Source organism: Protomyctophum bolini (assembly GCF_963924005.1).
Source record: "Protomyctophum bolini genome assembly, chromosome: 5".
Classification (NCBI taxonomy): domain Eukaryota; kingdom Metazoa; phylum Chordata; class Actinopteri; order Myctophiformes; family Myctophidae; genus Protomyctophum; species Protomyctophum bolini.
The window spans coordinates 38,975,153-39,097,048 of NC_137866.1; the positions used below are offsets into that span (position 1 = coordinate 38,975,153).

Below are 121,896 nucleotides of genomic sequence, written 5' to 3' on the forward strand. Positions count from 1 at the left end.
CAATAAACACAATGTTTTGGGCCGATCAAATAATTGAAGCAGGATAAACACTTTTTGTTTTGTTTTTCTTCTTACAAATTACCGTATTTGTGTTTATTGTCATGATTTTCACGATCTGAGTTGGCTTTGTCCACGGTGTAAACATCTTTATATAAATACTTTTTGAAACGTCTATGAAGAAAATGAATGGGGAATTCACTTCTGGGTCTAGGATTCTTGCTTTATTTAGTTTCCCCCAGCAGTGTGGGTGTAAAGAAACCTTCTTAACTGTTTACGTGATGATGATTAATTAAGATCAATTTGTCATCTCCTCAGTGGGTTAACTGTAACTAGTCGCTAGCCGATGATCGCACAGTTGTTGACCAAAGGCAGTGGTGGAGAGGCGACAGAAACAGCAGGAGGATCAACAGCATGGCAAAAAATAAAATAAAACAGCGGAGTGTGACAGACAGTGTGTTGCTAGGCTAAGGCTAGCCGCTTCCTGAGCACTGAGCAGCTACAGGATAAGTTAGCTCACGGAGCTAACTGGAGGAATCGTTGCGATCCAGTCAACCAAAGACTAATCGCGCAGGGACCGTTGAAGGAGAGTCCGGGCAGTACCTCACAGACAGTAGCTGTGGTGGATTGAGCTCAGGTCTCAGGGGAGCCAGGAGGATGATCCGGAGTGCTTGGCCCACTGACACTGTAGCTGCACTGGTTACTGACGCCGGCCAGCCCTAAAGCCGCCAGCGATGCAGTCGACTCGGGGAAAACTGGTCCCAGCCAACAAGGGCTAGAACCGCACCGGGACCGATAGAAGAAGTCCGGGTAATTTCCAGGAGTAGTTCCAGGAGAGAGCCCCAAAAGAGTCCCAGTGAGGCAGCTACGTCCGTAAAGCAATCGGTGGAGCCAGCAGGTGAGTAAACAATCCGACTGAAGCCAGAAGGGGATGAGTCAAATTGTTGAAATTGTTGAAATGTTTTAAAAATAGCAGAGAAGAGAACGATTAAAACAGAGCAAAAAAAGAGTTGCTAAATTGTGGTGTAATGTCATTACCTGGGTGAACACATTAATGATGACGTCATACTAGGGTGCCCGGATGGGGTTTATGTGACAAGCTATACCTACTTGTAAACACACGTGTATTGTTGCCCCTGCAAACTATCGTTCAGTAAACTATATTACCCAAGCTCTGGTAGTATTCCTTGCCTCCAACAAAGAACACAACATGGTATCAGAAGTGGAGCTACTTTGAGCAACGGTGCGCGGCGAGAGAAAGTGACTTTATTCGAGAGAAAAACAGTACACACGAGCCGGCATGAACGTGGACGGGGGAGCGGCGGCGCCGGCAGCAGCAGCAGCGGTGAATGCAGCACCTCCGATGGCGACGTTTACCATCAAACCACCGGAGCCTTTCGACTTCGCAAAGCCACACGAGTGGGAGAAGTGGATAAGGAGGTTTGAACGTTTTAGACGGGCGAGCAACCTGGACTCTTCCTCCGAAGCAAACCAGCTGAATACACTGGTATACTGTATGGGGGACGAGGCTGACGACGTGCTACGCGGGATGGTCCTGACGGCCGATCAGCGACAGAGGTATGCTACAGTCAAAGACGGATTTGACAAGTTCTTCATCCCGAAGAAAAACGTCATATATGAACGGGCCAAATTCAACAAGAGAGTACAGCAGCCTTCAGAGCCAGTGGACGTGTTCATCACAGCACTGTATGCACTAGCAGCGACCTGTGAGTATGGTGATCTACACGATGAGCTCTTGAGGGACAGAATAGTAGTGGGAATTAAAGATTCATCCCTGTCAGAGAGATTGCAACTGGATAGGGATCTCACTCTAGCAAAAGCCATCACAATGGCCAGACAATCTGAGGAAATTAAGAGGCAGCAGTTTGATCTGAGAGATCTGAGTGCCAGCACACCAGCCATGGATGCTATGCATTTTAAGGGGGGAAAACAAAACACATTCAGAAACAAAGATCAGACACAGGGGCAGTCCAGCAATTGGAAAACTGTTAAACCTGTGCAAACCAGAGTTGAAAATAAACCATGTGGACAATGTGGAAGGTCACCCTCTCACCCAGTGTCACAGTGCCCAGCTAGGAGTGCGGACTGCCACAACTGTGGAAAACGTGGCCATTTTGGAAAAGTGTGCAGATCAAACAAAACTGTACATGAAGTTGCAGAGGATGTGGATGGACTGTTCTTAGGTGAATTGGGCTCTGGTGAGGACCCCTGGATGGCTGACATCGGCATTAGGGGCAGCACAATGTCCTTTAAAATAGACACCGGGGCAGACGTCACAGCCATTTCTGAAGAGATGTACAGAAATGTCATGCACAGAGAGGGGGAGCTAGAGAAAGCCCTCAAACCACTCTATGGGCCGGGTGGTGTTAAATTGACTGTCCTGGGGTCGGCCACAGAAACACTCTCATACAAGGAGAGGAACATTACAGAGAGGGTCTTTGTAGTGAGAGGCCTGCAGGTGGCGCTGCTGAGTAGGGCAGCTTCAGTTAGCCTCAAGTTAGTGGCCAGGGTTGACACTATAACCCAGGAGACAGTTAGGCAGACTTATCCTAAACTGTGCGATGGACTCGGGCTGGTTCAGAAGGCCTACACAATCAAGCTCAAGCCTGACGCACAGCCATTCTCCCTTAAAGTTCCACGGCGTGTCGCTTTGCCACTCATGGGCAAAGTAAAAAAAGAGTTGGAACGGATGGAAAATCTAGGGGTCATCAGCCGCATTGAGGCACCAACAGACTGGTGTTGTGGCATGGTGGTAGCACCTAAGAAGAACAAGGAGGAAGTTCGCATCTGTGTGGACATGACGCCGCTGAACGTGTCAGTTTGCCGTGAAAAATATATCCTTCCCTCTGTAGAGCAGACGCTAGGCATGCTCACAGGAGCACAATTTTTCACAAAGCTAGACGCAAACATGGGTTTCTGGCAGATTCCCTTGGCCAAAGAATCAGCTCTCTACACCACATTTATCACGCCATTTGGGCGTTACCATTTTAACCGCCTGCCTTTCGGCATCTCCTCTGCCCCAGAGCACTTTCAAAACATGATGGTGTCTGAGGTCACGTCCGGCCTAGAAGGCGTAGTCTGTCACATGGACGACATTCTGGTCTGGGGGGCTACGGAGCAGCAGCATGACGCTAGGACGCATGCTGTACTGGAGAGGGCAGTGAAAGCGGGGGTCACACTCAACATGTCAAAGTGTGAGTTTGGGAAGAGAGAGGTCAAGTTCCTTGGTTACATCATCTCAGCAGACGGCATGAGGCCGGACCCAGACAAAACCAGAGCCGTGCAGGACATGAAGGAGCCTACAAATATAAGCGAGCTCAGAAGTTTTCTGGGTATGGTGAACCAGTTAGGGAAATTCTTACCTAACCTGGCAGAGAAGGATAAGGCACTGAGAGATTTGCTGTCCAAAAAGAATATGTGGTGCTGGGGTCATGAACAACAGAGGGCTTTCTGCAGACTCAAACAGGAGCTCTCCACTGCACCGGTCCTCCAGCTCTACGACCCTAACAAGCCACTGAAGATATCAGCGGACGCCTCGTCCTACGGGCTAGGCGCAGTGATGCTCCAGCTGGACAGAGAGGTATGGTCACCAGTAGCGTATGCTTCCAGGTCCCTGACTGACACAGAGCAGCGCTATGCGCAGCTGGAAAAGGAGGCACTAGCACTGACATGGGCCTGCGAGAGGTTTAGTGACTTCATCCTGGGCCTACATTTCGACCTCGAAACCGACCACAAACCTCTTGTGAGTCTACTGGGTGGGCAGGCTCTGGACGCGCTGCCACCTAGGATTCAAAGATTCAGGATGCGCTTAATGAGGTACTCCTACACAATCTTTCACACGCCGGGGAAGAGCCTCACAACTGCAGACACGCTCTCTCGTGCCCCACTCAAAGATGGAGTGATACGGGCAGAAAATGACCTGATGGAGGATACTAATATCTATGTTGACTCAGTGCTGGACAACCTTCCTATGAGTGATAAGTACCTAACTGAGCTCCAAGAGCAGCTGTGTGCTGACAGTGTCTGTGCCCAGGTCATGAAGTACAGTGTCGAGGGCTGGCCTGAAAGACATCAGTTACAGGGCCCGGTCAAGCACTACTGGCATGAGAGAGCACATCTCAGTGTGCACAATGGACTGCTTCTGCGTGGAATGAGGTTGGTGATACCTGCCATTATGAGAAATAATGTTCTTGACAAGATACATGAGGGGCACCAGGGGGTAGTTAAATGCAGAGAACGTGCAGTTCAGACAGTGTGGTGGCCTGGACTGAGCTGTCAGATAAGAGAGCTAGTGCTCAACTGCAGAGAGTGCATCAAAGAAAGGGTTAACCCCAGAGAACCTCTGCTGCCAACCAAACTCCCGGATGGGCCCTGGCAGAAGTTAGGTGCAGATCTATTCACCCTGAGAGAGAAAACATATCTGCTCGTGGTGGATTATTTTTCCAGATTTGTGGAAATAGCACAACTCAGCCCGACTAGGTCCACAGACGTGATAGTCCATCTGAAATCGATGTTCGCACGCAATGGAATTCCCTATCATTTTATGTCTGACAACGGCCCTCAGTTCTCAGGACATGAGATGAAACAGTTTGCAGCTGATTATGGATTTGTGCACGTGACCAGTAGCCCTAGGTACCCGCAGGCAAACGGCGAGGCGGAGCGTGCCGTCCAAACAGTTAAAAACTTGCTCAAAAAGGCCAAAGATCCTTATCTTGCCCTCCTGGCCTACAGGGCCACTCCACTGAGTAACGGCTACAGCCCTGCCCAGTTGCTCATGGGACGTCGTCTTCGCACCACCTTGCCCGTCCTTCCTGAGAGGTTGAGGCCTGCTCTACCAGACCTGCGGGCCCTTCAGCACAAGGAGCGGGAGAAACGGCTGTTGGATGCAAAGTGTTTCGATGAGAGACACAGGGCAAGAGCTCTCACAAAGTTGTCACCTGGTGACCAGGTTTGGATTACTGACGCAAAGGCACAAGGGACTGTGACATCCGTACACGACAGCCCACGGTCCTATCTGGTGTGTGGACCACAAGGGACGCTGCGGAGGAACCGTCAACATCTCGTGCCTATGCCAGAGTCTCAGGATGTGACTCAACCTGTGCGGGAGAACATTCTTCCATGCGCAGGCTCTGGGACCTTGTCTCCATCTGAGCCATCTCAGAACACACCTAGTGGTGTGCGAACAAGGTCTGGCAGGGAAGTTAGGAAGCCACAGAGACTCGACCTGTAAGAAAGAGAAAAAAAAATAAAACATAATGGTGTTTTTGATATTGTAAGGAAAAAAAAAGAAGTGATTTGTTTTTGTGTTCAGGGAATGAGACACATTTGGTTGGGTGTTTAAAAAAAAAAAAAGGACACTGATTTTGTTTTGCTATTTGGATGTTTGACTGTGGTACACTTAATTTTTCTCTTTAATGGCGACGATGTTATTCTTAATGTTATTAATGTTATTTCTGTGAAAAAAAAGGAGAAAGTGAGAAGAGTGAACAGATGTTATTTTGCTGTTTGGGGAGAAGTATTTTGCTTTTGGGGTAAAGAAGAAATGTGATTTTGGTGATTTGAAAATGTGACTTGAGTTTACATGTTACATGATTATTATGATTTGTGATTTGAAAAGAGATTACAGCCCTTGGGTCTTTTCAAGCCTTAGTAAGGGGGATGTGGTGTAATGTCATTACCTGGGTGAACACATTAATGATGACGTCATACTAGGGTGCCCGGATGGGGTTTATGTGACAAGCTATACCTACTTGTAAACACACGTGTATTGTTGCCCCTGCAAACTATCGTTCAGTAAACTATATTACCCAAGCTCTGGTAGTATTCCTTGCCTCCAACAAAGAACACAACAAAATAACGTAGAAAACTAGATCTAAAACTAATCTAAAAACTCAGATGGAGAAGCGGCGTCCAACAAGCGCCAGCGTCCTCTCACATCCGGCTATTTTAAATAATTACTAAAAAGACTTGCCCAACACTGGTAGTGTGTACTGTGTATATGCTATAGTAGAGGGTGTATATAGTAGTAGTATATAGTAGAGCTGCTACAGTATATATTTACTCTTGGAGTGAGAAGTAAAACAAATATGAAGTCTTGAATAAAGTCATTGGTTTAAGAAAACAGACAATCCACACAGAAAAGCTAAAATATTCACTATACCAGTTGCATATCAATGATTGTCCCCTCTCTAAAATCGGTTATCGGTATCAGACCGTACAAATTCTGGCTGTTTTTCTTCATTTATTTAGCAGGTTGCTACATTTTCCCCAACAATGCGTATAACATCAGGTGTTTTCACAAACTGAAAGAGCCAGACAGATTGGTTTGACTTTATTTACTTTATTGTTAAGTCTTTCAAAATTATTACAAGTGATTTTGTTTTTTGTACTTTTAGACATTCGAGACATAAGATGTCTCTCTTCTTTGAATCTATACAAAAGTGATTAAGCCTGTTTTATAGGGTCTGGTTTTGTTTGAAGCTTATTGGTAAAATGGCTTTTTTCCACTGCTTTATCCCCATTTATATAGTGGCGTGGAGGAAGTGGAGGAAGTGTTATATATACGATGATATAATAAGTCCAGAAGGTCAGTGGATCACAGAAACAATACCGAAGGAAGGAAGTGGAGGAAGTGTTATATGCGATGATATAATAAGTCCAGAAGGTGAGTGGATCACAGAAACAATACCGAAGAACCCCACACCCCCACAACCAAAAAAACCAAAACCAGGAACAAGTGGAGGAACCACCAAGGAACCACCGAGGAACCCCGGTCCACCAACCTCGGAACCATGATATGTAGGGTAAGTGTTTTATTTATTGTGATAATAATCATTGCTCATTCCAATATAGCGCCTCCATGGCAGCTGTGGTAACTGCATTTGTTACTCTGCTGAGCTCTGCTGTTCACCGAAACCAATTCCTAACATGTTGGCATGTATGGCAATAAAGGCTTCTGATTCGGCTATGAGCTTGTAGACCTGCTATTTTTCAATGGCTAAAGTATAACATAATGCTTGAAAAACCAAAAGGGGTTCCCGCCCAGAATGGGTTAAGAGCTGAACAAACACTATACCAAATGTTTCAGCGCGTGCATGGTGGTACTCATGGCAATATCCCAAGGTTGGCAGGTCTGGTTCAGTAGAGGGGTGAGCTGAGAAGATGGAACTGACTTTGCGTTGTTTCTTGTTTCAGAGGAGTTCCCTGACTGAGTAGGACTACGCCTCCTGTCCTGCCCTTCTTTGTTTTCTTCAATAAAATATGTTCAGAGGAGTTCACTGAGTAGGACTACGCCTCCTGTCCTGCCCTTCCTTGTTTGTTCAATAAAATATGTTCTGAAACGCCACTGTAATCAAGTCTTGTGTGCTTTTCTTTTTTTGGTGTGTATGGATCTTCCATTGGCATGATGCAGGGTGCACGGTTCTGGAAGATACTAGACTTTTCAAAAAGTATTTATATAAAGTCGTTTACGCCGTGGACAAAGCCAACTCGGATCATGACAAATCAGGACAATAAACACAATGTTTTGGGCCGATCAAATAATTGAAGCAGGATAAACACTTTTTGTTTTGTTTTTCTTCTTACAAATTACCGTATTTGTGTTTATTGTCATGATTTTCACGATCTGAGTTGGCTTTGTCCACGGTGTAAACATCTTTATATAAATACTTTTTGAAACGTCTATGAAGAAAATGAATGGGGAATTCACTTCTGGGTCTAGGATTCTTGCTTTATTTAGTTTCCCCCAGCAGTGTGGGTGTAAAGAAACCTTCTTAACTGTTTACGTGATGATGATTAATTAAGATCAATTTGTCATCTCCTCAGTGGGTTAACTGTAACTAGTCGCTAGCCGATGATCGCACAGTTGTTGACCAAAGGCAGTGGTGGAGAGGCGACAGAAACAGCAGGAGGATCAACAGCATGGCAAAAAATAAAATAAAACAGCGGAGTGTGACAGACAGTGTGTTGCTAGGCTAAGGCTAGCCGCTTCCTGAGCACTGAGCAGCTACAGGATAAGTTAGCTCACGGAGCTAACTGGAGGAATCGTTGCGATCCAGTCAACCAAAGACTAATCGCGCAGGGACCGTTGAAGGAGAGTCCGGGCAGTACCTCACAGACAGTAGCTGTGGTGGATTGAGCTCAGGTCTCAGGGGAGCCAGGAGGATGATCCGGAGTGCTTGGCCCACTGACACTGTAGCTGCACTGGTTACTGACGCCGGCCAGCCCTAAAGCCGCCAGCGATGCAGTCGACTCGGGGAAAACTGGTCCCAGCCAACAAGGGCTAGAACCGCACCGGGACCGATAGAAGAAGTCCGGGTAATTTCCAGGAGTAGTTCCAGGAGAGAGCCCCAAAAGAGTCCCAGTGAGGCAGCTACGTCCGTAAAGCAATCGGTGGAGCCAGCAGGTGAGTAAACAATCCGACTGAAGCCAGAAGGGGATGAGTCAAATTGTTGAAATTGTTGAAATGTTTTAAAAATAGCAGAGAAGAGAACGATTAAAACAGAGCAAAAAAAGAGTTGCTAAATAACGTAGAAAACTAGATCTAAAACTAATCTAAAAACTCAGATGGAGAAGCGGCGTCCAACAAGCGCCAGCGTCCTCTCACATCCGGCTATTTTAAATAATTACTAAAAAGACTTGCCCAACACTGGTAGTGTGTACTGTGTATATGCTATAGTAGAGGGTGTATATAGTAGTAGTATATAGTAGAGCTGCTACAGTATATATTTACTCTTGGAGTGAGAAGTAAAACAAATATGAAGTCTTGAATAAAGTCATTGGTTTAAGAAAACAGACAATCCACACAGAAAAGCTAAAATATTCACTATACCAGTTGCATATCAATGATTGTCCCCTCTCTAAAATCGGTTATCGGTATCAGACCGTACAAATTCTGGCTGTTTTTCTTCATTTATTTAGCAGGTTGCTACATTTTCCCCAACAATGCGTATAACATCAGGTGTTTTCACAAACTGAAAGAGCCAGACAGATTGGTTTGACTTTATTTACTTTATTGTTAAGTCTTTCAAAATTATTACAAGTGATTTTGTTTTTTGTACTTTTAGACATTCGAGACATAAGATGTCTCTCTTCTTTGAATCTATACAAAAGTGATTAAGCCTGTTTTATAGGGTCTGGTTTTGTTTGAAGCTTATTGGTAAAATGGCTTTTTTCCACTGCTTTATCCCCATTTATATAGTGGCGTGGAGGAAGTGGAGGAAGTGTTATATATACGATGATATAATAAGTCCAGAAGGTCAGTGGATCACAGAAACAATACCGAAGGAAGGAAGTGGAGGAAGTGTTATATGCGATGATATAATAAGTCCAGAAGGTGAGTGGATCACAGAAACAATACCGAAGAACCCCACACCCCCACAACCAAAAAAACCAAAACCAGGAACAAGTGGAGGAACCACCAAGGAACCACCGAGGAACCCCGGTCCACCAACCTCGGAACCATGATATGTAGGGTAAGTGTTTTATTTATTGTGATAATAATCATTGCTCATTCCAATATAGCGCCTCCATGGCAGCTGTGGTAACTGCATTTGTTACTCTGCTGAGCTCTGCTGTTCACCGAAACCAATTCCTAACATGTTGGCATGTATGGCAATAAAGGCTTCTGATTCGGCTATGAGCTTGTAGACCTGCTATTTTTCAATGGCTAAAGTATAACATAATGCTTGAAAAACCAAAAGGGGTTCCCGCCCAGAATGGGTTAAGAGCTGAACAAACACTATACCAAATGTTTCAGCGCGTGCATGGTGGTACTCATGGCAATATCCCAAGGTTGGCAGGTCTGGTTCAGTAGAGGGGTGAGCTGAGAAGATGGAACTGACTTTGCGTTGTTTCTTGTTTCAGAGGAGTTCCCTGACTGAGTAGGACTACGCCTCCTGTCCTGCCCTTCTTTGTTTTCTTCAATAAAATATGTTCAGAGGAGTTCACTGAGTAGGACTACGCCTCCTGTCCTGCCCTTCCTTGTTTGTTCAATAAAATATGTTCTGAAACGCCACTGTAATCAAGTCTTGTGTGCTTTTCTTTTTTTGGTGTGTATGGATCTTCCATTGGCATGATGCAGGGTGCACGGTTCTGGAAGATACTAGACTTTTCAAAAAGTATTTATATAAAGTCGTTTACGCCGTGGACAAAGCCAACTCGGATCATGACAAATCAGGACAATAAACACAATGTTTTGGGCCGATCAAATAATTGAAGCAGGATAAACACTTTTTGTTTTGTTTTTCTTCTTACAAATTACCGTATTTGTGTTTATTGTCATGATTTTCACGATCTGAGTTGGCTTTGTCCACGGTGTAAACATCTTTATATAAATACTTTTTGAAACGTCTATGAAGAAAATGAATGGGGAATTCACTTCTGGGTCTAGGATTCTTGCTTTATTTAGTTTCCCCCAGCAGTGTGGGTGTAAAGAAACCTTCTTAACTGTTTACGTGATGATGATTAATTAAGATCAATTTGTCATCTCCTCAGTGGGTTAACTGTAACTAGTCGCTAGCCGATGATCGCACAGTTGTTGACCAAAGGCAGTGGTGGAGAGGCGACAGAAACAGCAGGAGGATCAACAGCATGGCAAAAAATAAAATAAAACAGCGGAGTGTGACAGACAGTGTGTTGCTAGGCTAAGGCTAGCCGCTTCCTGAGCACTGAGCAGCTACAGGATAAGTTAGCTCACGGAGCTAACTGGAGGAATCGTTGCGATCCAGTCAACCAAAGACTAATCGCGCAGGGACCGTTGAAGGAGAGTCCGGGCAGTACCTCACAGACAGTAGCTGTGGTGGATTGAGCTCAGGTCTCAGGGGAGCCAGGAGGATGATCCGGAGTGCTTGGCCCACTGACACTGTAGCTGCACTGGTTACTGACGCCGGCCAGCCCTAAAGCCGCCAGCGATGCAGTCGACTCGGGGAAAACTGGTCCCAGCCAACAAGGGCTAGAACCGCACCGGGACCGATAGAAGAAGTCCGGGTAATTTCCAGGAGTAGTTCCAGGAGAGAGCCCCAAAAGAGTCCCAGTGAGGCAGCTACGTCCGTAAAGCAATCGGTGGAGCCAGCAGGTGAGTAAACAATCCGACTGAAGCCAGAAGGGGATGAGTCAAATTGTTGAAATTGTTGAAATGTTTTAAAAATAGCAGAGAAGAGAACGATTAAAACAGAGCAAAAAAAGAGTTGCTAAATAACGTAGAAAACTAGATCTAAAACTAATCTAAAAACTCAGATGGAGAAGCGGCGTCCAACAAGCGCCAGCGTCCTCTCACATCCGGCTATTTTAAATAATTACTAAAAAGACTTGCCCAACACTGGTAGTGTGTACTGTGTATATGCTATAGTAGAGGGTGTATATAGTAGTAGTATATAGTAGAGCTGCTACAGTATATATTTACTCTTGGAGTGAGAAGTAAAACAAATATGAAGTCTTGAATAAAGTCATTGGTTTAAGAAAACAGACAATCCACACAGAAAAGCTAAAATATTCACTATACCAGTTGCATATCAATGATTGTCCCCTCTCTAAAATCGGTTATCTGTATCAGACCGTACAAATTCTGGCTGTTTTTCTTCATTTATTTAGCAGGTTGCTACATTTTCCCCAACAATGCGTATAACATCAGGTGTTTTCACAAACTGAAAGAGCCAGACAGATTGGTTTGACTTTATTTACTTTATTGTTAAGTCTTTCAAAATTATTACAAGTGATTTTGTTTTTTGTACTTTTAGACATTCGAGACATAAGATGTCTCTCTTCTTTGAATCTATACAAAAGTGATTAAGCCTGTTTTATAGGGTCTGGTTTTGTTTGAAGCTTATTGGTAAAATGGCTTTTTTCCACTGCTTTATCCCCATTTATATAGTGGCGTGGAGGAAGTGGAGGAAGTGTTATATATACGATGATATAATAAGTCCAGAAGGTCAGTGGATCACAGAAACAATACCGAAGAACCCCACACCCCCACAACCAAAAAAACCAAAACCAGGAACAAGTGGAGGAACCACCGAGGAACCCCGGTCCACCAACCTCGGAACCATGATATGTAGGGCAAGTGTTTTATTTATTGTGATAATAATCATTGCTCATTCCAATATAGCGCCTCCATGGCAGCTGTGGTAACTGCATTTGTTACTCTGCTGAGCTCTGCTGTTCACCGAAACCAATTCCTAACATGTTGGCATGTATGGCAATAAAGGCTTCTGATTCGGCTATGAGCTTGTAGACCTGCTATTTTTCAATGGCTAAAGTATAACATAATGCTTGAAAAACCAAAAGGGGTTCCCGCCCAGAATGGGTTAAGAGCTGAACAAACACTATACCAAATGTTTCAGCGCGTGCATGGTGGTACTCATGGCAATATCCCAAGGTTGGCAGGTCTGGTTCAGTAGAGGGGTGAGCTGAGAAGATGGAACTGACTTTGCGTTGTTTCTTGTTTCAGAGGAGTTCCCTGACTGAGTAGGACTACGCCTCCTGTCCTGCCCTTCTTTGTTTTCTTCAATAAAATATGTTCAGAGGAGTTCACTGAGTAGGACTACGCCTCCTGTCCTGCCCTTCCTTGTTTGTTCAATAAAATATGTTCTGAAACGCCACTGTAATCAAGTCTTGTGTGCTTTTCTTTTTTTGGTGTGTATGGATCTTCCATTGGCATGATGCAGGCATGCACATGGGTTTTATTGGAGGTGCTGTAGTACAGTGCAGTGTTCATTTTCACCGAAAATTCTTATTTAGTCTTAACAGACCATTTGGTTTTAGGCCTATTTTAGTCATCTGAAATTGTTTAGTTTTAGTCTAGTACTTAGGACTAAATATCACAATAACAGCTATAAGTGCTTTGATGTTGGTGCAGGGAAATGAATGACTAGAATGTAATATGTCATCCCGACACATTAATTCATACACATTCAGGAATGATTGGATTGTGAATATTTTTGAGAAGACATTTTTATTTACATTATAATGAAATAAATTTATTTTTCATAATTATTTTATCAAAAACGAAAAATTGCCATGGACATGGACAATTCTTGCCACAGACACGTTTGTACGGTTGGTGGTGACCCCTCCGGCAAAGACTTGGTCTTGTCCGTGGCAACATTTTAGATTTTCTGTTTTACACACCATTAGGCTATAGGACACACATTATAGACAGGGCAAAAGCTATAACAACCTGATTACCCGGTGTGACAATTGTTTCTAATATTATCTTTCACGTAGAATCTAATTCTTCCATTTTTGTATCGCGCATAGTTAATGAGATAATTTGCATATTAGACAGCTGAAATAAAGATATAAATACATTAATTTATAATATGGCAATAGGTTGGCATAGTAATATCTTTAGGGCACAACATATTCATATTTTATCAAATATAATATATATTTATGTGAAATTAGGTTTTAAAGTGAGATTAGAAGATAAATTATGCAAACGAGGTAATTCTAAATGTATTATTAATGTATGAATTATGAACAACACATCAAAGCAGATATTTACCTAAATATGTCACTGTGCAATACTTTGTGCAATTAACTTGCATGTGCATCATTTTAGAAACTGATTTTCATATTTGTTTAATTGAAAAGCTAAACTGATTGGAGTAAAAACTAATAAACATGGTACCCATTTTTTGTGAGCTAATATTCACTGTGTGCTAGCTTTTTATTTTTTATATTTAACCAGTAAAAACCACATTTAGACTGAAGTCTCTTTTACAAGTGTCAGGTTCACTGGCTGGGGGTCACTTGGGGACACTGGCTGGTCGGTAACTGGGTAACCCCTATGGTTGTGCATCGTGTGGTGGCTGCTACAGGAAGTACAGGAATTTCAATGTGTAGCACATCTGTGCAATCATCTGCAGGTCTTAGTGGCACAGACTGTGTTCGACGCTACAGCCTACAGGTACACAGTAGGGTACAACAATGTCACTTACACTTCCCTTGTAACTGGTATCTGATATGTGTTATATTGTAATCCATGATGCAAACAAACCGCAATGTGTAACTATAATGTAACAATTTGTTGGAGGGGTTGATGATTGCTGAAAAGGTGTCATAGTCCCCCGAGGGATTGGCCACTAGGTGGCATAACAGTAAGTAAATAACCCATTGAGACCTGAGGACCAGATTCTACAAATGTCTTCTAAATCCCAAATTTTCTGAAAAACCTGTTTATGTCAAGGAGCCCCAATTTTTATATATATATATATATATTTCTTTCAAATGGGTCTGGGCAATAAAACCATCTTTCACCAAATATCTTGTATTGATAGTGACTATTGTCACAATAGCTTTTTTCCATGGTGTTGTGTGGAATTAAAACTGTACATGACCAAACCCAACCAGGAACATGTCATGTGTTACATTGTGTTGAATTAAATATCTTGATCAAGATGTAATTTATTTGTGTACAAAAAATATAGTAACTGACAACATGTGTGGGGAGGAATTTGTGGAATAATTGTCTATATAAATAAATTCATGGCATCTGCAGTGGAGCCAGCCTGAATACTCAGGTTACTGTAGGTTTCAGATGGAGAAGGGTAGGCAGCTCTTATCCTGATGACAGCACAGGATGGGACCACTTTTCAATTTCCTCTTCCAAGATAACGGCCAACACCACCTGACAAAGGAGCGGTAGGCTGTGTGTCGATAACGTCTATAAAGAATCAATGACATGAATGCAAAAATGAAATACTCATGCAGATAGTGAAAAGGAGCAATGCAAGACAACGGAGATCTTGAATTTGGACATTTCATTTTGATTACATCATAGAAGTTAAATGGTTTGACAAGCACTGATGACAAGAGGAAATTGACAGCAATGGCTACAGAAATATATTTATTTACAGTATACTCAATCCTCCTCAGTGAAATCCTCTTGGTTCTCTTGTTGACCAAACTGCTGATTATCGACTGCAAATGTAATTTGTTGTACCCACTGATCGAGGCAACAGCCAGGAAAGCCAGGGTGCAGTGATATGCACGGAGGCTCTGGCTCTGCTTCTGCACATTTTAACATAACCTGCATAACAGAGCAAAATAATATTCAGCAGCAATACTGAATGTTCAGCACATACACATTTCCCAGTTTACATTGTTCTGGGTTGATTGTTTTGCCCATGCAATACTAGTATTATTGCCTATCTTGCCTATGATATGTATGCATCATGTAGCAGTGATGTAAATAGGTTTTCAATTAAATAGAAATCATCTAAGCACATAATGTGCTTACTGCTTAGATGCTTTTTATTTCCATTTCTGCAAGCTATATTATAGCTTAGCAGAAATGGAAATAAAAAGCTCTATTTTTTTTAATATATATATTTTTGTGAACTGAAATCTAAACCTAAATCTAAACAGTGAATTATACCAACATAATGCATATGTATGCTAATATCAGCTGCTCGCCAAGGGCGAGTGGTCTTGCTACCAATCACAGCAAAACAAGAGGAAATGGCTCAATTAAATAAAACCAAACACTAAAATCAGTCTAAACGAACAAAACAAAACAGCAGTGGTGACATCTATAAGGAAATGAAAACAAAACATTTTGTACACTATGAAGTTAAACAAATAAATCATTGCAACAACAATTTGATGTATACCTGTATATACCTATTTGAGTCTGTGTTCATTCACATCGGCCCCTCTGGCACATGAGCTCATCGCTTCCAGGCACATGAACTCACACTGGGTAGGGTAGTATAGTAACAAATAATAAAAATACTTAATTAGAAAACACTTTTTTAGTACAATCTAAATAACATCTATCCATCAGGTTACTCACCAAGGCAGGGCCAGATAAAAGTTATAAAACACAATTAAGACATGATCTCTGCAGGATCCACAGCAAACACCAAGAAACCTGTGTTTGTTAGACTGCAGGGCCTTTAAATAGTCACCACTGATTGACAAGGAAGTGGCAGGGCAGCCAGTCTACGGTGGCCCCAAAGGCTCAATTCCAGCCGGCACGCCGACCCTATGACTCCGACCCTCGGGCCCGGAGCCCTGCTGCTCTCCGCCAAAAAATCAGACTGAATTGTCCAAAAAGCCCGCTGGTCCTTTTCCAGTGGCTAGGAACATTTATTCCAAAGCAACAGGACCGGGAATTTGCACCACTATGTTGTGTATTTTCCTACACTGACTGACCCACTAGAGAAGAATAATGTTCTCTAAACTACCAGGCAAAGTAGTGAAAAAACCTTTTCACTTTCACTTTTCACTTTCATCTGAGAGCATCAGATGAAAAACGCAGGCAGAGTGAGTTTTCCTCGGAGTGTGATGGACCATTTATTCAATTAAAGACAGAGTCCAGAATGGCAAAATAGCAGAGCTATACTCCGTGGGTCACATGACCGCCTGAGCGGCCATACAGTACTTTTGCATCGACAGAGGTGAATACAGACAGGGCGGAGAAACTTCAAATCAATATATGGCATAGGAGATTCTACAGACTGCTGTCTGCTCTCTTCACTGTGTGTTTTTGGTTCACACCTGAGCAAGCTTCAAAGGACTTTGAGACATTTCTCTACAGGGTACTTCTGAGGTACCTGATTGGTACCTGATTGCTTCAGACAGACAGTCTCCTCAAAATCTCTTTAGTGACAGAAATTGCATATCCTAATTATTATTGAATATTAAAAGATATGGATTGTCACGAGACAATCCGCCAGGCTGAGTGGCATCGGAGGCGGCGGGAGGGCACGCAAACGTTCACCAAGGATTTGCTGGGGCAAAAGCGCAGTGGAAAACTGGCCTCCTTGCTGGCCTCCTTGCACGCACGCACGCCTGCCTGCCTGATTATTGGTTGAAACATGTGTGACATCGAAGTCTGCCATCATAGTTTTGTGAATTCAACCTAGTGAATTCATGTCAAAATTATACATGTACAACTTTACCACAAAAGCTACACATTTTATGAATAAAACTAATTCACTGCAATAACTGATCTTCAAGTTAACAGTTTGAAGATCAGATCACTATCACTTGTAAGTTGTATATGCAAAGAAAGATTGATTCAATATTTTGCATTTGATTGGAATGAAAACAATTGATGATCTTGACTGAAAATAAATGAAATCGTGGTTATATTCAAATAGGCCTATAGATTTAGATTATAGTATTTGGAGTTCCAATTTTTGTTTTTGACCAATATCACCATGTTTTTTTTTTGCCACTAGATGGAGTCATTGAGACACCCTACTGAACTCAGAGCAGATTTTACATTACAATTTCAAACCAATAAATAAAATGAAATAAATAGAGAATGAGTCAGACTCATGGATATTTCTGTGTACTCTCATTCAACAAACCTTTAAACTGCAAGCAGAGACATCAAAAATATATCCATGAGTTTGTGGTTTGTTTTTTTGGAATAAATAAATAAAACAAAAGCCTGTCATAAATAAATTAATGCCATGGCCTTCAATGTCATGCAGTTCAATTTATGAAGGAAACTACAGTAGTTCCAGTTAGGCCAACCGTCACCTGAACTTCCAGTTCCAGTCTGTTCCATGACCGAACAACAACCCACTGAACACCAGGGTGGTCCTGCAGGTGGTTTCCAATTCAAGGTTCTTCGTGACGAAGCATCCAAGTAGTTAGGTAAAGTCAGCTTAAGTTGTGGCAAATCTGCAAAACAAATGCTTACCACTAGCTTTCTTCAAAGATGTGTTCATAAAAGGTGTCTAGTCTACCATCACAGAAAAACTCAAAATTTCATTATACTTTAAGTAGCATGTGACATGTCAAACTAGGGGGTTTTCAAGATTCTGAATCCATTGCAAGCATTAGTTTTGCACAAAAAAACACTCCTTTGCCTAAAATTGCCCAGAGCCCACATTTGGGCAAGTGCACGGCTATGGCCGAATTTAGCCCAAGGAGTATTTTCGTGCAAAACTCAGAGAGAGAGAGAGAGAGAGAGAGAGAGAGAGAGAGAGAGAGAGAGAGAGAGTTATTGTGATTAGTTATTATTGTGAAAGTTATTGTTCTATTTGCTTGTTTTCTGTTATATTATTTTTTTTATTTTGTTTTGTTCTTTTGTTGAATTTCATGCTTTGGCAATACTGTAGCTTTTACATTCATGCCAATAAAGCTAATTGAAATGAATTGAATTGAATTGAATTGAATTGAGAGAGACAGACAGAGAGAGAGAGAGAGAGAGAGAGAGACAGAGAGAGAAACAAACACATTTGTTTCATTCATCAAGTTCAACGGATCATCATGAATGATGGACTGAAGTTATTATTAAATGGAGGCTGGTCAGCATTAATAGTTACACAATTAGCAGTGCACTATCATACTAATACTTTTTATTGACGTTTAAAAGTGTTTACCGTAGTCTCGTACTGCATGGTGTTGTGGACGGACCACCATTCCAGTTTCGCACAAAACCAAATAACTTTGACCTAATGGATTCTCCGTAGCAAGTGTCAAAAAAAGAACAGATCTACAAGCAACAAACGTCTTGCGTGGCGATGCGTTGATTGCTTGAAGATCTGTTCGTTTGACACGTGACCCTGTTTCGCGACGTAGTGTACACAGACAGTGGCGGCAATTTCCTTTCAATCGAATCCAGGAGGAATAATTCCATGCCCATTGTTTGTCCAGCTGCTGCGGTGCTGGCCGTACATTAAAAGGTAAATTGGAAGTCATAGCCGTTCAATTTAATGTAATATAACGATAAATACATGCCAGTGATGCCACGTGGTGGTCTCGGAATGTAACGGGGACAAGAAAAGAGTGCGTTTGTCAATAGTTCACTATATTCTAGCAGGTAACAAGACAGGCTAATAGCAGCCATAGTAGCATTATGATGAACTAATGGACACACTGTCGTCAGTCGACTCCAATGAGAAGTTAATTAGTACATATTGTTAATTTGTTATAGTAATGTAGCTTCTGTAGCGAAAGGACGATTGAAATGAATTCGAACTTTACTCTGGTATTTATTTTACCTATACTTTACTAAAACTCTGTACTATGGTTGCTGAAAAGAGCAAGCTCACATTATGTGTAAGGCAAGCTTGTGTTGTGCCTCTGCTTTAAATCGTCACAGAACCGAACATCTGGAGGATTCAACATGCTGTTCTACACGCAGCTGTTTGCGTCCAAACGTGGACCCTTAGCCAAAGTCTGGCTGGCAGCTCACTGGGAACGTAAAATCACTAAGGCCCATGTTTTTGAATGCAACCTGGAAAGCGCCATTGAAGACATCATCTCCCCACAGGTAAAACAATAATGTATTTATATATATATATATATATATATATATATATATATATATATATATATATATTATTTATTTCAATAGTAATAGTAATATCATCAATCACTGCTTTTCACTATTTGCTACTTATGCACTTGTAAATTGGACAATGTACAAGTAAATACAACTGGAGAACATACAAGAATGTCTTGTAGGAGCTGGGGGTTATATTTGTATTTTGTACACTGGATTGTATTATTGACTTGTGATATGATGTAGGCATGTCATGGGTGCAGATTACATTGAACCCAAAATGAAAAGCCACAGTAGGCAGACAAGAGTAGATTTCAGAATTTAATAACCAAAGCAAATCTTACAGTAAGTTGCAGGCAGGAGAACAGCAGTCCAAAAGGGCAAAGCTTACAGTGAGGATGCAGGCAGTACACAAAACACAGAGGCAACAAAGTATAAACTGAGTTAGCCCTAAAACATGGCTAAAACTGAGTGAGTGAAATGAGTCCAGTTTTATAGGTGGTGGCTTGATGGAAAAGTGTTGGGCTGATGAGGGAGTGGAAACAGGTGTGCGACAAGGACTGAAGTGGAGTGGAATCGAAAGTAGGAGTGATAGACTGTGACAAGTGTGACAAGAGTGTCTCTGGATGGCCTCCAGCAGGTTACAATTTAAATAATGGTCCCTATCTGCTCAATCGAAGGCTGGTTTAATCTTGGGGGAGCTGGGAGAGATACTTTGTGACCTAATTTTGCTCACTATTATGTACACATATTTATTGGAAGTTTGTACTGTAATATTTGGTGATGAAGTAAAGCATTTGAAACTTTAGCTCCGTTGGAGTGGACGTGAGTGCTTTTAGTTTGCGTGTCTCATTAAGTTTCTATCTCGCAGGCCTCATACACACATTTCAAACGAACATGCTGTGTTCTGTCTGTGTTTCATGGCTGCCTCAATGCTTTTCCAATGGAAGTCACGTGGTTTGACCAAATACTTGTGTTTGATGGGGGAGGGGGGCAATCAAACACAAGTGTTTGTTCAAACCACGTGACTTCCATTGGAAAAGCTTGAAACACAGACGGAACACAGCATGTTTGTTTGAAATGTGTGTGTATAGAGGCCTCAGGTGAGGCAAAGAAAAGAGAACAAAATGCATATATCCCCCAAGAAACATTACTAAACGTCTAAAATGACAAAAGACTAACAAAGACAAAAAAACAATAATTAAAAAGTGTTATGTTATACTGTATTCTACGTATTGGACCCTCGTCTGGTTCTGGTGTGTGATGACCCGGTTGGCATTTCCATGGTTCGGCGGCGGACAGACAGACAGGCCGGCCCGGGAGAAGATTAACATGACACGAGACTTGGTCACATCAAAACGTTCACAAGGTTTATTCCACTTACAGCAGCATATATCTTGGATACTTCATGTCCTAATGACGTCACAGACTAGACATCACAATCACTGCCTGCCAGCCGCGGCCTTCAGCGTGCTCTAACACAGCTCCACTCTTATGTTACCATTACGGCAGGCAGTACACCATACATACAAGTACATTGCACGTATCAGTACCGAGTATCCGAACACAGTACCAAGTATCAGAACACTATAATACAACAGCCCACTCTTTTGTCCTATAAGGACAACGTCATCTGATACTGTATTTATAATGCGGAAAAGTGTACAATCACGCATGGATACCGAAAAACCTGGACTCCGCCAGGGAAATTGTATCCAGCCTCTCGTTATGTGATCTTTGCTTAATCAATAATCATTGATCAATCTCTGAGCAAGCACGCGCACGCCACCTGATTGTACACTTGAAACACAGACATAGGTGTAGAGAGAGAGAGAGAGAGAGAGAGAGAGATAAAATAGGAAACACAGAAAGAAAAGAGGAGGAGAAATCAACAATAAATACAATATATAATATATACTATATAATATACAACATATACACGTGGGGATAGGACAGGGTACATTAAAATATACACTCAACCTGAAATCATCCTGAAATCACTGATTATGTTTAAATTAGTTCATTTCTAACTAATGAATAATCACACTGAATAATGAATAATCACACTTAATTTCAACACCACAGGATTAGTTCATTCTAATCTATTCTCTCAGTCTAGCAGGTTTAGCCTGTATTACTCAACATTCTCTCCCAGTACATCTTGTCTCTCCTCAGTCGTCCTATCTGGCACATGTTATTGATCTGTCTGGGACGGAAGTACAGCCTGTCTTTACCTGGACTGGAACAAGGCAACCATCTCTGACATTTATAACTGACTAACCACTCTTTTATACCACTCCCCACTTGCATTATGCCTGCCTTATCCTACAGTGGAATGTGTGGGTGTCATGTATGGGGACAGTGTGTAATGACAGCAAATAAACACATATTTGACATTGAGACACAAGAAACCAGTCATTAATCTAATAAAAATAAAATGTTCCAAAATGTTCCATCCGTTCAAGACCCGAAAATGTTCCCGAACCGAAAATGTTCCCGAACTGGCTTACTCAACAGAAAATGTTCAAGACTTACTCCACCAGTCCAACACTTACTCCAACAGTCCACTCTTACGACCCTACTCCACTGGAACCGATATGGCACAGAGCCCAAGCAACAGTTCTCCATACCGGCGACCGCGCGCAATTGTCCTGTACCGAATCCATCAGATAGTGCGCAGATGCATATGGCCCTGGCCGCCCCAGCATGCGTCATATAGACCTGGCTGTGCATTGTTGATGATATAGCATCCCGCTTACTCCATAAACATCGCGCGCGCGAAACAAATCTCGCGCACATTCTGCCCCAGGATGCTTGTCTCATATAGTCTGAGCAAAATAGGTCTTCGTCACAATGTGACTACTTCCTATTTCCTTCATGAGTTCAAGACCTGGAAAATGGTCATAGGACGTTGTTCAAATGGCACACTTGCGTCACTGCGGTCTAGGCCGACACAGACCCTCCTGGCCTGCCGACGTGTGACCTGTCAGATGCAGACCCTTGCAGGACGCGGCCTGCGTCCGGTGGCTGGTCTGGCCCTCTTGCAGACCTACCGGGGGTCTGCAGTACCGTCATGCTGGTCTGCTGTAGGCCGTAGTGGCGATGTGATGGTCCTGCTGTAGGCCGTGGTCTGGCCCTGCTGTAGGCCGTGCGCAGGCCCTGCTGTAGGCCGTGCGCAGGCCCTGCTGTAGGCCGTGCGCAGGCCCTGCTGTCAGACCCTTGGTCGTGTTCTATGCCCGAGGCGATCTCCCTTCCCCGGCTGAACGCTTAGGCCTTCTGGACCTGGTGATACACCAGTCCTGGGGCCGGAAACCCACTCAATTTCTGTATTTTCCCGTCTGCTGTCCGTCTCCTGTGGACAAAACTGAAAAGCACTGGGTTCCCCCCCCCCAAACAGAACAAAGATACACACGCATACTGTGTGTGTGTGCGTGGGAGCTTCATATCCCATCCTCATACTATATTGATTTTACTTCATCAATATTCCGCCAATCAATCAATCACCCATCCAAGGGGAATAATAATACAATTAAAATTTCTAAATGTGTATTTTTGAGCATGTGACGTGTCTACTACTTACATGAATGACCCCTGACACTGGTGCTTTCCTGACACCTCCGCTTCGTGTCTGCCCACCTGCTCTGTGTAAAACAATTTCTACAGAGCTCTCTGTGTTCTCAAAACAAGATAAGCTAACAGGGCCTTGCTTTACCACAACAAGACACCAAGCACAGACACTCAATTGTTATGGGTTAATTTGTTAATTCTTTCAGACCATTTGCCCTTGCACATGCACATACAATTTGTATTTGCCCTCTTGAAACACAATTAATCAGACACATTTCATCAAAAAATGGCGTTTGGGGAGATAGAAACATGAATGATAGTTATTCAGCCTGACGCAGATCCTGGTTCAGCATGACTGCATTCCTGTGTGTTTCTGTGAAAATAGAAATATATTAGGGTTAGGGGTTAGACAGTCCACTCTTAAACACGCTCGTGAGTTTTACCACAGAATATTATATGGACTACACATGGTGGACCCCCCTAAAATATCTAATGAACAATTCACACACACCAGTCCATACCTCAGACTCTTTTGACCATATTCTTTCCCTGGTCCTTTATAGCTTGACGGACCTTTCATAATTTGGCCTTTTCTATGCTGAATCACACTTCATTTAAATCTCTAAATATTTATTTGAACTGAATACGCACCCTTCTCTCACTCCTCCCACAAAACATGCGTCCATGTTGTAGGTTGACAAGAAGCGCCCGTTCAGCCTACTCTACAGCCTACTCTGCTGAGCATCGTTTCTGGGGTTACCCTAACAACTTGAACTTAGTAATTAATAAACTCGACTTAGTCCTGTACTAATTTAATACACTGTGGTTATTATTTTAAACTTTTCTATTCCCCCTAGTCTCCACATTTGCCCTTACTTATCCGGACTTTATAGGACTAAAGTTGGTCTAACCCAATGAGACACCCTTACTTGTAATTCACTATTGACTGGGCCTAGGATCTATGCAGTATTGGTTTTATATTTTATTTTATTATTGGAGTTCCCTTCCAAATGGATTACAGCTGAGCTTATAAATTGCACCAACTTCTTCTGGGCTAAAGAATGAATTAGCCCTTCCTTACTTGAGTCATAATATACTTGATTCATTGACTTTTAATACTGAAAATGTCAATTCTACCCTGATGCACACACGTACGCGCGTACCTCCCTTTGAACAGGCACTTCTTCCTAGACCAAACACACCCTGTTGTCTATCTTTCTGTGTGCGTGCGTGTGTGCGTGTGTGCACATTAGTATGTGCCCCTGAGCTGTTCCACCTCTAAATGTGAAAAATAACTTGCCACACTTTGCCTAATTCCATCATAAAACTGGTAAAATAAATATTTAGGATTCCCATTCCACATCGTACTCCGCTGTTGCTGTAGATATGACCCCAACACTTCCTGTAGTCACGTGATGGAAGTGACATGCAGAAGTGAGATGCAAAAACCCCAAATGTTCATTGTTCAATTTAGTGTGGTCTCAACACACAAAACGCATGACATCAATGTGTCCCCCCGACACAACACTTCAAAGTTCAGTGCAAAACACATGTTCAGTGGTAAAACTCCACAAAATGTCATTCTGCTTCCTCTCTTAGTACAAAAAGAAAAGGTCCAGGTTCATTGTTCAGTTCAATCGCTTGTGTGCTCAACACACAAACCATCGCATGACATCAATGTGTCCCCCGAACACCCATGTCCCCAAAGTTCAGTGCCAAAAACAAATGTTCAATGGTAAAACTCCACAAAATGTCTTTCGGCATCCACTCTTAGGACAAAAAGTCATTGTATTGTCTTTCTGGTTGAAGTTCACCCCCCCTTCGGCTGGGTGGGTGCTGGCTGGGTGGGCAGATGACGATTCAGCTTTTAGATGTGACAAAAAATGGGAATTATAAATATTTTTAATACACTGGGTATATTTTTGAATGTGGCAGTTTTACTAAAATGTTTTTGAACATAAATGTTGACTAAACTTACACTTCCTTTTAGTGTGTTTGTGTGTGTAGTTGTATGAGACATGTACACACATGGCGTGCTTTGACTGCACCTATAATATGAACTGACCTACCAAGGCTGACTGTTGCCTCGAATATCCACTTAACAGGCTGAACTACACATAAGATATGACCTGACCTCCCTGAGTCATTTCCATTATGGTCTCTACTTAGGTTCTAAAATACCTAGGCTCTATGCTTCAGGCCTGTCTGATTCATATTCAACACACCCCCCCTCCATAATTGGGACTCTAAATTTGGGATCATGGATTTGGTGCAACCTAAAACGCTGTCTAATGATTGTATTTTGACTGGAACTCCACCAATTACTGCATTATAATGGAATAATTACTAATTTTGCTTCCTGTATTGGCTTACATTTCTTGATACATACTACTTAAACTTGAAGTAAATGTACTTAACCTGGCCAATTTTGAGCTATGACACTTAGTGAACGAGGCCCTACGGCCATTATCGAGCTTGTAGATCTGCTATTTTTAGTTCTCTACTGATACCTCAGTTGGGTCCCTAATATGTTACGGCCATTATCGAGCTTGTAGATCTGTTATTTTTAGTTCTCTACTGATACCTCAGTTGGGTCCCTAATATGTTACGGCCATTATCGAGCTTGTAGATCTGTTATTTTTTAGTTCTCTACTGATACCTCAGTTGGGTCCCTAATATGTTACGGCCATTATCGAGCTTGTAGATCTGTTATTTTTTAGTTCTCTACTGATACCTCAGTTGGGTCCCTAATATGTTACGGCCATTATCGAGCTTGTAGATCTGTTATTTTTAGTTCTCTACTGATACCTCAGTTGGGTCCCTAATATGTTCTATCTACCGTGACTTTGTAATACAAATGATCAGAGTGTAACTGTTTGCTGTGAGAAAACACACCACAGGCTTAGTACGCACTCTGTGAATATCCCTGTATTACAGACGTACCCCGTTAGAAACATCTAACAGATTAAATGAACCAAACACAGCAGGGACAACTTTCAGCTACTGTGCTATACCATATTGCTGCGTCAAACACAACGCAGTCTTCTTCCAAACTCTGTCAAGTCACAAGAACTACCAGTCCAACTTTATTTAACTTTCACTGCAGATCTATTTCACTCCAGATAAATACACTTAGTTTATTTGTTTACTTCACTTATGTCCAGTGGTCAATGTCTCATCACCACGTTGTTCCTTATGCTCCTAAATGTCATGGCATTATGTTTATGGCTATAATATGTTTTCATTTGTCCCATTTAATATCTTGACTGAATTCCATTCAGTCTCCTAACTTGGCATAATGAAGGGTCTATTCCTCTCTGAGCATACATGTATATGACCTTGGCTTAATGAGATAAGAGATAACACACTCCGTGAAGGGACTCTTTTGCTGTGTGGGGAAGTTATCTGCGCCAACGCTCTCCCGGCTTTTCTCTTGGCCCATTAAGAATTTCTCTTCTCAACTGTGGGTCAGAGAGTGCTTGTCTCTGCTGATAAGGTCTCGACAAGTTACCATGGCTACGCCATCTTGAGCGCCCGAGGTGCGGAAACAGAAAAGATGAGTTCTACGTCTCCGCTTCTATGCTACAGCGTTCATACTGAGTTGCAAACTTTTTCTCAAAAAAACTTTATAGCACTTCTAATCCTTATTTTGAGGATAACTTTTTATTATTATATTATTTCTCTATACGCACAATACATGTGCCCAATCATACCAGGCCTATATTTGCTTTTTTAGTGATTATTAGCTCTCATACTGAGAGCTACATATTGACCTTGGGCTTCGTGAGGGAGTGATTCTTACTAGCTGACTGCTGTGGGGGAGGTTTATAAACAAGTTCACAACACTGCTCTTTCAGCTTTCCTCCCTTGGCCCAGTGAGAAAAGAGATAGCTTCTCCTCTTCTGATTAGGCCAGTGTGCTGGTGAAAGAAATCACCAAGTTGCTATGGTTACGCAAGCCTCTGCGCTCTCCCGTCGCGAGAGTATGGCCCGTTGATCAGAAAAGATGAATACTCGTCTCTAACGGGCTCTACCAACCAAAAACGCTTACAGCTTTCTCAGAACTTTCTATGCGCTTCTGGTCCTTACTTTAAGGCCTTCCTTTTCTTTCGAGTACGTTTTGGTGTAATGACTTTTCCAGCTCACAGGGCAGGCTAAATAGACACTTTACACTAACATTAGATTACTATATTTCTGCCATACAAGGTACATTTTACACTTGATTCTCCAGCGCTTATATTTGATTTATATAAACACCAATATATATATAGCAGCTTCTGCTGCCTTCTGATTAATAGGCTGGAGACCTTTCTTAACACTCCGTTTTTGGCTATTTATAGCACTGGTAGATCGGCTATTTTGCACACTCATTTAAGTGAAATGAAACAGAAATGCGCCGTTGTCTCACTGACTACTGATTAATATTTCACTTATTCAATCCATCAGCCCCCTTAGGTTAGGGGTTGTTTTAACTTTGTAATCGCCAACATTCAACTCAATACACAGAGTGTAGCTCAGCAGCATGCCAGTGTTATATGAAAACCCCAGGGACCACTTTGCCCCACTCTTATATGCCCATTTCAATATCATCATGGCATATTTGGATGAATGTGGCAACTACTGTGTATTCTTAAAGCGTGACTGGGAAACACAACGTCACGTTACTTGCACATGTCCACCCCTCTTTCTGGGGGTAGCTTAACTTTGACTTTCCATTTGCGACAAGACAAACAATACACAACACAAAAGAATGGACAACCACATGGAATGCTCAAACGATGTCTGTTCACACACCAGCCCTTATCACTGCTACCTTGAAATTGGTAGCTAAATCTAGCAGTGACTTTTGACTATGACCAGAGTGTAACTAAAGTTTGCTGTGGGAAACACACCACAGGCTTAGTACGCTTATCTCACAGACGTACCCTGTTAGACAACATCTAACAGATTTATAAAAACAACAGACTGCAGCGTATACTCACAGCTGTTGTGCGGACAAAGTAGGCTATTCATCCGGCTTATAACCTCAGCTGCGATGCATCACTGAGGCCACTGACCTCTACAAGGAAAGTGTAATAATCTCTGCTGGCGTACCAAACGTCAGACTAAATATGGACTCTAACCATATTGCTGCGCGTATCTAACTACGCAGTCTTTTGCTAATGAACCTCATTAGGCTTATATATGGACTCTAACCATATTGCTGCTTGAACCCAAACAGTCTTATCTCTTAACTCTGTCACGTCACAAAAAAAAACAAAAACTGTATAAGTCACTTAAATGTTGAATTAACTGGGTCTTACTCAGTGAAATTTGGAAGCATGTACTACATATGTGGGAACTACAAAAAGACAAGGTTTAACTAAGGTAAACCCTGCATCATAACCTATATATTACCAGGTAAGAGGAGAGACACTTTTCTCTAATGAAGAGTAAAATATGAAGTGACTCACCTCTTATCTGTCCCGTTTCTGACACCAACTGTTATGTTATACTGTATTCTACGTATTGGACCCTCGTCTGGTTCTGGTGTGTGATGACCCGGTTGGCATTTCCATGGTTCGGCGGCGGACAGACAGACAGGCCGGCCCGGGAGAAGATTAACATGACACGAGACTTGGTCACATCAAAACGTTCACAAGGTTTATTCCACTTACAGCAGCATATATCTTGGATACTTCATGTCCTAATGACGTCACAGACTAGACATCACAATCACTGCCTGCCAGCCGCGGCCTTCAGCGTGCTCTAACACAGCTCCACTCTTATGTTACCATTACGGCAGGCAGTACACCATACATACAAGTACATTGCACGTATCAGTACCGAGTATCCGAACACAGTACCAAGTATCAGAACACTATAATACAACAAAAAGTAGTAGGTTTGCATTGCACCTCTGCTAAAATAAAGCTTCACTTAACTCTGTTCACAACACCCTTTACGTGACAAGATAAATGTATTTATGTGTCACACCTACAGTACGTGCCAGATCTCTACTTAGACTTTAGTATGTTTATCTCTACTAGTCCTTACCCGTTCTGAATATGGGCGCGTTCGGAAATACCACACCGGAGCACACTCGTTGCATTGCACAGTGGGCTCAGTGCGCTATTTCCAAACGCGCCCCAAATGAACAGCTGGTGACACGTGATTTGCGGGGAGATGAGTTGAGCGTGTGCAATGCAGGACAGATTGAAGTTGGAGGACAGGGCTGCGCGGCGCTAGGTGCCGTGAGGCTGTCGTTGCGTTGTGAGGAGGCGCTCGAAGCGAGCAGCTGTCTTGCTCTATGCTAAGGAAGTATACAGAAAGACAGTGAGTCCAACCAGTCCTTTTAGTAATGATGATACCTAGACAGGAATTCTGGTCCAAATGACATACCATATCAGACCAAATCATGTTCCAAGATTGGAGTCCTACAAATAAATAGGGGATCGGATCATATAAAATGGGGGCCAGTGGCCTCTGTTTACCTTGTATCCTAGTTATGTTGTAGCACTTTGTTGTATAAGCATCACCATGTGTAAGTGTGTTTCTGTGTGTTTCTGTAGATGAGGATTGGTTTGCGGACAACTAGTCACCTACTCCTGGGAGTGGTACGGATCTACTCAAGAAAAGCCAAATATTACCTCTCAGAGTGCAATGAGGCTCTGGTTAAGATTGAAGTGGCATTCAGGCCAGGTAACTTATCTTTGTGTTGTTACTGTCAGTGGAAACATTAGAATGGTTGGAAATTTACAAAAGTAATAGTCGTGTGTGCACATTCAAACCTAACTAGTCTAGGTGTTGTGTGAAATTATTTGTTTGTGAAAATTATCCATATACTGGAGTTTGTATTCCATGGTGCATGTTTTCATGGAAATTAATAATAGCAGCCAATCCTGGCATTTTTACCAGGTGACGGTTATTTTATATTCATCTTATCGGATTCGGAATTGAATGAAATCATCAGCCAGTAAGATAACAAGAGTAATTTCCTGCACTAGCTGAAAGTATGCATCATGATATTATATTTAGACTGTTAGCCTTTCTACGTATCACAGCACACAACTGAATAACCATTTTGAGATCAGAATCTGGGTGCTGTACTTTCCTATGCCAGTTCTATAAAAATTAAAAAATATTAGTAATTGACTGCTGTCTTTCTATGACTGCCTCCGGGCCCTCCCCCAAAACTACACCCCCCCCAATGTCAACTTACCAGGACAAACTCAAACTGTCGATATGCCTGCTGACGCGCTTGAGGCCACAACGAAAGCCATCACCTTGGCAGAGGAATTCACTGACTTTGACACTCAGCTGCCAAGCCCACGGTACTCTTTAATTATTATTTTTTTTACCTTTTATTCGTGCCATGTCTTCTTTAATTAAAGACTAGTACACATTGATATGCCCCTTACAACCTGTTCTTTCTTCATGTGGACACAAGTAATATCGACCTGGAGGACAACTATTCACGCAACCAATGTCGAAAAGAGGAGATCACTCTCAAAGAAGAATTTAGCAGTAGCTTTCTACTACGGGATTTTGGTAAGAACAAATGTTCCTGGATGTTTTTTTAAATTAACAGTGTGAGTAATATTTATTTTATTTACTGTACCATTAAGTTTAGTTATTTTCACCCGGCAGGATAAAGGTGTATCAAAGTAGTCCCTTATTGATTCTATAATTGTGCTTTCCTCTGTGTGCTTTAGGAGGTGAATCATATCACCCGCATGGACTGATGGACATGACCTTCCAAAGCCTGGCTGACCCTCGAGATAATTTTGGGGATGAAGACAACGGCATAGACGTGCTTGGTTGGTAGTGGACAGACTAGAGTGTGACATTGGACACACTACAGTTTGGCAGAGGACAGACTGACTAGAGTTTGGCAGACTAGAAATCTGCAGTGGACTGACTAGAGTTCCGTAGTGGATGGGCTAGAATTAAGTGTCTCTCAATAGAGTTTGGTAGTGGATGGACTAAGCTTGGCAGTTACATTTAAAGAAATGCATTTAAAACTGTTACTATATAATGACATTGTACAGCCTGGGATTTTATTCCACTCAAGGGCCATACCCATACCTATAATTTACAGTATGGTTCTTTTACTGTCACGGCTGCTGTTTGATATATGATATCTACCTCTCACCTTATCTGAAAGAGGAATGACAATGACTTAATTGGATGTTTATTTTATTTTAATGACTACAGATTGGGTAACAAGCAGTGATAATGCTTTTCAAGAGGATACCATCACAGAGGAGCCACCAAATGAACTGCTAGAGACCCCCACTAACTTTACCAACGAGGGTAATGTACCAAATGAACTGCTAGAGACACCCGCTAACATTACCAACGAGGGTAATGTCTCTTGAATATTTTACTGAAACTTCTAGCATTATTACAGCTGCGTTTGACTGCCATTGGTATTAGTATAAAATTACTACATAAGGAGACAGCTGATTTGGTGATTAAGAGATTTAGGACTGAGACATATTACATTTTATTTCTTATGTATTCTAGAACCTATGGAGGTTGATGCCCCTAGATCAGATCATATGGAGGTAGACCTTCAAACAATGAGTGAGACCACTCTGCTTGCCAACGAGGAGGAAGGATTTGCCCTGGAGCCTGTGACTATGACTCGTAAGCTTAAACCGCTCTCCCTTTAATTGTGATCATTTAGAAACATACCGTTTACTACTTGCATACTTTGGAAGATTTGACCACAAGGCCACTGAGCTGCCAGTGCCACATTTTCTGGAAGGGGGCTTTAAAGTGCATGAGGTTCTGTTTGACAAGTGTGCCTGTCAATATTGTCTGAGAAACACACTCAGAGAAACATAATTAATAGAGAAACAAGCAAATGTCCTGCATCTTCTCCCCTCAGCCAACTCTGACAGAAAGAGGTTGAAGAGGAAAAGGAAGCTGGTCGTGGACGAGGTCAAGGAGTTGTCCAACGAGGCCATCAGATGGCAGATTGCAGACTACTCTAACCTGATCGGCCCATTGGACATGGCGCCCCCTACCTACAAGCTCATGAAGTGGAAGGAGACCGGTCAAGCAGTCCTAATCCTCAGCCGGTTCACCACTGACGTCCTACATGCACAGTTACTGCAGGTCCAAACATTTATAGTGAATTTGTTAACTCTTTTGGAAACATATAAAAGTAATGGAATTTCAAATTCCCATTTTCCTATTCTGGTTAAGTTATGTAAAATAATAAAAAGGAAATGGAGTATAGTTGGGATGCTTTGTCAGTCAGGATGTCTTTATAGCAAATGCCCCCGATTTGTCTACATGCTAAACTTGTCATGGACATTTCAATGCGGGTAATGGAGACGTTTTGGAAAGTCTTTGTAATGAGAAAGTGTGGGAACCCAGAGTTAAACCTTATACAATATCATGTCGGCATATAAGTCGTGATCGTATCATATAAGCACAATATAAGTCAACAGCCAGTCTATCCTGAAAGTATTTGAAGTTATCTTAATTATAACTTTATTATATAATGTAGTAGTTATAAGTAGTTATAGAGGATATGCGCATGACATCATACCAGCCTTGACAGCCCATACATCCAAACAGAAAAGTCCTATCTCATTGCATTAAACAACGTTAAACTCACTTTGCCACTCACTTTATGCATATGCATACACTCTATATTAGTAGTATTCATTTACAGTATTATGCATTTGTTTTATTGACCCATTTTGCATTTGCAGCTCTTTCCCAATGATATGTTAAACCAGAATGGTGACAGAGCGAAAGTCAGAGTGAGTGATGAAGACGAGCACAGAGCAGGAGGTAGGAAGGTGCACGTTAGAGCATTCATTCGGTCATCGAAGTCTTTTTTGCAGAGCTTATGAATCTGCATAATATTCAGTGTCTGTATTAATGTTTGTAAACAGTTGTGTATTTGTTTTAGCTGTTATTATTTTTTTGTATTTGTATACTGTATAGGTCAGAAAGAGTGCAGCCTCCATACAGTCCATACTGCAGAGCTCAGTTCTCTGGATCAGACTGTGGATACTGAGAGACTGAGGCACAGTGCTGAGCTGACTCTTGAGCACGTGAGCGATGGCAACCCACCAGAGAACAGCATTGAGCCAGCACAAGTAAGCTTTAGTAATCATGTCTCTCTGTGCAGGAAGACAAACAGGAAACAAACACTATAAGGAGATGTAACATACCCAGTTCCATTATGAAGTTGCATGTCGTCGTCGTCCCCCCTTGCATAGATTGCAAGTCTCTGAAACTGTACGGAAAGAATAGAAACACATAGTTTTAAGTTAACTGAAGCCATTCCCTCATTTGATATTTTCATGATGGTGGTGTGGAGCGCTGTCTAACACGTCACTCCAAAATCTCAATTGGGTTGGGATCTTGTGACAAGCCAGTCACATGCAAGCCATAGTTAATGATTTATGTTATTCATCATTATGTTTAGAATAATAGCAAAAAACATAAAAACAACAAAAAGGCAGCGAATCAGGCAAAACAGTAAGGACCCTTCTTTCTAAGTGGACCCAAACAATGCCAGGAAATTGCCCCTCACAACCAGACAAACTGTTCTTGCTGACACAGTCTGATCACATCCTGCATTTAGTCACCTGCAGAAGAGTTGCTCTCTTTCCTTATAACATTAATGCACAATCATTCATTGAATGTGCTTTTTTTTAACAACATTTCTATTTGCTGATGTCTTTCCCAAAGATTGAAATCGAGGTGTCACTTAGTCAATGTTCCTATTGAAACACTATAATCAGACATGCAAAAGTGTAGCTTTTCGGCGAAAATCGCCGTTTTTATCCCAAATATAGGACCTGTGTGATTCATGCAAATCCGTTAAAAAAATGTTTGGGGGGGGTGAGGGGGTCTGTGAAGCCCGAGCTCGCTGCCCGGAGAATTATCTGACAGACTACTCTCGTGAGTCACTAATGATTCTGAGCGATATTTCTGCTTGCATCTGGGCGGCATGATGTGCGCAGCCGCTGGTCGCTCCGCGGAAAAAAAACCTGTTTGTGTGGACTCGGCATGAATTTTGACACACTGTCTGTGACTCGCCAGTCGATCCATTAGTTTAGCTGCTACAGTTAGCATTAGCAACGTTAGCACTTTGCGTTATACTGTCTGTGGTGTGGACGCGCCGGCGTCAGTTTCTCTCGCTGTGTGTGTGTGTGTGTGTGTGTGTGTCTGTCTGTGTGCTCGTGTGTGTGCATGCATGCGTATGAGTAAATAAATAAAGCACGCGCGCGCGCGCGCGTGTGTGTGTGTGTGTGTGTGTGTGCGTGCGTGCGTGCGTGCCAGGGCTTATACTAAATGGATATATTAAAAACGAAAACATGCAGCTCAACTGTTGAATAAGGAGAGGATGTTACTCTACATGTCTTAAATTGACTAAGGCTAAAATAATGAAGTAAACTGACCCTGTTGACTAAACCATCCCAAAACATTTTATTTGTATTATAATTCATTATTTTGCCAGTGAATATAATTTTCTATTTTACATGATGTGAAGAGTGTAACTGTAAGGGATTTTGAGATGGGAGTGTGAGTGCTGGACCAGTTTCTTTCTTTAAATCACACCTGTGTGAAGTGACCCTTATCATCATACATCATCCATTCATTGTCATTTTTGTGACAATGAATGTGTAGGATTGTGTAGGACAAAAATAGCCGATATATGACAATTCATTCATTGTCAATGGCATTTAGGACACAAATCTACTGAATATAGGAGGGGCTAGTGCTCCTCGAGGGGCTAGTGCTCCTGTTGGAGTAAATTAATTGTTCTATGACTATCAGGACATGAATGTTAACATCTTGCTCAATACTGACTAGATTTGTACTGATTTAGTAAATAATCATCTGTCATTTTTGAGTGGTGCAGCCACTCAACCACACTATAGACAGCTACAGTATGTGTCCCTGTGTCTGTCCCTGGCTGGGTCCCTGTGTCCCTGTGTCCCTGTGTCACTGGGTCTGTTCCTGGCTGTGTGCCTGTGTCACTGGGTCTGTCCCTGGCTGTGTCACTGTGTCATTGGGTCTGTCCCTGGCTGTCCCTGTGTCACTAGGTCTGTCCCTGGCTGTCCCTGTGTCACTAGGTCTGTCCCTGGCTGTCCCTGTGTCACTGGGTCTGTCCCTGGCTGTCCCTGGCTGTGTCCCTGGCTGTGTCCCTGTGTCACTGGGTCTGTCCCTGGCTGTGTCCCTGGCTGTGTCCCTGTGTCACTGGGTCTGTCCCTGGCTGTCCCTGTGTCACTGGGTCTGTCCCTCGCTGTCCCTGTGTCACTGGGTCTGTCCCTGGCTGTGTCCCTGTGTCACTGGGTCTGTCCCTGGCTGTCCCTGGCTGTGTCCCTGGCTGTGTCCCTGTGTCACTGGGTCTGTCCCTGGCTGTCCCTGTGTCACTGGGTCTGTCCCTGGCTGTGTCCCTGTGTCACTGGGTCTGTCCCTGGCTGTCCCTGGCTGTGTCCCTGGCTGTGTCCCTGTGTCACTGGGTCTGTCCCTGGCTGTCCCTGTGTCACTGGGTCTGTCCCTGGCTGTCCCTGTGTCACTGGGTCTGTCCCTGGATGTGTCCCTGGCTGTGTCACTGGGTCTGTCCCTGGCTGTCCCTGTGTCACTGGGTCTGTCCCTGGCTGTCCCTGTGTCACTGGGTCTGTCCCTGGATGTGTCCCTGGCTGTGTCCCTGTGTCACTGGGTCTGTCCCTGGCTGTCCCTGTGTCACTGGGTCTGTCCCTGGCTGCCCCTGTGTCACTGGGTCTGTCCCTGGCTGTGTCCCTGGGTCCCTGGCTGTGTCCGAGCACGAAACATAGCGTTATAGCATTTGTTCACCACCAAGTGTCACTGTTGCACAGCCTAACACACAGACACACAGGCCGGGAGGAGGGCTAGTACAGTGTAGTATATACTGTCCCCCATGACACCCCCCCCCCCAAAGTGGGTTTAGTACCGATAAACGCTTAAAAGATTTGCGCCGCGGTTTTGCCCGCGGCACAGCGTTGGCCCCGCACACTGTCACCTTTTTCACCTTGGGCCTGTTTGCATGCCTGTATAATATTTAGCAGTCTTTGCGACTGTATCTCCTGCTAAAATAACAACATTATTTTCATAGTGACTTCTTAATTGTATCATGACGTCCACTAGTATGGAAGCAAATTTGTTGTTGTTTCTGCACTCGTGTTTCTGCACTCTATTCATTTGTTACCTGTCTGTGTATTGTTTATAAACATGCTCTGTCTCCGCTTGTTGAGGTTGAGAATGGGTTGGACTTCTCACACTCTGGCCTTCCATCAGAGGATTCAATGTTTGTCCATCCGTCAGGACGGAACAGGGAAAGTCAATCGACCATCATCCCCACTCAGGTGCTTATAGTTCAAAAACACACACACACCAGTGAGAAGTGCATACTTGACTAGAGTGTGACTGATTTGATGTTTTCCTGCACTGCAGTCTGACCTGAACACCCAGGACCGTGAGGAGAGGAGGCTAACCCGAAAAACTCAGAAGCTACTCAACACTCTTAGAGTAAGGGTGAAGAAAATAATAAAGACTCATGATACAGGCTACTTTTGTATTTGGAACAATAACAACTTTCAAATTATCCCCTATAAAAATCAGTACGATAAAATCGTCTAAATTAGTTATTTTCGGTATACAACACCATCGACAATGAGGCAAAAAACTAAGTTGTTGCTTGCCACCCAGTAGCATGCCAACAGTGATTGAGACAGAAGTCACTGTCAGTATGGATTTGAAGAGGAGTTGTTGTCAGAGTACTATTAGAGAATGGTGGTGGTAAATTTGTTGTTTGTTTATGTGTGTATGTGCGTCTCTCACAGAACCTGGACTGTGGCAGCAACAACACCACGTTCAGCTTTAAGTCTCTATGTAAGCGGAGCTCTCGTGCCCGGGCATCATCCACCTTCTTCTACCTCCTGGTCCTGAAGAAACAGCAGGCCATCGAGCTGTACCAGAACGCTCCCTATGAAGACGTCCTCGCCACATCTGGCCCCAAATTCCATGAGTCATAGGATGCAGCAGTGTTACAGTACTGAGCCCTAGAGCTTGGCTGCCAGAATGGTTCGGAAAATGAGTCAGACAAAATTAAATGGACATTTTAATGGAGGTTTGTGGGTTGACAAAGAACCTCCTCCTGGCATATGGCAGTCTTAATATGTCTATGAATGTGTGTTCCTCTGGCTTAAAACATTCTATATTATATATATTATTTTGTTGCCCATTGGCTTGAAAAGGACTGATGTCACATTATGGTGGTGGGGTGTGTGTTACTATTTTATGTCTGCAGTTTGAAGTTGTATTGAAGGCTGAGTTCAGCTTAGTTTACATTTGTATTAATGCTCATTTGATCTGGAGGGGAAAAAAGATTTTAACAAATGTTTGTGTATTCTGTATTTCTGTATTTATTCTGTATTTCTGTAAATACCGATAGTTTCGGTCTGGTTAGCCTATTAAAAAAAAGAAAAAACATTATATTTAATGTTATATATTGTTATAATAAAATAACACATTTGCTGATACAGTCATGTGATTTATTTCCCTGAATAGTCGTTTTGTTTTTCAGGTATTTAGCTTAAACTCTGCGATGAATCGATTCAGTTTTTGTGTATTAACTACAGTATATGAACTGATCTTATAGACACGGTAGTTCACAAATGTGCAATATGGTAACAGTACAGTACACACTACACAGTATGTATGCCCACCTGTTCATCATTTTTAAATGATTATCGGACGCTGGCTCTTTAAGAGCCACTAATGCAGTAGACGCAGTTACAACGTATCGTCTCCGCTGCAGGAATGGACCTTAGACCCTCATCAGCACCGTTCTGTTCCATCTTACACATGTGACTGCATGCATTGCCCACACAACCACAACGATGCACAGCTACGCCGATCGGACCAAATGGTACTGTACATGTATTATTTATTATAATGGCTTGAACGAGTATGATCTAGTTTTTGTGTCTACTCTGCAGATGATCGTATATTATATCCCCGTTGGATAACCGTATGTAGGGCATGACTAAATTAGTTTTGTCAGCTATTTCTGAATCTGATCATGAAGATTACTTGCAATGGCAGTGTTTTTACATAGCCTACTATTGTTGATTCACAGCACACACACTTTAGAAGATATGACTTTTCCCCACTGACTGTCCAGCTGGACTCCCCTGACGTGACGACTCCCTGACGACCAGTGTGGTCAATATGGTGCTCGTAAACCATCTCTCTTAGTGGAATATTGATTGTTCAAAAGGCAAAGCGTATCATCTCCGCCGCACTTTGATGTAAACAACAGACGGTCCCCCAATTAAAGCATTTCAGATTTTGGCATCGTGGAGTTGAAGCTATATGGAATGAAAAGAGATCGGGCTCTCTACGTATATGGACGTGCTTCAACTTCAGCTGTCCCTTGCGGATCACTGATATTCCCTCTTACGTAAGATGACTGCGTATTATTGCGTATTCGCCACCTGTTGCGCAGAGGTGAATCCACATTGCCTGTTGTGCACCAAGATAAATTGGACGACACGCGCGCGCACACACACGCACACGCACACGCGCACACACACACACACACACACACACGTCTTTATGTTATGAAATTATGTCTCTCTTCGTACAAATTCTGGCCTCTCTATTTTTCCTTTTTCTACTACATTATCCACATAAAGATAACTGTAATTTCCTCCAGCTGTGCATATCACACTAATCACAGACTAGTCCTTCTTTTTGAGTGGTGCAACCGCTCCAAGGAACAGCAATGTCCGTCCTAATCTATGTGACTATGGCTAACCTATGTAACTATGTACCAGTAGGGGCAGAAGTGGCGCTGTTGTGCCAGAGAGAGAGAGAGACAGTGTTGCACTGTTTCCTGCTAATTACAGAGAGAAAGAGGAGAGGGGAGTTGCACCACTCAGTTCACAGTGTGATCACCCAGTGCCAATTATCTAATGTAATCCTGGGCACTACACTTGCTCTGCCAACCTGGGGAGGGCAGCGGACTGACCTCATGCTTCCTTCAATGCATGAGGAGTCCAAGCTGCTTCTTTTCACCTGACGGGGGAGTTTTCCCGGCCGGACGTATAGTGCGTGGAAGGAACACGTTATTCCGACCAGTCCTTTTCCCTCCATCAGGCGCCCCGGTTGGCCAGGGGGAGGTAGTTTATAGACCAGGATTACTGCATGTTTTTTGTGAGGTATACGTACCCTAGGACTAGGGTTCACAGGGAGAACATGCATACTCCACACAGAAAGGCCCTTTCGCCAACCCCGCCTCGGGGTATGGGCACTGATGACACGGAGGAGGAAACACGCCCCCATGCAGTGCCCACAGCGTCCCCAGCAGGAATCGAACCCAGGCCACCGTGCCCTGTGATCTCAGCTTTTAATCAACTCAATGACAAATGACAATAGTCGATTCTACAAGATACTGCCATTTTCACATTAGGCTTATCCATTTGACAGCACACATGATCTTTGCATATATCCAATATAGTCTAACTACAATAAATTCATAGCATTTAGTCAAGCAAAAATATAAGTCTACAAGTTCTAACATAACCTGCCCCATGTCTAAATGACATACTGTATACGTACATGGCTAAATCCTAATTTTTCCCCACAAAATAACTTCATGTCAGTAAGTAACAGCACCGCATGATGGACTATAAATTAAGCTTTCATTTTGTTTAGCTTTAGTATGTAAATTACTTAAATATTCAATAGATATTACACATGGTGGTGAATTACCAGCCACAAACATGTCGGTACATTTGAACTATCTCAACTATCTAATATTCTTTATTTGGATCTCCATTAGTTTTCACAGTCATAGTCTTCCTGGGGTCCACAACATAAAACAACACACAATATACATACAAACAAGTTAACAACAACTGACACTCGTCAGTCAAAACCTAATTGCACTATTAAAAATACAGTTTATTATTATTAAAATGCCAAAGATAATAATTAGATAATATAGACAATATAGAAACATAGGTTAAACATTAAAACATGTTGATCATTCCAGTTGTGTGGACTCTTTAATTAATATTCATTTAAGATATATTTGCTTCTGATTTGTTTAATATTTACAGATATTGTGTCCCACTGGTGGGTGCCTCTGTAAATAATTTATACATTATTGAAGTATACATTTTGTTTTGGAAGTTCCTAATACGAAATGTTTTGCTGCTGACATTTCCTAAGACATAGAAAAGCAGAACAACACTGTTCTGTTCTGGCAGGAGAAGAAATGGAGGCATATCATACCACATTAACATTAAAACAATAAAATTAATACATCACAGTAACACTATTACAGTACAGTTAAGGGAGCTCTGAGAAAAGCATCCTGTGTGTTCCATTTAATTCTTAATTTAATTTAACTGTTTTAGTAGTCTCGCTTTGTCGCAATATTAAAATGTGTGATGACCACAGAAACTACATTCATTGTCTATTTAATTACTTCCTAGTGTCATATTTTCCTTGTCTCAGGCCTTTTCAAGTTTATTTGAAGGTGGATGACTTTTATTTTAGGCTATAAGACCAGGGTACGGATGTATGCAGGATGCAGCTGCAGTGACTGTGAGAGTGAACTCACTGTTCCCTTGTGTCAGCACTGAAAGGAGGCTTTATTTGGGCACATGGTGGCTAGACGATTTTTCAAAGTTGTCATTTGCTTCCAGTGAGGCAACACATGAAGAAAGGCCATCTTATTGTCTTAGTTTGCTTCATTGTATTTCTCTCTACAGAATGATGTCATATAATGATTGTGTACTCTGATGGATCACTCACTGTGCTGGAGCACATTGCGTGTTGCAACTATTTTCTCTGTATTTGTTTACGTTATGATTTATATTAGTGTATCCAAAATTGTGTGTCGGGACCAATTTTTGGGTCGGGACACACAGTGTTATATCGTTATATTTTTCTTGTCTCTTTTATGTAACAAGCTAAAATAGCCACTGCTTTAAATTGCAGTTACAATGCAATGACAATGTTTCTGCTTGTTATTGCTTGGTGGTTGGTGCAGTTTAGCTCTGAGGCCTCCTAGGCTCTGTGTCTCTCTCTAGAGACAGTCGCGGGACAGGAGACATCAACACCGCACAGCACAAATGTCTCTCCCTCCCCCTCGTAAGACCCCTGCAGGTCAGCGCAGGTATTGTTCATTCTGTCTCTCACGTCTGGAGTCAGTGATATAATTATGAGTGCTGTTGTTTGTACAACTTTTCATGATGTCATAATGTATTTGATTGGTCTGTAATATGATCTCTCTGTGCAAGGCGCTCAGTGGGCACTGGTGGCGGAGGCCGGTATTCCCACAGTGATGCATCCAGTACCAACACGTATCCTGGTCGAGGCAGGGCTAACGAGGGCAGTCCCACAGCCCGGCAGTGTTGGGGAAGTTACTTTGAAAGCGTAGCTTGTAAAGCTACAAGTAGCTCACCATGGCAGTAGCTTGATCAAGCTACATAGCTACCCCTGGAGAAATGTAGCTTGTAAAGCTACAGCTACATGGAAAAAGTAGCTCAGCTACTTTTTATTTTTCAGTGTTAAATTGAGAATGTACATGCGGTGCATATGAAACAAAATATAATAACCTACAAAAAAGTCACATGCCACGATGCCAGCTGAAATATGCCTCTCAACGGTTTTGTTTAAAAAAATAAAAAATAATAAAAAAGACTTAAGAGACTTACACAAATAAAAGAGGATCTGTTGAGGATACTGTGTGTTATACATGGCATTTGATCGTCAATGTTAACACATCTTAACTGTAAAAAAAAAGAGACCCTTGTATAATGAGATAACTACACCTACATTATAACTAAACAACTGTTACATGATGACATTTGATCGTCAACATTTGAAGACCCCTGTTCTAGACAGATTTTCCCCCATTAAAGAAAGGATAAAACAATTAGAGGCAGCTGTTGGCTTGTCAGGAGCTGACATGCCCTCAAAGCAATCAGAAAAAGGAACAGTCCTTGATTTTTCAAAGGGGGTTCTAGTACAAGAATTAACACAGCAACCAATGGTCAAAATGAATATATTTATTTCATGTTATTGCCCAAAATTGTAGCTTGTAACTTGAGTAGCTAAGCTACCAAAAATGACCCAAAAAGTAGCTGAGCTACTTGACGAGGTACACCAATATGAATGTAGCTAAGCTACCACAAGCTACAGCAAAATGTAGCTAAGCTACGTAGCTCAGCTACATGTAGCTTAATACTCCCCAACACTGCAGCCCGGACATATCCCAGTACACCCAGGTAGGATGTTACTTATAGAACTCCACTGCTCAAAAGGTTAGCAATAGGGGTGGGACGGTATGGGTACTAGAGCCCTGCACAGGCTTAAAATATGGGCCGTGAAGTTAAGGCCCGGCCCTAAGCCGTTGGTAAAGTCCAGAAACGGCCCGAGCCCGGCCCGACATATTTGTATTTATTATTTCTAGCATGCGCACCGCCGCCGCGGTCGCTCCTCTATTGGTGCACGGACGCAGCAGCAGCAGCTACTCACAGCTGCACTATCTGGTGCTCTGATAAACCCACATTAAGAACAAGAACTCAATAACACCACACATCACACAAAAAAGTAGCCTACTTAATTATAGTTTTATACAGTAACTGCTGCACGTGCACTGTCAATCAGCGCAACGCGTTGTGAGCTTGTAGATCGGCTATCGCGGACTCATGCTGCATTATAAAACCCAGAGTAGACCCACAATAATAAGAACACTTACCGGTACGTTATGTATCTGCAGTTTCTGCAATGTACAAATCCAACTTTGTTTAGTGTGGTGTGTGGTGTAGACGTCAGTTCTGTCAGAGGAGAGCCTACTCGGTGTGTGTGTGTGTGTGTGTGTGTGTGTGTGTGTGTGTGTGTGTGTGTGTGCGTGTGTCTGTGTGCGCACACACAGCTGCGCTGCATAATAATTAGGAGAGAAAGAGAGAGAGAGTTTAGGCGCGGAGCGAGAGAGATAGAATGTAAAACACGTTGTTTCAAAGTCTTTATAGTTTTTACCAGATTTTAGTGTGCTTGTGTGTGCGTGTGTGTGGGTGGGGGGGTTATTGTCACGTCACTATGGAGCAGAGTGCAGACAGCAGCATGCTGCCGCGCTGCTGAAGCAAATCCAGTCTGGGTGAAATTCACATCGGAAAATTAATATAATGGCGCGTGACTACAGAATACTTGGAACTGAAAGAAAACGCTATTCTCGTGCTCAGACACAGGGACACACACATAGCTGTCTATAGGAGTGGTTGCACCACTCAAACACTAAATTAATACTCAATAAACTCCTCCTTTGACATCATAATACCTCACAAACACTACCAACTGACCATTATCACTGGTATCATCATAATACCTCACAAACACCACCAACTGACCATTATCACTGGTGTCAGTGGACTTGTCCACTGCTGGGGAAATGCATTCTGCATTTTGTATTCCCACAAAGCTGTTTGGACAAATCACCATCCAGTAATTCAGTACTTCTGGTTACTGTGGAATGTGAGAGTGGAATTTGCTTTATTTTAGCTGTCATTTCCTCCTGAACATGTTGTTCATCACTTCATTATGAACAACATTATTTTATTTTATTCTTATTTTTTCTTTATTCCCGATATCGATATTTTAATAATCAATATCGATAATCTATCACGGGAGGACGTATCGATATATATATATATATATTATCGATATTGTGATTATCGATTATCGCAATATCGATATTTCAGCACACCCCTAGTTAGCAAGACGTGTCCTGTTGGACGCTAACCTGGATAATGTTGCAGAGCCGCTGTTGGGCAGAAATCTTCAAAACCATTACTTTTCAGGAAATGGAGAAAATAATCTGCATTCCCATCGATCCAATGCAGTTATTATTTTGTCACAAGCTGTAAATACTTTTCATTGGTTCAATATTTATAAAAACCTACAGACAGACCCCTTTAACCCACTTAACCCCTTTCAACCTGCCATCCCTACTTTGGGCATGTCATTACAGGTGTAGTGAAATTAGAATGTATCAAAAGTATTGCTACTCATGCATAACTCTGACATAGTACAATATCATTTCATTTGTGAAAGAAATAAGGAAAGAAATAAGTAAGGTACAAGGTTTCTGCCAGCAAGAAAAGCAACACAGACCAGAAAAAACACCACAGTCAACCGTTCTTTAACATCCACTCACTACTTCATCCTTGTGTGTTGCAACAGGACTTGTGATTAAAGTTCTGAGATAATGTGAAGCATTTGAATGCAAATGACGCTGGTTTAAACTCAGGCGACAGGCACGGCAGGCCACCTGCAACGACAACCATGGAATCAGGCCTCCGACCCCGGAACAGTACCTCACACCCATGCAACAGAAGGAGGTGTGCATCCGTCACCTGCGCGCCAGGTTGAGAGATCATGTGGACAGACTGCAGCACAGGTGAATCTTGACAGATATTGTGAGTGCTTATATTTCTGTCTGACACAGCTATCAATTGAAAACTACACAATTTCTTGCTAAACCAATTTCCAAGGACATAAATGAGACGTAGCTTGCGGAGTTAGTTCATACTGGTGGGGGTTCATGCCATGCTCAAAGGCGCATATTATACTCAAGGGGTTAACATGCTGCATGTGTGAGTGTATAAGTGTGTGCAAGTCCCACACATCATTCACCGATGCGGCAGTCAGCTGATCAATTGGGGGGCTACTTACAGTAAGCTCACTAGACTGAATGCTCTTCCTGCCTTCCTCTGCACATGGTTCCTGGTTGTTTGTGATGTTTTTTCCCACCACCACCCCAGCACCACCGGTGGCCGGCTCTGCTATTTATGCTCCCCATGGGTTTTTTTATTGTATATATCTATTATCTATCTCCCTGCTCTTAATGTTTTATGCAGAGCCGAACGCCAAGTCAAATATCATATGCACACTCATTACTCATTCTGTAATAAATATTGGTAAATATATTCGTGAGTTGTCTGACTGAACTGATTCAATTCAATGTTCTATCTTCTAGGTTCAGTTACAGCTGATTCATCTTTTTTTGTTTTTTTTGTTTCATGATCTGTTTCCTCAAACAGTAATTATTTTCTAATAATGATTTAAAAGAATCTGTATAAGATGTAAAGAATGTCATTTTTGATTATTACATTCATTGTTTAATACTAAAGAGGGAAAAGCTATTTTACCAACTACAAAATGATTAATAGTATCGGATTACTGGACTCCGTGGATTTGCAAACAAGTTGATCCAAAGTTGCAAGTTTCCACTTTAATTGTTAATTGCTCATGGGAAAAATATTAATCAGTACTGCTAAATCAGCTGCATTACTTCTCCTCCATCAGGGATTGTGAGATAGATGAGCTGAAGACCCAGCTGTGTCGGATGCAAGACGACTGGATCGAGGAGGAGTGCCACCGCGTGGAAGCCCAGCTGGCTCTCAAAGAGGCCCGTAAAGAGATCCAGCACCTTCAGGATGTGGTAGAAACCGTGAGGACCAATCTGAGCAGCCGGGAACCAGAGCCTCATGACCACAAGCCATACCCAGGTCTGCAGAGACCTCAGCCGGGTGGAAGATCCCGTTCCTGCGGCTGCTCTCCGGCCAATACTCTGAGCCGCAGCGCCACGTACACACGGCTGAGCAGCGAGGCTCTGGCACTACAGGTGGAGCGCAACTTAAACCCCCCTGACCTCAGTGGAGCGACGCGGCCAGCGGGACAAACCCACCTGGTGCTGGAAGCGGCCCTATTATCAGAGCAGCCACCCCCCACCACCGCCCATGGCCGAGGCCCCTCGGCTGCACCTCACTCCCCCACCTTTGAGAAGTTGTGCAGTGGGGGGGCCGTGTTGCCAATATCACATTCCTGCCACACTCTCAGCAGTGGCTGCAAATGCACTGGACATGGCTACCTCCCACATCATCATCATCTGTTCCTACACTTACCTCAGGACGAGCCTCCCAGTGCAGCTGCAGCGAGCGCCCCTCCTCCTCCTCCAGCGCCTCCAGAGAAGAAACCAGAGGTTCGCTCTCAGGCCTCCAGCCCAACTATGACCTGGCTTTCAGATGAACGTGGACACGAAGAGCTCAGTATTATTTCTTTATCGGCAGACGTTTCTCACTCAAAGGCACGAGCGTTCCTACCCTCTCTACCTCTGTCTTCACCGCCTGACCTCTCCTACAGCTTAGAGCCGAAGCCAGTGGAGATGACAAGGGTGCCAACTATGCCCCAAACCTGCCAGCCACAACCTCTAGTTCAGCCATCACAGAGGCAGGACGCTACGGTAGTGGAGCTGGAGGGAGAGGAGGAGGAAGAGGAGGGTGAGGGGGCAGATGGAGTCGGGGAGGAGGAGGCGCTTTTGCCACAGCGATGCCACTGGAGCAGGTACTTCATGGTAGACCTGCTGGCATTGGCCATGCCCATGGTCCCTACGGTGGCATGGCTGTGCCAAGGGTCTCAGCGCGAAGTCAGGCCCATGTATCATATTGGCTCCCTGTTGAGGGGCTGCTGCGCTGTGGCACTGCATTCACTGCGTCGCAGAGGTATAGGAGCAAGAGGAAGAGGACGTCCCACCAATATGAACGGAACGACACCTATCTGAGACTGATGTGTCTGCATGACATACATGAGGACACAGCCATGACATGACCCATCTGTAGCCATGTTGACAGACACGCAGCCACACACAAAGCCATGATGGCATACACACAGCCATGACACGCATGCAGCCATGATGACACACAAATGCAGCCGTGATGACACACACATGCAGACGTGAGGACTTTGTAGTCTGAGTGACTTTGAAGTATGTTTTCGTCATTACAATACATATTTTGTAAGTGCTTATTTTTGTGCAATTTAGCTTAAGTAATATTACCTTAATTTCAGTTACTGCAAACATACCTATGCCCCATTCTATCGTCAGATTTGCCATGATATCCTTGTGTTTTGTGTTCATTTCTTGCCTCAGAGATACAACTGATTAGTAATAAGAATATTTCATGATTAAAATACTTAATGCCGCTGCCTGAATTTCAAGTGGCTTTAACTAAACAAGTTATTGTTGCATGTAGCCCAAGAAATGTTCTACCCAATTATTCTTCCATCCAGCTGAAAAGTCTTGTTAGAATCTTGAACCTTTTGATACCAACATTTATGTACCGGTATTCACATAAATGAACCTTTTGTACCTCAAGAGCTCTCCTGCACGCCCACACAAGAGCCAAGAATGAATCATTAAGACAATTTATACATTGTTGTAAACAACGGTGTCGCTCGCCGGAAATAGCAGATCTATAAGCTCACAATGTATTGTGGATGCGTTGCATTGTGAGCTTACTGATCTGCTGTCTGTGGCAATACTACTGAAGGTCAAAACGAGGCCTTCATCTGCATAGTGGCGTTAAGTAAAAAGGTTCTCTCAGCTTGAAGATGGAATAACAAATAATTCCATATCTCAATATAGCCACATAGAAATTCTTGGTAATAAACTAGATTCTGAAATGTTATTTTTCCAAATGACTTCATATTGAAGACAATATGTAGATTGTTATATATGATTTTTAATGATTTGTGAAAATCATGCCACATTAGACAAGGGGACTCTAGATGTAAATATTTTTAGATTGCTGGTGCATCTAAACTAAATATTGCTTTTGTGTCATTGTCTAACAACAAAACAAGGCCTACTCAGCTGTCAGCACTGAAAATAAGATGCAAACTATTAACTATTTAAAACTAGTAAAGATAAATAAACGCTAACACTCATTCAATGTGGCTGCAAGATAGTCTCTAAATCAGTGATACTCAACCTCAGGCCCGCGGGCCACATCAGGCCCGCGGGACCATTATGACTGGCCCACCAATAAAATCTAAAAAAAAGAAGAAAAAAAAATCTGGAAAATGAAATAAAAATAAATAAATCTGAATGAAGTTATCTTTAATTACATTATTATAAGTAATACTATTAGAGTTGTACTATTACTCGAACGAAAATAAAAGCTTGGGGGGGGGGGGGGAGATGCAATGCAAATGAAAGACATATACTGTGTATCCCTATTCCCTGACATAATTTTATAGCTAAACGGACAGAATTCTATTTTATTTGAATGATGAAACCCAGCTGCCATTAATAGTTGGAAATGGAAATTGCGGAAATTTTAATTGCGGAAATTGCGGAAATGGTGGAAATGGAAATTGCGGAAATGCGGAAATGGAAATTGCGGAAATGGTAATTGCGGAAATTGCGGAAATGGTGGAAATGGAAATTGCGGAAATGGAAATTGAGGAAATTGCGGAAATGGAAATTGCGGAAATGGTAATTTTATTTCAGGTAGATTGTTTTATTTTACTCAGTCAGCCATATCACTACTCATTTTTTTTCATGAAAAAGGTCATAGCTGGGTAATCTATTTTCAGGCAAATTGTGTTTATTGTATTTTATTTTACTCAGCCATAACAATTTATTTTCTGTTAACCAACTTGCTGGCTGGCAGGCAGGCAGACAGCTACTCATAGACAGGCAGACAGACAGACAGCTACTCATGGAGAATTGGACAGGCAGGCAGTCAGACAGCTACTCATAGACAGGCAGACAGACAGCTACTCATGGAGAATTGGACAGGCAGGCAGACAGCTACTCATGGACAATTGGACAGGCAGGAAGGCAGACAGCTACTCATAGACAGACAGACAGCTACTCATGGACAATTGGACAGGCAGGAAGGCAGACAGCTACTCATAGACAGACAGACAGCTACTCATAGACAATTGGGCAGGCAGGCAGACAGCTACTCATAGACAGACAGACAGCTACTCATGGACAATTGGACAGGCAGGAAGGCAGACAGCTACTCATAGACAGGCAGACAGACAGCTACTCATGGACAATTAGGCAGGCAGGCAGCTACTCATAGACAGGCAGACAGACAGCTACTCATGGACAATTAGGCAGGCAGGCAGACAGCTACTCAGACAGGCAGACAGACAGCTACTCATAGACAGGCAGGCAGACAGCTACTCATAGACAGGCAGACAGTAAGACAGCTACTCATTGACAGACAGACAAATAACTACTCATGGACAGACAGGCAGGCAGGCAGGCAAAGAGCTACTCATGTTATGTTATTATGTTATAACAGCTACTCATGTTATGTGCAATAATTTGTGCAGTTATGGAAACAGCTCTTTGTGTTTATGCAAGAAAATGTAACACATTTATTTATTTACATATTGTGTGCATGCACATTGTACTTTGATACATTTTGCGAAAATAAATCAATTGAAAGAGAGAAGTTATCAAGTATCATTAATGTCGTAATTTTATCTACTGGCCCCTGGCCCCTTGCCATTTTTGTAATGTGGCCCACAGGTAAATCTATTTGAGTATCCCTGCTCTAAATGAATGACAGCCAAATGTTACAAAGCAATCAAAAGCACAAAATTGATGTTCAGTTTAATGCCTCAATGACTTAAAATAAAAAAATTCTGGAGCAATGCATGAGTTGTTTTGTTTTAAAGGAATCCTTTAGTTTATTTTCCTTCGCTTAGTAATATGCCAAAACTCTAAACTATGCCAACACTTTGCAATTCAGCTGGAATACTGTGATAGAATGCATATACGCTTTATGATAAATAATTACTTACTGGCCATTGTTTTTTCTTATTTCCAAAACAAAACATGTACTGTATATGTTGATGCAGTGGCTCATTTCAACTGTGTGGAGACAGGATGAGACATTTGGAAACTGGGAATGCCATCGATACCAAAGGTTTGTTAGATACAGCATATTGCAGTCTAACGTTTTACACAATTGTTAATGTACTGTACGTTTCAGTAACTTGGCATTAATCTTTTGCCAATAACCACATACAATATCTCAATATAAAGTGTATAAAAGTGAATACATAATATTAATACTGTATCAAAATGTCCAACAGAAGGAATGACAGGAGTTTGTGAAGAAGTTCAGTCTTTAATGTGCGTGGAGGACGGTTACAGTACAGCTTTAAAAACCTCCACAGCTTCATAAACAATTCGTTGAAATAATTATGGGCACAACCCAGAAAAAGAGTTGCGCAAAAACTGTGTCAACATGTCATGCAACTTTAAAACCTTATGCCAGAGCAATTATTGAATAATTGTGTCTTGGCATTTACCTGAAAAGCAAAAGATGATAAAAATCATGTCTTCTCTACCAGGTTTTGAAGACTTGCAAGAGTAAATATTAATATTTCCAACTGCTAGAAGTATAGAACCAATAAAGAAATCTGTAGTTAATTTATTACAGCAATATTGTGCCATATATTTTAAATTAATTCCTCTGCTGTAATGAGTCCCTCCTTTCTTTTTTAAATTAAGACTAATGCGAGATGTGTCACACAATAATTCAATTTATGTCCACATTGTTGTGATTGATGTGAAACAGACATTTATTCTTTTTTTTTTTTTCTTTTTTCAAGACAATTTAATACCCGCAATCAATACAGTTGCTAATGGAAGGCCACACAGAGCCACAGGAATGAGACTACCAAACTATCAAAACATGATCCTGATGGCAGATACAGTCAGCAATTTTGAAATCAAATTACAAAAAAAGAAAAAAAAACAATCACCATAAAATAAAAATACATAGAAGACTATAACATGATACATGGAAGTATGGCCTATGACTCTTTAAGGCAGTGGTTCTCAAACGTTTTAATTTCAAAATCCTCCATAACTCTGAGAGTATAAACAAAAGACAATTGTATACACTCTCAGAGATACAGACCCTGTAAGGGTACATTTGGACTACCTCAGGGAAACCCAAGGCTCCATGGACCCCACTTTTGAGAACCACTACGTTATGGGATCTAGAGGATGAGGTTTTAACACAAAGTGACGTAACATCATATCTAAATGGAAAGAGTGAAGTAGTGAAACTATTAGACAAAGGTCCTATGCAGGAATCATCTGTTAACCTTTTCCTCCGTGTTCCCGGATAGGAGTCAACCTGCGTTTAAGAGAAACAAAAAGTATTTCAGGTCTGTGATCAAAGATTGATTTACAGTTCATTGTGTTGCCAACAAAAACAGATATTCAAGCTAATGATACAGCCACTGTTGCTTGTAGATCAGTTCTTGGCAGCAAGCAATATGTCATTACTACAAAGTCTGAATTAAGCTATAGGGATGCACACTTTCCTTGACTGTATATTTGGAAATAGGATGACATTCACCAATGTCAATAGGCGATATTAATATGTTGTCAGTTGTTCAAATTCTTTCACAATATTAGCTTTTTTCCCTTTCTGGCACGTTTATTTTTTCACATTGAGCTGTATCGGTGCAGAATTTCCAATCGGTTCATCCCTATTAAGCTTTAACTTTAGGGGAAATCTTCATATTGTAAACACACCATGACCATTTAGAGTTACTAGCACTACTAAAGGCTACAGAACTGTAGGTGTTTAATAGCTGATAAATTCTGTGCTACTGAAATACTGAACTAAAGGCCTAAGGAAGTGCTAATGACTGTAGCAAAGCAAACTAGCCGTAAGCTGTTATTGCTTCCAGGTTTCATGGAATAAAAACCCTGGGCCCGTATTTATAAAACCTCTCAGGAGGAAATCGCTCCTAAAAGCCAGAAAGTGTTGCAAATCTGGTTCACACTCAATGTGAAATCATTACCCTGAGCAGAAATGAGGACACGAAGGTGAATCCAAAGAGACAGCACAAATAGGTTGTGGATTCATAATCCTTAATGTTGTGGATAAACAATGTTGACTTACAGTGTAGCCTTGTATGCAAATCGATAAAGTCTATAATTTTATGAGATTGATTTATCAATTTTGACAATAGACTTTTCAGCCTACAGCCTATATACACATACAGTGGTGCTTTTGTCTGAATTTGATCAATCAAACTATGGAGATAACCATTACACTTTTAAATGCATAGCACTTATCAGCGGGAAAAGGTTAAACAGTGATTGATTCTCAAAATACAAAATGGCTTAAAATGAGTGCAGGAAGCTTTATAACTATGCACCATGTTTACTCTGAGGTCAGTCCTGCTTTAAATTTCAGTACGACTCCAAGGTGTGATTCTGAGGTGCTTGATAAATAACAGGCCCATGGTCACTATTAACACATAAAACACGAACAAAGCTATATATAGCTACTAGTACATATGACAATGAAATTAATCCTGTTAACTAGTTTTGGGAAAGGTTTCTCTTCATGTTATATTACTCTTTGAATTTGAAAAGATCTCCAGCACCACAGAGGTTGATAGGTCACCAATGACGGTGCAACGTGAGCGAGCGAGCATTCGCCTTCTTCACTTTGTTTATGCAATGAAGTGCAATTATGAGTCCTGTTCCGTCATGCAATAAAAGTGAATAGAGAGAGAGAAAACAAAATCACTACATCCCGTTGCTCACTAAAAACAGATAACAATTGAAAATATTTTACACTTTACACTTCAAGTACATCATGACAAACTGACTATACAACACATTATCCACCTGCCAAGCATCCCTATTCTTGGCCATGTCATAACAGGTTAACGACGTTCATCTAAAACAGCAGACGACAAGCATTGTGAGCTCGTAGCTATAGTTGCCGACAAGATTTTGTGTAGTGGGAAAAAACCGAAGGGGCCTCTGGTTGTCCACGTATAGGGTTAAAGAAGTGGTTAAACATTAAATCCTTACCCTGAAAATTTGAGTGGAATTATACAAAGTGAGTGCAGAGCCTTCAGACTTCCAGGCCAAGCAACTCCACCTCAAAGATGAGAGTTGCATTGGGGGGGATGACGCCCGGGTGGCCGTTCTTTCCATAAGCAAAGTCAGGGGTGCAGGTCAGCTTGGCACGCTGGCCAACACTCATCTGTGGATGTGATGGCAAGCAGGATAAAGACTCATTGTAGTGATCTGTAGCATGTTGTGTCGCGGCAAGAAATGATCTTTCTGGATTAAGTGTTGTATTAAGTGAAGAAACTTTTCATGAAATGGAAAAAATAACTTTTGTAGTTTTTTGTTTTTTAAATAACAACAACCTCTTGTTAATCATTTTTATTGGTTCAATATTTATAATGCCCACCACTTAAGTTTCAGCCTGGCCTCCATATTTTGGGCATGTTATTAAAAATAGAAAAAATATCAGATATACAAGACACTTGAGCAACATTGTCATTCGACTAAATACAAAATAGGGCATTCATTTATGAAAAAACAAAAATATTAAATATGGAGCGTTTCTGCCTGACAGCGGCCATACATATCACATGTACCTTTGCTACGCCCTCCTCCCAGCCACGAATCACCTCCCCTTGTCCGATCCTGAATTTGAAAGGCCTTCCACGATCTCGCGAGGAGTCAAACTTTTTGCCATTTGTCAACTTGCCTGTTAAAAGAAAAGAAAGCTGGTTAAAGCGGCATTATGTAACTTAATTTTGTCCAATCTGTATTGTTAATACAATATAACTTTTACAATTGGGGTGGTAGTATTTTGTCTCCCTTCTATCGAGATATTTAGAATAGATCACGTCAAAGGTCATGTCTTACCTAGACATAGGATCCCTGACACAAATTTTGCATGAATACAGATTAGAAAACTACAAACAAAATAGCGAAGATTGAAGGAAAGTAGCCTTCTCCCTCCATGGTATTTCTGGTTAAGCCCTAGCCCTAGAACGGCACTTGTTGTTTCATACAGTATGTACAGTATTTCACATACAGAGCCATAGAACACCCTGCTTGATTTTTGATCGGACTTTAACATGCGCGGCATAAATGTGATAAATGCTCCGTTTTAGAATCAATTTTAGAATGTACTTCTACACAAAAGTTTGGGTCACACAATTTGCAGGTGGTGTGATTAATTACCCAGCACCTATCGCAAAGCACCTGCCAATTGTGTGACCCAAACGTTTGTGTTTCCCTGGTCAATTGCTGATGACGTCTGCGGTAAACAGGACGTATTTGTAAAATCAGTTCATCAATTATTCCGGCCCCCCTCGCCCGGAGAGAAAGATGTCCGTGTGCATCTCTTGAAAAAGTGGATATAATTGACTAAATACACGTTTTGTGCCAGAACTTTCACATGGATATAAAACTAGAGGACCATATTTCACTCCACGTCTTTGGAATTATTTAATGGGCGAGTACAAACGGAGCATTTATCACATTTATGCACATCTTTCATTTCTACCAGGACCTGGTGCAAGCGATTTATGCCTGTGATACATGAAAATGTATGAAGTATAATTAAATTATCACAGGCATTCTAGGTCTAGTTAAGCCCCAACCAATGGGTCTTAATATAAGACATGAGGCTGCTTCTAAAAATGTCTTCTAAATGGTAACAGTTTTCTGAAAAATGAACCTATTTTAAGTCAAGGACCACCAAAATTGTATGTATTTGGCTGCAGACCCCTATCTAAAATATTTTGTTCCAACAGGGACCTCCGTAGTTAAAAATGTTTGCTTCACATTGCGTCAACTCGGCAAGTGAGGCGCTGTGGGCTTGTATATCTGCTATTTTTTAACGCTAAAATCTAAAAACGACAGATGCTTTCAGGAATTTGCCACAAACGATGATAAACACTGAAAGAGGCTGAATGTGAAGGTAGATCATAAGTCTACTCTACTTCCAGCACTGTTACAGCCAGGGCTGAACGATATATTGATACCATGATATGAAACTAGATATCGTCTGGGATTTTGGATAATGAAGTGGCATAAATGTTGTATTTTACTGGTTTGAAGGCCTGCATTACATTGTTATAGTTGTCATTTTCTGAACGGACTTTCTATTATTTTCCTTTACCCATACATAAGAAAAAATAGCATTGTGTAATATTCTGCAAAAGCACCAATAGCCATCCACACAGTACAGTCAAGAGATCAAAAATATTGTTAATGAAGAACGAGTTTAATAGTGCCACTAATTCAAGATCAGAAGTGCCAATCAAATGAAACCTAACAAGATGTATTCTGGAAATGACAATAACGCGTCAGAGGTCTCGATTTAGTGTAGTCAATGGATTTGCAAATATATTACAGGTCTAGTGCAATGAAAGTCGATTTACTGTAGTCAAGGGATTTGCAAATATGAAAATGAATGTGTATGTATTTAATGAAGTAGCATTATAATGAATATAGTTTTTAAATGCTCTTGAATGTCAGAATCAACTGTGTTGAATCTGACAGATGATCAGACAGGGACTATCGTTTTATTTCACAAGGGTTTAATATATGTGCTGTAGAATAAATTGACTCATGAGGACAGTAAGGTTTTATAACATTAAAATGTACATTAATCTCATCCACAGTGTTCAATTGTTGTCGTTAATTAAAAAACACCGCCGCGGAATGCGGAAACTAACAGCCTCAGGCTAGAGCTTAGCAGCTAAGCCTGAGCTAAGCGAAGCCTTAGCTCTCGTGCTAATGCTAACCTTAGCTAAGCGCAACAAAAGCGGTCGCTGGCCATAAAACGCAGATCTACAAGCTGACAAGGCATCCCGCATACGTCGCTTGGCGACGCGTTGTCGACTTGTAGATTTGTGCTTTTTGTCGCGAAAGGCACCGTCGTACTGCGAGGCATGAATTGGGGCCTCACCATCGTAGTGAACGACGACTTGCTGTCCTTTCTTCGGAAACGTCTGTCCTGTAAGTAAAAGAAACAAAACAACATTTTTTAAATAAACGAAATTATGAGTAAGTGCGAACATAACATGTGCCGTAATAACGGGACGAATAAATGGGTTATAAATATTTACCGTCTCCCGGGGATAAGGTCTCAACTTCGACTCCCATTTTCTCTCCCGAGCCTATTTCTTTCCTCGTTTGGTTTCTTTACCTTCCTTTCCTTCCTTGGTTTGTCTCACCAGCTGAACCACAAAGCGGCTTCCGGTTACTTGAGTTTCAGAGTAAAACTAAATATTTATCTCACAGAACTAACACCTTTATTTATTTTTAGGAAATACATATTTAAAATAAAACTATATATATTTTTTCTCTTTATTTTTTTGGAAATACATAAATAAATAAAGGAATACCCACCCCCCCCAAACGCGCACGCACGCACACACGCACGCACGCACGCACGCACACACACACACACACGCACGCACGCACACACACACACACACGCACGCACGCACACACACACACACACACACACACTTTTATAAATAAGGATACATACACGTTTTGCTCTTTTTATTAAAAATACTAATTTTATTATAATTATTATATCATTACTAAAATAAAATGTATGTAGGAAATGTATTACTTAAAAGGAAATGTGTAGATAGATAGATAGATAGATAGTTAGTATTAGAAACCGATTTATAATTCAAGCTTTTATTTTGGAAGCCGAATAGCTTGTTTCACTTTATTATCTGCGTGTGTTTGACGTAGCTCTGTCTCTCTCATCCTCAGCCCACACATCCATCCATCCACACACCATCATCATGCCCCACATTCATGCTCTGCTTATGCACCACCCCCACCCCCAGAGAGCCAGCCTTGCCCTTGTGAGCTGCTATGTAGGCTACGTCAGAGCTAGGATTGGGGGCGAGCACTAGACCTACTGCTGGTGAATGTATTCAGAATACATTCTATTTCTTCTGACAACATTTTTAAGATATAAATATACAATTATTTGACAGCCAAAATACCCTCACTTGGATAGTTATAGTGTTAGAGTGTGTGTGTGTGTGTGTGTGTGTGTGTGTAAATGGTGCATTTATATAGCGCCTTTATCCAAGGCACTTTACATAGATTGTGCATTACATTCACCCATTCATACACCGATGGCAGCGGAAACCATGCAAGGCACCAACTAGCACATCGGGAGCAATTAGGGGTTCAGTGTCTTGCTCAAGGACACTTCGACAGTAACTCTGGGGGAGCCCGGGTTCGAACTGGCAACCTTGCGGTTCCCATCCAGGCACTCTACCCCTGAGCCACCGCCGCCCCTTCATCAGGTCCTGTCTACTCCCCAAGAGTCCCCAAAAATCTCCCTAGTTAAACCCATGTGACTTTGGATTTAACCTTTGACCTATCAGATAAAGAAGACCCAGAGATATACTCAAAAGAGGTTTTACTGTCTTGAGGTTTTGATGGCTGCTGCTGATATGAATGGACCCTCTGTTTGTGACATTGAGGATGTGAATTTGACCGAGAAACACACATAGATGTGCTGTGTTTTACAGAAGAGCATTTTGACAGGTTATTCAAATTAGCGGAATATTTCTGATTGCTGTTGCTGTGACGATATGGCAAAGATTTTGATCTGTGCAAGATGCCAGTCTTCATGGCTCGATGTGACTTTAGATTTTGTTTCAGAATCATATTTGACTTCCCACTGGACTGTGGTTGCAGCTGTACCCTCTCTTCTGGTAAAGATGCAACTTCTGGTCTTGATGAAGGAAAAAAAACATTTTTGTTATGGTTATTATTAACACATCAAGAACATATTGTTAGATGATTATTATAGGTTTGGTTAAAGTATCATTTTAACCACTTGAATTATAGCGTCCCTATTCTGGAACAATCTACCATTGTGAGTTTGGAGATTTAGAGGGAAAAGACAGCAGACCTACAGTAGTATAGAACACTGGGGGCTGTATTTTGCGTGTCTTAAGTACCAGGTCTTATTCCCTAACTTGAGTAAACTAAAGACCTGGAGGCGTGATCAATGCCATTTGGCTATTCTGAGTGGCCAAAGAGCATTGATCACGCCTCCAGGTCTTTCGTTTACTCAAGTTAGGGAATAAGACCTGGTACTTAAGACACGCAAAATACAGCCCTGGGGGTCAACTACATACCGTAGTATAGGGTTGAAGTGGTTAAGAGTGTGTACACTGTACAGAATAAATACTAAGTAACTAAGATGACAGACACATGTTCATACTTAAATCTAAATCTAAACTCAAGCAAAACAAACTCACTGCATTGTGGTCAGTTGTGTCTGGACCTGTTGTATTTCATTGATCGGGTAGAAATGGAAGAAGACCAATCCAACCAACAGCAGCACAATGGCCACCGGTGAGAACAGTATAATCAAAGCCATCACAACACTATCGCCTGGGTCACATGATCCAGCTGTGTAGCCCGCAAAACTGCAGGGCAGGAGAACATAAGACTAATTAATATACACACTGAACCAAGTAGGCAGACACATGATTTAAGCCTAAACTATACTCTGTCGATAGGAAATGACGGTGTTGCTTGCAAACACAATCAATCTCATCGGTTAGTTTAATTTATTTTATTTGTGTTGTGTCCATGATGATTTGTATAGTACTCTATGGATACCCTGAGTGCCTGGATTAAAGTTTGAAATGAATTGAGTTGACACCGTTAAGTTTGACTCACTGCAATGTCATGGTTGATATTCCAACAGACAGGCCCCCTCCAAGCTTACTGCAGAAGGCATAACAGGAGAAAAATAGTGGCTCCAGGTCCTGGCAGGAGGGATTTGTCTTGGCAAAGTCATCTACAACATCTGGCAGCATGGACCTAAATGTAGATAAGCTTGCAAATCAGATTTCAACCAGCATACAACAGCACAATTATTCTCAAACGTTTAGGACCTCCAGTTCTACATGTATATCATTAATTAGGCCACAGACCTCCATTTGATATGATTTTTGTCTCTGGGTCTCCAATATGAAAAATCTTGAGTCTCAATCATTTAGCTGGGCACTCCCAGGAACCCTCTCAAGGACCAGTACAGAAGCATAACACACTGTGTATGTTAAATGGTGCATTTATATAGTGCCTTTACAATGTGCATTACATTCACCCTTTCACACATATTCACACGGTGGAGGCAACCTTGCCAAGGCACCAACCTGCTCATCAAGAGCACTCAGTGGTTCCGTGTCTTACTCAAGGTCACTTCGACAGAGAGAACCATCCGATTCCCTAGTGGCTGTGGCTGCTCTGCTGTACCTCGAGGCACTGCCACCCCATGCTTAGAATGCTTAGAATGACTGACCACCTGACAAAATAGATCTGTCATTCCTCAGACAGCCTTCCGGGCAGCATTGAGTCCATGTGAAACATACATGGGCAGAATTGTTTGATTCTAATTCGGGCAGACAGGGGCCTAGAACGCAGACATGGAAAGTAACTAAGTACATATACTCAAGTATTGAGCTCAAGTACAATTTTGAGGTACTTTTACTTTACTTGAATATTTCCATTTTTGATACTTTATACTTTTACTCCACTGCTCAGGCAAATACTGTACTTTCTACTCCATAATTGCTACTGCTTTAGTCAGCAACGTTGCAGATTCATGCCCCACTTTGCAGGTCACAAGTCACAACTATTTTCATAAACGTTCAACAAATTTTGACTTTTGCTTTTTCACCGTAAGTATATTTTGATCCCAAAAGTACTTCTACTCAAGTACTTCTACTACTTAAACAGGCCTTTTACTTGTAACAGAGTATTTACACTGTGGCATTGCAACTTTTACTTAAGTAAAACAACCAAAACAGTACTTGTTCCACCACTGCTAGAAAGCAGGGCATCTCTGCACCGTGTCCTGTGATCGCTGACTCACCAGGGAAGTAAAAACAGGGTGGCCAGGCTGCATCCCATCAGCACACACATCATCATGAAGACTGGCAGGTTAGTGGGCATGCAGGCAATAACTATCACTGCCGGAATGAAGATCTACAGGACACATAAACACACATGGGTAATACTGTATTCTATATTATATTGATATTGGCAGACTGACATCGATAATATAGTGACATATGTCATAAATGTTTTTTTCCTGGTGTTAAGCAATTGATTCGCTAGATTTCATACTTGTGTCAAAAAAGTCAACACTTGAAAATAGCCGATCTATAAGCACACAACACATCACATTGAAACATGTTGTGAGCTTGTAGATCTGCTATTTTTGCTATCGTAACTTATTTTTTATGTAAAAGAAAATGTATCGTCATACAGTATTATCGTCACAATATTGATAGAGGTATTTTGCCCAAAATATTGTGATATTTGAATTTGCATATTTCCCAACAGGCAATGTGGAGAAAAGAGAATTCAAAATAAAATAGAACGTGTGTGATGTTTGGTGTGTGTGATGTTTGGCAAAATGTTTAGGAGTAATTTTAGTAAATTTTTTGTTGGAACAATTGTCTTCATTTTGTTGAGGAAATGCAGAGCCAGATCACTCATAGCATCTCTGAGGATATAGAATTCTGGATGAGCGGGACATTTTGTACAAAACGGGCCACTCCTGTTAACTTTGGAAGGCAATCTTAGCCAATCAGTGTAGAATCTGAGAAATCCAACAGACTCGTCTTGATCATATGACTACAGAGATCATGTGTACCGATTTGCGTGAGATTTGGATGAAATCTGTGCAACTAACATAAACAATGTGTTTTGCAGAAATCGGCCTCCTGGTGGAGCTATAACCGGTAGATGTGGAGGGATGCAGGGAAAATGTTTTTCCATGGCCTCTAGGGAGTGCATACATAAGTTGTTGCGAACGCAGTGAGCACTTACTATGAGACCTAGCAGATCATGTCTGTCTGTCTGTCTGTCTGTCTGTGTGTCCGTGTGTCTGTGTGTCTGTCCCGCTATCCAAATATGGAGTGTGTTGCATCAGCAATCACTCAGCTCCATATATGGGCACAAAAGGGGCCAGGTCAACTCAGCTCCATATATGGGCACAAAAGGGGCCAGGTCCACATATACAGTAACAGCGGGACAGACACACAGACAGACAGACAGACATGATCTGCAGGGTCTCAGCTGCGTTCGCTTCCCGCGTTTGCGCGTCTTACTGGTATATGTATATAGATGATGCAGTTATAGATAAAAACAGGAATTGCCCTGTTATAGCGCCACCGTGAGGCTGATTTGGAAAAAGATTAGTGGCATGTCGTCCTCGGCCTAGTGGAAATGTGCGTGTATAATTTCACGGAAATTGCACACTGCGTTTGTGATTTGTGACACAGGCATCTTGTTTGAAACGGACCAATCATGTGAGCTTTGGAAGCCAATCTTGGCCAATCAGGATGGAAGATGGGAAATGGTGCAGATCCGTGTTGATCACATGACTATGGAGATAGTTTGTACCGAATTGTGTGATGTATGGATAAAATGTGTATGAGTAATCTACAGAAATGTGTTTCGCCTAAATCGGCCTCATGGTGGCGCTATAACAGGTCGTTGAGGAATATTTGGGGCAGAAGTTCGTCGTTGGCATCCAGGGAGTGTGTGTGCAAAGTTTGGCATGAATCGTGCCAACGGTGCCGGAGATTAGCTGGTAACGGACGCACGGACGGACGGACGGATGGACGCATGCACACACGCATGCACGCACGCACGCAGACACACACACACACACACACACACACACACACACACACACACACACACACAGTGCAAAACATACTCTCTCCCCATGCCTTCGGCCTGGTGGAGACAATAACAATTTGCTGAATTATTGTACAAGCAGTAGATCTTCCATGCTAGCTTACTGATAGCCCAATGATAACTGTGGTCTTCTTGCCGATTCGTATGAGAACTGCTTGCCATAGTGGAAGTGCTATGCAAGCGGCAACCTATAAAAAAAAGGATTGACATTGTTTTATTTAAAAATAATAATAATTACATGAAATCCTCAATGAGTTTGTAAAGCTTTGTAATGGATAGTCCATGAAAGCAGATTATAAATAAGACATGGAAGGTAATTCTTCAGTGTGACATGATGGGCACATCTCACCAGAAGCACCAATAGAAGGTGTTGGAAGTGGGACCCCAGGCCAGCTGCATGAGTGCAGAACAGTGCAAAGTTACCCAAGGACATCTGAGATAAGGCAGAAATAAGAGACAATTATTAATGTTCCTGTCACAGGGTAGCAAAGCAGCAGGTTCAGAGACAGAGGCAGAATTACAGATTAAAGTGCTTTACAGGGAGTTCAAACAACGAACATCAAGTCCAGCGTACAGGCTGACATGAAACATAGACATTAGGGCGGGGTAATATGACTTCAAAAGCAATATCACACAAACGTTTGCCTCGAATATAGTGAAAATAGCCACCAATACCATCGCACCAAAGTAGAATGCAGGGCTTCAGTGGTTACTCAGACTAATTAATTTTGTCCGTTACAAAAACATCGATTTGTTTATATAATAATATATAAACTATTAGATTAGCCTGTATGAGCTAGATTAAGTTGGTTATTGGTTTTAAATGTCAGCTTCTATTTACTTTTGGTTAATAATTGCCCCGCTCCAATAGACAGTAGACACACACTGATGAGATGAAAGACTGGGAAATTAGATGATGATCACAGTCACACATTAAAATAACCGACATTGATGAATACACAGGGGAATGGATTACTCACAGGAGGAAGCACAGCTGGAGGAGACATGAACCAGAATTAACATGGAAACAAGAGGATTGGATAACAAGGCGACTGTGGGGGGGGGGGGGGGGTTGACAGGCAGGACACAGGGCAAGACTGATGATGAGACACGGTGAGTACATACCCGTACCCACACACACACACACACACACACACACACACACACACACACACACACACACACACACACACACTGTTGCCAGTACCCTGTTCCAAACTATATATCAAACCCACATGCGAATGCGAATAAAGTCTAAACTAAGCAAGGCCATTAAGCAAAGTGTGCTTCTGAGGGAGTGACAGTGAGGGAATGTAGGACATCTAGTGGACTATGGAGGAGATCTGAGTGACAGTGAGGGAACGTAGGACATCTAGTGGACTATGGAGGAGATCTGAGTGACAGTGAGGGAACGTAGGACATCTAGTGGACTATGGAGGAGATCGAGGCACAAACACTGAAAAACATAAATCCAAAAGAATCCAGACGGATCCAAAGTAAAAGTGTGAAAATATGTACATACAGGTACAATAACACAGAGTAAATACTTTTGCATATTTTGTGTGATTTATTGTTATTAAGCAACTTTTGAGAGAAATAAGAGTGAATGTGACAGTAGGCCTACAGCTTAATTTATGCTCTGTCATATGACGTTGCATTGCAAAAATATCTGACCCATACAACTTAAGCACAATGTGTTGCTTTGTGAGCTTGTAGGTCAACCAGCCTATTCTTGGCATGCCACACAGCCATACGACAAAGTATAAATCTTGGAAGATTTAGAATGTACGTTTACCTGGAATGCAACAGCACTGAAGACAAAACCAAGGACCAGTCGTTGATAAGGAACGTGGAACAGCAGCATCTTAACAGATGTGAGATAAGACAACTGCACTTTCTCATGTGAACAGATGGGGGCTGAAGATAAAAAACAAAACTAATTCAATTAAATCCAATAAACATACATCATACATCTCTGTTGGGTGGAAACCTCATGTCTAAAACTAATGATCAAGTTTACGGGGGGAAAAAAACAACTCCAAAAGTTAGAATATGGAGATAATAGGTTTCTGTCTGACAGCAACGAAATGGCCTTACTCATTATGTGGTCTTTTGTCACTGTTAGTGTAGTGTAGTCTCTCGAGACAGACTGTTGACCAACAGCAAATTCAAATGAAAAGTTTCTCCTTTATTTTCCGATAGGTTCTCAGATTGCTGTTAGTGTGAATGAGAGCATCAAACCGCAAACTACTATGAAGGAATGATAACATTGGACTCACCCTGCTGCTCCTTGACCGCGAGGAAGACGAGCAGACTGCAGAGGAAGAACAACGCGCCCATGACCAGAGCAGAGGTCAGGAAGGCCTTTTTCTGCACAGTAAAATGTTGTGTGAATTTCACAATGTCTATTAAATGTTTGTCCCTGCCATTTAAATTGGCTCTTTTTTACATGCAGTGTAATGCATTACATTTGGAGCAATAATACAATTACCACAATGCTGTTACATGTCATGTCAACCCTGTTTAATACCATTGCCTGAGAAGCTGTAAACTTGCAGTGCGTTCAGCTACTCATGCATCTGTGCGCGCCAAAGACATGCATACGCACAGGTTGAACAATGCCTTTGTTGAGGTAAGAAAAGTAAATTATAGGGTAACTAGATATCCCTGTGACTATGCTAAAGGCCGTGCTAAAGCAATGCTGTTCTACTGCTAGAGAAAGGGGAGAGTACTGTTCATCTTCTTAGGTAGAGTTTACAGCCAAGGTTACACAGTAAAATCCTCAGTTTTAATTAACCAATTTGTAACTCAAGAGTATAAAAAGGCAACCAAAGGTTGGTTATGTAATGTGTGTCAATGAGCAAGCACAGGCAGTAGTCACAGGTAGGATATTGTGTTTTCACATTGTCACTAATGTAACCAAATGGCCAATACCGCCAGGATGAGGGTCCATTTGCTAATGTGCAATCATACTTGCACATTGGCACAACTAAATCTAACTCTATCTGCAGCTAAAATGTATTTGCTGCAGCTGTGTTGCATACAATACATCACCTGCCTTGTTATTGCCCTTCTTTAGTTATTAACTGTAGGCTGCAGGAAAACAATTTGGATTTTATTTCCAATAATCTAATCTGCCGTGACCAGGTTCCTGGCTGTATTTGAAGTACTAAATGGCATATATTACTATCAATACCGTGGTCTGTAGTGAATCGGTGTGTGCTGCCGGTGAAGGCGCTGTAGTTTGGAATATTCCCTGACTCTGGACCAGTTGCTGTTGACACGCCCCCTCTCTTTCTGTGTTGTACACAGCAACAACCTGACCCTGGATCAGTGAGGCCACCAGCATCGCTATCATTTCCACACCCATCCCTGTCAAAAAGAAGCAGGGAGAAGTGGCATGAATGGGGTGTAACAGTTAATTAAACTAATTCACTTAATTGATTATAAAGAATAATCAATAATCGATCATTTAAATAAATAATAAATTATTAATTAGTTCCAAAATAGATAAAATAGCCGATCTACAAGCTCACAATGCACCGTGCAACAAAGCGTAAAATAAGTTGCGATACTTGCAATAATTTTGTTAAATATATATTAAAAAAAACTTCTCCATTATTCTAGTACGGTAGTCAAAAAGGTAATCGATATAATAATAATCGTTACACGATAGTTGCAGCGCAGCCTACTTTCTGATGAAACGTTTATAGGCTATGTCTGCAGGCTTCATTGACAGACAGACAGAGGAGGTCTTACTGTACTTACTGTACGCTGTGGCGGAATCTCTGTCTCTTTGGTCTCCACCCAGGAACATGTTTAGAGAGAGGTAGGGCACGTTGTAACACTGTTAATGGATGGAGAGACACACACTGTTCTTTTAAAGGCAGGGTGATCTTTTTGGGGTTAAAACAAAACATCCATTATTGAAAGGTGAAAGTAATCATTGTTATATAGAGTTATATTATATAGTTTGTTCAGTAACATGGGTCTCCCTGTCTCTCCAGATCTTTAATAAACGGGGTTGCCAATTTCAGCCACTCATATATCAAGTTAAAATGTATCTGTTAACTTCTTTATATCAGTACTTCCATTTCATGATTGGTTAATAATTGGATAATAATTGCCCAGCTCCAATAGACACACACTGATGAGACGAAACACTGGAAAATGTAACAATAATCTGACAGACATTAAAATACGTCATAAGTAAATACACAGGGGAATGGATTATTGGATGGATGGATAATTTAATTAATAAGTGTATAAATTAACACAGAGGATGTTACTGCATAGGGGGTGTTGTAACAGTTAATGGATGGAGAGGTAAAACTCAGGGTACCACAGTCAGTCGCCATGGTGACAGTGCCAGGGAACAACTTGCAAGTGAGATTGGCACGGGAATGTTGTTCAAAAAAAGATTGTGTCACCATGGTGACACAAAGAGCAACATGGTACATTATAAAAAAGATGACAGGTTGCAGATTGAGAGGTACATTTAAATGTGATTGTCACCCATATATGAATACATAATAATGTTCTCTCTCTAAAGGTGCTTAAAACACAGTTAAAAGGAAACTGTGTTTGGATATTACTGACCTGAAGAAGATAACATATACTGTACCCGGTATATATCTTTTTTTCTTCTTTAAAGATTAAGATGGAAGTAAAGACATAAAGCAATAAGAAAGGAAGGAAAGAAGTAAGGATGGAATTAAGCAGACCGTACACTCATGATGGTCTCGAACAGACAGGCTGTAGTGAGGAACCATGGGACGGAGACAGCCTGCGACATGCTGCCCTGAGGCACGAACCACAGCAGGATGTAGGACAGAACTGCAAACGGCGTGGACAGAATCACCCTGCATCACACACATTACTGTCCACATTACTGTCCACAACAGCATGCCTTTTATCCAGTCTCAGACGCAAACTTGAGTTACATGTACATTATTATTTATATATATTTTGGTTAGTCTTTTGTGGCTTCTTGGCGATGAGAGGTTGTACTTTTTTCTCTGAATACTATTGTACACTACTTACACATGTATGACATAAGTGTCAAACTAATGTGTAATACCATAGTCCTGTCTAAGTATAAGTCATATCCACTTGTAACGTGAGTGAACTGTTTATTATTTTTGTTTTGTCTTTCAAAAACTACTATTGAACAAAAGTGCTATTTTTGAATATAATACTGGTGCCTTTAAACTTGCACTCAAAATGAAATGTAAGGTTGCTCCACTCACCATGGCATGAATTTACCAATGTGTGTCCATCTACTTCTGCTCGCCAGGTATCCAACCAGTGAGTCAGTCACAGCGTCCCAGAACCGACTCACAAACAGAATCATAGACACATAGAAGGCTTCCATCTGGAAAGAAATACATCGTTGTTTACATTTATCTTCTTTTTCCTCTGCCTCTCTCTTTCAGCTGATGTTAAAATCCAACACCAGTGTTTTTCTTGTTGCGATTATGAATTGTTATTGCCAACATTATTGTGAACATGCTTGGTCTAAGGAATTTATAGTATTTTAATGATTATGTTAATTTGACCATGTCCTTGTCTGTGACCTTGAAAACCAAATGTAAGCATGCTGCATGACCATTCAGTTCAAATAATTTGTTTCTGTGCTCTAAATCATTATATTTTACATGATGGTTGCTGTCCTGGGATGTGTCTTTGTACCTACAAAAAACTGGTAAGTGATAGCTAAATGGCCTCATCTCTAAAATATGGCCTGCTACTAAATGTCAGGCCATGAACAGAGGTGATAACATTCTCTTCATCTTCCATTCATTTAAAGGATACTGTGATATGCATCTTTAAATATAGGATTAATTTAAAATAATAAAGTGAAAGTCTATTCATTCATGGATTTAAATCTATTAGTAATGTAGCACTTTCACTCCTGTTGTTAAACTGTATGTCAGCTTTAATTCTTACCTGAACAACATCCAGCAAGAAAATCTGAAGTGAGACATTCATAGCAACTGTTGTTAGCTGATATGGAACTCCACCCAACCCATAGAACAGTTTAGTGGCCAAAGGGATGCCTGCTGCCCCCTGTATGACCACAAGAGGTTTTAATGGACCACACTTTAACCAGTTTTAAGAGAACACAATGTATTGTACATAGTTAGTTAGATTGTATATTTAGAATTTTGTGTGTATTGTGTATCTATTTTAATGGATTTACGTTTACAAAAATGCCAATCTGCCATGGTAAGACGGTGTTGCTTGTCAAACGAGCTCAAAGATATTATTTTTGGGTAAGCAACACATAATAGGCTACAAGACAGTGAGAGCAATTTCAGATACACATGGTTGTGAAAGATGCTTCAATAATAAGGCAATAAGGCAGCTAGCTAGTAGATCCGTTTCTGTCAAAACACAGATTTGATTTATATAATGGAAACACTATAAGATAAAGATATATCTTACCTTCTGACACCGAGTTGTTTTGCATTTGTTCTGTAAGTTAATATTTAAAGTTTGCAGGTTATCTCCAAAGGTCTTGAAACAACTCATCTTTATGAATGAACAACAACTACTGGTAGAACATTTATCTACTTGAAGATTTTTAGGCAACAAGAGGCCTTTATACGCATAAACCAACCCTAATCCCCATGACAATTAAATCTGGTCAAACAGCATTTTTCAGAACACCTCCTACCTGCCTATTGGGTTCCATAGTAGGACAAATAATTAAGTGACATTTTATATAACACAAAACATATACCTCATAATACTTAATTGTTGAATCCGTTTATTGTATACTTCAATATAGATTGTATCTAGACAGTACATATGACTACATTTGAACTATTCCACTTTGTTAATTAGGGTAAGAGACAGACTATATAGCTGTTAATAAATAACTCACTCAGTGTCACAGACACAGACTGATGAACACAAATTATAAATACTTTGGAATGTTAAGTTGTTCTACAGTTGCAGATATGGAAGTTACTGTTTAAACCAGATAGTATACTGTATGCACTGTCCTGACCTCTAGTGGATGGAAACTGACATTTCCATGAATAAGCTGTAAACTCAGTTTTTATCAGATGCTGAAACCATGGACGTACAGGCAAGTCTCCAAAGAAATCCACATTCACAACAGAAGATGACAATGATTAATGATTCTTGTGCCATTAAATCTTTAATGTCACTCATTTAAAGGCATAAAGTGATTTTTCTGACCATGACATTATAACAGCAGCGGAGTCAACAAAAACCTTTTGACTACATAACATGGAACAAAATGAACTGCAAATATTTAAAGTCTTCCTCAGAATGACATCGATCAAGTATAAACATTATTATTATTTTTACATGTCCCCCCTACTATTTCAGAGGACCAAATGGCAATAAATAACCCTGGATTACCATGCGTGTGTTCAACCATACAACTCAATTGTACAGTGTGACCATCATTCTTAAACATAATTTAAACTGCATCGCAGGACGGTGTTGCTTGCTGACAAGAAACAATACAATCCAACGATGAAACTTTAGATCAGTTCTTGTTGGCATGCGACACTGTTCTGCGATGGAGTATAAAATAAGTTTTAACGCCCGCAACGGCCTGTGTGCCAAACAAATCAGTCAGTATCATTAGTGTTTCGACAGGTAGCTCGTCATTATTTAGACTACATGTTGGTGACCTTTGTGTCCTTGGCCTGTCGGACTCCATAAAGCCATTTGATGACTCTTGCGTTTCTCTCGATGACAGATATGCCGTAGGGAAGACGCTCTCTGACGTCACCGTCATCCTCTCCGCCATCGTCACCACCCTCCGCCCCATCGGAGCCGCCGCACTCTGAACCCGGGGCGCTGGCGCTCCGGAAACGTGCCAGAGACACAATGTCGGAACTGGCCTTGGTCAAGTCCTGCAGCTCAGACGGGTCCAGACCGCATAGGCTGAAGAAGCGCTCTAGCTCCGTCCCGGCCCGGGAGTACCGCTCGCTCATGTCTGATTTGGACCGGGTGAGAGAGGGACGCTTCCTGGAGCTAGAGGAGGACAAACGGGTGATGGCTGGGGAGGCGGGGGGTAGGACCGGCAGAGGAGGGGGGGGTGGGGCCAGGGCGGGGGCGGAGGCGTCGACCGGGGTGGAGGCAGGGTGGTCCAGTTTGGGCGGAGCAGAAACAGGTTTCAAGGGAGAAGGACCAGGCAACTTTCTGGGGTAGAAGAGATGTTGGTTTGAAGTAGCCGGGCGGAGTTGAGACTGTGACAGCAACGGCATGGGCTGAAGTGGCTGTCGGATGTACCGCGGAGGTCTGCAAGGAGGCGTCCGCACTGGTCGCACCTGAGGCATAACGTCCACTCTGCGCACAGTCACCGCAGCCGGAGATGACACAGGACCAGGACTCTCTGCCTTGGCCGGACCAGAGGCTTTCAACCTCACCTTAGCTGGAGTGGACCAGTCTGGACCGGGAGGAGGACATGACCTCTCCTCTCCTTGCCCATGATCATCAAGATCAGAGCTGGTGAAACTTCTAGTAGTGGTGGAGGTGGTGCAGTTAGAGGTTACCGTGTCCTCTGAGGTTACTGTAGAAGTGGAGAGCTGAGCGTCGTTCACACCGTTGATCAGGTTACTGAGGTGCGCCAGGTTAAAAGGGACATTCCCTTGCTGCGTGTTCTGCTGGGTCGGTGTCTTTCTGGTGGGTCGCATAGCAGCGGTAGCCGTGGCTGGTGGCTTGCGCATCACCGGAGGTCTGATTGGCTGCTGCTTGGAGAGCGCAACTGGACTCTTGACATATTTCGCCTTGTCTGCCGCCAGCCTTTCCACTGCACTTTGCTTTGGTCTCTCCGCTGCCGCCGGGCTCTGGCGGTAGAATTCGGGCCCTACCGGACCCTTGGGACGCAGGCGTGGGGGTGTAGCAAGGGCAGCAGTCCTCAGCGGTCGCCCCAGTAGAGGCTGGACGCTCTCCACAGGCATCTCTGGTGGTGACTGGTGGGAACTAGCACGGTGGATTTGTCCTTGTTAATTTTGTTTCTAAAGCTTTGTCTTCAGCCAGTACTCTGGAATGACAGTCCTTACTTTGTGCTGCAGATGTGAAATAGCGTCACTTCATAGTTCCCTCATAAACAGCTGTGTGTCATTCCTTGAGGAGATATTAGCGTCCCGGCGCTCACATGAACCCAAGTGCTCTGACATTTGCACTTCCTGTGAGAAAGAAAAAGGAGAGAAGCTGCTTTAAACAAACGGTAACACGTACAACAACACTGACAATGTAGACATTAAAACATCAATCTGGCAACTGGCGAGGGTGTAGAGGAAAAACAAAGTAGGGAAAAAGAGCAGTCAGCAGAAACGTTTACCTCCTCAGACAAAAGTGAGCGTCTCTTCATCAGACAATTCAGAAAGGAAACTCAACATTAACAACTGAGACTCAAACTAAATCAACCGTCATAAACCCTCCCATTTCACTCTGGAAACGCAGCCCAATCACCAGCCTTTAATGATATACATCCTATTCCTAATGTGTTCATTGGTTGCCATGCAGGAGTGTCACGCCCAACCATCAATCTTTCTCTAGACAAACACACAATAAAAGTGAGACTTCATTTTCAGTCACCCATGGGGCCTTTGTATGTGTCTCGCAGCAGATGTCGACAATCTTTTGTTTGGAGACGAACTCAGACACACACACACACACACACACACACACACACACACACACACACACACACACACACACACAGGGAAACAATACCTCCTCATCTTTAAATAAAGCTCCCAGTTGCCTAGTTTGCAGTGGACTTCCTCTAGTAGCCCCTCTGGACCAGTGAAAACCTCTTTGTTTAGCCATGGTTAGCCATTGGCTCACAACAATAACATTGACATGTGCTTACACATAGCTGTTGTCTTGCAAACTGTCATCATCCTACATGTTTCTTCTTGTCTTCAACGACAACTTCAACCCAGCTTCTTACAATTGTTCATTCAAATATAGTATGAGCCTCAGAGGGCTGTTGACAGTTCAGAAAGAAACCCACCTACTAGTGCAATCATCGATGGGAAATCAAAGCAAATAGAAACTGCAGGCTCTCTATTCCTGGAAGGTCAGCTATAATAGAAACCATTGTTTGTTCTAATTAGAATAATTGTAATCTTGTCTGAACTGTCTACAGCCGTCCTCTGAGACACAGAGCGAGTAGACAAAAATGCATTATAATATGATATGAGCATTAAGGCCTAAGTATATGAAGATAGGTTGAAAATGGGCGATGTCCTTTAAACAGAACCAGTTTCGGTATGCTCCACATACAGGTACAGGCAATAGAAGGATTCTGAGTTCTGACAATATTCACCTAGTACAAAAAAAAACATTAAAAGATGAGGATGATGAATCAGTTCTATATTAAACCCAGAAGGAAACTGCAGACAGAGAGAGTGCCAGTTGAAAAGATACCGCTTGGTTAATCTGTACATTCTCAACATATTTGTCATTCCAGTTTTAGTCAGCCAGGCCAAACTCATGCTGAGCACACCGCCGCCTGTCTGGAGAATCTTACCTGCAGGATACACCACGTTTAGTATCAACTACAATTACTTCCAGCTGAGCTCTGTGCTCACTAACCTCTGTTTGTCAGCCAGCAATAACTGATAAGTCAGAACAGAGGCTAAAGTATTAAGCACATTTTATGGTGCACTGTAAAGGTAGGAGTCTAGGACCAATGTATAACCTCCAACAACCACAAAGGAATGCAAAACAGTTAGCAATAGCTCTAATTTAGTGATTCTGAGTCAAGTTCGTTGCACGTTCTGCTTTGGAGAAGAATAAGTAAACATAATAGTTTAGTACAGGACGATAAAAGCAATAGCGACAGAGAGAATAACACCAACCAGTTAGTTAAACAACTGAAACCTCTGAAAGTACTACCCGCATGCACACCTTAAAGGCGTGGATGATCGTGTCCTGACAAGCACAGTTCTGTGTTTGTCGTTTGTTTGTTTGAAGATGTTTGGACTTATTTGATTTTGACCAGTTAAGATACAATTCATGCTCACTATTCTACCACACAAAACTCACCTTGACTCTCTCTGTGTTGAACTTGGGCCTCTGCTTCCTTCCAACCCAGCGAGCCACACGGCAGAGCTGTAGAATTCTGCTGCTGAGTGTGAACGCGTGTGGAAACTAATGTTGTTCTGGGCAAACCTGTTTGACAAGTCCAAGTGCTCCTCCTCCACTCTCTCCCACAAGGAAGTAGGCAGCCAGACTTATTTTGTCATGTGACCCAGTGTCATTTTTTCCCCTCCTGTACCGCTGTTGTTTTGAAAGTTCAGAGCATGCTGGTGTGTAACAGTTTTAACAGGTTTAACTCTGACTGGACAAATGTAACATTATGTAACCAAAGTGGTTCCAACTTCCAAACAATGATACATTTCAGAGTTAATAAAAAAATATGAATAGTGGATTTTTACTAAACATGATATAGATAATGCCAGATAATTAATACAGATCACAGCCAAATTCGCACATTTAAACATTGCCAGCATTATATTGCTGTTCATGGCCCTACTATGATGAAATGTTTGTATATTGTGGAAGTAATCCAAGAAAACAAAAAGTTGTTAAATGCAAATAAATTTAATGTTCCCATAAAATCAACTTACAGAAACCAAACTGTAATCATAAGCTCGATCTGGAAATGCACTTTGATAATGTCTTATACCCAACATAAGGAATTGTAACTAACACCCAAGAATATAAAAAATATCAACTGAGCTAAAGAAATATGATTTATTTAGAGTTTAGACTAATAATAACCTCAGGTGACTCACACAGTATAAAACTACCATGTTTTGTTGTACTGTAATCATCATGTTTGGCTCTCTTCTATTTTATTTACGATCATAGAAAAGCATCACTAAAATGCTGAATTGCACAATAATAAAAACTTGCCAAAGATAGAAAAAACAAACTGATAGTTGGATGAATGTGGGGGGGGGTGCATTTCTTGGGAGAATTGCATTAATGGAAAAAAACACTGCTCTCAGCCACCGTGGCGCTGTACTGGTTCTCAATGTACTGGCTCCGGGGATCACTAGCAAATTTACCTGTATGGTTCTGTAACTAAGAGTATACAAAAGGCTCCATTTGGATCCATTTGCACACTCTCAGAGTTAAATAAACACTGTCCGTGAGGTGATGTAGGCCTATATCAAACTGGAAGTCCTTGAAATAAAGACAGATGAGAATCACTGCTATACTGTTCATTAGGAATGCTGTAGTGTGCATTAATGCTGTATGATAGCCTACATTGTGAATGCAGTTCTTATCATGATTGCTTGCATATGTTTCAGTTTACAGGACGCCACAGGTTAGTTTTAACCTGCCACGGGTTAGTTATAATAACCTGCCACACGTCAGGAGCCATGGGTTAGTTTTAACCTGCCACAGGTTGGTTTTAGTTATAACCGGCCACTCGTGTCGGGAGCGATGGTGTTGTCGGACTAATGCCTGTTAGTATGTCTAACAAACGCATGCACCCCCTTGTGGTGCAGTGGTGATTCTAGGTTCGATTCCCACAAGGGAATACATGTCATTAGGCTTTATGTTACAGAGAGCTTATGCTTTGTGAAAAGGGTTGTTTAGGCTTTGCATTATGGGTTGTGAGTTACCGTACAAGGTTCAAATGTGTTTAGGCAGTAGCGTAGATATAGTTAAAGCAGCACTCTGTAAATTTCATTTTCTACCCCAGATGTAAACCCAGGTCCCCTACACTGCTGAAACTTTACCACTGAGCTAATAGAGCCCAGCCCGTCTGCTTTCTCTGGGGAGAAATATAATTTAGACCTTCAGGCAGTACTACTTGTCAGCCAATCGTGTCAAACCAAACACAGGATATAAATGTCTCAATTGAAGAGCGGGGATACCAAATTGGTAATATTGTATTAACATACTCTACCATACAGCTTGGTCAGAATATTCACATTTCTTTTTACATAGTACAGTTTAAGTTAAGGTTCTGGGACGTACGTTCACCATGCAGTGTTCTGAAATCAGTTTGGGTTCTACTAATGCCATCACACATATTTCTTGTTCTAGTATGTCTGTGTGACAGCGTGTAAAAACAGTAGGAACAGTAAATATGTGGTTGTGTGTTCACAACAGCACCTGTTTAAACAGAATTATTGCAGGAGCGTTATGGATAAATCTATCTGTCTCTCGGTCTGTCTGTCTGTCTATCTATCTATCCATAACTCTCCTTTATGAGCCATCTGCAAAATGTTGGGCTCAACAGTGACATAAAAACAATGACATACAGAATGTACACAATAAAAGTGTTAAAATATATTTGTGCCATCCACACCAAGCATGATATAGCCATAAGTATATTGTTTAACTATGTATTCTTCTAACAGAAGTGGATGGCAGGGACCACACCACAACTGTGATGATGAGTGTGTGGATGCTATACCATAATTATCATTATAGGATAATTGTTATCATGCTTGGGGTGGATGGCCCCACTCCTTAAGGGTCCTTTTGGTTACATTTGTAGTTGTACACATTCAGAGTTAACTTAACCCTGAGGATTGTGAGACGCAGTCCCCCTTTTGAACCAGGAGTTCTAGGCTACATTTAAAAGTTTTTTCATTATGTATACTGTAAGTGCAACCCCCCCCCCCCCCTCCCAAAAGAAAAGAAAAGAAAACAACAACAACCATCACATCAGCAGTGTAAACACAAAAGTACACAAAAGAACAAAAAACTAAAAAACATCTGTACTGAAATCCCTTCTTTTACTGTCCTTTGTTTAGTAGTCGTAGTGCTGCTGGGGTTCACAGAGAATTCTATTCAGGTCAAGGAAATTCAAAATAATCTATTGCTTAATTTATACTATATTGCCTAAAATTTGTCACGTCGCAACATGTTGTTATCTTGTAGAACTGTTCTTTTAAGCAAGTGCCACCATTGTGCGATGAAGTATACATTAGGTTTACGATAACACTCTCAAGATACTGTTGAGCCATTTTAATGATTCTATCTGTGGTTTTTGACAACAGAAAGAACGAATAAAGAAGAAAGGAGCGTTTAACCACTTAAACCCTATATACTTAGTTGACAGGAGTCCCCCTGGGCTCTATGGTAGGGGCCCCTTATGCATTTTGCAGCAGAATAAGGACGCTAGGGTTTAAGTGGTTATAGTCCATTCTCTTCTGAATTGTTCTACATTATCTCTCTGTCAGGTGTCCTGTTTGTTCCTCTGCGGTAAGCAGCTGCGTTAAGAAATGGCACAGTTTTTATCTTTGTCCTTGGCCCCGAGGCTGTGGGCCCTCCGCCGTCTCCTGATGCTGCCTCTCAAACCCCAGTCTCTCTCAGCCTCCGTCTCTCCATCTTCTTCTCTCTCTGTCTCCTTGCGGTCCGGCGAGTCCTGGGGGTCCTGTCGTCTCAGCTGCGGGGGCAGTGGGATGGGCTGACCCAGGAAGAAGCCTTCCTCCTCAGAGTCCGACGAGGAGGAGCAGGTGGAGCAGCACTCGTCGTGTTTGTGGCGGGTCGGCTGCAGGGTGAGAGAGTCCCTGTCTCTAACTCTGTCCCTGTCTTTGTCTCTGTCCCCCCTCCAGCCCAGGGTATCCAGTCGGGGGCGTTCAGGGCGGTCAGATCGGTCAGGGCGGTCGGGGCGTGAGTGTCGGAAGCGCCTCTCGGTTCCCAGTTGGAGAGGGGAGTCCAACGACGCCATTCGACAGTGACTCCATGCTCTCCTCAAGTTACGCTGGTGGTAACATGATCCGTCTGTTGTTTTTTTTAAACATAAAATTGATTTTAATAGAAGATCAAAGACAAACAGACTTTAACACACAAGAATCACAAGTTTAATGTCCGTCTGTGTAACTTCCATTTTAGTAGTCTTTTTGCTCTGTTGTCTGTTGGAACTGTGATGCAGAGAATTCAGTTTGAAACAAAAACACGGGCATAGAATACCACTACAAAATGAATGCTGCAGGGTCCTAGCACAGAGGATATTTTGGAACGCAACAACATCATTTTCAGATTGGTCAGAATTAACTTTAGAATACATAAATGAATATGTTTCCGGCACACATTTCTGATGCTTGCATCATTTTGGCTTAAGTATCAGAGGCAGTCACTTGTATTGTTATTCTGAAAAATATACCAGTGAAGGATTATATAAAAAAAAAAACCTGTTTAATTTAAAATGTTACACAGTATAACTTTAAATATAAATCAGATAACATTCTAAATTAAAAAACGCTTACCCAGTAGATCCATCTGAGGTGGAATGCCTTTCTGAAGATGCAACCTGCGTCCAAAACCTTCCTCCGTCTCATCCTCATCAGCACCATCTTCCTCCCTGTCCTCACGCTCTTCCTCCTCCTCCTCTTCCTCCCCCTCTTCCTCATCCTCCTCGACAGAGTAGCTACAGCTGATTGGCTCTCTGAAACTGACCCTGGCCGTGCCGCTGCGGACCAGTGGGGGCGAGGGGCTCTGCGGTTCTGGCAGAGGAGGAGGAGGAGGCTCGGGTGCGGGAGGGGAATCTCTGGGGATCAAGTCACGGATCTTGCAAGGCAGAGGAGGGGGCAGGTTGGGCGGGATGGCAGGGGGGAGGGGAGGGGAGTCGGACGGGATGGGACGGATGACCGGAGACACGGAGATCTTCTGGGGGGGAAACACTGGAGAGACAGAGAGAGAGAGGCAGACAGACAGACAGAGAGAGAAATCAACTTAGTTAACTGAAATAAAAGATACATAAAAGGTAACAGTAGTAGAAGGAACATAATATGTAGTTAGCCTCAATGTAAACAAACAAAGGGTGCAACTACTAAATATTTTCCTAGCTATTATTCTATCTATACATTTTTTGATGAATCAAATCATAATTTATTAATATCAACGGATCCATTATCAACGTGTTATTTTATACTTCATCAATAGTGAACAAATACATTGTGAGCTTGTACATCAGCCATGTTTCAAATTTTTGTAATTCTTTGAAAAGTTTTGCCTATAATAGGGATAGATTATTAAATTAATCAATTATTAAATGAACGATCATAGAGTATTATTTCATAATTGATTAAATTGATTAGTTCCATTAACGAGTATTATTTCGTACCTTGCATGACCTGACTGCTCCTCTCCACCCAGTTCCAACAATCGCGGGCCGTGGAGGTCCCTCTGGAGTTCAGGCCGCTCAGAGGGTCTGCCATGTACTCCAGACTGCTGACCGGAGGCGGGACACCGCTGTCCCCTGGCACCGAGCTGTCACCGGGCCACGACGGCCCCAGGCCGTTCCCGCGGTGAATGTGGGGAAGGGGCTCGTACGAGCCTCTGGGGTACGGATGAACGCTGAGCGAAGGGACGCCATTTTGTACGCTGAGCGAAGAAGGGAGGTCATTCTGTACGCTGAGCGAAGGCAGGCCATTCTGTACGCTGAGCGAAGAAGGGAGGCCATTTTGTACGCTGAGCGAAGAGCTGCCATTTTGAACTTGAGTGGAGCAGAGGACGCCTGGGAGATGAAATGCAATGTTGAATTGAAACCATGCTGTACATCATGAGCATGTTTTGACATGCATAATTGAGTAGAATACATGTTTATTCATCTAAATGTCCAAATCCTACTCAAACTCAGTGACAGAGTACTCAACTACAAGTAAATGTTGCTCAACTTCGTACTTGAGTTAAAGTACTCAAATACTTCTTTTTAATACTCAAGTATTCAAAATGCTGTATTTAAAATTTAAAAAACTTTCAGAAAGGCTCAAGTCTTCAGAATTTGTGAAAATAGCTGATCTAAAAGCTCACAACGAATCATGATGCGTTGAACTTGCAGCTTGTCACTATCTTTTAAATGGGCTTTCATCATTCATTTATAAATATATATTTTGTACGTGTGGGTCCTAGAGGTCCGTTGCTAGTAATGTATGAGTCAAAAGCATAATATTTGTCTTTGAAATGTAATGGAGTGAAAGTAAAAATAAATAAATTAACATTAATATAGTGTACTTTTTTTACTGTCCACCACTGCACCCGAGAACCACAAGTATTTACCTCTACTCTCCATAGTCTGAACGCAGTCTTTGGCAGAATGTAATGTGAGGTTGGTGCCCTCCAGTGGCTGCTGTGGTGAACAGCGCTGTGCCTGCTGGGACTTCTCTGCTGTCTCACAGCGTCTGTGTTGAGGCGGTCGGCTCTGGAGGGCGGAGTCACAGGAGTCCGAGTTATCGGGGTCCTCCCCCAGAGAACAGGCCCTGGAGCAGAAGATGAGACCCCCGCGAGGCAGGAAGGGTCTCCCCAGCAGGGGCAGTCGACAACGAGCGCAGCAGAAACATGACTCAGCGGCGTGCCAGTGTTGGCCCTCGTACGTCATCTGACCCTGGTCAATGCCTTAACAATAAAAACACGCGTGTTCATTCACTGCACAAGTTGAAAAACGTGTATAATCTGTATATTAATACGTTATAACTGGTACATCTGGAGTGGTTGGAGGTGCTCTCCCTACTTTTCCATTCAGACCCTGATGCCAGGTAGGACACTAGGGACACTGTTTGACAACAAGCAGACATATTGGACACTAGATGCTAGATGCAAATATTTATTGTAGTTTGGACATTGTTGCAATTACCTCCCCCCATTGAGAGAGGGAGAAAACATACAAAAAAGTTACAGATTGCATTTTAAAGTTGAATCACTTAAAGTTTCTTAAACCCTAGCCTAGAAACCAGACATGCCAGGCTACTTATATAATGAATAGCGCTGCATGCTTGTAGAGCTGCTATTCTCCCCTAACGTTGGCCTCTGAATAGGGACTCGGGGCTTCTAAGTGGTTAGTTGATTAGACAATTTGATGTCTTACTTATGTGTTCCCCACAGGTGTCGCAGTATTCGGCGTAGAGCGACTCGTAGCAAGAGCAGCAGTACGGTCGACTCTCTCTCATGATGTAGCGCTGACCGCCCAGCGCTGCCTCGCACTCGAAGCAACAGAAGTGCTTCATGTGCCAGTGTCTGCCCTCTGCCTCCGTGCACTCGTCTGCAAGAATGATCTGCAACCAACACACAAGGGATGTCACTGCACAGTGCACACACACTCTCACACACATACAGCGGGAAGGTTTCAAGGGTTCACGCACACACAAACAGACATAAATACGCATCCATCATATGCACACACACACGCGCGCACACACGCACACACACAGACACACACACATGCTGGAAGGCTGTGTGTGAGTAAAAGGTCGGAGGTCCACAGCAAAATGCCGTATTGGACTGCAAGGTTACAAAGTTACATATAACAGGTAGAGACTAGAGGGAAATGACTGTGGCAGTGGCAACAGAACAAAGAACTGATCAGCCACAATGTATTAAAAAATCTTATACTATCTTATAATCAAAGACGTGCCCACGTCCCGAGCAAATAAATCAATATTTAACGGCATATGACTTTTGCTAAAAATGTCTTTGGCCCCTTTTCCACCAAAAGAGCTTCGGTTCAGAACCAGTGCCGTTCCGAACCTTGGTGCTTTTTGCGAACCGGTCGCGAACTGGCTAAATTTCCACCAGATTGAACCCCGGTTAATTTGGTGGTGCTATTATACCTAAACAGAAAATGTTGAAAAGGAGAAGGATCCGTCATGCCCGCAGACGCCCCGAGGGCTCGTGATGCATCCGTATACGTTTGGATCGTTTCATGTTTGCGTTGGCAATTCATGTAAACGTATTTTTGTTCAAAGATGGTTGATCGCATCGAATATCTGTTGTGTCTGCGTCCTCCCAAGTTCCAACCCACTGACAAGTTCCAACCTACTGAAACACCCACTTATATCGTCTAGGTTCACAAATCGCTGCGTGCAATTACAAAGCTGGGAACGAACGTTTATGGTTCGGAACCAACTCATTTTCAGTGGAAACACTCTGAACTGGTTCAATATTTGGCGGGAAGAAAGAACCGAACCGGTTCAACCCCGGTGGAAAAGGGGCCTCTGTGTAACCGGACTTTGATGTGACTCTGTTGGACAGTCTGGGAGCTCCTCACCTCGTCACAGGCCTGGCAGCGAGGCTTCAGTCTCTCGGCGTGGTGACGGCCGCAGTAGATCTGTCCACTCTGGTAGAAGTAGATGAGGTCCACCAGCAGCTCGCTGCATGTGGCACACTGGAAACACTGCGGGTGCCAGCAGCTGCCGTGCCCCGCCCGACTGGCGAACACCGCAATGTCCCCACCACATATCTGCCTGCCACACTGGAAAACATAGAAGACATGTCACACCCTGCTTACTAAAGCTGGAAGATATAATGACCCTGTTTTGCTCAGTAGTTAAATTGTTTTATATAATGTATGTAATCTCGTCAGCATTGAAAATGAGGGAGAACCTCAATTGCTCTTTCGAGAATAAATAATAATAAATAAATCAATCAAAAGTTTCACTCATAATGCTCCATAATAATAAAAAGATCTACAGTAGTTCCCGACTCCCTGTGTTCCTTGGGAGCCCCTGAGCGATACCTGCACCTACTTGTATCATATCTGGCTTCTATCTCGTAAAAAGGAATTCCTCTTCTTGCTGGGTTTTTATCTAGTATTCTCTGTAGTATTTTCCATTGCATCAACTTGGCTCCACTGTACTCGCTAATGGAAGATTTAGAGAAATAAAATAAAACCCTTTTTGTGTGAAAATGGGACATTTCACAATGGTACTTCTACTTTTGGTACTTTTAAGTATATGTTGATGCCAAATTGCCATTAACTGTTAAAGTTTAAACTAACCATCGTAAATAACCATCAAACCATCAAATATTGAACGACTGCATTTTAACCTGAGAAATAGAGTATTAGCTTCCTAGAGTATTAGCTTTAACTTTAGCATTGTTTAGCACTTTCTTACACATAGTTTTGGACAACCAGCTACATTGGAGTACAGTGGAGTTGAGTCTGTCTATACCACACAGTCGAGTGTAAAAATGGTTTTAGACATGATTCTTCTAGGGACACGTTAATATCTGCTACAGTATGCTGGATACTTGTGTACACGACGTGGGTCCATTTGAGAACACATGGACGTCCCTATTCTGGGAGTGAACTTTTGGTGAAAATAGCTGACAACATGACATAGGATGAGAGTCAGCTATGAGAATCATTTCATGTGGATGTGACCCCTTTTGTCAGGGGTCATGGTAGTCTGAGTCTCGTGTATCCAGACTACTCAAACTTATTACAACGTTTTGCTGGATATATATTACTATATATTATTATATTGTTTGACTTTAAATGTCTCAATGAATTGAATACACAGGACCTTAATGGAAAGCCCTGGGCTTATTTGGGATATCCTTTTAGCATTATTTTTTATAAATCTGTGCCATGTGCCTTTTTTGGTCAATAATCTACAAAAAATCTATTCCACAATCTCCGAATGCTATAGAGTGGAACTACACCTCCCAAAAGCTGAGAAAGGACCCTGTCATCTGTTTGCCATTTCTATTCACGAAAATATGTAATAAAAAATATTTTAAAATAAATCTTATCTTATATTCTGCTATGCAGCAAATATATATGCTTCGGACAACTACATTTACAGAAAAATGTGCGGGGGATTCCCGTATAGTTTTCACCACTTGTATGACGGGAGATTTGAAAATTGCAGGAGGCAACAGTCTGGATCACAAGAGTAGGTGTCAGGGGTCATGTGTTGATACCTGCTGGCAGATGGCTCCTGTCATGGTGACAGGAAACAGCCTGACAGTCCCTCTGCCCAGATTCTCTCTCTTCCTCTGCTGGCTGAACACACGCAGCTCCTTCTTCTCCTCCTCGTCAAGGGAGTTACAGTACTGTGGCTGGAACACACACACACACACACACACACACACACACACACACACACACACACACACACACACACACACACACACACACACACACACACACAACACAGATGTGATACAATTGTTTTCTTGGTGATTCTATTGATTACCTTTTCAATTGATCAAATATTTGAAAAAATGTACAACTAACTGACGCAAAAACATTCTAATACATTATCTGTAATCGCCTAAATGGATTAACCCATTAATCCATTAGTCTGATTAAACCACACTTTTAGTGTTCGATTAACTGTTGCACTCTTACTAGTTCATTATCAAGGTGCTGTCAAGTCATTATGCCAATTGGAGCCCCCGTGCTATTCCTCCAGCACAACACTCCCTGCTGACAGGTGCCGTCCCAGCCCATAGAATTATGTGCAGTGACAAATATCACCACCAGCTGCCAGGCTTCCCTCCCCCAAACATGTGCCAATTGTGTTCATATACTAGACGCTCAACAAAGCCAGATGCACCCGGCATCTATTTCTGACCACAGCAGCACACTTCTGTCTAACCTGGTTGGCTTGCCACTGTGTCTCGCCGCATTGCAGAAGTTGAACTTGTCTATACTTTGCCACGCTTTTTGCTGGATCCACCTCCTGCTGCTGTGGATAAGCGGTGGTTGCTCATCGCCCATTATTTTATGATATAGAGTATTTGGTTAAATTGAAAATGTGGGATTTTATACCAAAACACCTTATCTTGCTGTGCACAAATAGTAACAATTATGGTTATAAAAAGTTTTAGTCTCAGACAGGTACTTCTATACAGCTCACGCATAGAGTTCTTGCAATGGAGTTATGGCAAGTTGCGCCTGCCAATATGGCTGCAACCCTGACGTACGACCCAGTGGTCAATGCTGCTGCATATACATATTACATCTATCCTCGCTGTAGACACTGCATTGCACCTCGCGGATTTCTCAGAGTGCAGAAGTGTGGAATACTGCTGCCAGTGTGAATGATACGTAAGAGGTGCCTGTCCAGAGCAGTGCTGTTACCTCGCTGTCATGGGCTGGTAGCTGGTGCAGCAGCTGTTTGATGCGGTTCCTCTCTCCTGGACTGTTGACGTATGGAACCCTGTCCTCTGGAATACAACTGAAGTACTGATAAACCTGAAAGAAGACACAAGCACCTTCACAAAGAGATACCGAGCCCGACCTATACCGTATACAGGTTCGGTTGATATATCAGATGTTTACGCCTAATACCTTTTTGATGACATCGGTATTGGCAGCCAATGTGTCCCTGCAAGCTCACAATGTATCGCATTGCTTCACAGTGTGAGCTTGTAGATCTGCTATTATTCTTTTTTCCTTTTCAATGGAGCTTCTACGTCTTTCTGATTGATTTCAAGTTTTTCACTTTGTTTCTAGATAATATCGGTCAAAACATCTGTAATCAGTGGTCTCTAGGACTCTCCAAAATTGGGATCGGACAAAGAAATCTGGCATCATTTGGGCTCTATACATAATGGCACATTTTAGAAGCCAATAATAAAAAAAATACTATAAATCAAGTTAGCATTAACTGCTTTCTTCTCCCATAAATGTCACAAACAAGACAGTGTTGAACAATCAGTATATAAGTGTAGACATGTCCATGCGTTCTGAACATTTGCGTTGTGCGTGCGTAAATGTAGCATAAATCTGTGTGCGTGCAGTGGTGTAAAGTAACATTTCATTTACTCAAGTACTGTACTTATGTACAATTTTGAGGTACTTTTACTTACATCTCCACTACATCTCAAAGGTAAATATTGTACTTTTACTCCACTACAATTATTTGAAAACCTTTGAGTTACTAGTTACTTTGTAGATTTTGATTATTATTACAAAACATTTTGCCAATTTGAAAATAGCCGATCTACAAGCTCACAATGATTTTACTTAAGTAACAAAAATGGGAGTACTTTTTCCACCACTGTGACAGTAGCATGGAAAGAAGACAAATCTGACACAGAAAAAATAATCCCTGGTGAGATTGGTCTGGCACTCGTTTGAATTATATTTCACTGCCCCCAGAGTTGTGTCACTTCACTGACTGTACATATACTTTATATATTTTTTCTTACTGCTTTTTATTATTGGTAACTTACTGGGTGCTACTACTAACACATTATCATTGCTTTTGTACTGCATTGGAGTGATGCCAACAGATTAATTTCGTTGTACATGTGTGTAACAGTGTTCAATGACAAAATAAAATCCATCTATCCATCCATCCATCCATGGATGACCAATCAGAGCCTATTATTCAAAGTGAGACTTTTTTGCTGTGACGTTGGAATGTGTTTGTGACCTCCCCTTAAAAATTCATTTTCCACACCGAAGTTCCAGACTATGTGATATTAGTCTGGTCATGCCAGGCTACTGTGACAGTGCATGTGTGTTAGACTGTGTGTGTGTGTGTGTGTGTGTGTGTGTGTGTGTGTGTGTGTGTGTGTGTGTGTGTGTGTGCGTGCGTGCGTGCGTGTACGCGTGTGTGCTGCATGCATGGTTGTTGTGACCTGTTCGGGTTTGAGGCCCGGCGGGACCCAGGCGTACTCCTCGGAGGCGCAGCCCGAGTCGTCGTCAGAGATGGAGTGTCTCTGGAAGTCAGAAACCAGCTTGGTCATCATCCTCTCCAGCTGGCCGGGCACCACCCGCACCGCATGCTCCTCGCGCACGCACTTACAGTGAACGCAGATCTTCCTGTCAAGACATGTCAACACAGAGTTGAGGTTCATACAACAGGAGGGATGTAGGCGTCGCAGATGCAACATGGGAAGTATTCATAATGAATTTCATATCAATTCATCTGTCAGTTCTTTTCCAGATTATTTGATTAATGTATGTGATTAACCACTTATGGCCAATGTCAAAAATATCCTATCTGCAAGCTCACAATGAGCCGTGTCTTAACACGTTGTAGACCTTGTAGATCTACTATGTTTTTAAATTTTACATTTCTTTTAGTTTAAAGGTAGAGTCAGTGATTTCACTTAATTCAAATATCACTTATTTTTTTGTTTTGTTGTGATAATCCTCTCTACTATAGAGTGTGCTGACCATATAAGGAGTTCCTCCCTGTCCCCAGTTAACCCCTGGGGGTCAAAAAACCGTAGGTTTCGTTTTTGTTCTCTATCCTGATTGGATGAAAGCTTGTGTCCCAAGGCAAAAACGAAACCTAAGGGTTTTTGACTGGAATCACTGACACCCCCTTTAATTTAATTTGAGCCTATAATGCCTGAAGAAGGTCAGTAGACCGAAAGCTTGCAAAATAAATACTTTGATTGTGCACAGATCCGAGTGTGCAGAGCTTCCCTTTATTTTTCTCATTATCCCTTTGTGACTCCAGCACCTCACTTAAGTTTTTTCAGCAGATGAGCAGTGGTTCTTTTTACATTTTTGTCTGATTTGAGCCTATAATGACAATACCCAAAATAGGCACACTAGGATTAAGGTGGTTAATCTATTCTAGACCATAACATTTTGGTAAAATAAGGTCATAGTACAAAATGGTGGTAAATACTCTTCACTCCTTATCTGACTATAAACAAATTGGCCTTGTGGTTCAAAAATATGACAGCTGGCTGAATCAGCGGGCGACAACCAAGCGCTCACACACACACATCAAATGGGTATGAAACCATAAACATCTGCTTTCCAATCCTTCTCTTTCTCTCAACTCCTAACTCTCTCCACTGTTTACTTTCTAACAAAGCAGGAACAGTACATATACGACAAGATTATAAATACGGTTCGCTCATCCGTAAAGTTCAACCCTGAGAGGACTTACTTTAACAAAACACCATGGCAGTTAAAGTAAACCAGCTCGTTGAGTAAACACAAGTAACACACACACACACACACACACACACACACACACACACACACACACACACACACACACACACACACACACACACACACACACACACACACACACACACACACACACACACACACACACACACACACACACACACACACACACACACACACACACACACACACACACACACACACACACACACACACACACACACACACACACACACACACACACACACACATAATGACCGTGCATCAGAGACATGATGTCAGCCAAAAGACATTCTGGAGTTTGACTCAACTTGACTCTCCGAAGCCACAAATGACGAACACACAACAACCAGGTGTCTTTCAGAGAGAATAAACAACGCACGCGTGCATGCACACACACACACACACACACACACACACACACACAAAAACAGAAAAACATCACAAAAAGCTTGTTCCAGCCTACATTGTGATTTATAATCAGTTTCACACCTGGTGTCTTGTACCAAAAATAGAGAATCAACAAGCTCACAACGTGTTATAATGCAACATTTTGTGAGCTTGTAGATCTGCAATTTTTGGTATAAAAGCCGCTATTTATGTTATCTGATGACCTTCATGGATGTCGCCGTGGATTGCAGATTCCAGGTCCGTTTCCAGCCGATTTAAACAACCATGAGTGCCACTACTGCCATCGCTCTGTGACACCCGGCCAGCAGGAAATGAGGTCACAGACGTTAACTTAAGCCCTCGTCATCCGTTCAGTTAAAACAAGGCGAGGGGAACATTATAATCTTCCTCTGAGCTCTGAGAAAATTGTCCTCGCCAACCTGGGAGGGGGTGTGTGAAGCTGACGGGGTCACAGAGAGGCTTCGCGTACAGAAGTGGTCCTCGATGTGGGATTCGGGGACCCCGAGGGATCCTTGAGTTGGTTCCAGGGGGTCCCCAGCCAAGGGATTGATCGGTTAGGAATATAATGGACACTTTAACTCTGACGGATTAACAAATTAACAATGAAGATTTTACATTGTAGATTGGGGTCCCAAAGAAAGATGGTATGAAATGTGGGTCAGTGGCCTGCCCTGCGCTAATGCATCATTATCAAACTGGGGGTCCTTGAAATGATAAATGGTGTGATCAATGTCACATCATTGGGAATGTGTGTACGTCTTTGGGGTCATGTGATGTAACAGCCTGCCAGCTGGGACTTCTGGCTCAAGTTCAGAGGACACATAAACCGCTCTGTGGCAGCGACAACCCTCCCCCTAAACCAACACACACACACACACACACACACACACACACACACACACACACACACACACACACACACACACACACACACACACACACACACACACACACACACACACACACACACACACACACACACACACACACACACACACACACACACACACACACACACACACACACACACACACACACACACACACACACACACACCTATACTTGTGAGGACATGAACATTAGGATGAATGACATTAACATTGGCCATTTTAACCAATAATCATAATGGCAAAAATTGTCGATCTACAGGCTCACAATGCTTTGTGCCGTGACGCATTGTGAGATTGTAGATCTGCTATTTTGTGCACGTGAGAATCCACGTTTGCAAGTATCTCTGTGCACGTGTCGACGTGCGAGTACTGCTCCTCTCCTGTCGGGAGGCGGAGGGGGGCATAATTTGCTACAAATGTGTGTGAGCGGACGTGTGCCCTGCTCTTCTGGTGGCTCTCACAGCTGAGGCTCCTTAAATGGTCATGTAGGCTCTGAACAAATGTAAACAATAGTAAACACACTAAGTCAGCTCAGCGCAGAATCACTGTCCACAATCTGACCCCAGCGGCGTGTCGCGGCTGAGGCCCTGGATGACCCAGAGGTGATAAGTCTCTCACATGCAGTCTGATGCAGACCAGATGATGTCACTGCACTGTTGGACAAAGTGCTTGAGTGAAATTATAGATATAATACTATAAATATAATACTTGAGTATGCAAAAGCACGTGGCTTTTCAAATGACAAATTACAAAGTAAAATGTATTTTTAATATCAACACATTGCTGTCTTAAAATCCCCCCAAAATTCAAAGATTATCCAGAAGATTTACAAAAATATCAATAATACACACAAGCTCACAACACGTTGTGAGTTTGTACTTTGCCAGGTGCAGTCTGGGTTGAAGCCTGGACATTTTAGGTATTGTGCTGCAGATCTTATATCTGGATTCATTAACGATAGTGACGGGGACTAACACAAACTATCAGCAATTATCACCATGGTAACACAGTGGATGCTGTTTCTTTTTTCTTTTTCATCGGACCACTAATCCACATGATGCCTAGTCTGAACTCAGCAGCCAGTCAGTGCAGGCAGGCTGGTGTTGATATGTTTGGGTATAAACACAGGGACTATACTGTCTGTAGATAATCCTCATCATAAAGCAGGCATCTGGAGGATGCTGAGAGACACCGGCCCCTTCCCTGCCAGCCAAAACTTTTAGTCAGTAATGGACAGTAACCAAGTAGCTGGTACCTTTACTCAAATACCATACTTGTTGAGTACAATTGAGCACTTTTAATTTAATTTGCTACTGTGATTATTTCGACGCCAATACTTTTGTACTTTTACTCAAGTACCATTTTCTGTACAGTACAGTTACAAAACTACGAGTACTTCTTCCACCAGTGCACCATTGGTTTTAATGCTGAACAGTGCACACAGTTGGAGAAAATGAGGTCACTTGAGGACTAGTATAGCAGTTCTTATAGAAGACAGCCACAATTCATACAGGGCCCTATCATGTGACCTGATTCATATCAACATTCATAACAACGTTATACATATATACATTAAAATATGTAATACAGTGAGTTGATTGAGTTTCGGTTTATGTATAATATGTACGATATATGGCCAAAGCTGTGTGAATACTGAATAGGCAATGATATTATGTACACTACAGTATCGATGCCGGTATGGTCCTTTCACAGTAGAATCCCACAGTGTTAATTTATTTGTAATTAATGGTTAGTACAGTGTTTACTGAGTATGTTCATTTTGGGCAGAGAGACCTCAGTATGTACGCAGCCATTCACATTGGTCTAAGAGTAATAAGATAATCCTCTTGGTGAAACGTGTGATGAACTCTGACTTCAGATGATACTCCTCTCTGTTGAATGGATCTGGCTCTGTGAAACAGATGGACCAGAAACTAATTAGTTCCTGAGTGATCACTGCAGGGACACCGCACTAATAGGGACGCTGATATCGGCACACTTTTGAAGTGCGGCTGCCGAGGACCCTGGGGTCACAAGTAACTCAATTCTTTCTGGGCCGGGCGGTGGGAGAACCATCTGTCTCCCTCCTAAAGCTCCAACTCTGTCTGATAGGCAGCAGACTAAAGACGGATCACTTCCTTATCAGTGAACCACAACAGCTGATCTTCTTTTCTCCAGCAGCGGAGGTGTGTGATCTGATGGTTACCATATAAATATATATATTTTTTTTTTTATCTATTAGCAGTACGTACACCTACTGACTGCACCTTTCAACAGAGGAGAACAAAACAATATCTTCAAACACGTCTTCATATATTAACTGTGATGAAAGCCAGGACAATTTGGTGCTGAATGTTGAAAACCAGGACATTTTTGTCATTTGTGGATATATGTCAGGACTTGGAACACTTGAAACAAGTACAATCTCGGCCAAACCGTGACGTCAGCCATCTGGTATTTGTACTGGACTCTGGGCTGTGGAACAGTGACCTGGCTCGCATACATCTAGAATGCTAAGTCATGCAACCATATCACACCTATCTTAGCTGCTCAAGAAGTGACCTTCAGATAGAACCAAACGGGCCCGATCCTCATCCATTTGTACACTCTCGTCTCCAGAGGATTTTACTGTGCACTCATACTCTGGAATGTGGCTCAGTAGGACAGCATGTGTGTGTGTGAGGTAAAATGTGACTCACATGGTTTATATTACAACCAAACCGAACCTCCAAGCTTTAGTATCATACTAAATCTTGACCAAAGACAGGATTAGGGTCCTTTGGTTGGATCAAAGAATGCCTGTTGTTTGATTCTCTCCATCATTCAACCACATCCATCATATATATATTGGTTTAAGTAGTGTACACAGAATTCTCAGCCCGAAGCAAGGCGCCTGATAAAAACGCCACCTTTAACTTAAACAATGTTCAGCTTTGGTGTGTGGGACAAGACTACAGTGTAGGAGTAATCACTTCATTCCTTACTCTGGGCATGGACTAATGGATCACTGGTGATAGTGCCTGGAATGCCTTTACATGGTAGATGACCTCAGAGGCGCCCTGCTCATGGCTACAGTAGAATAGAATCAGTTCCCGGGAAGACATGGACGTCCGTCCCACATCAAAGCAGGAAAAGAACCTGGATGTCATCTAAGAATGCTAGTACAAATAGCACGTGAAATATCACTCTACAGAGTTCTCCCACTGTTCACAGACGAGGTCAGGGAGAGAATGAGGCTGGTAGGGCACTGTGTCAGGCACCCAGAACTGGTGGCGACTGGCAAGCGAACTGACACTGTGGGAGCCAACCCAGGGCACAACTAGGAATGGAAAGAGGCAGACCACCTACGTAGACACACTGTGGCGCGACAGCGGCTCAGCGACACTAGCAACACTGCAGTGCTCCGGACTCTAACGTTGGATAGGAGGGAGTAAATGTCGGCTAGTCGGCACTCTCACGTCACACTGTGTGTTAATATTATTGTCTTCGGCTGGAATTAAAAACGAAATAAATGATTAAAGAATAATTACTGATATTATCATCAAATGTTACTGGTCTTTGCAAAGAAAATATTCGCACATCCACTTCAATGAATGTTTGCTCATGATTGCTTCATCAATCATCAAATGTGCAGCTGCAATCCTACAGTGCCTCTACAAATACAAAATAATCTACATTGTGGCCTTAATCTACGCAAGGGCAGAAAACACATAATGAAATGGAAATAACCAGCGGAGGGAGGCGGGGAAAGTGACAGAGGGGCGTGGCCTATTACTGCTATAAAGGCTAATCTTATTACAACAAAGGAGCGGATTACATGACCAAGAGACCCAGCTGGGTCCGAAAGAGAGAGAGGGGAGAAAGTTAAGGCTGATTAAAGCTCTTCAGAATGGAATCTACTGAAGAGCAGGCCTTTGAACAATGAACACAGGCCTTTTACTTGTATCAGAGTAAATTTATACATTGTGGTATGGAGCGGCCATAGCTGAATGGTTAGAAAGTGCGCTTGGGAAGGCAAAAGTCCCAGGTTCCATTCCAGGCCTGAGCAATGTGTCCGAGTGTCAAGCTAATATAAGACACTTTAACAGCCTAACTGCTCACCAAGCACTACCACCAATAGTAGCTCACTGCTCCTGGGATGGGTAAAATGCAGAGGACAAAGTTCACGTGTGTGAAGATATACACAGTGGCAAAACTTCATTCACCACTGCTGAAGAGGTATTTCAGCAAAACGGGCGGACGACGTACTATAACAGCACAGAGGGCAGGGGCTGGTACAAGATAACCCATAAATTCTGAAACCCAATAGAGCGTCGCAGTCCCTCCCCCTTTCAGAACAACGAGTGGCCCAGGAAATGAATCTCAATGCATTTTTCCGATAGACATTTCAAAACGTATTTATTTAAAGACCTTTTAAGCGTCCTTTTAAATAATTACAAAGAAGAAAAACAACAAAAAAGTGTTAAAACCTGACGTTTTTTTCTACTTTCTAATTCTTTGTTTGGCCCGAAAAATTGTGTTTGTTGTCATGATTTGTCACGGCAAGAGTTGGCTCTGTACGACGCTTAAAAGGTCTTTAAATAAATACGTTATGAAAAGCCTATGGGAAAAACGCATTGAGATTCATTTCCTGGGCCACTCGTTGTTCTGAAAGGGGGAGGGACTGCGACGCTCTATACACACAACGGCACACTGGAGACTCACACCTCTCTAGAGAACAGTGGAATTCCCCTTGTGTCCATAAGAGTGTGTTCCAGCTGACTGCTAAGACAGTGGTTCTCAAAGTGTGGTCTGGGGAGCACCAAGGGTCCTTGAGGGGGTTCCAGTGGGTCTCCAGCAAAATGAGGAACAGTTTAATTTCCATGAAATTTCACCGTCTAAAAATAAGCAAGAATTAATTGTCAGGTTTCACCCTTCACTCTTATGGAGGTCCCTGGAACACATCTTTTCAAATGGGGGTCAGCTGCCTAACATGTACGTACCGTGTTGGGGGTCCTTGGGGAAGTGAATGTAATACAAATACAAAATCAATATTTGTGCAATGTCAGGAAATAACCTGCATGTCTGTCACCTCAAAAGGCCTACGCCCTACGCTATGTCATCCTTCATTCAGCATGGTATAGGACAGCGGTTCTTAAACATTATCATGTCAAAGACCCAAAATTTTCAGAAGATTTGTCAAGAATTGACTCATAAGCTTGTATTAGCTTACTATTTTTGAATAGCTGAAAAACACATTTAGCTGGAGACCCCCGGAAGCCCCTCAAGGAGGCCCTGTACAGGACTTTGAGGACTCTGTTCATCCATGTGTGTGTGTGTGTGTGTGTGTGTGTGTGTGTGTGTGTGTGTGTGTGTGTGTGTGTGTGTGCGTGCGTGCAATGTGCATGTGCATCACTGCACACCGTCATTTAGACCGGGCCATACTATAAATCCCAGCATGGATAATGATAATCCGTCTGCTCTATAGTGCTCCTGTTTTCACTGCCCACATAAAGACAAGTAAAACAAAACGGCAGTGCTGTTATCAGGGTTTAATGTCATGCTGTGACCTTGTTCCTATTAACACACACACAGTTGCTCAGCGTTAATACCATGTGCGTGCAGCGCACTGATTGTTTGTTTTGTGTCATTTGTAAAATTGTATATAGTATATGTTCAACATGAGCGCAGTCAGTACACAGTTAATCTGATTTCTAATGCACCAATGCACTGTCCTTTAAACTCCACACATGTACTGTATGTCTCCATACAGTACACTACTACAACACCACTGATGTTGACATAACAATGAAAAGATAAAAACAACCAATATTACACAGTCAAACTATCAGTGCTAATTAACTCATAGAGTGTACAAAATGGACCCGAACTCTATTTGGTTTCATTTGTACTGGAGGCGACATGCAAAATCCTAAATCGCTTGTGCTTATACGTTATATCTATGTCCTAAACTGTTACTTTTCAGGATTCCATCTCAAAAGCATTAAAAGTAGCAGATCTACAAGCTCAAAACATGACACTTCACACCAAGTTTCGAGCATGTAGATCTACTGCTTTTGATGCATTTGTGTGACACTGTATGTAGTATGATCGTGGGGCGTTAATTTAGGAAAAGATACACAGAACATTAGAATATGGAGATAAGAGGACAGCAACGAAATGCCATCTAAATTCGAAAGAGTTTTCTGAAAAAATATATGTTGCTATATATATAGCTCAAATCTAAAATGGCACATACACTTTGCCAGTTTTAATGGATTAAAGTAAAACAAAGAAAATGCTTACTTGAGTACAGTTTTTGGCTACTCTACGCACCTGTGATTAGCAGTATTGTATGGTTTAGTGGTGATGACATCACATACCTCCAGCCGTGCATTCTGAATCCAGGACACTGCTCCCCACAGCGCATGCAGGGCTGCCCCCGATCCGGGTCATCCTCCTCCTGCTGCCAAACAAAACACAACACGCCTTCAATGACAAGACGCAACCTGCAACACTTTACTACACATCGTGAATCATCATAACGATTCAGTCAGCATGAATCACAATAACGATACAATACTGTAGATAGCGCTTTTACAGTGTTTACAGCACAGCGTCCGAGAAATTTCAGCAGCATCTTTCCGTAACTTGTCCCCGGTCAGTCAGAAGCAGAGTGGGCTTAGAGTGGAGTGAAGCTGTGCAGCCATGAATGCTTTCAGTCCATGTCCAAAGATTATTCTATTGTGAGTTGTGACACAATTTATGGATTTATGGATAATGTGCAGCATAAGAAAATCCCACCCACCCAACAGCCATATGTGCTTGAACTAGCAGACATAGCAAAGCATCACAGCTTGGCTGCATAGCATCTAAATTCCTGTATAGACAAGTCTTTACATCTGAGACAATTTCTGAATCATGATCTCAATTGTGTAACTCATTGATTAAGCACGGTGGGAGACTCTGACTCCACCTGTGGTCAGTTTTAATTATTTTAAATTGGTTCCCCAATCTGGGAACCATTTTGGGAAAACATTTGTTTTTAGTGTATATATTTGGAAGAAATAGCAAAACTATGAGCTCACAGTGTCTCGTTCCGACGTGATGTGAGCTTATAGATCTGCCATTTCTGTTGAGGAGATGTGGTGTAAAAGGAAACAAGAGCAGACCAAGAACAGAGCCAACTCAGGTCTACTTCACTAAGTATCGAGCTTGAGGAACCAAGCTCGATGGCGCCACTTCTCCACTGAACTTCAATGAACACGGCACTTAGGGCCCAAGTGTCTTAGGCTATCGATATTGCATGTTATATGGGACTGTACCATGACATTCTAGTGGAGATTATCATACAAATAATTGTGATTAAAGATTTGATTGGGTTTTTGCCATTGAAGATGAACATTGGAATATATACCAGGGTTTTTGCCCCCATGTCAAAAATAGGAAAGTGGTTAAAAGAGCATGAACAACAGCTCGTAGTCACGATGCTAGAAACGTTATTAAACCAATGTTTCGGCAAGCAAGTTTCTAGACCAACAAAATGGTAATAATGATGACGATCAGGCGATTCATTATTGTTTTTTTGCACACAAATTAAGGATATCCCTATTCCACCCCTCTAATCCAAAGTCCAGTTGTGTATTAGACCCAGTAAAGCCTACAGCAGGTGACCGGCTCTTTTCTCAGCCACAGGGCAGGATTTTGCTCTGTTATGCTGGTGTTTTTTCAAGCTGAACAATCAGACTGATGGTGAAGAAAGAAAAAATGTACAAATTGTGCTGAGCAGAATTCCTGACGTGGCCAACAGCTACTGAATGGATCAGTACTAAATCAACCCCTTCTGTCTCACTGTTGCTCCAGGTCCTGAGGCCTGTGTGTGTGTGTGTGTGTGTGTGTGTGTGTGTGTGTGTGTGTGTGTGTGTGTGTGTGTGTGTGTGTGTGTGTGTGTGTGTGTGTGTGTGTGTCTGTGTGCGCAGGTATGCACTATGCAGGCGAACATTGGGCCCAGAATGGTGCCGCTATAGGGTTGAAGTAGTTAAAGATGAGAGGAAGGAAACAGACACAGGAAGTGTACTGCTGCACCCTTTCCCTTCCCATGTAATCGCCCCGTCTCCACTTTCCTTTCCTCTGAAGTTGACATTCTGCCTGTGCGAGCCAAATGACTACAGTAGAACAGATTATGCTTCTGCAATTTCATTTTTTTAGGCAGACGTTTTTGTTTCTTCAAAACTTGGCAGCATCGTAAAGTATAATGTCTCACTCCCTCAACGTGATCGCAAGGTTTAAATAAAGGTTAATCGAATTGAAAGCTTTCTTTTTATTGAACTAAAATTATTGATCATTTAATTCATACGGCTATTCAAAAAGGAGAGTGTCCACCCTGAGATTGGAAGGTTGGGATTAAAATTCCCTGGCCCAGCTGGCCTGGTTTATACCAAAGCATGGAAACAAGCAAAGACAAAAAAAATAGGTCCCAATGCCTCCCAGCATGAAGGGTTGGATTTGGGGGTAAGTCCTTGTAACATACTATAGCGTCATGTCCAGGCCGAGGGGATGTACTTATACATCAAGCCGGTTGAAGCCGCCTCAAGCTACAGAAACAGGAGATAGGCAGGCTTCCATGTGGCCTTTGAGCCACATGGTTCGGGAACTGTTGGTTCCCAAGGATACTTAGAGTGGCTATTTTGGAGAATTTAGAACATGTTTTATTAATAATTTGATCATCTGAAAAGGAAGATAGTACTGAAAAATGTACATACCGGTATACTCAAATAAAGTAAAGGTACCTTGAAATTGTAAGTACAGTACTACAAGTAATTGTACTTGGCTCCTTTACACCACTGTTCAAATCTAACCGGAGGCACTTTTTGAATGTCAACCTCTCTCTCTCTCTCTCACACCTTTCCTGTCTCTCTCAATAAAGCATGAAATACCAAAAGGGGGGGAGCACTCATTATTGAAACAGAAGCAGTACCTTTGGTTATGAAAACATCTCACTTGTGTGATAAAGGAAATGGTTGAACAACATAAAGCCATATCAATGTCTATATATCCTGTGGCTGGGCCTTTATTGTGTCTCTAAGCCGACAGCACACACGCACTGAGGCTACTGTCTCCTGTTACCACTGACAAGCTGTCAGTGGTGGGAGAAGTACTCCCATTTGTTGCTTAAAATCGCTATACCACATTGTAGAAATACTCTGTTACAAGTAGAAGTGCTGTATTAAGCATTTAACAGTTAAAGTACAAACGTCTTGGCATCAACTACGTATTTAAAGTACAAAAAGTAAAAGTACTCAATGCCCATCACACAACACATCGCATCAACACGTTGTGAGCCTGTAGATCGGATATTTTATATAATATAATAGCTAAATAAAAAGCAGAGTATTTGTGTGTAAAGTAAAAGTAAAAAAGTAATAGTAAAAGTACGTCAAAGTTATACTTAAGCACAGTACTTGAGTACTTTTCAGGATTCTAATTCAAAAATTGCAAAAGTAACAGATCTATTCTATAAGTTCAAAATGTGTGAAAATGTGGATCTGCTACCTTTGATGCTTCTGTGTAACGCTGTGGTATGTATTACACAAGTAGGGCGTTCATTTACGAATAAACGTAAAAGTTTCAATATGTAGATAAGAGGTTTCTGCCCGACAGCGACAAAACTTACTTAATTACTTTGCAACTTAGCTGCTTTGTCTAGTGTATCTGATGTGGTCCTCTGGCAGGAACAAGGAGAGTGCAGACACACAGCCAAGAACAACATCAAGCTACACTTTCTGTGCCTAGCCAAGCACAACCTCTGCTTTCTCTCGGCCACATGCTGACAGAAACATACACACACACACACACACACACACACACACGCAAACCAATGATGAAGTGAGGAAGTGTGATATGATACCTGTACACACCTGCAGCGTTCTGTTTTGATCTGCTTTCAACCACTTGCGTAGCAGCTCATAAAATCGTTGCATTTACGTCTGTGTTGCATTACAATTTTTCCGGACATTTCCGGACCACTTAGACTCACAGCGTTGCTTCTACCTGAAACAATGTTTCTCAAACAATGAGTTGGGACCCATTTTTGGGTCGTGCAACCATTTGTATGGGTCGCAAAGATTTGTTTTCAATTAAAGTATTATTTCAAAAGGGAGGGACACCAAGACACCTTGCCAGGGCCAGGAATGGAACCTGGGACTTTCTGTTTTTTTTTTCTTTTTTCTGTTATTTAGGAATTTATATAATCTGCTATTTTCACTATTTCTGAAATATGGCTCACGAGGTTCATTCTTAAAACATACCAAAACTATCTTTCGGGTCTCAAGTGAAACATTTTGGGAACCCCTGATCTAAATTCACTCTTTAGAACTAGCCTACTTTCCCACCAGCTCAAAAGCCTTGCTGCAATTAGAGAATAGCTGTGTTTGTTTTGCTTATCAGTCTATTATTTGATATGCTGATGAAAGGGCTCAGGATGGATAAGTACTGGGACGATTGTGTTGACCTTTCTTGACGTGACACACATTATAAATGATGATAAATGAAGGTCATTATTAATAATAATATGTACTGCAGTAGCAGACCTACAGTATAAACCAGGATGAGCATTCTATTATTACGATAATCTCTAGCTTAAACCATAAATGGACATTTCTGATCCAGTTGGTTTCAAATCACAATTTATTTCTAGTGCATGTAGGCAACATTTCAATTATGTCTCTAAGCTTTTTTGATGAAAGCATTAACTGGTTAGTCCAGAATAACAGTTTACATCATGCTCATTTTATTGCAGGAGCTGTTGCTGAGACATTTTTGTAAAGAAAATGCCACATGCACTCACGTTTCGGCAAGCAGGTCTCATTCTTCAAGGTATCATACCCTGAAGAAGGCGACCTGCTTGCCGAAACGTTGGTTTAATGAAGTTTCTAGCATCGTGACTACGAGCTGTGCAGCCTCTTTTCTTAAGTCAAGGGGATCCTTGATATGAAAAACTTTAGCACCACTGATATAGCAACATACGTTAATCAGAAAACTGTCAGGATTTGTAGAATCAGCTTCAGGTCTTAATGGATTAGAGCAGCGGCCAACCGGCCATCAACCTGTATGAATGGAAGCATCACCCAAATAAAGGTTTGATGTGAAATAATCGCAATACATTTTCGCTTCCTTTATTCGCGTTGCTCCTGGTGTGTTTAGAGAGTCAGGTACAAAACGTGACAAGTTGGGTTAAATGAAGCGTAACAATAGTTTCAGGGTGACTGGACCGTTCTGTTTTTAATTACCTTCGGCTGTCAGAATGACATGACTACTAACTCTGGCAGACAGAGGGGAAACCTACAGTACCCACAATTAATTTATGTAACAACAGTCACTGTGTATATTCATTATTCACTAAAGTTAGTGACACTGAAAGTATTGGGTTTTACCACTTAGCATCCATATTCTCAGGCAAACATTCGGTGAAAGTAGCCAATCTACAAGCTCACAACGTGTTGCCTTGTGAGATATTGTGAGCTTGCAGATATGCTATTTTCGGCAAAGAGATTTGGTGTGGAGGGAAAAAGGGAGCTGACCTAGTATACAGTAGTAGCTATAGACCGAGCCTTGGGTGACCTCGGTCAACTACTTTAGTGAAATAGCCAACCTGAACCTACAAGCTCATAACATTCCGCATTTCCGCTATTTTTGAAAGAAATTCAAGAATGTAAAACAATTACACAATTACGATTTAGCACAGTATTAAGATCAACACATGCAAACCTGTTTCACCCTCAACTTCAACTTCTACTAGACTGTCTATTTAACTTTTCATATCAATCTAGAGAAAGCATTACAATCGTGAGGCTCCAAAACTATGGAATGCACTTCCCATTCCAATCAGAACTGCAGCCTCACTCCCAATCTTCCGCCGTAGTCTGACTCCATCATGGCCCATAGCACTTACCCTACCCCCTTAGATAGCACTTTTTGTAGACTTAGATAGCTTTTGATACAGACTTATAGCATGTTATATAGACAGCACTAGAATTGCATTGTTTGTAGTCATAGCCCTTTATAGTATATATGTATAGCATAGTATAGTATATATGTATTCCACTGTTATGTTCTCAGCTTACTCATGTTTCATGATAACTACTTTTTATGTATGTGATGTATTGCCATGCTTCTTGTTCTTGCTTAATGTAAGTCGCTCTGGATTAAGAGCATCTGCTAAATGCCTAAATTGTAAATTGTTTATTACTCAACACAGGACCAAGAGTTCATGAAATATCAGTCATCAAAACTGACCCCTCTGGAAAATCCTGAGTACTACTACTAACTAACAAGATAAAGAGGAATTAGTAGGATTTTAATCTCTCCTTGCCGTCTATGTAAATGCAGATGCTGTGCACTGCGCACACATGCTATAGCCTCTGTAATGATCCCTGTGACAAGACTTGTGCAACACGGCGCACTGGATGCTAACGGAGCCTTGAAAAGACAGTGATTGATGCAGGGAAAGCCTTAGGTGCTTAGGCAGAGTAGACGCAGTCATGTTGTAAGTCATGTTGGAGGATTAGAGGGGCAGTCAGGTTACCTGAAACGTTTTGTCACAACAAGCTACAAAGACACAACAACCACTAATTTAATGACATATGCACACTGGCAGAAAGTATATTTACAATTTTGAGGTAACTTTACTCACTTACTAATACTTCTACTCCAATTCATCAGAGAAGCAACATTTATTTGACAGCTTTTGTTCCTTTGTAGTTCTGGATTATTACAAAACATACATGAACCAATTAACCAGTTTGTTGTCTAATTGGAAATATCTTATCTACAAGCTCACAAAGCATTGCATTTCGAGCTTTTTTTAGATGTGATGTTTTAATAAGACCAATTTAAAATGTATTTGATGCCAGTACTTTTGTACTTTCATTCAAGTAAAATTTTGAATGCAGGACTTTTACTTGTAACAAAATATTTCTACTTTGCTACTGTTTATGCTACTTTTTACTGAAGTAAAAATACACACCTTCCTTCTTCCATAAGCAATATAATTATGTTAGGAGGTTTTATTACATGTGAATACACTGGCTAATCTGCATTGCATTCAATAAAAAGGCAAAATAAACTCGAAAACCTCAAAATTAATTTGGGGTAAAACAAGATTTGGAAGCATGGAGATGATTCAATCTGTGAACCTATCCAGAGAGACACAAAAACTTGTCAAGCTGGTTCTAATTAGCACTACATGATTACAGGGCAGAGAGAGATAGTTAGCTCCATGCCATCACTGTGGTACACAAGAACATTAAGACATGGAGACGTTTCACACGCATTCCTCAGCTTGTCTTCTACCCTGTCCTTTTTCTTAATATACAGAGGAGGTGAGGGCGAAGCTGAGAGGATCTCAGGAAACAGACGACACTGTCAACGTTTAGAACCTGAACTTCATTTGGCACTTCCCTGAAAACGTTCTTCCTTGGCATCAAGGCGCTCTCCCATTCGTCAAGCGAGCCTGCATGAGAGCCTCGCAGGTTTCATGTGTTTTCCTTTCAGCTTTGACACAAAAGATAATGCGTCAGGTCTGTGGCCCAACAATGAGGTTACTCTATTGTGTTGTCAGTGAAGGATGCAGTTGGGAGGGGTGCTGGGAGTGGGAAGTGCTGGCTCTCAAAACTCTGCTCGGGGAAAGTAAACAGCCACTCTAGTTCACACTGGTGCACAGGAACGCTCTCATAGTGGAAACATACTTACAAGAAAAATCTGCTGTTTTCACAATGAGAGCATAAAGGTTGTAATCAGATCACAGATCCTTTCTTGGTAACTATGCAACCGTGTAAACAAGAGCCTGACCGGTATAGACAAACTAATACTATTTTGTCCTTTTTGTTTCTGGGATCATCCAGCGACTATACTTAAACTAATACTAGACGATATTATTATAATTAATAACTGTTTTGGGAAACGTCGAACACATTTGTGGTGGCTGGAACGGTAGAACCAGTTCCTTTGAGGCCTTTTTTGAGCAAAGTTCTTTGTCAACAAAATAAATCCTTTTTCACACTTGAACAACCACTTGAACCGTAGTGTTCCTATTTTGGGCCGAACATTCTGCAAAAATATCAGTAGAGCTTGTAGAGCTGCTATTTGTAGAGAAAGGCCAATGGCTGGGGAAACCCAGCGAACTAAGCATATTAAGGTTAAAAGCAATCATAAAATACCTCAACCCAATCAAGATGGGGTTGAGGTTACTTAGTAAGAACATAATTTGAGTTTTGCTCTAAAAGCACAATGACTTGTGGTGGTTACTGGTTACGGCTGACTTTTAAACGTTAAACATTAACAAGAAAGGTCAGGGGTTGGAGCCTGTGGCATGCTCGGTAGATTACGCACACACACAACACACACACACACACACACACACACACACACACACACACACACACACACACACACACACACACACACACACACACACACACACACACACACACACACACACACACACACACACACACACACACACACACACACACACACACACACACACACACACACACACACACACACACACACACACACACACAACCAGCAGGTCAACAAGCATCTCCAAGTTCTACTTCATATTTGCTTTTTTTAGATTCTGCCTCTCTTCATTTAAACTCCATTGTACAATGGTGGTTGCAGACAAGAAAATGATCTTCAAGCGAACATTAGATTTGAAGATCAAGTCCCGTCTGCAAATGACAGTAGAGAAACACTGTGACTATGTATAGTGTATGTATAGTATATCTAGACTTCTAGATCATGGCCCAGACTGCCCTGTACTGTGCCACCCCAAGGGTTGCTCTGACAATATAAGCTATAGCATCACAATTCTGAGCATGTCAAAATAGGTGATGATCATTCAACTTGTAGTGTAGGGGGACTCTGGTCAACAAAGTGCAAAATTAAATAGATATTAATACAAAACACAAATTATACAGTATAAGGTTTATGTTGTTTATAAGTAAATAATGATTCTGTGTAGCCCTATGACAAGTATTAGGGCTACACTAAGTATTAGTGTACTTACCTTAGAGTATATATACAATAGAGAAGACACCCAGAGAAAATCCTGAAGCGCAATGGACATAGTGGCCGAAGAAGGTATTGCAGTTTGGTAAGGTTTTGCCCTCAAACACATGAACGCGCACTAGGCTCCGCCCACTCCAGCAAGTTTCAGCCAGCTCTCTGAGCTCTGCCCCAGAGCGGAGCGCTGAGAGACAGACCGCATTAAAACCAGGAAATGCCGCATCAGGACTTTTGCTCATTACTTATTATTCTGTGTATATAAAATATAGATAATTTGTCTAATCTCTAGTTACATCAATATTGTTCTTGTAAAATAGTTGGTTTGTGACCAAGTATTAAGATTATAAAGATCGCTTATGTCATTTTGACTTCCCATTCACTTACCATAGGCTTCTGCTGTAGAACTCCCGAGTCCGAATTCTTTTTTTTTTTTTTAAATAGCAGCTGTACATGAAATGTTAATGTTGATTTAGCATCAACATGATTATTTACCGATATAAATACATGGTTTGATAACCTACAAGTAGGCGAAACTCATTTTCTGCCAGGCGTATGTCTCTCCATTTACCCCGTCTTCAAGCCTCCATCCCTGGGCAGAGGTTGAATGATTGACTGGTGGTCGTGGAGCTCTGTGCAGTGCCGTCTTTTTACAGTCTAAAATCAATGGTTAAATTATTCCATAACACTGAAAATGATCAATTTTCCAATTAAAATCAAATTATGGTTAAGTGTGTAAATTACATTTATTCTGTTTGGACAAAGTGCAGTTAAGAAAAGGTGGAGATCAAGGAAGAATTTCTCTATGTCACATGTGAAGTGTAAAACTGGGAATTTCACCCAAGGAATCCATGATGAAGTGCTAAGATAACCACAATAATAACCCAGATTCGTATTGATGTGCTTACCGAGATAATCAAAATGCTTTCATTTTAAACCAACCTCTGAATTAAAACATTGGGTTCTGCAAAAGTCACAGATCAAATTGCAATGATTTTTAAAATAATCTATTATTCACACTGGATAAACAACAGTGGGACTGGAATACTGTACATCCAGTATTGAGACATATTTCCTATGCACATATATGAACCTGAATGGCATAGAATAGCCTACGCAGCATTTATTCTGCATATCAGATATTGGAATATGTTCATATTGTCTAAAGAACCAAAAACAATATCTGTCTGGTCAAGCAGTAGATCATGTACGATTTGGTATTTTTGTTAGTAATATGTCTAAAAAGTCATTGCTCATAGTGGTGCGCAAATTGGCATGACAAGTGTCAAAGTGCTCTTTTTTAAACTATATTGACATTCTTTTTCAATTACAATTTTACAATTGTGACAATATTGTCACACTTTAAATATTATTTTGTTATATAAATATATAGTTTGTATTACATTTGTTGGTTGTCTGATACATATTTAATATTTATTATATTTGCATTCATAGTGCTACAAGTGCTATGAAAAAGAACCCATCATTTATTGTATTTTGGCATTTTATTAGAGATCTGTAGCATTATTATTTAATAGTTTAGAGTGGTGCTGTGACCTTGCATTTGCCATGAAGGCTTAAAGTGTTCTTCAGAGCTAAAATTGTTCTACATTGTCATTGGTAAAGTGTATTTGTAAAATGTATGTAGCCTATATTTTCACTTTCTTCTAAATGTGAATTAGCAAAAGTATAAAGTCCCTTTAAAAGCAAATATTCAACTGCAGCACTGCACCACACAATAACACAAGTTGGAATGAACTTCAGTTTATTGCATTAATATTATATTATATGGTGTGTAAACAGTTCATAGAGGTGTATAAAAATAACGAATTTAAAGAATCAGATACATCCATGTTCTTAATCTATTCAAAATGCTAATATGATAAAAAACAGCAGACGAGTCTGCTGCCAACATAGCGATGCGCGTTCACCACGAGTAGCACGCACACGCACACACGCACGATGCTAGTTCATGTGTCGGTCGTCGCGCGTTCATGTGTTTGAGGGCAAAAATCCAGAATGCACAGGGCTCCTAAACCGGAAGGAGGAGTGGATTCGCCTCATGCGCTTCTGAGCAACTCAATGCAAGTGGACGGGAGGAGAACTTGGGTGTCTTCTCTATTGTATATATACTCTAAGGTACTTACACATAGTGGGCCTGATTCTTCAACGCGTTTACGCTGATATAATGACGTGAAGCTAGCGGAAAGGCATTTACGTGGATTTCCCACATTAATTTGGAATTCATGGAAATGGCCGTGAACTTGACGCTCACGTAGGTTGGTCGGAAACTCCGTAAAATCCCACGGGACCTCTTTAGGTGGCGGACGAATTTACGGATATATTCAGAAGGCTTTAGTCTTCATGCTGAATCAATAAATAGTTCCCAAATCGCAGATAAAATATGTAGGCATGTGTCCCGACCCTAACATTGTTCAGCACATAAAAAAATGATATATAAAAGCCGAGTGCACTTGCACTTATATGCCTATGCATGCATTCTAGAGTCAAGTCCCATAAGGAAACTGCCCCTGCAAATGACACCTTTTTATTTATTTATTAGGATATTTCTATAGCATGCGCGATTGCGCTGCTCACTTGACAGCCTTCTCTAGGCTACTCGCAGTGCGTTGTGAGCTTGTAGGCTCCCGTGGACTCGCGCTGCATGTTAAAAAACAAACTCACAATTATAATAAGAACATAGGCCTACACTTATCTGCATTCTGCACTGTAGGCCTACGAATCCAACGTTGTTTAGTGTGTGTTAGTGTTGTTTAGTGAGTCAGTTCTCTGACTGTCGGTGTGTGTGTGTGTGTGTGTGTGTGTGTGTGTGGGGGGGGGGGCGGACAGCAGCATGCGGCCGCTGAACCGAGTCCAATCTGGGTGAAATTTACATTGGAAAATTAATATAACGGCGCGGTGAGCCCGGCAAGGACAGAACACGGCCTGGCCCGACTGTTATATGGTCTATCTATGGCATTCTATGGTTCACAGACTGACAGACATGCCGGTCTGACAGACAGACAGCAGTCACGACGAGGGCTATAAATCCACAGCGTGCAATTTGGCCAGTCAGTTTTAAGCCAGCTCACCTTAATTAATTATAATATGGGCAACGTTGTAGCTGTGTAGGCTATATGCTGTAGGCTACTACATTGATCTCATCATGAGTTTGCCGTGTCCCGCGAATCATTTTAATATGACGACATCATGAAATTTATTTACATCTGATACATCGGATATCTATTTTACTTCTGCAGGCCGAGTGTTCTTTCTTTTTTTATAACCCTCAGGTGCATTCATCAGTATCCTATAAGGACTTATCATTGCCGAGTTGTAATATAGCATTTGGTCGTGTGGTGAACAGTACAAATTAATATCATGTATTGATATTGATCACATATTGGATGCCACACACAGAATAGTTTAACTCACTGGATAAACTCACTGGATTATAATTTCTTAAATTCTTCAGACAAGAGGATCCCAATTATTCACTTATGAATGTATATGCTTGTACTGTTCTTTATCGCGCAAGCCATGCCCCCCTCCCTCTCTCCCCTCTCCCCTCTCAACATAGCCTATGTTTTACCTCTGACTGCAAAGTGCAAAGGTATGAGTGCAGCACCCGCCTTGGTCCCGAACTTAATTAAATAAATTATAATTATATTGTTTCAGCAGCGGAGCACGCACCGTTGTGGACATATTAATAGAGTGCGGGCTATATTCATGCATTGACCGCGGCTGTGAAGCCGCATAGTCTGTGGCTGCAAAGCCTTTTTTCTTTTTTTGACAGACCAAACTGCTGTCTGCTGAGTCATGCTTGAAGCCTTTTATGGTGCGATATGGGGCGTGGATCAATGCAAATGAGGTTGTCGGGTGCTTTTCCGATCACTTTGCACCCACTGCATTCAGTATGACATACACCTGCGATACGCCAGCGCACCTGTGGTACACACCGCTCTCTGAATAACACGTCATCTCAACGTAGCTTGATCGGACGGATAAATACGATATCTGTTTCCACCACAGTGTAACGGTGGCGTATTTCTTTTTAATGAATCAGGCCCTATGAGATTGATTGCATGCATTTTATTGGAGGGGCTGCTTTGCTAGTTTGACACACACACACACACACACACACACACACACACACACACACACACACACACACACACACACACATACACACTCTCTCTCTCTCTCTCTCTCTCTCTCTCTCTCTCTCTAAGAGACAGATGTTTCATGTTTACACATACACTACAGTCATATGAATTTGCACAGACAGCATATGGCCATCGCAAACTTTTAACTTTCCAGTGGGAGCATAGCCCGTCTCATTCAGACATACTGTACACTACAGTAATATGGTAGGCCTATATATAAAACTGTAACTTGTTCATAATTATGGCAAGCCTTAGTTTGTCCTAACTTAATCCAAGTTCCAATACCTGCTCAGGTAAATTCCTATGACGTAGTTAAGCACACCCCTCCTAACCCACGGCGCCCTAAATTAGTCAGGAAACAAAGAATGTAGGTCTTTTCTAAACGATATAAGAAACCACATAACCGTAAAGAAAACGAATAACAACGCTAGCCGTTCCACTATTGTAAAATATAACCCACCGCAGGTAAAGGTGAAACTTTAGTCCCACTTCGTTCTGTTTGTTCGACGTGAATAATAATATAATAAGTCGATCCACGGCCTCAACTTCGAACATTCGTGTTACAAATTATTTCTGCTATTCATATCATACATCACAATGTAGTCTCACACGGCGATTTATGAAGCCCCCCAAAATGTATAATCCTACTTACCGAGCGGTTCGACCGTCGCTTTTTAGATCCACGGGAGAACATGGTTGTCGGACTCGGTTCGTGTTGTTGAGAAGAAACCCGATCCGTTTTGCAGGACATTCAAGAAGATCAACCTTTTTGATCTGAAGAGAAGTTTTCACGCCTACACGCAGACGCACTTCAGCTTCATGGTGTCTTCAGGTTGATAATGTAATGTCCCCCCAACAACAACTTCACGTCTCCATGGACCTCTTACGCAGAATACGCACCAGCACAGCACAGCAGACTATGTGAAAGTTTTATAGTGCGTAACGCATACGTAACCACACGTCACCTCCCCCAGGCCCCCTGGCTGTATACTGTACTAGTAGTGTGACTGACTTACATCACAAGTGTTTTTCACTCTGAGAGAGTGCAGATGTAACTTTATTTAACTCCGAGCAAGTGTCCAAATATTAATGACCCTTAATTACGGGTCCAATTTGGTTACATGTCATACGCTCTCAAAGTTACCATATGGATGAATTTTTATTGTGTTCACTAAATGTCACTTTCCTAGTTTTCATGATCTAAGCTCAGTAGTGGAACGTAACTATAAAGTTAGGCTACATACTCAATACTCAAGTACAATTTTGAGGTAGTAGTTTTTTATATAACATTTTTGATAGCCTTAGCCTACTTATACTAGCCTATACTGCATCTCAGACTGAGGTAATTATTGTACTTTTTATTCCACAATTGTGACAGCTTTAGTGTATAATTAAAATATTTCGATTTAATATTAATAAAAAACACGCATTAACTGATGAATGATGATGTAGCTGGCAATATTATGAACACATAAAGCATTAATACAATTAAATCATATGATTTTTAAATGGGCCATTCTCTTTACCATCCTCTTTACCTGACAACTGGGTAGAATTAACTACAAATAGTGATGATATGCTGCCATCTAGTGGCATTACTGCAGAAGTCAACTCAAGCCACTAAAAACCACAGTTCCCAGATCACAGTTACAGTACCGTGTGAAAAACAAATTATTAGTTAACAGAAATATAAACTACACAGATTTTGTTCCTTGTAGTAATAATGGATTTTTATTTTGCAAAACACTGTTGCTTCAAAACGTCAAAGGCACAAATCACAAACTCACGAAAAGCACGTTAGGAATACAACACTGAGGCCACATCTTTACTGAACATAAACAGTACTATGGGCGGAAGAAAACACATGAATAATGTCTTACAATGGTGACATATGCACAAATCCAAAGTGTGGTGAATTAACTTCCCTTTTCTCATAAAAAAAGAACAAAGAATGAAAGTGCAGAAACTGACTAAGCTTTTCTATTGAGCGATGCATGATGTTTTCTTTTTGCTGAAAATATTCTGTGCCTTGAACATTTAGCTACAAATTAAAATAATATACATGTAGTGAACGCATGACCTGAGTAAAAACAAATGGAAACCTGTAGATGATAATTCAATCAGATCAATCAGTCTGGTAGTTAATGGATGCTATAGTCTGAACTCGGATGAGTCATGGCAATGAAATTTGATCCATAATGTTAGACCACTTCAAATGCTTATGTCTCTAGATGCAACATGGAAATGGAAATGCAAATGGACTAAGAATAAGATAACTATAAGTTATGGTTAGTTGTTTCATCAATTCATTGTATCATCAGAAGACACTTTATCAGATGACATTACAGTACTTTGTAAAATACATTTATGGAATTGTATTAATCTATGGAAGTGTTGCAGCCTTGTACACAATACACATTATTGCTCTGTGAGCAGTTAACTAAAAAACATCCCTAATTCATAATGTTATTACAATATACAATGGACGCGCAGCACATTTCATTAAGTGTTACTGTGAACTGACTAGAACTTTCCATAGGTTAATGTACAAGTTATTGGACTGGACTGTGTGGGGGCATTCAGAGGAACAGTGCCTTGGATGGCAGTGAGTCAGAATGGCAGAAGCACTCAAAAACAAAAATGGGAAAAGTACAGTTACAAATAATTCATTAAGCAGTAAGCACCAGCTCATGTGTAAATTCATTGTTTCTTAAGATCTAAGCTCAGACAACATATTCCCTCTATCAGCGGACGTGTTGAGTATGACACACAGCCAATGCATTTACTACAGGCCATTAGAACAGAACACACGTGTGTTGTGCACTTACGCAACACGACAAACTGCGTCAAAGTACTGAGCAAAGCTTTACGTTGTCATTATTTACAACTTTCCCTTTTTAACCACTTAAACCCCATAATTGGTTGACCGGAGTCCCCCAGTACTCTACTCTATACTCTATACTACGACTTTTTCTTGATCTACAGTAAATATCTTAACCCAAAATAGCCAATCTACAAGCTCTGAATTTGTGGCGACGCAACACGTTCTGAGTGTGTAGATCGGCTATTTTCCCCGAACGTTCGCCTCCAGAATATGGACGGCGACGCTAGGGTTCAAGTGGTTTTAATGGACCAAACATTTAGTGATCAGTGGTGCACTGAGGTTGGAGGAGAGGTTTATGAGAGCGTCTCTCTTCATCATCAGAGTCACGTAGTAGAACTGTCTCCTCCACATCTCAGCATTCTCTCTGTCTCTCTGACATGAACCTTACGACAAACCTCTCCTCTACTGGGAACCATATCATCGGTTAATTCATCATCTGTTCATTCTACTCTTTTCGCCTTCCACTCTACTTTGCCGTTGACTCTCGCGTGAACTTCTTTCTTTCATTCTTTGTGTTTTCCTGACAAGGATACAAGTATCCCTGCATGTTTAAACTCTGTCATCTGTAAAGAAACAAAACAAATATTGTTATATAGCACTGTATATGTATACCGATAGTACAAGAGCTAGGCAAGGTTTTGGCATGGCACATTAAAAAACATCAATCTGAAAGATCCTTTACAATGCTGAAGAACAACATGGGGGAGACCATCAGTGGCGTGCACAGACATTTAGAGGGGAAGGTGCTCAAGTGAAAAAAAAGGGCACCTTGTGCAGCACATTTTGGGGCGGGAACCCATTTTGGTGCTTTAGCTATTGAAAAATAGCAGACCTACAAGCTCATAGCGCGCCGCTACGAGCTTGTATAGGTCTGCTATTTATTTTTATCGAAGAACCACTGACATAGAAACATATAGCTTTAGATTGTGGGGGCCTAAATAATATAGTAGAAGCGTTTTTTATCAATATTTGATCAGTGTCACCATGGTCCACACACTACAAATTAAGAAGAATTTGTAGAGCACATTGCCAAAAGGGCAGGGGGTGCTCTAGCACCCCCTAGTGTCTATCTGTGCACGCCACTGATTATTGGCACGACAGTGTTATTGGCACACACACACACACACACACACACACACACACACACACACACACACACACACACACACACACAGTCACACACACACAGTCACACACCACTACAGGTCTTCTGGGACCCACTCGGATATTTTTACACATGACACACCACTACAGGTTTTCTGGGACTCACTAGGGTATTATTTTTGTACACACAATGACAGAACCGAGTTATAATAAATTATTCACAATTTTATTTGTTTTTATTGGGCTTCGTGGGTTTAGAGGACTGTTATCCTTTCAGTTGCTTTTCACTCTACGCATGGCTGCCAGTTCCCACCTGATGTTGTGTGGGAGTCCAGACTGCTCCAGACCGTACTGAATAACTGCTAGCTTACATAATGTCTTGAGGCTAGGACTGAAGTCTAAGACATACAGGTCACCAGGGTTGTTGGCTCCTCCCAAGAGGATGATACGATCTTCCACCATGCAACAGCACATATTAAACATCCTATCATGTGGGTGTTTCCCCTTGGGCTCAACCTTCTTCCACGAGAATGTCTCTGGACTGAATTTCCACACATCATTTAGGTTTCTTCTCGTATCCATACCACCAAATATGTACAGCTCTCCATGGTAGGTAAAGGCTGAATGACTGCAGCGTCCTCCTGGTAGAAGCTTTGTAGAAGGTGTGTCCAGCCAGAGGTTGGTCTCTGTGTCGAACACTCTGATGGTGGTGTTGTACTGATTCCACCTGCCTCCAAATACAAACATCTTTGTCCCGATGATGGTAGCAGAGTGACCGTCTGAAACAGGAGGTGGAGTTCCTCTGGTGTTAACTAAAGTCCAGACCATTGTGGTCGTGTCCAACTTGTATATGTCATTAGTCGGAGTCGATTCAGTCGGAGTCCATTCAGTCCTGGTCCATCCTCCATGAATAAACATGACCTTCCCCAAAACACAGGCTGAGTGGTCCCACCTCCCCTTTGGAACGGTTCCAGAAACCTGTGGTTTGAACCATCTGTGGGCGTCAACATCAAATGCATAAAGCACATTGCCATAAGGATATCCTCCCCAGAGGTAGACAGTAGCTTCAATCAGCACAGCTGTGTGGCGCCAGCGCCTGGAGGGAACCTCAAGGTGAGGTTCTCCTGTTCCAGGCGTCACTGGGGTCAACCTCCTCAAGCATAAAGACATAGTGTTGAAGACCTTAACTTCAATGTGATCTCTTCTCCTCTGTTTTCGGTCTCCTCCAAAGCAGTAGATCTCGTGTCCGACCACCACAGCAGCAGCCTTGTCCTTCCTATGTTCTCCTTCCAGATGTATCGTCCAGCGAAACATTTCACACAGCAGCTCCACCGTCAATAAGTGTTAACAACTAGTTTACAGATGAACTTGTTAGGATGAAGGCAGCTCGGTTTCCTCGTTGCAAGTCACTAACTGATGTTTAGAGTATCGGACAAGGCTTTATAAAGAACAATTACACCGTTGTGATGTCATTGCATGATTGCATCATAATGTAGGATGGCTAATATGGTCACGCAAGTTCCTACCCGGAAGGAGGAGTGAAATCACCTGATGCACTTTTGAGAAACTTAATGCAAGTGGATGGAAGGAGAACTCGGATGCCATCTCTATTCATATATACTCTAAGGGGCAGACGCATGTTGTCGCCCCTCCCCCCTCTCCACAAGGTGGGGCGAGTGCAGCAAAGCATCATGGTCATTGTAGTCTGGACTACAGTGAGTGGATTGTGGTGGAGGAGAATATTTTATAATATAGGTCTTCAACGGTTAAAAGAAAACCCGCTGGAAATCGCTGGCAACGGCAGCTAGAGACGAAAGAGTCTTACTCTGAGTTGAGTCTCAGAGAATTAAAAAATATATTAAAAAAAAAATGCTGTGGCTATGCGCCCACTGCGCAGAAAGCATGGAATTACGGATGTGTATATTACAGGAAAACTCCCGTTAAACTTTCCAACAAACTCCGGTAAACTCCCGAATTGTACCATCACACCTGTATATTATACCGTATATTAACTGTATATGTCTGCTAAACTTGAGGTTTACGGGCAAAAATATAAAAATAATGTTGAAATGGTTATCTTCAGTATGTATTTCGGAGGTCAAAGATATAGTGGACAAAAACACATTTCCCTGTATTTGATTGGTTTTTAAGAGAGCCTTAAAAGCAGACCTATTAGTCCACTGACACTGGGCAATCGACTGAAAAATACTGTATGTCGCCCAGCCCTAACTGAAACCAATAACCATCAATAAATCTATTTAATGAATATGTGGAGATCTTCTCACCAGTGGAAGCAGCGGTGTGCTGCCTGGTTGCTTTTACTGTCAGGAAGATGGTGTACGTGTCATAGGCGAACAGGACACCAGCGATCAGACCAAACACCTGAAGGACAACAAGGTCAAACAGTTCAGAAGAGTGAGTTTAGTCTCTTTCAACCTTGTGTCCCTATTTTGTGGATGTCATTAGGTGAATAGTTTCCCTTTTTTTCTATTTTCTGGTGTGGAAAAACAGCCTGTAGATAGCCTGTAGATCTGCATTTTTTTATATTTCTCAAAATGTTGAATCAGGGACACCAGGGTGAGAGTGGTTAATGAAGAAGGAACAATGTCATGAATCATGATGACAGCTCAGTGTCTCTCAGTACTGGAGGGGTGTGTCTTACAGTATGTTATACATAACTCGTAGTTATTGTGTACAAAACTCAAGTTAAAAAAATCCAGTGACATTGTTTCACACGCGCACACGCACACGCACACACACACACACACACACACACACACACACACACACACACACACACACACACACACACACACACACACACACACACACACACACATACACACACACACACACACACACAATATGTTATACATTACTTGTGGTCGTTGTGTAAACCTCAGTGATTGCGTAAAAGTAAATGAATAGTTAGCAGAAAGTCAAGAACTGGTATAACTGACAGATGGAAACCTTTATGCATTTCTGGGGGTTTCTCAGTCAAACTGAATTCAAACAGATGTTGTAACTGACCCCGCCTGCGATGCGGGCGCCATCCCCTGATCCACCAATCACACAGATGAGAGAGGTGATGAGGTACAGCGCACAGCCAATGGCAGCACGGATGAGATCCTGTCAGGAGAAGAAAACAAAAGTAATGATAGACGCTTGTGTCAACTCAATTGTGTGTGTGTGTGTGTGTGTGTGTGTGTGTGTGTGTTTTTTCAATCTCGCAGATTCATCTGTGTGTGTGTGTGTGTGTGTGTGTGTGTGTGTGTGTTTTTTTTTTTTCCAATCTCGCAGATTCATCTGTGTGTGTGTGTGTGTGTGTGGGGGGGGGGGGGGGGGGGGGGGAGGGTGGGGTCATGCATTGGTGCACATACAGCACTTTCAGTTCTACTTTAGGCAAGGTTATGCTTAGTTGCATTTCCTTTTGACAACATTGTGGTGTTTTATAAAACAAAACTTAAGGCGGTTTCTATATTTGATAATAGAGAAACAGGAAACTAAAGGCAGAGAGAGAGGGCATGTGTGTGCCAGATGTGCCACCATCTCGTCATCCAACGGCGCGGCCAAAACAAATTAGTTCTTTCTAACAGGAAAGAGTTTAAATGAGACATTTTCTTTATGAAGCGTAGTTTAGCCTCAACTATTGATTTATTTAATTGATTTAAGTTGATGTTTGCTATTTTAACATATCAAAAGAAAAAATCTGTTCATTATTGATTAGTATTACTTTTCATCATTGATTATATCGATTAATTGCTGTTTCATCTTCATACTCACACTCCACATCCAGTTGACCACCACAAACGCCTTGTCCAACTCCATCATGAAGACGGCAAAAAAGATCATGGCAAAGATCATCTCGCAGATGGCCACGGCGGTGTAGCCTCCTGAATGAGAGGCCCCATAACAGATGAGAATGATGAGACTCAGGATCTGAGAGAAGAGAAGAGAAGAGAAGAGAAGAGAAGAGAAGAGAAGAGAAGAGAAGAGAAGAGAAGAGAAGAGAAGAGAAGAGAAGAGAAGAGATTACATTTGGACCTTGAGCTGTTATTACTGCAGTCCCGCCCCGATGATGGCCCAGGAAATAATTCCCCGTTCATTTTCCCCATAGACCAGTGCTCTTGTCACGTGCTGGTGTGTGGCGAGAACCTGAACGCAGGACAGCCAAGCACATACGTACCTGGCTGGCTGTACGTGTGTTCAAAACCCATTATTGACACAATTCTCATCAAGGACTAACTGGGGAACAAAGACTGATATATACACATGAGGGGTTATTAGATACAGCTGGGGCAAATACAGACATAGGACCAGGACTACTAGACAGGGAACGACATGTAGAAATATAAGACCTAGACGCTACAAATAATGAGACAAAAGTCTAAGACTGTAACCACTAACTAACTATGATTGTTTACGAGAGGGTGGGGAGTCATTGTAAACCTGAATTGCAATTGTTTGTCTCCAATGATCTTAATAGCCTGGTTAACTACCTGTGTGAGCTTGTTCCTGTCTCTAATTGAGAGGTTCCCATACCAGGAGACGATATTAAAAGTGAAACACTCTCAGTGAGTGACCTATAGACCATGGTAAGGGTGTGTTGTATACTATCATTAAAACGTTTCAGTTTCCTGAGAAGATAGAGCCGCTGCCTTGCCTTTTTATACAGAAAATGCTATCTGCATTGGTCTCTCATTTCGTCAAATCAAACTGTACATTGCAGCCAGGTCAGGTTAATGAAAACATCTGTAATGTGAAGGTCCCATGCAGATGTTTACATATGCAAATGAAGGTCTGGTAGGCAGCAGAAAATGAACCCTGACTTGATTCCCTGTACTACAGAGCACAGAAATTGACCCAGTGTTCACCTCATTACTATTCATTTTGTTGAAGCCTCCACAAACCGGCCCCACGCCAAACATTGTTTGGTTTACTCTGGCCAGTGACCAATTCAACATCTCGTCTCACAACAGCTCAACCATTTATGTCTTCTATTTACTTATTATTTGGATTGTGTTCTCTTGTGACAGGGTTCCACTGCAGCCATCGGGCGTCCGTCAGCGTCACATCATCGTCAACACAGGGAATGTTCCCTTTTTAAATGAAGGGTGACTGCATTCCTTTAATCCTGCTTATTGAATATTTAGGATAGACGTTGACTATTGTAGGTATGTTGTTTAGAAATGCTACGCTCAAGAGCATCTGTTAAATGTGGTTCTCAAGGTGAGGTATGGTACCCCCAGCAGGTCCTTGAGGGGGTTCCAGGGCGTGCAAACTAGTGAATATAAAATCTGTGTAAGCACTTAACCCTATTTCATATTTCAGATATTCCAAAGCCGATCTAAAGTCTCACAACGCGTCACAATCTGACCGTTGTGAGCTTGTATGCTATCTTGGAAATGGTTTTCCAACATTCCACATTTTTAACAACACAAATCTTCTATTTTGGGGGGCTCCCTGGCACAAAACCACTGTCATAAATGTCTGAATTGTTGTCATTGTAATGCCATAGGAACATACTTTCTGCACAAAACGTACACAGTTTAACACATAAAATCACAATAGCTCCAGCCAAACAGAGATGGAATGGAATTACAGTTCAGTCCATCAGCTGAACCCAACACATGATGCTTTCAACTTAGATTTACTGCGTTTTTTCCATCAAGACCACATTTTTTCCATAAGAGGTAAAGAGTAAGCGGGCATTCTCCTCGGTTCATTCCGCCAAAAAGCTGGCAGTGTGTAGGAATCATAAACTTAAACGGCCCTCGGCCAAAAGACCAGAATCAGCCGGACTACGTGACTTCAATCCTTCTATTGTTGCTGCAGACAAGCTCTGTGGGTAGAAGAACTCCAAATACTGTGTAGTACACACAGAATATTTTGTGGTACACACAGCTGTAGCTAGACAATACTGACACACAGCCCCTCTGAACACAACCTCCATACAATTATTGTTACAACCAAGGATGTGACATTTATGTGCAGCAATAATGTTTTTGTTAAAGTGAACAAACAAAACTGTTTTAAATGTGGGTATCACACTATGATTACAATGATTTACTATGGCCATTATTGTCTTTCTAATTTGGTTAAATTTTGTTATAAATATATAACACCTGAATTTCTCCTTGGAGGCTCAATAAAGATCTATGTATTTAAAAACAGTTGGTACGACTAGTTGTTACACAACACTATTAGTATAAAATGTATTAATGTTCAACCAAAAGTGGAACATTAACCCTTTCAGCTGATTCAACTGCTGTGGCTTTCTCTTCCTTGTGCAACATATACAGGACTGGTATCGCATTACATCCTACAGACAATATCAGACTCTGATTCTGTTATGCATCTAAAGACACAGGGCTCACAAATTTGGGTTTATTTATTATTAGATATGTGAGATGTGTGCTTTAAAACCCATTTTGGGCGGGAACCCCTTTTGGTGTTTTAAGCATTATGTTGTACTTTAGCTGTTGAAAAATAGCAGATCTACAAGCTCATAGCGCGGCACCGAGTGCCGCACTACGAGCTTGTAGAGAAAAATCGTGAAAATGTGGCCCGTTTTTAACGTTTTTAACTCAAATCTTTGATTCTGTCGGGTCCCTTGAACAACATATTTTCAGATGGGGCTCAGCGGGCAATTACATATATTTTTGGGGTCCTTGACATACATGGGTATTTCAGAACACTGTCAAGATTTGGAAGGAATTTGTAGAATCGTCCTCAGGTCTAAATGGGTAAACATGGGAAGATGTAAAAACCTAATTTATCCCTCGTCGTACGACGGTGTATAAATTAGGCAAGAGTCACAGACACTGTGGTCCATTCTACATGAAGCATGCGTGAGGTAACAGCCGCCCACTACCCAACTATCTGTTTCTCCCCTTTCCCCCCCACGCCATGTCACAAACCACCTCACACACACACATGCGCACACGCACACACGCCTCAGTGTTTGGTGTGTTCCAGAGACTGGCACAGGCTGCCTCTGTGCAGAGAGGTGGGTGGGGGGCGGGGGTCTCGGCCAGGAGCCTACACAAAAGAGGCTCTATTCTGGCTTCAGTCTTCTGCTTGTGTGAGGGCAACGGTTCACACAGAGAAACACAGAACAGTCCTTCACAACAAGAAAAGGAGCGAGGCGTTCAACACGTTTATGTCACAACACAGACACAGCGACAGATCTGTATCGGCCAGTTCAGCCATCTATTCACACAAGTATATAATCAGTTTCTCTTTTAAACCGACTACTATGGGAAATAGTGAATAGCCAGCTAATTATAGACAAATATGAGAGCAGAGCCAGAGACTGCCAGAGAGAGAGCCTGTCTGTGGTACAGAGAAAGACCAAATACGAATGGAACTAGGGGAAGTCCCGTTATTTTTTTAAGTCTTGGGCTGGGCCTCCAACATCAGCCATATATGCTCAACATTTTCCATATTACTCATAGCCTTACCGCTTCTCCCACTGTAACACTGGAAGGAAAATTTGGCTTCCCTACCCACAACTATGGGACTCACTGTGTGTATGAGTCACCCAGGTCTATCATCCATTTTGGGCAGAGCTTAATGTATAACAAAGGAGGATTTGCATTAACGCATGGGTGTGACTGGGCTCTGTACCGGTGAAAACACGGACAAGACGCTTCATGCCGCTGTCAGGTCATTACAAGGAGGATCAAAAAGGAAGGAGAAAAAAAGCTCATACCGGTACCTGATTTGCAAACATATGGAAACTTTACAGTGTAAACATGCTGATGGTATAAAGTATAAACAGTAGCCCCCAGCTCTCGGCTGCTCGGTTTGTGTTCTGTGCGCTTTGATAAAGGCTCTTACAAAAGAGGTGACTAGTTATGGTCGTGAAATGTCCACTTGAGCAACGTGTGAGCTTGGTTATTTTTGGCAAAGAGATTTGGTGTAGACTGGAAAAAGCTGTCCAAGTACAGTTCCAACTCAGATAAATCAACCAAGAGAAATCATATAAGGAACAAAAAGAAAAAAAAACATTGTCAAATGAGAAAACAACATGGCTATTATATCAGCCATAGCAGGGAGAGATTGGGTTTCCCTTTTCCTGTCACACACACACACACACACACACACACACACACACACACAGATATGATGTTTTCCTTCATAGCTTTCACCAGACCCCACAGAGAGCCACATGTGAAAGTGTTCTGCATGTCCAAGAATGCAGAGACGCCACAGAGACAGCGGAGTGTGAAAGTGTTCTGTCCAAGAATGCAAGAAGACCTATGTGTGCTGACTGAGACATCCGTGCATTCTTTGTCTCAGGGACGGAATCGCACATGTTGTCTGGAACTTCCATCTCAGCTGAGCTGACTCAACGCACTGTTACAAGTTTTCAACAAGCAGAGTGCTTTTCTTAAATTCTTATTCTTAGAAATGAGAGCTTAATCAGGACTTTTTTATCAGGACTTTGATAACACTGTGGTGCAAAGAGATATTCAGTCCTACTCAGTGCAGTAGCATGTTGCTCCTGCACTTACAGTGCAACTTTTATTTTGGAACTTCAGTTGGGAACATGAGGTCAGAACTCAGAACGACTGCTGTATTTAGACAACACTGTGAAGTGAAATGCAAACAAGGAGAACCACGTCAAAGCCATGGTCAGAGAAAAGATAAATAGAGCTCTGCATGCAGGAAGTAGACACTAGACCTTACAAGGAAGTGGAAACTACTTAATAATAATAATAATAATAATAATAATAATATAGCACTTGATGACCAAGGCACTTGGTACATAGGGGGAAACTACCATCAGTGACGATTGAGATGGTGCTTACACAGTGATGTAAACAACAGGTTGTGGTCTCCCTACACATCAATGGTGTGATGCCACTACTGTTGGACTATAGTACTATACTGTAGCTGAGATATTCATTCATCTTAACAACAACCAGAACTGCAAACTGTAATGTGGAAAAATGCTTTATTTTATGGCATAGGGCAAGTGGTCCTCAAAGAGGGGTGCGGGGACCCCCAGGGTTCCGTGTGGAGGTTCCAATAGAGCCTTGCAGGCTTGTAACTCTGAGCATTATGGTGGTCCTTCAAATGAAAAAGTTTGAGAACTACTTGCCGTAGGCTATATTTTGCTGCAAACAATGCATTTTCTTTGTCCTGGTATTAGTTTGGCTATAGGCTAACAAATCCTGTGTTTACTGCTAATATTTAGCCTAAGAGACAAAGACAAATTAATAAAGTAGAAAAGGAGACAGCTGCCACTAGGTCAGATACTGCTCTCCCTGCAAGTTAAACCATGTGACCTTTCATCTGCCATTTTTAACAGCCGGCATCTGGCACTTTGGTGCCAAATGAGAAAACAGTGGAGTACAAGTGACAGGTGGAAGGGCCTTAGCCCCGCTGTCGTGACCCCAACCTAAAGTCACACATGTGGCCCTCATTCCAGTGCCCAGAGCAGAATGGAAAAGATCAATATTTGATTGGATTACCTTATTCGTCCCGCTGGTGGAATTGTTTTCAGCTTCATGGCTGCTAATCTTAGATGGTCATGATGAGCGCTCAGTGGAAGCAGTTAGGGGTTAAGTGCCTTGCTCAGGGCTGAGAGTTGAACCGGTGACCTTCTGATTACCAGACAGACAGCCAAGTCTCTACCCACTATGCTACAGCAGCAATAAACAAATTCTAGCAGTATATAGACTTCAAGTTCTTATCTACATTAGCCTTACGTAGCCAGCCTTCATCTACCGTTGCAATGCATATCCACGCAGTGAAATTAGTATCGCTATACGCAAGGCTATATCCACATATGAAAACATAAATGTTCCTGTTGCAGTGTTTACTTTGTGAATTTCAGTAGCCAGGTTCCATGGGGTCCCCAGCAAGACGAGGAACTGTTTAAAGTTAAACATTTAAGTCATATTTCAATAATATACTGTAGATCGTAGTTCAAAAATAGCCAACAGGTTTTGAGCTAGATCTATCTTGACACCTTGACAAATCTAGACACATTGTGGGTCTCTGGCACAAAATGTTTTCAGATGGCGGTCCATGGCCAAAACCACTGGACTATAGAACATAGACTAGACAAGAAGACTATACTACGTCTTGTCTTAGCCTTGGATCAAGACTAACATAGTTTTACTTTTGTTTTCGATACGAAAGCTAGGTCAGACTTGATCAAATACATCTATGATAGTCTTGATCCAAGGCTATAGTCTTGACTACCAATATAGGCTATATAATAATACGAACACAACAGGCTATAGGCTATAGACTAGATTTCTATTCTACTTTAATATAATATACTATAATATAATATATCTACTTAATGCATAGTATTACATAACAGAATAGAACAGAACACCGTGCAATACACTATAATGGTCATTTATTACACAAATTACAAAGGGACAAGAAAGACACCTTTTTGTCAGCTGTATCAGGTTTAAATTCTCTCTTCATACATTCAGTCAGTGTCCATAACAGTCAACCCTAACAGATCGATAGCCACTGATTAGGCTAGTAGCCTAACCTAGATTGAACCCACGTCACTGTAGCCTAGTACTGACCAAGGCTGTATAGTCTATGGCTGCAATAGTGGAACACTAGTGTCTGCAACACACCCCTCATTGTTATGCTATTTACAGTGAGTTTTAAACCTCATAATGATGCATGTGGATTGAACAGCTGCACCTCGATGTCGGTTGCTATAAGTGCAAGTGCGTAAAGTTTATACACTTACTATTTCTGACGCGAGGATAAACCCCTTTTGAGTTTTCACGTAAAGTTTCAGCTTCTCCAGGACGCTGGCACCGGTGCTGGCCGTCGTGTCAGCCATGATCCAAACGAGTTATTCCAAACGAATTTTGTATTAATTTGATGTAAATATGAAACTTAAAAATCTGCAGCGGTGGTGCGACTCCAGGCGCGCGTTACATAAAAACACCCGACGTGCCTTCTTCGGCAGAAATGACCGAAGAAGAAGTATAGTGGTTGTAAAAGTAAAGTTTCTTTGGGAAACAGTATGACTGGATGATCTGGATCTGGTCAGATTGGTTGCAGTTCGGTAATAGTTCACTCGATCCGTCCCCCTCTGCTCTCCTTGGTAAAGAAACTAATGTGACACATGGGCGTTGGCTTACACTTTTCTCCAGGGTGTTGCTTTGCTGCTACTGTTGGCAGTATAGTAGGCGAGCCTACTGGCTGCCATAGTACCACGGTGTCGCTCGCCCATAGAACAGATCTACACAAAGGTTTTTGATTTCAAGGATCCCCATGCAATGCACTTTGATATTATTATTTGTATTATCTATTTTAAATGTATAATAATAATAATTAGCCTATTATTATTGTGATTTAATCTCTGGATCTGGGACCCCCAATATGCATCATAAAATCATCAGTTTGTATACAAATAGAACCAAATGGGCTTGGTTCATTTTATTTTTGATATTTTCCATAGCAACAGCAAAAACATTTCTCCTGACAACAAGCCCCGCCCAGCA

General features: G+C 41.8%; 8 protein-coding genes and 1 long non-coding RNA gene across 10 annotated transcripts; 3 read left to right on the forward strand and 6 right to left on the reverse strand.

The window, feature by feature from the left end:
* The first annotated feature begins 6,569 nt into the window (after positions 1–6,569).
* On the forward strand, positions 6,570–12,923 carry LOC308315778. The gene is made up of 4 exons (XR_013964079.1): positions 6,570–8,422; positions 9,218–11,092; positions 11,888–12,067; positions 12,464–12,923. It is a non-coding gene; the product is annotated as an uncharacterized lncRNA (long non-coding RNA).
* A 5,684-nt stretch (positions 12,924–18,607) lies between these two features.
* On the forward strand, positions 18,608–37,167 carry rad21l1 (RAD21 cohesin complex component like 1). Its single transcript, XM_080762945.1, has 13 exons — positions 18,608–18,662; positions 19,082–19,252; positions 29,382–29,511; positions 30,035–30,143; positions 30,260–30,360; positions 30,525–30,629; positions 31,027–31,176; positions 31,339–31,461; positions 31,706–31,873; positions 32,779–32,933; positions 36,066–36,176; positions 36,265–36,339; positions 36,654–37,167. Exons 2-13 carry the CDS (start codon positions 19,106–19,108, stop codon positions 36,843–36,845), a joined length of 1,566 nt encoding a protein of 521 aa, XP_080619071.1. The 5' UTR covers positions 18,608–18,662; positions 19,082–19,105; the 3' UTR covers positions 36,846–37,167.
* A 484-nt stretch (positions 37,168–37,651) lies between these two features.
* On the forward strand, positions 37,652–46,831 carry snpha (syntaphilin a; the record flags this gene model as incomplete). Its single annotated transcript, XM_080762947.1, has 7 exons — positions 37,652–37,741; positions 40,877–41,002; positions 41,127–41,227; positions 42,089–42,116; positions 44,138–44,287; positions 45,196–46,315; positions 46,820–46,831. The coding sequence occupies exons 2-7, from the start codon at positions 40,959–40,961 to the stop codon at positions 46,829–46,831; spliced, it is 1,455 nt and encodes a 484-aa protein (XP_080619073.1). The 5' UTR covers positions 37,652–37,741; positions 40,877–40,958.
* Positions 46,832–49,803: 2,972 nt separating this feature from the next.
* On the reverse strand, positions 49,804–55,726 carry fkbp1aa (FKBP prolyl isomerase 1Aa). The gene is made up of 5 exons (XM_080763909.1): positions 55,615–55,726; positions 55,455–55,502; positions 53,125–53,237; positions 52,547–52,721; positions 49,804–50,843 (listed from the first exon to the last, which is right to left on the reverse strand). Exons 1-4 carry the CDS (start codon positions 55,649–55,651, stop codon positions 52,590–52,592), a joined length of 330 nt encoding a protein of 109 aa, XP_080620035.1. The 5' UTR covers positions 55,652–55,726; the 3' UTR covers positions 49,804–50,843; positions 52,547–52,589.
* A 2,489-nt stretch (positions 55,727–58,215) lies between these two features.
* mfsd2al2 (major facilitator superfamily domain containing 2a-like 2) lies at positions 58,216–67,952 on the reverse strand (the record flags this gene model as incomplete). The annotated part of the gene is made up of 12 exons (XM_080762948.1): positions 58,216–58,363; positions 59,418–59,530; positions 61,360–61,443; positions 61,605–61,688; positions 63,051–63,172; positions 63,535–63,625; positions 64,452–64,627; positions 65,024–65,102; positions 65,985–66,117; positions 66,505–66,629; positions 67,205–67,324; positions 67,935–67,952. 12 exons carry the CDS (start codon positions 67,950–67,952, stop codon positions 58,216–58,218), a joined length of 1,293 nt encoding a protein of 430 aa, XP_080619074.1.
* Positions 67,953–68,071: 119 nt separating this feature from the next.
* LOC308315772 (protein FAM110A-like) lies at positions 68,072–72,420 on the reverse strand. Its single transcript, XM_080763905.1, has 2 exons — positions 72,302–72,420; positions 68,072–70,431 (listed from the first exon to the last, which is right to left on the reverse strand). The coding sequence occupies exon 2, from the start codon at positions 70,201–70,203 to the stop codon at positions 68,914–68,916; it is 1,290 nt and encodes a 429-aa protein (XP_080620031.1). The 5' UTR covers positions 70,204–70,431; positions 72,302–72,420; the 3' UTR covers positions 68,072–68,913.
* Positions 72,421–72,846: 426 nt separating this feature from the next.
* On the reverse strand, positions 72,847–107,303 carry prickle3 (prickle homolog 3). 2 transcript variants are annotated; one of them, XM_080763901.1, is made up of 11 exons: positions 107,063–107,303; positions 93,562–93,644; positions 84,602–84,785; positions 83,094–83,207; positions 81,929–82,066; positions 80,271–80,474; positions 79,092–79,278; positions 78,287–78,622; positions 77,352–77,744; positions 76,495–76,908; positions 72,847–76,009 (listed from the first exon to the last, which is right to left on the reverse strand). In XM_080763901.1, exons 1-11 carry the CDS (start codon positions 107,159–107,161, stop codon positions 75,501–75,503), a joined length of 2,661 nt encoding a protein of 886 aa, XP_080620027.1. In that variant the 5' UTR covers positions 107,162–107,303; the 3' UTR covers positions 72,847–75,500. The 2 variants fall into 2 exon arrangements, with proteins under 2 accessions (XP_080620027.1, XP_080620028.1); XM_080763902.1 differs by having other exon boundaries at positions 93,515–93,644.
* Positions 107,304–108,113: 810 nt separating this feature from the next.
* Positions 108,114–121,573, reverse strand: plp2b (proteolipid protein 2b). The gene is made up of 5 exons (XM_080763908.1): positions 121,134–121,573; positions 114,182–114,337; positions 113,429–113,527; positions 112,684–112,780; positions 108,114–109,857 (listed from the first exon to the last, which is right to left on the reverse strand). Exons 1-5 carry the CDS (start codon positions 121,227–121,229, stop codon positions 109,844–109,846), a joined length of 462 nt encoding a protein of 153 aa, XP_080620034.1. The 5' UTR covers positions 121,230–121,573; the 3' UTR covers positions 108,114–109,843.
* On the reverse strand, positions 110,672–111,712 carry LOC308316005 (kelch domain-containing protein 3-like; the record flags this gene model as incomplete). Its single annotated transcript, XM_080764326.1, has 1 exon — positions 110,672–111,712. The coding sequence occupies one exon, from the start codon at positions 111,710–111,712 to the stop codon at positions 110,672–110,674; it is 1,041 nt and encodes a 346-aa protein (XP_080620452.1).
* Positions 121,574–121,896: the final 323 nt, after the last annotated feature.

Coding starts and splice junctions, on each gene's coding strand:
- rad21l1 (XM_080762945.1), top strand. CDS start 19,106: ATGCTGTTCTACACGCAGCTGTTTGCGTCCAAACGTGGACCCTTAGCC. Junction 30,144..30,259: donor ACTCAGCTGCCAAGCCCACG/GTACTCTTTAAT, acceptor TGTGGACACAAG/TAATATCGACCTGGAGGACA. Junction 30,361..30,524: donor CTTTCTACTACGGGATTTTG/GTAAGAACAAAT, acceptor TGTGTGCTTTAG/GAGGTGAATCATATCACCCG.
- fkbp1aa (XM_080763909.1), bottom strand. CDS start 55,651: ATGGGAGTCGAAGTTGAGACCTTATCCCCGGGAGACG. Junction 55,503..55,614: donor GACCTTATCCCCGGGAGACG/GTAAATATTTAT, acceptor TTTTACTTACAG/GACAGACGTTTCCGAAGAAA. Junction 52,722..53,124: donor GGGAGGAGGGCGTAGCAAAG/GTACATGTGATA, acceptor TCACATCCACAG/ATGAGTGTTGGCCAGCGTGC.
- LOC308315772 (XM_080763905.1), bottom strand. CDS start 70,203: ATGCCTGTGGAGAGCGTCCAGCCTCTACTGGGGCGACCGCTGAGGACT.
- prickle3 (XM_080763901.1), bottom strand. CDS start 107,161: ATGTCCTGCAAAACGGATCGGGTTTCTTCTCAACAACACGAACCGAGT. Junction 93,645..107,062: donor AGCGACGGTCGAACCGCTCG/GTAAGTAGGATT, acceptor TTTGTTTGGCAG/CAGGAGGAGGATGACCCGGA. Junction 79,279..80,270: donor GCTGCCAGGCCTGTGACGAG/GTGAGGAGCTCC, acceptor TGTTGGTTGCAG/ATCATTCTTGCAGACGAGTG.
- plp2b (XM_080763908.1), bottom strand. CDS start 121,229: ATGGCTGACACGACGGCCAGCACCGGTGCCAGCGTCCTGGAGAAGCTG. Junction 114,338..121,133: donor TTATCCTCGCGTCAGAAATA/GTAAGTGTATAA, acceptor CTCTTCTCTCAG/ATCCTGAGTCTCATCATTCT. Junction 113,528..114,181: donor TGGTCAACTGGATGTGGAGT/GTGAGTATGAAG, acceptor TTCTCCTGACAG/GATCTCATCCGTGCTGCCAT.